General features: G+C 42.5%; 1 protein-coding gene and 1 non-coding gene across 2 annotated transcripts; both read left to right on the top strand.

Moving 5' to 3' along the window:
* Window positions 1-42538: 42538 nt before the first annotated feature.
* Window positions 42539-117023, top strand: TBC1D9 (TBC1 domain family member 9). Its single transcript, XM_029950987.1, has 21 exons — window positions 42539-42770; window positions 50013-50123; window positions 61283-61401; window positions 66971-67199; window positions 67632-67893; window positions 69666-69873; window positions 74403-74609; window positions 75466-75636; window positions 76218-76368; window positions 79448-79662; window positions 82044-82161; window positions 84112-84397; window positions 84718-84847; window positions 93476-93574; window positions 98019-98087; window positions 103570-103810; window positions 108205-108270; window positions 109071-109157; window positions 112870-112944; window positions 113034-113137; window positions 114521-117023. The coding sequence occupies exons 1-21, from the start codon at window positions 42539-42541 to the stop codon at window positions 115241-115243; spliced, it is 3903 nt and encodes a 1300-aa protein (XP_029806847.1). The 3' UTR covers window positions 115244-117023.
* LOC115303196 lies at window positions 80417-80522 on the top strand. The gene has a single exon (XR_003913899.1). It is a non-coding gene; the product is annotated as a U6 spliceosomal RNA (small nuclear RNA).
* Window positions 117024-138581: the final 21558 nt, after the last annotated feature.

The following is a 138581-nucleotide window of genomic DNA, read 5'->3' on the forward strand; positions in this document are numbered from 1 at the left end:
TCCCCCGGGGCCGGGCGACCCGCTCCACTTTGGTGTGTGGAAGACATCAGGAGTCCTGATTTTTCTATGAAAGAGATGATTCTTCTCTGACCCTGTCAGGCTATGGGGCCCTTCGAGTATTGGGTGCCCCCTAAGTGGGTGATGTTGATGAAATGGGGGGGGGGCAGCGCTTATGAATTAAATGCAGTACTTCTCCCTAGCTCCCCACCCCCCTTAAAAAATATCGTTTTGTATGTGGGCAAGAGAGGCAGAAGATGGTTCATTCTTACTTCGTTCTCGTTACTGATCATGGCAGGATCAGGTATAAAACGCTCTTTTGTTTCCAGGGAAGCAATCAGTAAGAGGCTGGGGTGGTAATTTCCTAGATTAGTTATGACTGAAGAGACTGAATAAGGAAAAAGGATATTATTGTTGTGGCACCTAAGACCTAATAAAGCACGTTACCTGGTTGTAAAAGGAATTAGCACTATAACTGCATTTTAACTATTTTAACTCAGTCACTTAACCCGAACTCCCTCACAAGGTGTTATTAATACTGTTACTATTACTGAAACCATGCCCTATCATTTCAGGACTATAAAATCAGATCCATATCCCAGTTGTGCCGTATTAAAGAGGTCTTCATTATTAACTAAGGAGTTTGCTTGCTGGGAGGTGACCAATAATCTTGAACTCATACCATACTGGAAAAATTGGACCTTCCCCTCTCCATGGTGGTTAGAATGGAAAAGAACTGGGATACTTTTTACAGTGAAGAAGTTAGCAGGAGAAATAGGAGAGGTTTAACCAGGAAAGAGACTGCAGAAAAGAGATGAACCTTGACCTCTTCAGGGTCCAAAATATGTCACCCTCTGGGAGTTTGCATGCTAGCCAAATTGTGGCTTTCAAAATGCAGTGCTAGGAACTAAAAATTCTTGATGTGGTATGTATTGAGTTGTCATTATAATTTACAGACTCGTTTTCTCAAGATTAAAATTCAAGTGACACATTTTGTGGCATATATTGATTTGAAGGATCTTGCTAGCATACCATATGACCTGTGGCTAACCTGAGTTTTGTATATATTTTCTGCCATGAAAGAGAAGGCATTATGTAGAGCTCCAGACCCTGTTGTGGAAATTCTGATGAGTGGTTTGGAATCAGAATTTTCCAGTTCATTTTGTACAAGTTGTCTAACTATATATGCTGATATGTAGCTTGCGTATCTAATACTGGGATCAGCTCAGATCGTCCTTTTTTAAACCTAAAACAACAATGTAAAGTGGATAGTTTATTATATTTACAGAGGACATTTCCTGCCTGGAGCTAACCACCCTATGCCACATAACTACTATGTAGTGTTTATTTTCTAGAGTCATTTGCAGTAAGTTATGAAAGATCTAGAGATGCAGAGCCTTCTTTTCCTAGTTAATATTTTTATTATGTTCCTACTGACTCTTAGAGCTATAAGTAACCACAGCCCACTTGGAATCTCATTATTGGTAACTTACTTACTTCAGAAAGAATGTTATATCTTTTTAATTGAAAAATCATAGCTGTTGCACTTATTGCGAGAATAATTGAGATTATTATCATGAGTAAAAATATTACTGCCAACAAAGGCTCTTTTCAACTTATAGAGGAAAACTGTCTGCTCTGATAGATTAGTGCCACATTAAATGTAGCAGAAACATTTTAGAAATCCCTGTACTATGTATAGATTATTTGAATCCTAATGTGAGTTCCTTCGTGCATTCATTAACATACTAAATCATTTAACAAATATTTGTTGGCAGTGTCTGAAGTGCGAGTGTCATGAAGCTCACAGCCATGTGTAGACAAGTGTTTATAAAATAATCATACATTAATATCAAATTGTCGATCCACGGGGTCCCAGCAGAAAACAGAATCAAATCTAGTTCAGATGAAGAGAGTTTCTTGAAAAGACAACTTAGAAAGATGGAGACAGGGTTACCAGCACCAGTGAAAGGCACCGTGATTGGGGGGGGGGGGGGGCACCATCCTCCGCAGCAGCAACGAGGTTCCTGGAAGCCTTATGAGCTAGAGCCAGGTAGGCGGAGCTTTGGGCCTCTGGAGATGCAGCCATCCCCTGGAAATACAGAGCGCAGCAAAAAGGAAGTGGAGAGGACATGCCCAATTTTTCTCCTCTTACCCTGCCAGCTTCTGCCATTGCCTTTCATCAGCAGAACCCAGAAGCCGGGTGGACAGGATATCTTGGTGATCTAGTCCCAAGGGATCAGCCTCCCAGGGATGGATCTGGCAGGTGGGAGCAAACTGAGAATGACCAGTAGGAACATCAAAAGGAGAGAAGCATGATGTCAGTCACTCCACTCAGAAAAAGGGGATGGGGGGCGCCTGGGTGGCTCAGTCGGTTAAGCCTCCGGCTTCGGCTCAGGTCAGATCTCACGTTCGTGGGTTCGAGCCCCGAGTCAGGCTCTGTGCTGACAGCTAGCTCAGAGCCTGGAGCCTGCTTCCAATTCTGTGTCTCCCTCTCTCTCTGCCCCTCCCCCTCTCATGCTCTGTCTCTCTCTGTATCAAAAATAAATAAAACATTTAAAAAAAAGAAAAAGAAAGAAAAAGGGGATGGGAATGGGAACAAGGAAAGTTTCCCTGAAGAAGTGACACTTGAGAACTGAAGAAAGAAAAAAGTTAGCCTGTGAGGAAGGAGGGAAGACCAAGTGTTGGGCCTCAATTGTTGGAGATTTTCTGGAAGATCGCAGGCCCTTTATATAATGTGCATTTTCTGGGCCAGGGTACCATTGTCCACTCATGAAATGGATGATGGTCATAGGATGCTGAATGGGAAGCTTGCTCAGTAGGAACTGGCCAGGAGTGCTCAGTGGTCCACGGTGTTTGGTAAGATGGTAGCCCAAAAGCTATAAAACTACTGGGTCAGAGTGAAGACACTTGTTTTTTTTTTTAAGTTTACTTATTTATTTTGAGAGAAAGAGAGAGGGAGAGAGAATGAGCGGGGGAGGGACAGAGAGAAGGAAAGAAGATTCCCAAGCAGGCTCCTCCTGTCTGGCTCCAGCTACATGCTGTCAGGTGTGGGGCTTGGTCTCATCACTGTGAGATCATGACCTGAGCTGAAATCAGGAGTTGGACACTTAACTGACCGAGTCACCCAGGGACCCTGCTTTTGTTTGTTTTTTTTTTAATTAAGCTATTCTTTCCCAATTCCAATACCGATATTCATCCGTACTTAGGCAATGAAGTTTTTTATTGTAGATGCATTTGATTTATTTATTTAACCCCCTTTAACTGAGATTTCATATGTATACAGAAAAATACACAAAATAAGGATGCAGAGTGCAATGATTTATCACAAAGTGACACCTTGCAACTAGTAGCGGTAACAAATAGAACATTGCCCCAAAAGCTCCTCCTGTAACCCACTCCCAGTCACTACTCACCCTCTCCTAAAGGGAAAACAAACAAACAAAAAAAACCAAAACCCCAATATTCTCGTATTTTTTGGTAAACATTTTGCTGCTTTTCTTTAGAGTTTTTGTTTCTGGTGGATTTTTTCTGATAAAGAACATCTCTCTTTAAACACATATTTTGGTTTTGCCTGTTTTTTTGAGCAAGGGATGAATGTAATCAGAGTATGTATTCATGTGTCTGGATTCTTTGTTCAGCATTGGGTTTGTGATATTTATGAATGTTGTTGCTGTGGCTGTAGTTTATCTTTATGTGCTGTACAGAAAACTATTATATGAGTATACTGCAATCATTTGTTCATATTTATCTACTGTTGGTGGACCTTGGAATGATCTGTTTTGGGGCAATGAAGGTAAGGTAGCTCTGATCTTTTTTGTGGGTGTTTCTGTTGCCTGTGGGCATACATTTCTCTTTGGTCTGTCTGCAGGAGAGGAATTGCTAGCTCATAGGTTATGTGTATCTTCAACTTTAGCAGATAATACCAAATTGTTTTCCAAAGTAGTTGTACCAATATACTCCCACCAGCAGCATATGGAAATTTCCCTTGCTCCATATCCTTGCCAACATCGTCAGTCTTTGTAATTTTAGCTGTTCTGATGGTTTTGTAGTAATACCACTTGGTTTCTCCCGACTAATGAGCTTGAGCACCTTTTTGTTAATTGGCCATTCGAAATGGTCTGTGACGTGCCTGTTCAAGTCTTTTGCCCACTTTTCAGTTGGGTTGTTTGTCTTTTTCTTATTGATTATAGGTGTTTCTAAAAATATATTCTGGGGGCGCCTGGGTGGGTCAGTCGGTTAAGCCTCCGGCTTTGGCTCAGGTCAGATCTCACGTTCGTGGGTTCGATCCCCGCGTCAGGCTCTGTGCTGACAGCTAGCTCAGAGCCTGGAGCCTGCTTCCGGTTCTGTCTCCTTCTCTCTCTGCCCCTCCCCCTCTCATGCTCTGTCTCTTTCTGTATTAAAAATAAATAAAACATTAAAAAAAATTAAAAAAATATATATATATTCTGGAGATGAGTTCATAGTTGTTTCTGCGTGGCAAAATCTTCATTTGTTGCTTGCCCGTTTACTCTCTTAAGGATGGTTAAGGGTTCTTAATTTTAATATCCAAATTCTTTGTAGGTTCCATTTCCTTTGTGGTTAGTGTTTCATTGTGTCTTGTTCAATAAGTCTTTTTCTAGATTGAGGTTATAAATATATTATCTTCTAGAAGCTTTTCAGTTTTAACCCCTACATTTAGATTTTTAAAATTTTTTAGTGTTCTAATTTATTTTTGAGAGAGCGAGTGAGAGAGAGCATGCACATGAGTGGAGGAAGGGCAGAGAGAGAAGAAGACAGAATCTGAAGCAAGCTCCAGACTCTGAGCTGTCAGTCAGCTCAGAGCCCTGCTCGGAGCTCTGTCTTGTGAACTGCAAGATCATGACCTGAGCCAAAGTTGGATGCATAACTGACTGAGCCACCCAGGTGCCCCTAACCCCCACATTTATATATATGAATCACTGGGAATTGATTTTTGCATATTGTGTGAGATAGAGATCAAGGGTTTGTTTTTTTTTTTTAATGTGTATGGACATCCAGTTGCCCAAGCATGATTTATTGGTAAGTCTATTGTTTCCACTGCTCTGTAGGGCTACTTTGGTCATGACTCAAGTGCCCAGACATGTGACAATTTGTTTGTTTGGGCACTCTAGTCTATTCCTTTTGTCTACTAGAATATTCTTGCACCAGTACCACACTCTAGTTTTATAATAAAGAATCAAGTACTCTTATCTTGTTCTTTGTTTGTTTGTTTTGGTTTCTTGGCTATCTTTGTCTTTTACATTTACACAACATCTTAAAATTAACTTATTAAAGTTCCACCAAAACAAAACAACAGCAGCAACAAAGACTTAAACTGTTGGGATTTCAATTGCAGAGTCTATACATAAATTTGGGCAAAATTGATATATTTATAGTATCAAGTCTTCTAGTCCATGAACATGGTATGTTCTTCTATTTAGGACCTTTAAAATTTCTTTCAGTGGGGCGCCTGGGTGGCTCAGTTGGTTAGGTGTCCGGCTTCAGCTCAGGTCATGATCCCACGGTTTGTGGGTTCGAGCCCCACGTCGGGCTGTGTGCTGACAGCTAGCTCAGAGCCTGGAGCCTGCTTCAGATTCTGTATCTCCCTCTCTCTCTCTGACCCTCCCCTGCTTGTGCTGTCTCTCTCTGTCTCTCAAAAAAAAAAAAAACAAACATTAAAAAAATTTTTTTAAATTTCTCTCAATGATGTTTCATAGTTTTCTGTGTAGAGGGTTTACACATATTTTATTAGATTTATTGGTAGATATTTCATATTTTTTCACTCTATTGTATAGTGTATCTTTTTAAAATTTCATTTTCAGGGGAGCTTGGGTGGCTCAGTCAGTTACGTGTCCAATTTCAGGGCATGATCTCATGATTTGTGAGTTCGAGCCCCATGTCAGGCTTTGTGCTCACCACTTGGAGCCTGCAGTCTGCTTGGGATTCTGTGTCTCCTTCATTCTGCCCATCACCTGCTTGTGCTCTCTTTCTCTCTCTCAAAAATAAATAATAAGCATTAAAAATTTTCTTAATCTTTTCTGTTGACCTCCAGGAATATAGTTGTTGTGTTTTTATATTAACCTTGTGTCTAGAACTTAGCTGACTTATGAAGTGAATTATGATGTTATCTGTATATTCTTTTGCATCTACATCCTTTTGCATCTTTTGCATCCACATACCCAAGCATATCCTCTAAGAATGTTGACAGTTTTATTTCTTTTCTGATTTTATGCTTTTATGGTATTTTTTTCTAAGCCTTTTTTTGTGCAGGCAAATTATACAGTGTTGAATAATGTGCTGATTGTACATGTCCCATTCTTTTTCCAGGTCTCAAAAGAAAGACTCAACATATGTTCATCAACTGTGGTGATTTTGTAGATAATTTTTTTTCACTTTAAGGGAGTTCTTGTTTCTCTCTTGCCAGAAATTTTTAGTTAAATATGGATGATGCATTTTTTCAAATGCTTTCCTACATCTGTTGAGGCAACCATATGCATTTTCTCTTTTATTCTGTTAGTGTAGTAACGTATATTAATTGACTTCAAGTGCTTAGCCAAATTTGCATATATAAAAATAATCCAGCTTGGCTGTGATATACTATTCTTATGTATTTATTAATATCCCTTGCTAATCTTTTGTTTAGGAATTATGCATCCTTATAAACTGGTAAGATTGGCCTATAATTTTTCTTTGATCACCATAGTACAGGCCTGGAACAAGTTGTAGAGAACTCATTCTTTGTTCAAGTTTCTACAAAAATTTGTGTGATAGCAGGATTATTTCATCCTGACACGTTTGGCAAAATTCCCTCGTGAGACAGTCCAGCCTTGAACTTTCATCTGTGGGTTTGTTGATGGTATGGCAACTATTTAAATAATTTGAAATTTTCTTTTATTGTCAGTTTTATAATCTACTTTTAGGATTTATCTTTTTCATCGGGATTTTCAAGTATATTGGCATGAGTTTATTAATATTCTCATGATGTTAGTGTGTAGGATGTACAGTGATACATATTTCAGATGTGCCTTTTATAAATAACAGAGAGCTGATTTTTTTCCTAATCCAGTTTGAGAATTTTGGCCTCCTAATTGGATTATTTAGTCAATGTACATGTGACTTGGGTTTAACTATACTATCTTACTAAGTACTTTTTTTAAAATTCTATCTGCTCTATTTTTTTCTTCCTTGCCTTTTAATAGGATATGGGATTTTTTTTTAATGATTACATTTTTAAGCCTCTATTAGCTAGAAAAAGCTTTATATTCATTTCACTATTCTTATAGTGGTTACTCTGGAGATTATAATGCATTCTTGATTTATCAAAGTATATTGTTCAGTGAGTGGTGTCTTCATTTTATTTTATTTTTTAAATTGGTACTTTTAATCTTTTTCTAGATAACACAAGGACCTTGGAATACTATAACTCCATTTGTCCTCTGACCCCCAATTTATATGCTATTGTTTTAATATATTTTAATTCCTTTTATATTTCAACACAAGAATATATAATTAGTACTCTTTTTATTATTTTTTAATGTTTGTTTTTGAGAGAGAAAGCATGGGTAAGGGAGGAACGGAGAGTGAGGGAGACAGAGAATCCCAATCAGGCTGTCAGCACAGAGCCCAATGCAGGGCTTGAACTCATGAACCGTGAGGTCATGACCTGAACCGAAATCAAGAGTCTGACGCTTAACCGACTGACCCACCAGGGTGCCCCAATTACTACTACTTTTAAAAGTCTGTATTCAGTTATATTTCCACATATGTTTACTGTCGTTTTATACTTTCTTCTTCCATTTCTGTGCTTCTATCTGAAATCATTTTACTACTGTCTGAAAAAAGGCCTTTTCTTTTTCCCTTAGTGAGATGCTGCTCCTGAGAAATTTTCTGTTTTTTATGTCAGAAAATGTATTTATTCTGCTCTCATTCTTGAGGACTATTTGTGTTTTGAATGGTCGGCAGTAATATTTTTGTAAGCATGGTTAAGATATTGTCTGATTTACCATTTACTATTTTATTTACTTCTGGTTTACTATTTTATTTGTTTGTTTGTTTGTTTATTGAGGCGTAAACTGGCACTCTGAATTATTGTTCCTTTGTAGGTAATAGTAATGTGTCTTTTTCTCCAGCTGCCTGTAAGGTTTTCTCTTTGATTTTGGTTTTCTGCAATTTTATTATAAACCAGCTATTTATGGATTTTTAAAAATCCTGCTTGGTATAAAGGACTTCTTTCACTGGTTTTGTAAACTTCTCATCCACTGTCGCTGTAAATGCTGCTTTTCCCTCATTCACTTCTTTTCTAGCACTCCCATTACATGTGTATCAGATTTTCTCATTGTATCTTCTGTGTCTGTTACCTTCTGAATTTTACTTAACTTCATTTTAGTTATTTTCTTTTGGGCTGTGTTTTAATGTATGAGCTCTTTAACTATATTTAGTCTGTTAAGCCTACCCATTCTGAATTACTTTCTGAATTCTAAAACTTCTATTTGGCTCATTTTTATAAATTCCATGTATCTATCAAAACTCAGTATTTTTAAAAATCTGTCTTAAGCATGGCTAGCATAGTTATTTTACAGTCTCTGTTCACTCCAATATCTTGAGCCCAAGTGGGTTTGTTCCATTGCCTCTTGTTTTTCCCAGTTTTCTTTTTTTTTATTTTTTTAATGTTTATTTTTGAAAGAGAAACAGAGTGCAAGTGGGGGAGGAGCAGAGAGAGATGGAGACGCAGAATTTACACTTAATCTTAGCCAAAAGGCCGAGAAGCGAGACGCAGAATTTAAAGCAGGCTCCAGGCTCCAAGCTGTCAGCACAGAGCCTGACATGGGACTCGAACTCAGAAACCGCGAGATCATGACCTGAGCCAAAGTCGGATGCTCAGGGGACTGAACCGCCCAGGCGCCCCTCCCAGTTTTTCGTTCATGCTGTGTGTCATCCTGTGTGTACTGGACATTGTACTTCTGCTCTGCAGAAGTAATCTGAAGTAGAGGATGATCTGGGAGAGAATTTTTTTCCCTGCCAATTACAAACCCAAATCACTTCTTTAGTTTTAGGTGTTGATATACTTCAAAGCTGAGCATTGCCCTGGGTGGTTTTGCCTACTTCAGAGTCACAGTTATGCTGAGGTTGTAGGTCTTGAAGGCCCCAAAGCAAAGAGAGGGGAGCGTCATTGGCTCCTCTGCCTGTTTGGCACTGATTCCCGTCCAGGTCTTCACATTCTCTGATTCTGGTAAAAGACCATCCTGACTTTCAGCCACTCCGTAGCCCCTTCTAGAAGAGGCAGACTCCTCCCCAAATAAGAGCTGTTCCATGTACACAACTCTTCTCTCTGAGCTGCTCTCTTTCCTAAGTGAAGTAATTTTTTTTTACTTCTTTGATATTTTAAAGTATATTTTGTCCCTTTTGTATACTCCTCAATAGCAAATTATCTTGTGTGCGGTTATAAGGTGGCTGCTATTATTATCCCCCCTTTTTTATAGAAAAAGAAAACAAGATGTTAGAGAGATTGCATGACTTGCCGTGGGTCACACAACTGATAACTTAAAGGGCCTGTTAGATTTTCTATTTATTTATTTCTCTTTACCAGACTAATTATAATGGTCTGGACTAGCCTTATTTTGCTGACTATCCTCTTTGAGAATCTAACAAAAGCTATTGACTCTGTCTCCAGGAAAATGAAAACACCCCCAAAATTCACCCACAATTTCAGGAGCTCCATGGATCTCAGGCCATTTAAGAACATACACGCACCTAGTTGGAAGTGTAATGTCCACCGTCAGCTGTTCCGTGAGAAATGCGTTTGAGTACCAGCTGTTTAGAGTGCTGAACTTCATAAACTGCACAAGGAGGAAAAGGCAGGCTTCTCTCGCTGAGCAATTCATTACTAATCTAGTAATCAAACCTGTATGAGCAGATTTCGGAGAGCTAAGGACATAGGCATGGAGAGGATACTAATGCAGACTAAGACTCTCAGATTGCCTCTCTGGGAGATTCAGCCCTAGATTGTCCAGAAATTGGACTTTTTTTACGTCACACGGAGAGACCTTCACAACTAGGGAAATGCTTCATTTGCTAACTGATAAAGGAAACCAGATTGTCACCCAAAAATATGCCTCTTTGACATAGAAATTATTTTGAGCTGGAAGCAACTGAGAAGCAGTAAACATGGGAAAGCCTCTCACTTTTCTGCCTAAAGGCAGAAAATAAATTCTCCTTTACTGGAGACGGACAGCCAGTGAGGCACCAGAGGAATCTATAAACAAACCTTGTTAAACTAACCCTTGTCTTACTAGTTAAGGAAGATGAGGACATTTAGCTCTAGCTGGATTACTCCTAGCCCAAACCCCTTTTTCTTATCAGTGTTTCATAAAGTATTGTTTCTTTGACTAAAGGGTATAAAAGCTTCCTGCTCTGGCCACTTGTTTATTTCTTTACTCTCTCGGGGTTTTTTGTTTTGTTTTGTTTTTGTTTTTTAGGTTTACTTATTTACTTATTTGTTTAGAGGGGGACAGGGAGAGGGAGCGAGCACATGAGCAAGGGAGGGGCAGAAAGAGAGAATCCCAAGCAGGCTGCTCTGCACCATCGTTCTGGAGCAGGGCTCAAACTCGAAAACCAGGAGACCATGAGTTGAGCTAAAATCAGGAGTCAGAAGCCTAACCGACTGAGCCACCCAGGCACCCCTTTTTATTCTCTTGTGAAGGCCCCCGTGCACATATACAAATTCATTAAAATTTGTGTGTTTTTCTCCTATCTTCATCAGTTTAATTTTCAGATCCAGCCAGGGATCCTAAGAGAGTCAAGGAAAATATTTCCTCCCCTACATGAATAAAGAACTTCCAGTGGTGAGAGAAATAATGCTCTTTAAGCCCTTCCTAGTTAATAGGGGACTACTTTTAGGGTAAATGCTCTCATCTTGCTAATTTGTAAGTACTGTATCAACAAAGTTGTTACTGGTGGCACTCAGCAGTATAAGTTTTTCTTTGTGGAATAATTATGTATAAAAGCAAGTAAAATTTGTTTTAGTTCCTAATGAAGTTTAATGTCATAACTGGTGATTCTGTGTTGGGATGGGCAGTGCTCTACAGCTGTGTATGGGCTTGGCTCATAATATATAATAAGCAAGTGCTACCAGCAAGGAGCTTGATCAGACAAAAGCATACGTTGCTTGCTTATTTCATGAATTCTTTCCCATCTATGTGTTATTGCGAACTTTAAGAGAACTTCATCCACAGAATGATATAATCCCCCATTCTAATTTGCTTGAGACTTTACTCTGTTCTACAAAGAAGTTGAAGAGTGAATGCTTATTGTTTATGTAGGATTTGAGATGGCTTTTGACGTCTTCTGAGTGTTTGTAAACTGGTCTGAAAAGGTACTGGGGGTGGCGCCGGGCTGTTCATCTTCAGTCAGAAGAACCTGTGATTCCTGATCCCTGGGTCGTGAGTTTGAGTCCCACATTAGGGGTAGACATTACTTAAATAAAATTACTTAAATAAATAAATAAATAAATAAACTTAAAGAAAAAAGTTAGAGAGGGGAATATTTACTCCAAGATTCCTTTCATAAATTTAAGGGGTTGTGGCTGACTTCCTATTTTAGGGATGCTGCATATACTTGCCACTTTGCTGTCTCCTACAGAATTTCCACTTTATGAAGAGATCAGGTTCTTTTATTTAAAATATAATTTTGTTGTTGTTGTTGATTTTTTAAATTTAAATCCAAGTTAATTAACACATAGTGTAATAATGATTTCAGAAATAGTTAAATGACTCATCACTTACGTATAACACCCAGTGCTCATCCCAACAAGTGCCCTCCTTGCTGCCCAGCATCCACTGAGTCCCGCGCCCCCAACCCCGCAACCTTCAGTTCTCTCTATTTAAGAGTCTCTTATGGTTTGTCCCCTTCTCTGTCTTTATCTTATTTTTCCTTCCCTTCTTCTATGTTCATATGTTTTGTTTCTTAAATTCCACATGAGTGAAATCATATGATATTTGTCTTTCTCTGACTGACTTATTTCGTTTAGCATAATACCCTCTAGTTCCATTCCCGTTGTTGTAAATGGCAAGATTTCATTCTTTTTGATCATCAAGTAGTATTCCATTGAATAAATAAACCACTTTCTTTATCCATTCATCAGTTGGTGGACGTTTGGGCTCTTTCCATACTTTGGCTATTGTCAATAGTGCTGCTATAAATGTTGGGGTGCAAGTGCCCCTTCAAATCTGTATTTTTATATCCTCTGGGTAAATGTCTAGTACATTTGCTGGGTCATAGGGTAGTTCTATTTTTAAGTTAAAAAATTTTTTTAATGTTTTTTATTTATTTTTGAGAGACAGAGAGAGACAGCATGAGCAGGGGTGGGTCAGAGAGAGAGGGAGACAGAATCTGAAACAGGCTCCAGGCTCTGAACAAGCTGTCAGCATGCAGCCTGACGCGGGGCTCGAACCCACGAACCGTGACATCATGACCTGAGCCAAAGCCGAACGCTCAACCAACTGAGCCACCCAGGCGCCCCTATTTTTAAGTTTTTGAGGCACCTCCATACTATTTTTCAGAGTGTCTGCTCCAGTTTGCATTGATAACAGCAGTGCAGGAGGGTTCCTCTTGGAAGAGATCAGGTTCTAAATTGTGGGATGGTTCCTACGCAGGCCCACCAAAGCCTGTTTTGTCCTTTGGAACTAGGCAGCTTAAGCCCACAGCTGTGGTAGGTAGCACCTTGAGTTCTGGGTGTTGGAGACCAAAGCCCAGGCGTGCTTCAAGGCGCAGTGGAATGTAAGGAATGCTGCAGGCATGTGTCCTTTTTGCACAACTTTATGTGTTTTTTACCTACCTCACTGGGTGCTGGTACTTCCCAGTCTTTCCCTGAGGAGGCAGACCACAGGATTAAAATCCCAGCCCAGTCTATTATCAAGAGACATGATTTGGGAAGTTTCTCTTTTTTTCTGAGCTTGATTTCCTTATAGAAGATGGCTTAATAATCCTTTAGCGCTTGTTAGGAAGATTCTGTGAGTTAAGTTATATAAAGCACAGGAAGCATAAAGAGCCGTTCATCGTTGATAGCCCATCATTGTTCTACTCCTGCAGATGATCTCCAGAAGGTGTTAGAAGGCCGCTGACTGGAACTAATTCACACCCATGTGAGCCACTGAAGAGTGCAGTTTACAGAGACCTTACATGTTTCAAAGGGTGCTGTTAAAGCAAACGGATAACTGCCTGATATTTAGGCTGCTTTAAAAAGTAAAGTTATATTCAGGGTTTTTGGAAGATGGCAATTTTATTTTGATAAGATAATCTGTGATCGGCAACTTCAACTTGTTTCTACATGCCTGCCTTTTTTCCTCCCTCCCTTTCCCACTTCGGTTCGTGGACAGGCACGTTTTGAGAACTCTGCCAGGAAATCTGTACTCTCTCCCACCCTCATCCCTCTCTATCCTGCTTGCCTCCTCTCTTGTACAAATGATTCTCTCTGACAGTGGCAAGTAGGACGTCTAGGGACAAGACTGGGGTGGGGAGGCAGAGAGGAGCCATCTTTTCTCTTTATATGTATACACGGTTACTTAGTTAACCAGGAATTTGTAATTTAGAAACATGGGTTCTAAGAGTTACACCAGAGAAAGATGAAAAAGGCCTCACCCTACCTTCCTCATTTCATTGTTTTCCCGATCTGTCAGGTGTATATACGTTCCAGAGACCTCAGAGGAGAGGCCAGTCATTCTGAAAGGTGCTCTGAAATTGCCACTGATTTCGAGCTTCCTTCAAATCTTATTTTACACACTTTTGCTGTTAGGTTATTTACATGTCCTTTCAAGAGAGCTAGCTTTCCTAGTGTGAGATCCATTCAAAGAACCCATTAAGGTTCTTCTGACTTTCCTCTGGATTTCTGCATTAGAAGCTGTCATTTAGATGAATTAACACTTTCACTCTGTGTTGAGTCCTAGAAGCATAAAGCTAGGTGGGTGACTGTCTAGTCCAAGAGTTGAAGTCTGTGAAAGGCACTTTCTCTCTCAGCTGCATTATTCCAAGGCTTGCTGGGCAAGTAAGTACTTCCTTGCTGGAGGGAAGGTCAAGTCCAATATTAAAGACCAGATCTCTGTTTACACTTTAAACCACAAAAAATGAACTCTGTTGATCTCTTTTGCTTTTTTCCTAGATTACCTGCATGTAATACTTCTTAATAAAGAAAACTATTTACATTGCAGTAGTACCAATGAATTTTTTAAAGCTTTGTGTTAACTTGGGAACCAAGGTAGTCTTTAATAAAAATAAGCAAGATTTAACAGGCTTATACTTGGACTCTTTAAACCATAAAAAGAAGAAATCATTAATTCATTTACTGTTTTTCATTCCACTGGCACTTTATAACATTTACATATCTATTACTATAATAAATAATATAAAATGCACAATTCTAGAAGTATCTTTATAAAATTTCCAAGCTCTGTGGTCTAAAGCTAAATTTCAAAGCACTGTTACACTTTTTAATTAACACTTGATTAGTGTATATATTTTTTTATTAATTCTACAAATGTCATAAAACATAAAGCAGCGGAGCTAGCATTTGCTGAAAACCTTCTGTAGATCAGGCATTCTGCTGAGAATGTATCATATGTCACTAATTTGATTTTCGTAACAATCCTATAGGTCTGTTATTCCCTCTATGATGGGGAAACTGAATGCTTTGAGAAGTTAAATATCTTACTTGAGGAAGCCTGCTACTAACAGACAAGAGCTTGGATTTGTACTTGAGTTTGGTTGAATTTAGAAAGAGAGATAAAAAAGGAGAGAGGAAGCTGAAGTTGGAATGCATCCTTTGGAAAGCAAAGGAACCTGGGGCAAAGTGAGCCCCAGTCTTAGGAATACAGTGTTGAAAAACTAATAGACAACCAATGGAATGGTAGAAGATATTTGCAAATGACATATCGGATAAAGGGCTAGTATCCAAAATCTGTAAGGAACTCACCAAACTCCACACCTGAAAAACAAATAACCCAGTGAAGAAATGGGCAGAAGACATGAACAGACACTTCTCCAAAGAGGACATCCAGATGGCCTACAGGCACATGAAACACATGAGATAGACATGGCTCAACATCACTCGTCATCAGGGAAACACAAATCAAAACCACACTGAGATACCACCTCACGCCAGTCAGAGTGGCTAAAATGAACAGGAGATTGTAGATGCTGGTGAGGATGTGGAGAAATGGGCACCCTCCGACACTGTTGGTGGAAATGCAAACTAGCGCAGCCACTCTGGGAAACAGTGTGGAGGTTCCTCAGAAAATTAACAGTAGAACTCCCCTATGACCCAGCAATAGCACTGCTAGGGATTTACCTAAGGGATACAGAAGTGCTGATGCATAGGGACACATGTACCCCAATGTTCATAGCAGCACTGTCAACAATGGCCAAATCATGGAAAGAGCCTAAATGTTCATCAACTGATGAATGGATCAAGAAGATGTGGTTTATATATACAATGAGATACTACATGGCAATGAGAAAGAATAAACCTGGCATTTGTAGCAATGTGGATGGAAGTGGAAGGTATTATGCTAAATGAAATAAGTCAGGCAGAGAAAGACAGATCCCATATGTTTTCACTCCTGTGTGAAAAATGAGAAACTTAACAGAGGACTTTAGGGGAGAGGAAGGGGAAAAAATACTTAAGGAGAGGGAGTGAGGCAAACCATAAGAGACTCTGAAATACTGAGAGCAGACTGAGGGTTGATGGGGGTGAGGGAGAGGGGAAAATGGGCGATGGGCATGGAGGAGGGCACTTGTGGGGATGGCCACTGGGTGTTGTATGGAAACCAACTTGACAATAAACTATATTTAAAAAAAAAGAAATGCAGTGTTGAATGTGGAAAAGAAGAGGACAGGCGGAACAAGCTGCACTTCTAGGTTGTGATGCTTTGACTAGTAGCTCCCAAGGGTTACACTTAAGTGACTGTAAACCCAGGTGGAAATCGAAGCACCATGTCTGGATTTTCCTAAAAAGATTTCCAATTGTTTCCCATTTCCATTTTTCTAGTAAGGTGACTTTGGGACCACAGTATGGAGCCTTCCTTTCAAGGTCATACAGTCAAGAAGCATTGAACCTTTGGGTGGAGGCCCAGACAAGGGTAGAGCCTGTTTGTATGAATGAATGTTCCACAGAGTAGACCAGTAGCCACATGCTTATTGTGACTGAGGTCAATCTCAAAAAATGTGTGGCTGCCAAGGAGGAAAAATGTAAACTTGACATACAGCATTGGCTTTGTATTAATGAAATTTATGTCAAATGTCATAAAGATTTTCCTTATTTAGTATCTACTTTTCTCTTTGTACATATAAAAATATGAAGTTTTTTTATAGGATAATACCCCTCAACCTTTGGTTTTTTTTTCATTTAAAGTTACTTAAGTTGATGGGGATTTCAGGAGGTCCTTGAATGGCCTGAAATCATGTACAAGACTTATGGAATTCATTAGGAGTGTGTATTTTTCTAGAGTTAAGTCTCTACCACTTCCATTAGCTACTCAAAGTGATTGTGAGTTCAGTAAATGAAGAGCTAATACCCTAGAGTCTTGACTTTCTCAACTGTGAATTTTCCACCAAAGCAATTTTCAGAAATTTTTTGTTGTTGCTTGTACCAGGAATACTGTACATTGTAGGAAGCCTTATACCATTTCCAGGTAATTCTGTTGCTATATATTGTTTAAACAATAGTAATACATCACTGTCGTTGAATACAGTGATAAAAATGCTGGTGCTCCTTTTACTCTTATCCGGATACCCCGGTGTGAGACCCTTCAACTCTAGCTCTCAGTGTCTCCTGCTGGGGAAGACCCTAGGGGTGTGTGGGGAGAGGAGGACAGCGGGGGAGGGGGGGTCGCACACAGTAGGGGTGGCCAGGAGGGGAGGGCACACGCAGAGAGGAAGGGTGCCGGCTGTTCCCTTCCCTGTAGATGCTCTGTCAGGCAGCCCTGTCTGGGACGCTCCGCAGTGTGTCACAGGCAGCTCCCCTGTTTTCCCCTTAGGAATTCCCCTCTACAGGTGAGGGGAGACAGGAATGGAGCCTAAATACAGAACAGTAAGTTCACGTTTCCCTTTTGCTCTCTAAAATTCAGCTCTCAGCCTCTTGGACAGATCGGAGCAGATGGCATGGCTAATCATTACAGACCTTGCACTCCAGGTCACTCACCTGCCAGGAAGCGGATCCTCAGAATAAGAACTGCAAACCCCTCTTTCTTCCTATTCTCTGTTCTGGAACTTCCCCACCTCTTGTCTCCGAGTCGTGTCCTGAGATTATTGCCTGAGTGTAACCTGTGATCTTTAGGAAGAGGGTGCCACCTGCCCTTTGACTTTAACTATTTATCTGCTCTCGTCTGTTTATCTGAGCCCACTGTCCCCTTCCTCCTGACTCTTTCCCGGATAAAAGCCTCTTTCCCCTCTTCTGGCAACCCAGTCTTCTTGGCAGATTCCATGGAGTCTTCAAAAAGGCCTCATGCCATTTTGTTTTTGAAAAGATTCATAAATTATAAAATGCAAGTTTCCTTTTGGAGCCCCGCTAATATTGTCTGTGTGGTGCCGATTTCAGGCGGTCTTTGACCAAACAAACACCCTATGACTTCCTCACAGCTAAAATAACTTGGGCTGTACCCTTGACCAAAATACCTGTAATGTGCTGTGATCTGGCTCCCCTTTCTTAGCGCCAGTAGCAACTTTGGGTGGCAGAGGACACCTCTTTAGTCTTTCGTGTTTTGTGGACATTTCCGTTTGTCGCTGGGACTGTATGTGGTTAGATGTTACAGCTTTACTGAACTTTAGTATGTGAGCTTTTAAAAGCCACTTACAGGTTTCAGTCTCTGATTGAAAGTTTAGATGAAGAGCACACGGATTTTTAAAGTTTTTAGCCACATGCTTTCTTTTCCTTCTTATTCACTAACTAGATCTTTGTCTTAAAGGATCCATAATGCAGAATGGAAGAAAATGGGAGAGAGAGTATTTTCAAAAAGTTTAGTAAATGAGGACAATCATCTCTGAAAGCTCCTTGGAAATTTCTTGCAAATAGAATGTAAATGTCACAGAGGATATCTGTTCCAATTGAGATTGTTTATGGCAGATAAAACAGAATTTGATAAAAAGAAATTCTGTATCTATCATCTGTTGTAAATTATATTTGTAGGGTAAGAGTTTAAACATTTTTGGTGGTTGCTATCTTACAGGGATTTCTGGAATGGAAGGAGACCCAGCAGTGCTGTCTCCTAAATGCGTGGCCATGATTCTTAGCTTCGTTGGGACTGTTTTTCATCTGAAAATGGGGATAATTTCCCCTAACCACTTCGCATGTTCATTGTGAGGGTCAAATGAGATACTGAACGTGTTTGGAAGCTGAACGCATCATCCATTTTAATACGGTATCAGGATTTTGTATTTCCAAGGAAGTGTCACAGATCTCTGGGAAGCCATCAGCTAGCTTAGTGGCAGCATGCGCCAAGTAAAAAATGGTGCGCAAATATGACAGGCTTGCCCGCTGGAGCAGACTTTCAGTTGAAAGAAGGAAAGGGAGGGAGGAGAGAAAAGAAGAGAAAGGAAAAGCAAAGAAAAAAATGTCTGCTTTTGGTAACTGGGATGGCAAATTGTCAGTTCTTTTACCTTAAAATTTTTTTAATGTTTATTTATTTTTGAGAAAGAGAGAGAGAGAGAGAGAGAGAGAGATGGAGCTTGAGTGGGGGAGGGGCTGAGAGAGAGGGGGACTAGGAAACCCAAACAGGCTCCAGGGTCTCAGCTGTCAGCACAGAGCCTGACAAAGGCTTGAACCCATGAACCAAAAGGAACGTGGGATCTTGACCTGAGCTGAAATCCAGCGCTTAAACGACTGGGCCACCCAAACGCCCCAGGCCATTTACTTTTTAAATCTAAATGAAACTGACCCTTACTTTTTTGAGAGTAGATAATGCATTATCTTCACATCACACACTCAGTGATACAGTTCCATGTACCAGGTTATGATTTCATTTTGGGACAAAGTAGGAAAGGGAGTGGAAATGTGCCTATGTGTTTTTGGGTGGCCCTTTGTCCAGGTTGCGTAGGTACAAATAGGAAGAATCTGGGTTTATGGACATGAGTGTGTGAATGCACATAGGAAGAATTTAATGTTACTTAGTTTAAAGTTGTTGGGTTGTTTGCTAAAATTTGACAGGGAAAGTGAAGATCCAGGCATTAAGGAATATCAAACTTAGAGTCTCCATAAAACCCCAGAAGGATCTAGGAAACATCTCTGAGAAAGAGAAATTTCTCTGGGAAGACTTTTTCTTGTTTTTTTTCCCCAGACAAGTCTGATCTTGACACCAGCTAAATGAAGGAGGGATTGGAACCTGGATGTTTAATAACCCCTGGCATTTTAATTATTTTTTAAAGTTTATTCATTTATTTTGAGAGAGAGAGTGAGCAGGCCCCTAACAGTAGGAGAGGCAGAGAGAGAGAGAGAGAGAGAGAGAGAGAGAGAATCCCACGCAGGCTCCATTCTGTCAACACAGAGTTAGACACAGGGCTTGATCTCATGTACTGTGAGATCGTGACCTGAGCTGAAATCAAGAGTCAGACGCTTAACCGACCAAGCTACCCTGGTACCCCTAACTCCTGGCATTTTAAACTCAAATAATGATATTTGAAAGGGAGTGAGAAAGGAGGGAAAGGCTATTGCCTATACAGTAAAGGTCGGTTTTTAAAATGTTAAACACTTTGGAATATTCTTTATTGCACAAAGAAATGCCTTTTCCCAAATATTTTGAAATATATAGCCCTTTCAGCCTGTTTTTTATTTTCCCAGCATTAATAGAGATGTAGTTTATGATGAGAGATACATTTCATTACTGTGAATAATGATGGTAGTTTTTTCTGAGTGCAAGGTGGTAAGTGCAAACTGGCCCCTTCCCCAGCGTCAGGGAGACCGTGAGTGATGGGCCCAGGGCAGATTGGTGAGTCTGTGCCCTATCCAGATAGCTAGTCACAGGCTGTTATTTACACTGGCAATTGTATTGTACAGTTTCACCATGATGCCTATTATAATTTACAGATAGATGCTTTTGTTTGGAATGTGCCAATAAGAACGTTCATTCTCTGCTATTTATTCAGCAGCTTTGAAATTTACTCCAGAGTGTTACTGATTCAAATAATCACTTTCCACAGAAAACCTGGTTTCCTGGTAACAGGAGGGAATTCTGGGGCTTGGGGGAGAGTTATATCCTATGATACGAACAGCTCTGGAAAGACTGGGATTCTGTATTGAAACCATTTTTAACTGGTGATGGTGTTACCTGACCAAGACCAGATTTTATTTCAGTTAATGAAATAAACACTTAATGCGAGGCAATGGGAACTGAACAATGTTTTGGTTAGAACTTGGGGAACATGAGTGAATAAACAATAGCAATGTCCTAATTGGGAAGGGTGTTTTGATTTCCCAAAGGCCTCCTTATATTTGAGACATCTTACATTCGTGTCTAGGCAGAACACATTTGCATAACTGAATACATTTGCAGCCGCACAGAGATACCTGTTAGTGTTTGTTCTTTCCAAACAAGACCCGTGAGAAGTGTCTAACAAGGATAACCCATTGTCCGTGGAGACTTGCTGTCCTGAAAATCAGCTGGAGACGATGGAGGTATAATCTACCCCATGCCCCTAAGTCCCACTCCCCCTTAATCACTTAGAGCCCATTACTTATTAAACATTATTCATACATTCATCGATGCTCTTTTGAGTTTATATTTTCAACTGGTACTCCCCTTAGGGACAATGGTGTAGTGTTTAAGGATATAGACCTGTGTTTAAGAGCGTGGCTTTGGCATGTTTCATGAGCAGGTCCTGCACAGGGCCTTGTGCACTTCAAAAAAGGTGTCCCCTCTGAGCTGTGTTGCTGGGAAGGCACAGCCCCCCAGGCAGAGCTGGGGCTGGATTTCAGCACCACCCATCCGTCTTGCCCAGGTCCCTGTTTGCAATGCATATATTGCTCAGAGACATAGACCAGCCCTGTACTTGAGTTTGAAATCCACTTCTCACTTCCAAGCAGGTGTGATGTGGGGCAAATTGTGTTTCCCTGCCTCAGTCTCCTCATCTTGAAAATAAGGGTAAAAGTAGTCCTTGCAGTAGAGTTGTTTACATTTCTAAGTGGGAAGCACTTGGAACTTAGCAAGAGACCAGTAAGTCATGGCTATGATGAAGGGGAGTTACAGAATGGGGAATGAGGGTGGGGAGCTTTACCCCATGGCTCAACTCCATTTGTCAGGAGATGGTTTCCATTATCAGGAAGAAGTGGAAGCTCAAATTAGCCATGGTTCTTGCTGGATTCAGCCTTGAGCTCCAGAGCACCACTCGTTAAGAAACATTTTCACTTCATGGTGTAGTGGAAAGAGAAGAGGATTTGGAATAAGAAATAACTTAGGCTTTGAGGCACAATGCTGCCAATTTCAATTTTTTCACACAGGTATGAGGTGAGGAAGAGAAATGCTCTTCAAGATTTTCACTAAGATCAAACGAACTATGAATCTGGAGGCACCGAGGTACTTGGCAGATGGTTAGCTTGGTTTTATTTGCTATGAGGCTGTTTGCACTGGGTTTTAGACCAGGTCTTCTTCCACAAAACAAGCACCAGCTTGCAAACCTTTTATCCTTTTGTGATTCGCTCTGGTGATTTCAAAGCCTTGCGTTTTTTTGTCTTGTCTTGTTTTTGTTTTGTTTTGTTTCGTTTGTTTTTTTTTTTTCTTTAAATGGGTCAATCAGAAGGAAATGTCTGGATTTGGGCAGTGAGACTCCTCATAATAATTCGTGATCCTAATAATAATAATAACAATGTGTCATACCATTTTAATACTTACTGAAGGTCTGGCGCTCTCCTTTGACTATCACAACAACCCCCAAAAAGTAGTACTTCTCATTACCCCTGCTCTTTGGTGGAGAGGATTGAGCCTAAGGATTGAGCACTCAGTCAGTCAGGGCTTGAGCTGGGGGTATGGGAACTCAGGCTTTGTGCCCTGAGTCCACCTGCTGGAACACCCTTCAGCTCACCTCCTTTCCGCCTTGTGTCTCTGGAACTCAAAAGCAAATTTAAATTGTCCCATGGTCTGGGTAAGAATGTGGCTGGCCATCTTTGGATAAAGGATAGTTGTCATTTATTGTGGGTTCATTGAGGACAGGCAAGTAATGCTTGATTGTTTAGAAAAGCAGTTCAAAGCCTATTCGGGGTGGACAGTGATTGTGCCGCTGTCTGTCTGCAGTATTCTCCACTTTGGGGTGGAGAGTACCCATCATTCACATTTGCCACCTGTGGTACTCAGCTCCTTGCCATTGTGCATTGATGGCTTTGGTGTGCAAGCAGATGCACGTCCTATTTCTTGTTGATGTCTCAAGTCGACAGTGCCAGCAGATCCAGTATTTGCCAAGGTGTCTGACAATTGGATTTTCCCTGATTCCAACCACTTAACATGGAGGCCTTCTTCCTGACTAGGTGCCCTTGTTCTCAGAGTAGCCAGCTAGCACACACCCGGCTATAGAAGAGGCATTTATTGTCAGAGTGGTCTGATGAGGGAGAGCTACTCATGAGAGTCCCAAGCAGCCTTGCTGATCATGTCAAGAATCGAACACTCCAGGATACCAGGTGGCTCAAGCGGTTGAGCGTCTGACTTTGGCTGAGGTCATGATCTCAGTTTGTGGGTTCTAACCCTGCCTCAGGCTCTGTGCTGACGGCTTTAGAGCCTGGAGCCTGCTTCAGATTCTGTGTCCCCTCCCCTCTCTCCCTGACCCTCCCCAACTTTTGCGTGCTCGCTCTCTCTCAAAAAATAAACATTTGAAAATTTTTAAAAAAATGTTTAAAAAAGAATTGAACACTCAAAGCCTTTTAGTTGGTCCAGTAAGAGTGGGACTAAAGGGTGAAAGTCTATGAAAGTTATGGGAAGAGACCAAGTGGGTGAATGTTTTTTATGTCTAAAGTACCCAGGAGTCTATGTGGAGGAAGACATCATCTCTGCCACTTCAAACACTGAGAATTTTAGCCCCATAGAGGTCACAGCAAAATGTCTGAGCAAGTCAGTGATGTTATCCCTCCAAAGTAGAGTGTTTGTTCAAATCCCAAATGAACTAATTGCTCAGAAGGGAGACTTTTCCAAAGGACCGTGGTAAAGGAGAAGATCCTATTGCATCATTCTTTTTTTTATTATACTTTGAAAATCAGGAGGAAGAAAGGTATGGCTTTTTCAATAGAATAGAAGTTATCACCTTCCCTAGTGCCTTCACCTCCGTGGATTCTTGGCTGTTGTGATGGACAAATTGAACTTTGGGAATAAGGTTGAATGCAGTCTCATTTCCAAATCATATGAATCTTCTGGCTGTAGTTAAATCGCATTAAAACAGGGAATTTGTTCAAATCATGCATCTCCCTAACATCTCAGGGAAAGCAAATTAGCTAATATACAGCTTCACCCTCATTACTTTCATGAGGGCTTTACATTCTGAAATCCCCTGAGGTGGTTTCACTGTGTTGTCACTGTTGTCAACAGAGAGAGAGAGAGAGAGAGAGAGAGAGAGAGGAGGCAGCCAGTTAATGGCACTTCCATAGCTATGGTGAATGAGGACTGTGACGTAGAGAAAATCCAAAAAGGAGGAAGGTACAAAGAAGAACAAAGCAGTGCCAGAATCTGGTGTGGAACCCAGAATGGCAGTTAAATACCCCCATTTATTTGCATCACATATGCCTACATCTTCATTAAAGGAAACAGAATTCCACCTTTTCTAAAATAGCTAACTTAAATTAATTGAAAGCTTTGGCAGAACTGTTAACTCTTCTACCATTTAAAGTAAAATAAATAAATAAATAAATGAATAAATAAATAAATAAATATATGCAAACCTTCATGTAGCTCAGAAAGCGCTTGAACTCAAGAGAAACTTGTTTCCTTTCCTCCTGAGATTGAATTGTGGCCAACATTCCGGACTGATGTTGAACATGGTATCAAAAGAATGTGCCTGAAGTATGTAGCCAGTGACCTTTATAATCACTGTACTATTTGATGGCAAAGTGTTTTCCACATTACCTTCTTTATTAACTTGAGTCCAGGAGAATCTACTTGACTTAGCTGTAGTCTTGGTGATGGGCCAGATGTCAGACTGACCTCCCTGTGATGCACCTGCAAATACTTTACAAATAAATGCACCTACAGACTCTAAAAATGGTAGTGTGTCAGAAAGATAAAATAAATAACATCATATGTAGAGTAAGATTTTAATTAGAAAAGGGTAATACTGCTTCTGTGTAATCAGAGAGATACTAGAGACATAAAGAAGAGGCCAGCTGATGTCTCAGGTGGAATCTTCTAGCACATAGTAGTTGGATGAGCACTCTTTTTTTGCCTTTTCCCTATTTTTACTCTTTGCTAATTCATCACTCATTCATTCATTTATTCATCCATTCACTCATTCATTCATCTATCAGACAGGTATTAGGTGCTTACCACATGTTAGGCACTGAAGATGGAAAAGTATATGACATCATCCCTAGTTTTGAGGGACTGGATTGACCAGAAATCTGCACTGATGTTTAATGCTGAAATTAGTTTCTTGGTTTTGGTTAAGACTTAATAAGAGAAAAAAAAAAAAAGACTTAATAAGAGAGACTTGGAAATGCAGATTGAAATGTACATGCCCTCTATGGAGATTTGTTATTTGTCCTAAATGGGGATTATATCATCAGGGACCATCCCCACTCTCATCCTAGCCCATTGGTGGTTTGAGACTTTACCCCAGGCTGGAATCTGAAAACCCAGAAGTGGGCGCTGGAATGTGGCCAGGCTGTTCCACAGCTGTGGACAGTGACACAAAGAGGACATCAAAGGTGAAGGCAGACTCAGGGGCCAGAGCCTGACCCCTCAGAGGCTTGAAAATCAGGACAAAGTCTTCAACTGGAGCAATGAATAGTAACCGAGTACAGTTGTGATGTTCACTCTCAGCCTGAGTTTTCTCCATAATTTTTCAGTTTGTTATTTTCATCTTTATTGTGATGTTAAAAATTAATAATACAAATAAAAAAGTCTTTGTAAGTTTATTCTGGGTTATGACTGACATCAGCTTTAATACTCATGTAGCACTTGGATTTATGTCTGTGACAACTCCATACCAATGCTTTAAGCCATTGAGAAAAATGGCAGAGGAGTTGAATGCATAAAAGACACATTTAGCCAGAAGAAGGTCAGATATTTCACAACACACTACGCAAATGTTTCCGGAATTCGAATAGAGAAAAATGGTGGTAGTGTCACCACATTGCATAACAAGTGGAAATGAATGCAGTATGGTGAATCCCCAAGGGCCTATATGGTATTCCTGATCCAAGTGACAACTTAACTCAAATCAACCTCAGTTTTCATTATAATGTAGTTATTTTAGATTTTTATGTGTTCTATAATTTTAGCTATATTTAATTTGAAAATACATTTTGATTTAGAATTGTAAATGAGCTTTGAGGATAAAATTTTTTACTTGGTTCTGTGCTTGTATGTATGTGAGTAATGCCATTTTAAGAAAAGGTACTATTGGGAATGTGTGACAATGTTTTCACTTTTAAGGTCCATAATTTATGTTTGGGAAACCATACAAGACAGGAAGAGACTGCAGATGATGACCTGAAGCGACTTTCCCTCAGGCATCCCCTAATTCTTGAGGTTAATTGTTTATTAGTGTTCTAAGCAAAGGACATCTTCATCATAGGAAGACACTTCTTAAATTTTAACAAGTTTTGGGGGCACCTGGGTGGCTGAGTCCTACTATGGCTCACGTCATGAACTCACGGTTCGTGGGTTCGGGCCCCGTGTCGGGCTCTGTGTTGACAACTTAGAGCCTGGACCCTGCTTTGTATTCTGTGTCTCCCTCTCTCTCTCTGCCCCTCCCTTCCTTGTGCTTTCTCTCTCTCTCTCTCAAAAATGAATAAATGTTAAAAAACGTTTTAAATAATAAAATTTAAATATGTTTTGAATAATGATACGTTTCTGTGATTGAAGATCCAAAGATATTAAAAGGTATACAGTGCAATATTTCTCAGCCCTGTTATTCCCTCTTGGTGACCACTCTCTTCATGTTTTGTATATCTTCCCCAGATCTCTTTTTGCATATAGATAGATCGCTTTAGCCCACCTCCTTCAGCTCCTTGCACGGGAAGGCTTTTCTGCACCTTACTCTTTCAAATGAACAGTATATCTTCCTATATCGGGAGCTAGAATATCACCATCTTTTTTATGGCTGCCTATTATTCCATTATATGGCAAACCCATTATTTATTTAACCATTCCCCTATAAACAGAGATTTATGTTGTTTTCAGACATTTACTATAAAACTAATGCTGCAGTAAATGTTGTAAATGTTATTTAGCCAAGTGAAACATACCTGTGGAGTAAAGGCCAAGAGATGAAATTGTGGGGCCATTGGGTACATTTGGAGTTTTGATAGATGTTGCCAAATCATTCTCCCTTGGAGTTTTACTGAGTCATACTCTGCTAAGCAACATCTGAGGAGTGCCTGTTTTCCCAGTCTTGTTATAAAGAGAATGTGTTACCAAACTTTGGATTCTTGCCATTCTGATAAATGAAAATAGTATCTCAGTATGTTTTTGATTTGCATTTCTCCTATAAGGGATGTTGAACCTTTTTCATATATTTATAACCTATTTCTAGTTCCTTTGCTATAAACTGTTATTGTTCTTTGCTTGCTTTCCATTAGATGGCTGCTCTTTTTCTTACCAACATTTAGGAACTATTTATATAGTAAGGACGTAGGCTCTTTGTGATCTGAGTTGCATCTTTTTTTTTCTGCCTTTTGACTTAACTTAGGGTATTTTTGCCATGTAGAAATTTGGGGTTTTTTAGAAATGGCCTCTGGATTGTGAATCATAGTTAGAAAGCCTTCCTACTCCTAAACTCAAAGGGAGTTTTGAAAAAGCCTTTAAAAACATGTGCTCACTGGTGCTGATTAGGTTGCCTTTCTGGGCTACATTAGAGCCATGTGGCGATGCCACTTCCTGTGGCACTCCTTATGTCATTCCTGTCTGTTGCACAGCTTCAGAGAGCTGAAGCTGGACGAAGATATTTCAGTTGCCTATTGAACCAGTGATAAACCCACTTTCTCCATAGCCTCCTATTTCTTTTTCTTAGCACTTTTTGAGAGAGTGGTAAGAGAGAAGGGTAGAGCAGAAATGGCCAGCTGACCCTGGAAACTGCATAGTGACCTTGCATTAGTCAGGCCTGTTTGGTCGCATTTCACAAATATAACATCGCTTGCTATTTTTGTGACTTATCTTAAATTTTTTTTTTTCCAGAAAGTAATGCTGCCTCTACTGGTTAAAGGCAGCATTTTGATCATGAAATTTGGCATTTTTGTGGAGCCTGTATGTGAAAATGTTCTCATTTCAATAATTCTGAGAGCCTGTCTGGATTGGAAGGAAGTTGTCAAAGACTGGGAAGTAATGAGGTAAATCGGTGACTCTGAGGCTGGATGGTGCCTTCTTCATAGTAAGTCTTTGAAGGAAGGCCATAGTGATTAAGTTGTGGTACATGGACATCCTGTTATTTCTGTCAGCCGCCCAGGGGCTTGAGAAGAGGAGCGGAGGGTGCACAGCATATAAGGGGTAATTACTAGGAGTTATTAGAGTTTGTCATTCAGGATGCCATAATCACTCAGACACAGGAAGGCCTTTCTCATTCGAAAGGCCTCTAATGAGTAGGTACTGTGCTGTCCATCCTGCGATGTAATTTGATGGTCTATGAACAAAAGAAAAGCTCACCCCCTCCGAAAGGAAGTTGAAAGAAATAAAGAGGAGAGAGGAAAGCAGGGATGAGGGGAGGCAAGAAAGATGATAAGAGAGGGCCCAGAGCGTAATTAGCCATAACTCAGTGAACAGGGCGCAGAATTACTGGTGAAATCCAATGCTGTGAGAAGGAAAGAAGGGGGTTGGGATCCAGAGGTAGACCTTGGAGGCGATGAGAACATTTCAGACGAAATGGTGATGAGAGCCTTTTCAAAGTAATATGAAAAAATGCCCACCAAACAAATAACAGCAGTATGGAGCAGAAAATAGTCATTTGGCTGTTTTAATAATAGCTGAAGAGTGAAAGGTTTACAATGGCCTCACTTTTAAGAATTATCATTAGACCAGAACCCTAGTGTTATCTATCTCATGTTATTTACTAAATTAGTTAGTCCCCACTAATCAAGGGTTTAGTTAAGGTCAACACAGCATTGCCATGATAGCCCCATACCAGACATCTGGGAAGTCACTGTGTAAATATTTGCTGGGCAGATGAATGATTGAATTGATAAATGCATGATCTGTTTGCGGCATGCTTAGTCTGACCTAAATTCAGACTGAGTAAAAATATTTGTAGCTTTGGCTTTATTATGACAGTGATTTACCTGTTCATAGAACCAGGTGGAAAGGTTAATGGAAAGGGTTTCAGTAAACACACTCGGTGCAGTTTATATTTACAGTGCTCCTGTATTTCTGAGGATTTGTGTATTTTATAGGAAATGAGTGGAGTTGAAAAATGATCGGTGATCAATGGAACTTCTCAAGTGACCAAATACCTGTTTTAGTCATGGCATTTGTGATCACTTTGTCAAATAGTAATTGGTTCATATGCCTATGTAATATTGTAATACTTTCCTTGATTTCATGTCATTTGGAGCTATTCTGATTGTTGAACCTTGGCCTGAGTAAACTTTTTCTCATCCCCAAAGGTCCTCTGCTTCTGAGCGTCAGTTATTACTTCTGTTGATTGAAAAACAGGCTCCAGGCCCTGTGGGAATCCAGGTGGGGGAGGGTTAAATCCTGGGTTGGTGATGGGACAGGCCAGCCCTGGGAAAATGGAACTAGATACTTGGAACCACGGAGGCGAGGCATGTTTCTGAGAAAGTCTCAGCAAAAGGTTAAGACCTTGGCAGAGATGAGCAGGTGTTAGCAAGAAGGAAGGCTGTATACTGAGGGAATGGGGCTTGGGGGAAGACACCAAGACAGGCATTCAGCCGCTGGAGAATAATTCCACACGTTGGGTCAAAATGGTCTTGATATTAATAGAACCAACTGGAAGATGGGGGTTCCTCAACTACCCTTTGTCACAACACAGAGCCTGCAGCCAACCACCAGTGTTCCACGTTCCTGTACTCTGGAATTTAGGAAGATAAAGAGAGAGAGAGGAAGGACCACTGCAGGCTCACGGGCTTGGAAGCTAAATCAGGGTCAGTAACAGACTAACCAGTACTGTAAGCTGACTCACTCCGAGACAGTGCCTATTGTGAGTATTTCATCTTGACTGTGAATTATCTTTATATATGAAAATTTCTAACAGTTACACAAGTCAGGGTTCAGGAGAATACCACAGTTTTTATAGACTGTCAGTTAAGAAAATAATGGAAATGGTAAGGATGCTATAGGATCTAAAGTATGTAAGGACTGAAATCAGGTTGAATTTTCTAGAAGCTAGAGAAAGTTCTTATTATTACTCTTTTTATTTGTACTTCTGCCTTCTGAACATCCTCAACTCCCTTAAAGAAATTATTCTAGAAGCTGATGCAGTGTAACTGCCGCAGGCTTTGGAGTCCTGCTGCCTGAGGACCAGGGACCAGAGCTGTCACCTAAGCCGTGTGCCCACTGGGCAAGTTGCTTCAGTTTTTGTGAGCCCCAGTGTTTACATCCATCGCATAGAGATGACACATAGAGATTACATACATGCATACATGGCATAGGATGTTCTGATGTAATTAAATTAGAAAATGCATAAAGTGATAAGGACAGCAGCTGGCATATGGTCACCACTGTTCACCATTATTGGTGATATTCGGTTGTTTCAGGGGTCCATTGGAATAATACATAATATGCTTGGCATGTATAGCAATTTTCATTTCATTTTCCCAACCAAAGTATAAACAAGCTTCTGTTTATGTGGACTGTGTTCCCAGACCCTTAGGATCTCTAGAGTCTTCTCCACCCTTTGAGTCTAGTTACCTATAGTTAGGTGCTAGGGTAATAATTCTGGAAACTTCCTTCAAAGACTGGCTGAGCTGTAGTGGACATTAATTCCAGACAGAAAGAACCTTCTAAGAACCAAGAAAGGAGCTGTGTTTGCTGACGGGGCCACAGTGGCTCCCCTCTGGCTGCACACATGGGGAGCTAGTCTGTGGGCCTAGCTTCATGGGCCCATCTTCCCTTCTGGAGAAAACAAACAATACCAAACTTGTAAGGGCTGTACTTTTCTAGTGGTGGAAGAGTTATGGGTCACCTTGGAAACCAGCTCTTCAAAGGCTAGTCCCCCTGGGAGAGAGTGGATTAAGAAGCTTTGCCCCTGATGGAAATAAAAACAGCTGAGAATATAGTGCCTTCCCAGCAGTGGCCAGGAGTATCGTCCTGCGGTGCTATTTGCTTTCCCGTGCTGCCTGTGGCAGTCCGTGGCCCTTGTTAACCTGGTAGGGGAGGCAGCACAACATCTGAACAGTTAACAGATCTTGGCTCCGTCTCTTAATCTCTCTGAGCCTCCATTTCCTCATCTGTGAAATGGGGATAATAACTTGCTGAGGGTTCACAAGGATTAAAGAAGTGATTCTGTATAAAGAAAGTTCTTGATATTAAAGAAGGAATTCAATAAATCCCCTCATAAGAAGCTTCCTAATTTGTCTTCCAGCTTCTGTTTCCCCTTCGCAACTGCTATGCACTGCCCTCCATGGGGTTTCTAAACAACAGTTGTAACTCCAGCCCAGAGACTCTCCTGGGTAGAATAAAGTCCAAACGGTGCAGCGCAGGGCTGCCCAACCGCAATCTGGTCTCTCTATTCCAAACGCTATGGTCACTCCCCAAGCATGCCACACACCTTTCCTGTGGGCTGGGCTACCTCGCCACCCTCAGCAATGGCAGTAGGTCCTATCACTGAACACTTAACAAAGTGCCAACTGTTGTGTAAGTGTTTCTTATGCACTATGTCCTTTAATCCTTTATTGCAGCCCTATCAGAAAGGCACTATTACGTTGACTGTCTGGGTGAAAAAATTGTGATTTTTACAAATTATATGCCTTGATCCATCCTGACCCTAGGATGTAGTCAAACTGGGATTCCACGCAGGTTTTCCATGCTAGCTAGCTAGCAATTTATTTATGTATTTATTTACTTAAGGTATAGTCGACATATAACACTATATTCGTTTTGGGTATACAACAGAATGATTCGATATTGATGTATATTGCAGTGTGATCACCGTGGTAAGTCAAGTTAACATCTTCACCACACAATTACTATAAATTAAAAAAAGTTTTTTGATGTTTGTTTATTTTTGAGAGAGAGAGAGAGTGCAAGCAGGGGAGGCCAGAGAGAGATGGGGACAGGGGAGTAAAATGGGCTTTGCACTGACAGCAGCATGTCCGACGTGGGGCTCGAACTCAAAAACCATGTGTTGATATCCTGAACCGAAGTCGGATGCTCAACCCACTGAGCCACCCAGGTGCCCCACGAAAATTTTGTTTCTTATGATGTGAACTTTCAAAATCTACTTTTCTTAACAACTTTTATCTCACAGCTTTTAAGTGCTACCTTCTACCAAAACCCAACTCCAGGACACTGTTCAAAATGGCCTCTTGCAGGAGCACCCCAGCCCCGGGCCATTGCCCCTGTGGCAGCTATTATGTGTATCCTTGAACTAACTGAGTAAGTTGTCATCTTAATACTTCTTGTTTGCATGAGCCCCTCCAGTCTTCCCAGCCAGATCCTATTCTCCTCCGAGACAGCAGAGATTCTATTTCCAACACCCAGAAATGTGTCCTCTCCAGTTGCTCAGTGTCTGTTTCCTGAGGATAAGGATGAAAGCATGCATCTCCAGGACTGAGACCATATTTATTCCTTCACCTTTTCTATTTTTTAATGTATATTAAATTTAATTAATTAATTAATGTTAAGTTTTTGTTTAAACTCTAGTTCATTAACATGTAGTGTAATATTGATTTCAGGAGTAGAATTTAGTGATTCACCACGTACATGCAGCACCCAGTGCTCAACACAAGTGCCCTCCTTGATGCCCATCACCCATCTAGCCCATCCCCCACCCTCCTCCCTTCATCAACCCTCAGCTTGTTCTCTATTGTTAAGAGACTCATGGTTTGTCTCCCTCCCTATTTTTCCCTTCCCGTATTTTCATCTGTATTCTTTCTTAAATTCGACATATGAGTGAAATCATATGACATTTGTCTTTCCCAGACTGACTTATTTCACTTAGCATAATACACTCTAGTTACATCCACATTGTTGTAGACGGCAAGATTGCATTCTTTTTGATGGTCGGGTGTTCCATTGTGTATATATACACCACATCTTTATTCATTCGTTGATGGACATTTGGGATCTTTCCATAATTTGGCTATTGTTGATAGCACTGCTGTAACATATGCCCTTTGAATCAGTATTTTGTGTCCTTTGGGTACATACCTGGTAGTGCAGTTGCTGGGTCATAGGATAGTTCTATTTTCAACTTTTTGAGGAACCTCCACACTGTTTTCCAGAGTTGCTACACCAGTCTGCATTCCCACCAACAGTGTAAGAGGGCTCCTCTTTCTCCCTGCCTCCTTGCCAATATCTGTTGTTTCTTGTGTTGTTAATGTTAGCCATTTTTTTAATAAACATTTATTTATTTTTGAGAGACAGAGAGAGGCAGAGCAAGAAGGGGAGGGGCAGAGAGAGAGGGAGACACAGAATTCGAAGCAGGCTCCAGGCTCTGAGCTGTCAGCACAGAGCCTGACGCGGGGCCCGAACCCACGAGCCATGAGATCATGACCCGAGCCAAAGTTGGACACTCAACCGACTAAGCCACGCAGGCACCCCTTAATATTAGCCATTCTGACAGGTCCTTCACCTTTCCTAGAAGCAGTAACCATGGTGACTACTTATTAAGATTTAAAACATGATCTTGGCAAGCACTTTTTCATCTAGCACTCAGCCTCCCTCTATGTAATACAAGATGGAAATGTATGACTAAAAGCTTCTCTCTTGGTCTAAAATTAAATATTATTTCAAAAAATTCTAGATAACAAAATGCAAGATACTCTACAATTTCTGAAGCACTTCCATACACAGTATGACATCTGATTTTCCCGACAACCCTGGGACACAGGCAGAGAAGATAAGTTACCCCTGACATAGTAGTAGGAAACTATGGCTCAGAGAGGCTAAGTGACCTCTCTGAAGCCATACAGCTCCTGAGTGGGGAGGTGGGAACTTAAATCCACTGCCTCTGATTACTTTCCACCACACGGGGTGGGCCTTGCCATGTTAGAAACATTCCTATTCCACCCAGGAAGGAGGCCAGTACAAATCTCTAAATCTCTCCCTTGGATTCCTGGGTACTCTCCAAGATTTAAGTTAAAAGAGCTGAGTTTTTCTAAGGGGTTTACCTGATGATCATTTTGAAAGTTACTTGAAGTAGGCATATGCCGTTGGTAATTTCTTAATCATTTGGCTTGCTCATGTGAAAGTGTTCAGTCACGGTGGTTATTTATTCACTGGACTCTCTGGCTGGAGGGGCAGGAGACCCAAGACCTGGCTGCCAGTTGTGTGCGGTGGCCTGGCTCACTTTTCCGCAGGGTCCAGTCAGAAGAGTGAAGGAAAAGATCAGAGATCCCAACACTTTTACAAAAAGGAGGGGTTTTTTTTGATTTGTATATGTCATGTACAAATTTATTTTTCTTTTATAAGAAAAATACATATCTTGCACTTAAGTAAACTAAAGCATGTTTACTACAACTTTATAGGCAAAGTGGGGAAAACTGCATACTGTTAACTCAATTGAATGATGTCAGCGTGCACTGAGATTAAATGTATAGGAATTTTGTAGTGTAACATGCTGCAGCACGAAGGCCTGAACTTTGTTTTGTCTAATACAGAGCTTTTCACCTATTTTCACATCATAGCACACTTTGAAAATGGTGGTATTTGCAGGGTACACAGGGGAAGACACCACTCAGGAATCCATATGCCTCTCCAGTGTATTTCTTTTTTTTTTGTTTTTAATTTTTTTATGTCTTTATTTTATTTTGAGAGAGAGACAGAGAGTGAGCGGGGGAGGGTCAGAGAGAGAGGGAGACCCAGAATCTGAAGCAGGCTCCAGGCTCTGAGCTGTCAGCACAGAGCCCCACGCAGGGCTCAAACCCACAGACTGTGAGACCTTGACCTGAGCCAAAGCCAGCCGCTTAACCAACTGAGCCACCCAGGCGCCCTTGAAAGTGTATTTCAAAACCAAACATTAGTGCTTTGGTGTGTTTTCCAAAAAACAAAACAAAACAAAACAAAAAACCCTCAAGGGAATAGCCTTTCTGTATGTATATTCGATAACACTCTGAAAATGCAAAAAACAAAACAACCCGCAAACAACAGCAACAGCAAACACTTCTCACCATCTTCTGGCCTAGGAGACAGAGAATTAAAGAGTGGGGACCTGGGAACCCAGAACCCTGCTCTCTGTCTCTCATAGACGACACCGTATTGCACCCAGTGGAAACCGTAAGTGTATGAAACACACACCTCTTCCATGTGCATAATCTTCACGATGTGACTGAGCTGTGGAAAGCATTTGTTTTCCTAATCTGTGTTCTAGATTTCGGAGGCCTTGGCCGTAGACCAGTGATGGGAAAGTTCTGAAGCCAGGAAAGGCTGGGATGAGCCTCACTGTTCCTGAGCTTTTCAACAGAACATTTGCTTCACTTTATTGTGCCCAGGATCGTTCCTGCTTAGTAGTTACAGCTGACACGCTGTTGGGAGACGAATTTGATAGTCACATATTATCACAATGGGCAAAGGGAATTCATATTTAAAGAGATAAGGGATGGTGAGTTAGCCATCAGAGAACAATCACTGGCATTCTTGTATCTTCTGTGTGGTATATACGAACAGGAAGCCTGGTGAAATTTGAAGAAGTGTCCTAAATATTGTTATTTTATAACTGATAATTTACTTTTATTAAAACTAATAATTTAATTTACTTAGAGAGAAAACATGAAAGAGGGAGGGGCAGAGAGAGAGGGAAAGACAGAGAAACCGAAGTGGGCTCTGAGCTGTCAGCACAGAGCCCAAGGTGGGGCTTGAACCCACAGACTATGAGATCATGACCTGAGCCAAAACTAAGAGTCAGATGCTTAACCGAATGAGCCACCCAGGTACCACTATAACTGATAATTTTTTTTTCAAGAATTAGGCTTTTTCTCTCTCCTCTATTTCTCTCTCTCTCTCTCTCTCTCTCTCTCTCTCTCTCTCTCTCTCAAACAAATGACAGAAAGGAAAGTTGGGGAAAAATCTCTCTATCTTCTGGATTCAGGGAACGTAAGGTGATTCTCTACAGCATCATGATGTTTAGCATAACAACCTGAGGGAAAGAGTGAAATTTGTTTATTCAAAGGCTATATTGCTTGAGAAACATTGGCATAAAAAGAATTCTTGCATATGATTATCTTTTTAAAAAGTTTTTAAATATTGGAGCGCCTGGGTGGCTCAGTTGGCTAAGCTTCTGACACTGGCTCAGGTCATGATCTCCTGGTTTGTGGGTCTGAGCCTGGCAACGGGCTCTGGGCTAATAGCTCAGAGCCCAGAGCCGGCTTCTCCCTCTCTGTCTGCTCCTCCCCCATTTGTGCTCTGTCTCTCACAAAATAAATAAACACTTAACAATTCTCTTAAGTTTTAAAATATTTATCTTGATGTAGTTTTATTCTTTCATTGCATCATTGTGTTTCATTAAATCCAAGGATAGAAAAACTTTCAGAGGTCATTTCAGAGCCCACACTGTTCTAAACTCAGTTCAATGAGTCTGCTTTCCATGAGCATAATGTATTGTAGTATGTGTGTGTGCATATAAGTGTGTATGCTATGTATATATATGTCATTTTTGCTTACAGATGAAGGAGGTCAGTGTAAAAGATACAACTCAGGGTGAAAGAAACATAACAAGACCTTTATTATCTTAATTTCCACATTTGCTAGTAAAATCATAATATAAAAAATAATTTCCCCCGCCTTTCATCTTTGTCCATCAGTCTCTGATTGAGGGTAGACAAGGCAGTGGCATTGCTGGTGTCATGCTGTTGGTAATCATACTGCTCTTTGTCTCCGGTGATGACATTGTTAATGACATGACAAAAGAACAGTTTCTTGGAAATGACTTGGAAATCACTTTGCAAAGGAATGCTCCCCCTACCTCAATATACTCCTTTTGTTATTGCCAGTGATCCCTTTTTCCATTCATTATCAGTATTTTCCCAAGTAGTTTATAGGCTATTTCTAGGCCATACCTGAGCTATTATTGCTTAGGAAATCTCAGTTGGATCTGATGTGTTCCATAAGGGACCCATTTGTATATGCAGGTCTTTTATGTATACTGAAAAACATAGGGGCACCTGGGTGGCTCAGTCGGTTGAGCATCTGGCTTTGGCTTCGGTCATGACTTTGCAGTTAGTGAGTTCGAGCCCCACATTGGGTTCACTGCTGTCAGCGCAGAGCCCTCTTTGGATCTGTCCCCCTCTGTCTGCTCCTCCCCCACTGATTCTCTCTCTCTCTCTCAAAAATAAAAAAGGAAAGGAAAAATAAAAGCACATAACGTTGTAAAGGGCAACGTGACAAAATAAGGGCATTAATTGCTGCTCTGCACTGGCTTTGCAGTCACACCATATTTGTTATATCTGCTTGTTAACTTTCTCCAGTTGTTGTTGCCATGATAGTCTCTCTTTATTTTCAGGTCCTGCCAGCTCAGTTTTCTCTTTAAAGCTTTATCTGGGCCTTAGGTGAAAGTTGCCCTCACTGGAAGTATCACAAACTGGCTTTGCTCTGTAAAATATCCCTTAGTCTTTTCCAGGTGCCTTAAAGCTGAGCCAGGACTGTAATTCTTCCGGGGAGGGAATGCAAGAGGTGGTGCATCCCTTCAAGGTGATTCGGTCAGACAGAATTCCCACTCATTAAGCTGGACTGCTCCTGTGTCTCCCCGCTGTAGGCAGCATGATTGTTCTAATTACAGTTCTGTGACTACTCTTTTTATCTGTTCTGGAATATTGGGATGCAGGGCTGGAAAGCATATTATTAAACGGCTGTTACTGCCTTAATACTTTGTTATATAGCAGTAGTCTTGCTGTAGAAGGAATGTTTAGTCAGTTCATCCCAGATGAGCCAAGGGGGTTAACTAGGGTTTTAGTTGAGCTGTCTGAGTTGCAAGGAACTCAGGTTACCTCTAGTACCTGGTGTTCGTAGCCGGGACCCACAGGAACTGGAACCAGGCTTGGAAAGCGGACAGGAAGCCAGGGGCAGTGGGGAAGTGGCCCAGCTCCTCCCCTTCCTGCTGCCAGGGATCCTGTGCTGCTCATCTGCCTTCTCTTCTTTTCTCTTCTTGCCCAAGGCCGGCTCTCTTGACCTCTGCTTTATATCTTTTCTTTACCTCAGTGTTCCCACTTCCCTGTCATCTGGCTTGTGTGCCACGTTCTCTTTTCATGAAGTCCTTTCATGTTCCACTTCTATAGCTACTTGGCTTTTCTTTTGGTATTTCTCAGCTCACATTCCCTTGAAGAGGTTTTGATCGCCTGCCTCATTTTTCACTCTGGACTCCCTTTGAGTCCTGAGTGTTAGTATCAAGCATAGTCCCTGGTGAAAGACAGCCTTATCTGGTATGGCGTGGCAGTCTTGTTCTCCACCCCATGCCTGGCATGCCAAGATTGACTAATTCTTTGGGTAGCCAAGGTTACAGAAAGTCGCAGGAGCTGATTGGTTACATAGTTTCATCTTGTATCATATCTTAGAGCAGGATATTCATTGTGATATTTTGTTGCAACTTTATTAATTCTTGTATCATTACTTTGTCATAATAGTGGACAAGAGTACAGTTTTATATAGTTCCAATAGCATGAAAATTACTTCTAAAAATAGTCAAAAGAGTCTGATTTCTTCCCTGTGGGGTGTCTCCGCATATCGTTTCCCTGAAGTAACTCTTATTAACAGTTTAATGTACATCCTATTCCAGACACTTCCTATGTGGAGATAGGCACATAGAGCCTCTTTCTTTGCCCGCTTATATATAGCCAAAGGCAGCACCATGGGTATTTACAATCATAATGAGGACTCAGTAATGAAAGTAGCAAAACTAATTTCATTCACTTAATGTCTGTAGTTGTTACTTAGCAAATATAAACTCCTGACTTCAGCTAGTTGTTAAACACCCAGTCCCTACAACTGAGTTAAGCAATATGGTGTTGTGTGATTGAATATGTATCAATTTATAGTATTGATGCACCTCATATGCTAGAGGGGAAAATGAACTTTAAAATTTTTTCTGAAAGATAAAGGCCAGGCCCCTCTTGATCAAAGTGTGTTTTTGAGGATGCTGCTCATTTAGGTATTGCCCCTTCCTGTCCTATTGCATTCTGGCAACAAAATTACTAACCTGTGGCTATGTGAAATGATGTTGCAGCTTTATTATAAACATAGTAACCATATATTTACTTAATGCTATTACCCCTGAGTAAAAAAACCCAGAATAGAAGGTTGGAAGTAATTGAGATAAAAAAAAAATTTACATCATAAAAATATTGAATGCACATTTGTGAAACTTTTGGAAACACGGAACAATACAGAAAAAAGTAAAAGCATTTTACCCACCGATATGTTAATTTTATGGTCTTTAAAAAGAATGCATATTATATTTTATGATATGGTAATATATTTTTCTGGGAATCTTATGGGACAAAAATTATAGTTTTGTGCTCTTTTCTTCACATAACATGCTAGATTTGCTTCACCATATCATTAGATAATCATTTGAGAGCATGATTTTAAATGTCTATGGGGTGCCTGGGTTTCTCAGTCGGTTGAGCGTCCAATTCTTTATTTAAGCTCAGGTCATGATCCTAGGGTCGTGGGATTGAGCCCTGGGTCAGGGTCCATCCTGAGCATGGAATCTGCTTAAGATTCTCTTTCTGCCTCCCTCTGCCCTTCTCCCTCACTTGCATTCTCTCTGTCTCTCTCTCTAAAACAAAACAAAAAGATGTCTGTCACAACATAGAGGTACTGTGATTTCTTTTTTTTTTATTTATTAAAAAAATTTTTTTCTAATGTTTTATTTATTTTTGAGAGAGAGAGAGAGAGAGAGAGAGACAGAGGGAGAGACAACATGAGCAGGGCAGGGTCAGAGAGAGAGGGAGACAGAATCCGAAGCAGGCTCTGGGCTCTGAGCTAGCTGTCAGCACAGACCCCGATGCGAGGCTTGAACCCACAAACCGTGAGATCATGACCTGAGCTGAAGTTGGACACTCAACCAACTGAGCCACCCAGGGACCCGGGTACTGTGATTTCTTTGGACATATTAGGCCATTACTTAAATGTAACTTAAAATTCATAATTGCTTCTGTTTCATGATATACTTCATTGTGGAGAAGGGGTCACATGAATTTGAAGAAGGGTTGGCAGTGGTCTTGGGGCAGTAAGTGACCCCTGCATGTGGCCCATTCGAGAGAAAATGTCTGAGGGGCATCACTCCCAGGTTGCCCCAAGGTCATTGATATGGCTTCTCTCTTAGAAACGGTGGGCCTCACAGTGATGCACTGCTCCCATCAGCACCAAAGGGCCTCTCTGTCTTCAGTCTCCAGGCTGACATTGGCCAGACCTGAGCCATCAGGTTCAGGTTTTCATACCTGCCTCTGCAGACAAGATTAGAACCAATACACCATTCTGTGGCATATATGGAAGCAGCTGTAAATGTAACAAAAATGCATCTACTTTCCTCTAACTGGGTTGAGGGCTTGTTTGAGGAAACGGAGCACAGGTGCCTAGAGTATTTTCTGAATAAATGCAGTTCATTGTCCTCATTGCTCTATATCAGAAGCAGACCTGAATCCCTGGTAAAAGTCTGAGAATAACAGGCTTGTCTATGGGGATGAAATCACCATGCACTGCTGGGGTCAAGGCCAGCCTCCTGGGTATGTGGCCTGTGCTGATGCACAGAAACCTGCTTCTAAAAGGGCTCCAGGCTTGGATTAATGTTCTACCAGTTGTCTTGAATTCTTAAGACTTTAAAAAATTATTTATTTTGAGAGAAAGAGACAGAAGCAGGGAGGAGCAGATAGGGAGAGAGAGAATCTCAAGCAGGCTCTGCACAGTCAGCATAGATCCTGATTTGGGGCTCTATCCCACGACCCAGGCCAGGGATCATGACCTAAGCCAAAATCAAGAGTCATATTCTCAATTGACTGAGCCGCCCAGGCTCCCCTTAAATGCAAGTGGACTTGCGTTTTATTTTTTCGCAGAGCCCTGCAAATTACATAGTTGGTCCTAACTGAGGTGTTAGGTAAGGTGTTAAAATATTTTAATGATTCCTTCTCAGCCATGGCCCCTAAGAGAAGGAAAAACCAATTCCAACTGTCCTTTTTGTAGGAGGAGGTGCATGTGACTTTAAGAGACTGGCCTACAGGGTGAAATGGCGCAGGTCCCGAAAGGCATGGCCTTCAAGGGTGCGTGGTAGATTTGAACAGCACATACTAATTGGCCATATGACACAGTCTCTGCTGAGGAAACGCTCTTCAGATTTCAGTTTTCTGAGGTTACTTCAGGTGTAAGCTAGCTTGTGCTTTATCTTCCGTGATGGAAACTGAAAGTCATGGCTTCTTTCTCTCCATTTGAGCCCTAACTTTCTGTGTACAATTCTAAGACCCTCAGTGGATGCCTGATACTGTGGCTAGTACTGAACCCCACGTATACTGTTTTTTCCTATACATGCAGTCCTGTGACAATGTGTAATTTATAAGTTAGACACAGTAAGGGAATAGCAACAATTACTACTAATAAAATAGAACGCTTATAAACAGTATACTGTAATAGGAGGTATGTGAATGTGATTTCTCTCTCACTTAAAATATCTTATGGTACTGTCCTGGGATGGTAAGATGCCTGTGGCCGGGTAGAGTGAGGTGCGTGACACAGGCATTGTCACATCGCATTCGGCCACTGCTGACCTTCTGACCGTAAGTCGGAAGGAGGGTCATCTGCTTTCCAAGCCAGTTGACTGGGAGGGTAGCTGAAACCAAGGAAAATGAAACCGCAGGATAAAGGGAACTACTTTACTTTACATAAGCATGAATTTCGAAGACCATGCAATCCAGAATTGCTTTGTGGTACTACAGAGGGAGCGCTCTGCCTCTCTGAGCTTTGTCTTTCTGCCACCGAGTCTGGTCCCCCCTGGGTAAGAAATGTGTCAGGGTCTCCTACCATTCCTCTAACGCAGGAGCGCAGATTCTCCATACTGTAAACCGGTGCCCTTCGGATAAATATATGACGAAAACCTCACGCCTCCCCCCATTCATGTATTCTTGCCTTCAGTTGACAAATGATTTTGTTGAGTTTTTAGTTTGCGGTGGGTAAACAATTGTTTTAATTTCCCAAATAAAAGTGTGTATTATAGAATCAGATGTGCTCTTTAAAACTGTACATATGACTCTAATAAACGCAGTCCCGAGAAAATTACTGCCCTCCAGCCTTCCTTCCTGAATGTAGTGCTGTTTATTTATTTATTTTTAAGGTTGTTTTTTTTTTTTGAGAGAGAGACAGTGTGAGCAGGGGAGGGTCAGAGAGAGAGGGAGACACAGAATCGGAAGCAGGCTCCAGGCTCTGAGCTGTCAGCAGAGCCTGACTGGGGCTTGAACCCACGAACCGTGTAGTGCTGTTTAAAGTACTGGTTTGCAACCTGTTTGTTACTACTGCCGTGAGCTAAGGAACAGAAACTGAAATTAAGCATTTATTTAGAAACCAGAGCAATTTGTTGAGTTAAATTATTAAAAAACTGGAGGCTTGTTTTTGTCTTTTTTCATACTCTGTGGTATTTCACATGCACCATATTTTACAAAAATGTCAGTCTTATAACAGACTGGAAACTAAAAACAAACTGATTCTTGACCACAAATAGTTTGAAAAGTACTCTCCTAATTGACAGAGCTGGCAGTCTGTTTCCTAGACTACCAGACTTCTTATTAGTTGTCTTTCCACAAATGGTGCCAAACCCCCGTGTGTGTGTGTGTGTGTGTGTGTGTGTGTGAGAGAGTGTGTGTGTGTGTAAGATGGGCTCTCTCCCCTCGAGAGCGGCATTGTCTGTCATAAGGCAGCCACGCTGTGTGTGTGGCTGGGATGGTGTCATGAGAGACAGCTGTCGAAGCTGAGAGAGTTGTGTGGGTGGCCTGTTCAAGCCACAACAGTGGTTTGAACTGTGTTGAGAAACCATTTTCACATAAACATGCTAGAGGGATTAGAAAATATGCAATAGTAAAAAATAAAGACATGCCCAGACTATTCTGCACTGAAGGTAGAATCCCAGCATTGAGAATGGTCTCTCCGTTTTAGCCAGGAAGATCCACACTTGAGGAGGCTTTTATGCTCTCTGAGGTTAGGAAACAGAAAACTCACTGCCCGCACCTCCAGGCCCAGCCGTCTCTCCCGACAAACCTCCGTCCCTCAGCTCCTTATAGAACAGAGGCATGGTTTGCACGTCCCTCAGAGACACTGTCGCTGGTGTGAGTAGCCGTGTGTACCTTCTCATTGTTCGTGGTGACACTGTGGACTCGGGGGTCTTTGTAACTACGGAGCTGCCCCCTCCCCGGGTAGTGCCAGCGTGTTCCTTCACGGCTGTGCGCACACGCCCGTTTTCCTGGTCTCTTACCTGGTGCCTGGCCAACGTGGTGTGCAGACAAATGGTTTATCAATCTGTGGGTGGGTGCAGGAGTCTAAACTGGTTAAACTTTGGGGTAATTTCTTGGGTTTTTTGGCAATAACTTCCAGTCTCTGGACTGGTTCCCCAGAGTAGAGAGTAGGAAGACTTGTGCTGTCCCTAAATATCTCCGCTTTTGGTCCATCTTAATCCAGAGAAATCTCAGTATTCATCAAAAAGTGACAGATTACTTAAGAAATTAGAGAAGTTGGTCACCCATGGTACAAAGTTTAAATGGGAGCTTGGTCTGTATTACCTCACACTCTCTGAGGTGGGATTTTTCCAACTTTTTCTCAAATGTTGGTCTCCTTTCAGTGAATGATTCTTAGTTTTAATTATTTAAGGCCAGTTGGCTAGAATGTATTATATTAGGTACTGTGGTAACTCAATAAGCTTTGAAAACAATTGTGGTTTCTTCTAATGTTCATCAAAGTGAAAACATTGTGGCCCAACTTATGGATGTTCAGCCTAGTGTGCAGGACTTCCTGTAGGCTTCGGTAATTCCAAGATCAGCAAGGCTGTGCCTGCCGTCAGGGAGCTCACAGACTGGTGGGCGGAGACTACAAACAAGATTCATTAAGAGAAGTGTAAAAAAACTATGGTGTGGCTGGAGTTTATAACTGTCAGCAGTTGCTTCTGGGTGTTACTGTTTAAGTACTTTCTGCCCAATATCACGTACTGACAAAAGTGCTAAGACTTGCAGAGGACGTACCAATAACGCCTTGGGAGCAGCTGGTAGGGGGAGGAGGGAGCCTGTGACCTACAGAAACTTCCCATGGGAGTGGTACAGAGGGCTTTGCAAATACTGATCCCACTTCCTCCTTTTATATAGACTGTATCTAAAGAAGTAAGTCCGAGTGTACTGCCTCTCTGGCTTTAGAGAGATCAGTGTATATTTGGTGATGTGAATTGATCAGCATGTATATTAGAGGAAGTTTCCAAATTGTAAACTTTGAGTTTCTGAACTGGATCTCCAGCAAAAGTCAGCTCAGTAGGAAAAGCAAATAGCTCACAGAATAGGCAACCAGAATGGTCAATAAAGAGGAGAAGATACTCAAACTCATTAGTTATCAGAAAAGTGCAAATTTAAACAACAAATGGGGGCACCTGAGTGGCTCAGCCAGTTAGTCCTCCAGCTCTTGATTTCGGTTCAGGTCATGATCTCCTGGTTTGTGAGATTGAGCCCTGCATCAGGCTGCGTGCTGACAGCACGGAGCCTGCTAGGGATTCTCTCTCTCCCTCTCTGCTGCTCTCCCGCTCGAGAGCTTTCTCTCTCTCTCTCTCTCTCTCTCTCAATAAATAAATAAAGCTTTAAAAAAATGTTTTAAACAACAAATGGATACTATTTATCACCCTTGAGATTGGCGGGGGGAAAAAAACCTGATAATACTACGTGTTGGGGCCATTGTGGAGAAACCTGTTCTCTCGCTTCTTGGTAAGAGTAAACTGGCAATCCCTTTGGACAGCAGTTTTGCAATATTTAATAAGGTTTAAAGATACACTTACCCTACGACCCAATAATTCCATTCTAAAATGTTTTTACATGCGTAAAGCATCACATGCAAAAAAATGACTGCAATGTCTATTAAAGGGAAAAATTGGAAATAAACCCAAATGTCCTTTATTAGGAAAAAGAGTAACTCACAGTTTATTTATACAGTGAATATTACACAACATTTAAAATGGATGAATTGAATATACAAGTATAACCAGGGTAAATTTTGTAATCATATTTTTGAGTGAAAAAAAAATAGGTTGCCAAACAATATCTGCTCTTTATCATTAGTGTAAAATTTTAAATGCTTCTCAGTGTTAAATGTACATTGATGTACATACATTTGGGGCAATAAAAAGTACAAGGACCTGGATGGGAACAATACAAAACAACTTGACAGTGGTGAAGGAGAGGGGCACCCGGGTGGCCCAGTCAGTTGAGTCATCTGACCTCAACTCAGGTCAAGATCTCATGGGTCATGGGTTCGAGCCCCATGTCGGGCTCTGTGCTGACAGCTAGCTCAGAGCCTGGAGCCTGCTTCAGATTCTGTCTCCCTCTCTCTCTGCCCCTCCTTCACTCACGCTCTGTTTCTCTCTGTCTTGAAAATAAATATTAAAAAAGAAAAAGAAGAAGAAGAAGAAGAAAAGTCCAAATGTTAAAGTCAGAGTAGTGGAGCATTCATTTGTAATCTCCTATACTCTTCTGTGGTTTTGAAATATTTCGTTAACAAGCAGTGCTCAGGGCATACGTGGCACTCTATGAGGAGGTACTATTATGGGTTCTGCACCAGGAGCCCATGCCCCTTACCTTTCTGCTGCCATGGTCTTTGTAGACTTCTGACTGTCTGCATGGCTGAAGGGGTAGAGGGAGACCGAAGAAGCTTTAGGATTCTGTCCACTTTAACATTGTTATTCCCAGATCATCAGTAGATGATTGATCATTTTCATGGCCACATTCCTACGTGTCCAGCACTCTCCGGGCACAGGAGCAGAGCAAGCGATGACTATGTGTCCCACGCCCTCCAGTGCCCAGCCAGATGGGAAACCTAAATATACCAATTCTGTTGTGTTTTCTGAATCTCCTTGAAACCAGCATTTTTGTGTTACAAGATGCCCCTGAACTAATGTAACTAGGCAGATGTGGAAAAGAGTTATTTTGGGGGCCATAATTTGATTTTGTTATCTCAGGCAATCAAGATTGTTTAACACCAGAACAGCTGCTAAAACAATGCTTCGTGTGGGAAATGATAAAAGGTTCAGTATTTTGACAGCCATTTCAGAGGTATGAATAATAAGACTTGTAAGAAAATCCTGATTGGTGGGTTGGTTTTGGGGATTTTGAGTGCCTGTGGCAGGGGGAGGGTTGGATTCTCTAGATAAGATTTTTCATCTTCTAGTGTTCTGTATGGATAGTGGGGACAGGATGAGGGTTTTGCCCTCTCCCAGAATCTTGACTCTGTATCAGTAGGGTTTAGGCAGCACAGCGATAAATGACTGTGTAGGTTTTTAAAAAATACCTAACTCATCCATTCATCAAATGTGTGTCCAGGTTTACTGTGCTTCAAGCAAAGTGCAGGACCTAGGAGTCAGAAGGGGTCCGTTAGATTCCGCTGTAAGGGCCTCTGTGTGGAAAGAGGAGGAGAAGTGAACAAGGGAAACTGTGCCAGTAATTTTAAATAAATCCAAAAGGTCCTACTGAAGCAGAACTTGGAGGGGAGTGAGGATAGAAAGAGGTGGCATTAAATAATTAGGAGTTTGTCATTTGAGGTGGTGGGAGGTTAAGAGTTGACAGACACGTACAACATTCCAAATAGAGGGAAAGTTCTAGTCAGTGTTACAAAGTGAAAGGGCACGCCTGGGTTAATGTGGAAGAGTGTATTTATTGATTCAGCTGGCCATCTGCCTGCCTCAGTTTACGGTATTGCTTTCTGTCTGAATATCCGGTACCTTCAGTTTTCAAGGAATTTTCACAACAGTTTTCTGATTGTATATGTACCTAATGTGAGTATTACCATATTATACTCTCTATAGTTAACTTCAACATACTTCAGCGTTGGGGCACCTGACTGGCTCAGTCAGAGAGCATATGATTGTAGATCTTGGGGTTGTGAGTTCTAGCCTCACAGGGAGTGTAGTGATAAAACTTTAAAATTCTTTTTTTATTTTTTTAATGTTTTATTTTTATTTTTGAGAGAGAGAAAGACACACTTGAGCAGGGGAGGGTCAGTGAGAGAGAGGGAGACAGAATCAGAAGCAGGCCCCAGGCTCTGAGCTGTCAGCACAGAGGCCGACGTGGGGCTTGAACGCACGAACCATGAGATCATGACCTGAGCCAAAGCCGGACACTTAGCCAACTGAGCCCCCCAGGCGCACCTAATGGTCCCAGTTGTGAGTTCACACTCAGGGCTGGTGAGCTGGCATCTAATCAGAAGCCCTCACCATGAGAATCTTTAAATAACTTGGTTTTCTTAATCTCTGAGTGATACTAGAGGTTTTGTCAATTAGAGTAATGGATGTTGGAGATGGATTTTAACTGGGGACATTCGTGGCAGTCAAGATGAGTGGATTAGGTTGAACCTTTATAGAGGCCTTCCTTCCTGTGTGTTACAGACTACAGAAGTCTAGTGAGACATTAAGGATGGGGAACCTGAAGCTCAGGGAGGCTGGGTGTGAGAGTTGGCTATGGCAGGGCCAGGACCCAAGAATTCCAGAAACGAGCCTGTCTCTGTTGGCTGCTCTGCCCAGTGGGCTGTCCTCGCCCTCGGAAGAATCTTGTCTGTGATGACACTGTTTTAGAGGCTCATTAAACCGTGTAGGCTAATCCTTGACTGAATTCCCTAACCCCAGACTGAAGTGTGTGTTCCTTAGAACCAACGTATGTGACATTTCCCATATTGGGGGATTTTCATTTCCTCTTTTAGATTTAAGAAGAGTGAAGTATTACAAACACTCAGTCGTGAGTGATGTATTTGTATTTCAAGTTCACATCGAAGGGAATCTAGTTTAGCTGGCACTCTTTTCTGCTTTTCCGATTAATATACCCTTGCATCTGCAGATAATTGAAAAGTAATTAGAGGTCTTTGCAGTAAATGCACGTCTCAGTAAAGAAAACAAAAATGCACACATATGTGGCATTTTGTGGAAATTTACCCCTTGGAAAACTACAGGCTATAGGGATTTTATTTTTAATATATTTCATACAGGCCAGATCAAACAAATGAATTAATTTCCACTCTGGTGCAGGTTTGTTTTCCTGGTGTGTTCAGGTGGCTATGATCACCGTGGTTTGGAGTGAGCCTAAATGGGTTCCTGTCCTTGGACAAAGACCAAGGACAACCCTATGCCTTGCCTATGGTAAACCTCCCATGGGCTTCTTGATTAATAACCCTGCTTCAGGAAGCCAGGTGCTATTATGATCCCTTTACAACTGAGATCGTCGAAGCAATGAGAAGTTAGTGGCCTGTTCGGGCCACAGGACTGGTTACAACAAAGTCAGAGCCAGAGCTGAGCTCTTCTGAACACTGGGTGACTGCACGGTAGCTCTGTCCATGACCCCAGGCTGACAGAAAAGAAGGAAGTGAATTTCAGTGATATGGTGCACGTCAAGGTATTCGATATGGTTGGAACCAAATCTTGAAGCATTAATACAAGACAGCACATCAAGGCATACTGGTGGGGATGGTTTCAGAAGACCTTGCAGTTCAGATTCAGCAGAAGTTCATGAAAAGCCTGCTGTGGGCCAGGCACTGAGGTCTGCACTTCCCAGGACGCTACTTATTTTCAACAGTAGCAGAGCAAGGAGGCTTGTGGACCTTTAGCCTCTCCCTTTAAGTCTTGACCACTCTCAGCACTACCCACAAACCATTTTTAATATTTTTAATAAAGATAAACCATTATCTAAGGATAAGTCAAACTAAACAAAGGAGTGTCTTGGCAAATTCTAGACAGGTTTCTTAACCCCTTATTCTAATCTGCCTCTTGTTCCTAAATCCCATTATATTTAGTTTTATTACAAGAACAATCTTGTAGTTGTGATATTGTCTCCATTTTATCATTGAGAAAACCAAGACATTGAAAATAAAATGCCTTGCCCTAAGACAAAAACTAGCCAGAGTTTCTAGTTGATTCTTCGGAGTCCAAATCCTTCTATGTGCTGATTTCCATTTGACTTTGGAATAATTATGGGCATTTACCTTTATGGGGATATTTTGGAGTCATTCTGCCAGTTAAGGGATCTACTTTATTTACTTTGTGGAGTTTGTGTGTGGGTCCATGTTATTTTAGAATAGTGGAGAAAATGTTTGGTGCCTAATCCCAGCTTGGGGTAGATGAAAGAGGCACACTTTCCTGGAGGGGAGACCTGGAGGAATGGTGGTTATAAAATAGACTTGCACTCAGAGAGAGAGAGAGAGAGAGAGAGAGAGAGAGAGAGAGAGAGAGAATATGGGCGCACTCATGGTGAAATCAAGAGTCTGATGCTTGGGGAGCCTGATGGCTCAGTCATTTGAGCTTCCAACTTCAGCTCAGGTCATGATCTCATAGTTCATGAGTTTAAGCCTTGCATGAGACTCTCTGCTGTTGGCACAGAGCTGCTTTAGATACTCTGTTCCCCTCTCTTTCTGCCCCTCTCCTGCTCACACATGCTCTCTCTCTCTCTCTCAAAAATAAATAAACTTAAAAAAAAGAGTTGGACGCTTAACCATCTGAGCCACCCAGGCGCCCCAAGGCACTGCCTCTTCCTAAGTGAGCAGCGCCATACTGGGTATTTGCATTTCTCACAAATATGTAGGTAAAAGCATTTGTTGGCTGTTCAGCTTCCTGGATGATGTGGGCAAGTTTCCCCCAGGGCCTGGACAGATCAGTGAGGTTCCTGACCCACAGAATTCTACTGTGTGCTACCAGGATGCCTTCCTGATGCTCAGCCTAATTGCCGCATCATCGCAGAGTGTAGTCATCTGCACTCCTCTCTGGCTTTAATGATTGATGTGACAAATGGCAAAGGACTCTGCCACTGAGGTGGGAACTGAGATGAGAAAATGCTTGTTTCACAGCCCTGTTCACTCCTAAACAAATGTGAAGACTCTGCTTGGCCATCTCTCCTCCTAGATCATAAATACCTTAAGGACTCCCTGTTGTCCCCACAGGGTTTGCTTTGCACATAGTAGGTACTTAATTGATAGTTGCTGAGCTAAACTATACTTTTTTCAATACCAAGAAAAGTGGAACAGATTAAAATAAATGTAGGCCAGCCTGGCCCAGTAACTCAGATAGACATGACCGGTTCCTTGGCAAATTACTCAAAAATAAGGCCGGGTTTCTTAGGTGAAAAGGGGGAGAACATAATGCACATTAGGTAATGTGCTAATGTTGGTAAAGCAGAGACGCCAACATGTAAATGCTTAATACCTTACTTATTTTTACTTTAAATAGGCATTTATGAATCCCAGCTTATGCCAGACACTGAGCTACCAGCTTTCTTAGCCTCCCCTTACTTTTGAAACCAGCAGAACGGTTTCCAGCCTGTGCTGATTCTCTTGGTGGTTGTTGGAACAGGTCACGTAGAGCCAACTTCAGAATGTTTAAGATGAAAATTTTGATAAGGCGGGGTGCACCAAGAGAGGGGTTGCCGAGAGGGCCGTAGAGGAAGACCATTAAGAGGTCCAGCAGAAGGGTTGTGTTGACACTGCCTCTGGGAATTTGGGGAGCCTTGGGGAAACCCTGAAGCATTTTTCTGCCTTCTCCACCCTCAGGCCTGCTCGTGGGTACCCTTGACGTCGTGTTGGACTCCAGTGCCCGCGTGGCTCCTTACCGAATCCTGTACCAGACTCCTGACTCTTTGGTCTACTGGACCATCGCCTGTGGTAAGTAGCAATGTTCAGAAATACCAAGAACCCTTATGATTAATATCTTTCTGCCAGAGGGGAAGGAGCCTTTATTTGGGAATGCAGTCACTTGGTATTTGAGGGTAATTAACCATCGCCGTCACAGCCAGTTGAACCCCAAATCTCAATGGCTTAACACAGGAACAGTTTCTTTTTCACCCTGGAAAAGTCTTGTGTGGGTCCTGTGGCCTCCTCCATCCGCAGTGACACAGAGCTTCCATAGGAGGGCCGCGTAGAAGGGGAAAGGGAGAGGTAGAGGCACACCTGCATTTAACTTCTTACCACTTCCACTCACACTCTGTTGACGAGAGCTAGTCACATGACTCCAGCCTAACTCCGTGGGCAGTAAATGAAGAGAGACATGTGAAATACTTGCGTGTACTAAATAATACACACATATCCTAGCACAGTGCCTCCTCCTTGAGTAGGGATCAGTTCTTTTACCTGATGATAATCTGGAATAATGTCCTGTGTTTAAAATGGTGGTCAGCAGCTCTGCCATTGTTGGATCTCTCAGAAGATTGTTTAATCCAAAGTGGCCAACGGTTTCTTAGTTATGTAGTTGCCTGTGGCTTTGCCATAGGAAATAACCATAGGAAAAGGAAGGACACCGAACACTTTATTTTTTGCTTCCACTTGGTTATTAATTATTATTATTAGACTTTTTTTTAGAACAGTTTTAGATTAACAGAAAAGCTGAGTAGATCGGAGAGCTCCCATCTTGCCCTCCACACACATCGTTTCCTTTATTATTAATACCTTAGTATGGTACATTTGTTTGGGTTAATGAGCTCACATTGATACACTATTCCTAAACAAAATCCGTAGTTTAGTTAGATTTCCTTAGGTTCTTAAAAAATTTTTTTAAGTTTATTTTTATTTATTTTCTGAGAGGAGATGGCAAGTGAGGGAGGGGCAGAGAGAGAGCAGGAGACAGAATCCCAAGCAGGCTCCGCGCTGTCAGCACAAAGGCAATTGCAGGGCTCGAACTCACGAACCATGAGATCATGACCTGAGCTAAAGTCAAGACTCAGATGCTTCACCAACTGAGCCGCCCAGGCACCCTTTGATTTTCTTAGTTTTTACCTAATGTCCTTTTTCTGTTCCAAGACCCTGTCCAGGATACTATATTATATTTTGTTGTCATGTCTCTTTAGGTTCTTATTGGTTGTGGAAGCTTCTCAGGCTTTCCTTGCTGTTGATGACCCTGCCACTTTTAAAGGATAGCCTAGTCAGGCTTATTATAGAACGCCCCTCTATTGAAATTTGATGTTATTCTCATGATTAGGCTGAGGTGATGGATTTTTATTGAGCAAAATCACAGAAATAAATTACATTTTCAACACATTATTTTTTTAAATTTTTTAAAATGTTTTATTTATTTTTGAGACAGAGAGAGATCATGACCTGAGCTCAAGTCGGAGGCTTAACCGACTGAGCCACCCAGGCGCCCCTTGTCACATTATTTTAAGCAAGGGCACATATTGTTAATTTATGACTAATGATATTTTCGTTGATCACCCAGCGAAGTATCACAGTTTTGGGGTTTCTCCACTATTAAATCACTACTTTTCCCCCCTTTCCATGCTGTATACTTTCTAGGAGGAAGTCACTATGCACAGCCCACCCTTAAGGAGTGGGGAACTTTAATTTATTCAATTATTTTTATTAGTATGGAATCATATATATTTATTTTATACCTTGGGGGAGTCCAATGTCACTTTATTTTGTTGCTCATATCATTCTAGCTTTGGCCATTGGGAGCTTTTTCAGTTGACTTTGTTCAGTCTTTGAATTGATCTCTACTCAGTAGGAAGTGCTGTGCTCAGGTCTAAAGATATAACGATAATTAGATGCGGTCTCTGCTCTTGAGAACATAAGTAAATATTCAGTTATAGCCCAGTGTGAACCACAGGGTGCCAGTTGGTTGCGGGGTGCCCAACTACAGACAGGAATCTCAGCTGGCCCTTTACATAGGCGGGGGAAATTATCTAGGTGTGATTCCCAGCTGCCGGAAGGCTCTAATGCTCTATTAACGCTCCCTCAAGGATTTCATGGTACCTGAGATTCTAACATTGTAGTGTTGTATCCTTTTCAAGTTGTTCTTGTCAAGATGCAAACGGCCCCATGAGAAATGATGGACTGTATCAGTCATGTATGCATTCTGGTGAATGAAGGAATGACACTGGGATGCAGGGCGTGGAGAAAACCACCTGGGGGTGAGGGGGGGGATTGGAGCGAGAGGAAGGAGATAAAGAAGGCTAAAGGAAGAGGGAAGCTGGGACCCTGAAGAAGACAGACAGACACACAGGTGTAACCCAGGCTCCTGTAAGCTGGCTTTCCAGCCATCTGTGCCATTCATTCAATACAAAAGCGAAGGACCCAAGAGCTAAGGGGGAAGTGGCCTGGGGTGGTTGGTGAAGAAAGTGTCACATTTAGATGGCAAACGTTCTAGAATCCTGTTAAAATAGACATTGTAGCCAGCAAGTGAAGGAGTAAAAAGAAAGGGAATTAGAAATCATACAGGGCCTCTAAATCACTTGACTTAACAAGGGTGTGAAAAGGACACTTTCACACATTCTCTCTCACCTTCCAGCCTAACACTTGTGCCCAGAGGCGTTTCGGATCCTTTGGAGCCTGGAGCTCCTTAGAGCTCCCCTGTCTCTCCTCCCAGCACTCCAGGCGCCTGGCCTTCCCCGGTCAGTGTGCATTTCTGCTTATGGGAGCTGCTGGCTTGTGCCTCGGGACTCTGCTTTTCCTGCCCTCTCAGCCTTAACCATTTTCCCTTTGCCTGTTACCTGACATCACTACTCCTCGGTTTGTGTCTGGGGCTTTGTCATTCTGTGAAGCACATGGTCCTGTGAAAGCTCACATGGGAAAGAGCCCAGTTACAAAGCTGAATTACTCCTGAATTATTTGCCAAACCAAGGCTAAGGAACACTAGGCAGTGCATGGCTGATGGCATAATTTATACCCCGAAGAGATGTACTTTCATTTTCCCAGTAAGTAATGCCTATCACAACCGTATGATCTCATTATCATAAACCCAGCACAGTTTTAGCTTTTGTATATATTGATTACCCATAGAGAGAGCTCCAGAATTTCCTTGTGGAAGACTCCACGGAAGTGACAACCACCGTGAAAGTCCCATTCACTCATTAGCTCTTCTTATCGATTTCCATTTAAAACCCAAATTGCTGGCTCCCTTTCAGGAGAGGATTTTAAGAGCAGAAACTGCCAGCTTTCAGATTTCTCTGATACGCTGACCTTCCTGTTTGTAATTTTAGTGTTATTTTTTGTAAACTACAGAGTTGGTATTTGATGAGACAGTATGTCAGGAGCTTTTTAATTTGCCTCCATTTCATGAGTCTTTGCTGTAGGAAGAAGCTTCAGCAGAAACCTGGGTGAGTCTGACTCACTGCCCTGTAGAATCCATAGCATTACAAAACCTTGTGGGCCATGTACCTTGTGAATCTTCAACATGTCCATTGAATTGAAGGGAGCATCTGCTGGTCAACGTCTTTGCGTAGATGACTTTCCATAGAAGAGCAGTGGTAAATCTAGTCATTTGACTTGCCTTTCACTTGAGCCGCTAAGAGCCAGGCAGAAGGAATCCTTTGGGTTTCATCTGACTTCCCTGGATAGTAATCATCTGGCCCTTGGCAATAATATGATCCATACAGAAAAAGGAATGGGAAAAAAAGCAAGAGTTATTTGGTAAAACACCACTTTCATATGCTTTTTCTGATCTTTTAACAGTTGTATCCAGATTGGTTTGAAGAAATTGATTTTTTACATTTCCTTGGCATTGAGACCTTTAATTGGTAAAGGGAGCCAAAAACATTCCTAAATAATGGCTCTTTCTTATCACTACACCATTCTCTTTGGTTGATATTCCATCAGGCCATCCATTCTAGCTTACTGAATTGCATTTTGCTCAGTGGTTTATAAAATGCAGTAAATTATACCTTTTGCTATCTCTAAGAACGTAAAGGAGGCGGTACCATAGGAATTTGTCCAGCCAGCTTTGTTGAGCTTGTTATATTCTGACAGTCTCCCCCGCCCCCCCCCCAGTCAGCTGAGTACCCGAGACTCTCACTAGGCCTTCCCCCAGCAGCTAGTGTTCTGGACCTGGTGCCCCAGAGGCAGGAGAGAGCCTAGTTCTCTGCCTTCCTTGGCCTTCACTGGATTTAGGTAGAAGGCAACCCATTTGGCTTTCCCGATTGGAAGAACTAGAGAAGGTTCTAACAGTAAGAAGGGTTATACAGCCTCAGTGAAAATACAGGCACATAAAAACGGTGGTATTTCCAAGGACATTGTCTACAGAGGAACTATGGGACCACCAAGAAGAGTGACAAACAGAAAGGAGGAGCTATTGACGGTTGCCTCTAAATACATGTGACCTTCCAGCAGGACTGACAAAGGACATGGGGTGGGGGGGGGGTGTTTGATGGGCACTTCCCTGATGACACAGCCCTGCATGCTGCCTTGTTTTGGCTGCCTATTGATTTAGTTTCTCTTTTCTTCACCATCCCAGAATTTCATCTGGGCCTAGATGTTCATTCAGAACTGGATGTTTGCTGTAAGAGAAGCTTTTTCAGAACTGAAAGATATTTTAGCTGCCATCTTGTCTCACCTCTTTAATAGGCTAGAGGCGAGGGGTTCACCACGCCAGCTGTAGCTGGTTAGTGCAGAGCTGAGGCCGGCTTCTTGGATCTCCCCCTTCCCAGCCCAGCAGCACATCCTGGCTTTTGTATTTAAACGTTCTTTTAGTCAGCAACTGCTAAGACCCAGAGTTTAATTAAAGATTGCTAATTAGTTGTGCTTCTGCCAGTTCTCTACAATAGATAGCGAAAATGTGGGGGTAATTTAGTTGCCATCCGCATGAAATACATGTAATGTGGAAGTTGGTATTTTTTCATCTTTTCTTGGGCCATGTACCTCAAGAACTATTCTCGTATCCTTGGGAACACAGCAGCTTAAAAAAAAGAACTTGCTTTTCTTTAAGCAATATGTGTTCATTGCAGAAAATTGGAAAATATAGAAAAGCAAAAAGAATAAAAATTTGAAACCAATATCATACTCCAAATCACCTCTCAGACTTCGTGTGTGTGTGTGTGTGTGTGTCAGTGCATACACTTACATAGGTATATTTGTGCATACATACCTCTATGCATGAACCTTTCTTGTTAATTAAACCTATTTCTATAATGTCAGTTTTAATAGGTAGATAACATTTTATTGTGTATGTAACATAATTTATCTAACTGACACAGTATTAATGGAAATGTGGATCTTTCCCCCTTGATGTTAATTCCATGCTGAACAGCCTTAATCAGTAACCTCTGAAAAGACTCTGCACATTCCTTTAATTATCACTTGAGAATAAATTTATAGAAATCGTTATGCTGAGTCAAAAAAATATACATATCTGTAAGGCTTTTAGTGTTCCTAGCTTGATTGCCTTCCAGAAAGATAGCCACATACATTCTTTTCATTAGAGTGGGAGAGGACCTTGGCACTTAAGTGAAAAAAGTAAAATAAGGACATGAATCATCACTGATTCTTATAGTCTAGGATAGGTGAGTTACTTGGGTTTCTCCTTTCTCAAAGTGTTATAAAGCTATGAGCGCATTGTTATGGCCAGTAAGAGATTAGAAACAGTTATATAAGAAGCTTACAGGGGTGCCTGTGCGGCTCAGCCGGTTAGGCATCCAACTTTGGCTCAGGTCATGATCTCGCGCTTTGTGAGTTCGAGCCTCGTGTCAGGCTCTGTGCTGACAGCTCAGAGCCTGGAGCCTGCTTTGGATCTGTGTCTCCTTCTCTCTGCCCCTCTCCTGCTCATGGTCTGTCTCTCTCTCTCTCTCTCTTTCTCTCTCTCTCTCAAAACTGAATAAGCATTTAAAACTATATATTAAAAAAAAAGAAGCTTACAATAGTTCCACAAGGAGTTCTGTGCAGACCTTCCTTCAGTAATGTGTATACTCTGCAATCCAAACAGAATGACGCCATGGCCAGAGAGATTTCTGCTGAGTGTATGTTAGTCAGGCGAGGGTTAAACAGCAGATGTCTCAGTGCCCTGACATCAGACTTTCAAAATATCCTCTGTGTCATAGGTCAAGATGAGATCTTTGTGGTCTGCTGCATGTGGTGCCAAGAGCAACTGTTTATTTAGTGCTTTGTATATTCTCAACCTGTGCTAAAGCCTTCTCCTGTCCAAATGATCTTCTGTCATTCTCAGCACAAACCAGTGTGCCAGATGTTAGCACGTGTTACAGATGAGGCATCTGGAACACAAAGAAACGAACTAATTTACCTACGATCACAAAGTCAGTATGTGCGCTTTTGAGATCGGGTGTGCTTTTTTGACATCAAAGTCAGTATTCTGCTCCATGATGTGGTTTTGGCTCCCTGATAACCGGGCTCCTTATTATTCCAATAATCTAACCTCAGTCATACTTACCGCACTTAAACATGGATTTTGGAGCTAGGTGATCATGCATCACAAAGAAATGTCTGCTGGATGTCTATCAGTAGGGCCTTCAGCCTGTTCTTAATCCTCAGAGACAAGATCTGATAGACTTAATTTGTGGGTCCCTCTTAATGCTTTTTCCTTTTTATTTCAAGTGGCCTTGATGTACTTTAAGACACATTTAAAGCTAGATGAGAGATTAGACTACGATGATTTTGTATTTTTCATTACCTTAAATAATGTTTAAACGTTGCCCAGATATATGCACAGGGCCTGTGGCTAGCATTCTTAAAAACAAAACAAAACCCCACTCTGAATAATAAAGATTCCCATTTTTCCAAAATTTTTAATTTCTCGGTAACCTTGAGCCCATCAAATGCCGATGTAGTTTTTAACCACAGCAGAATGCTTGGACTTGGGTTAACTGGGATTTCCTGAAGGGTTCTCATTCTCCACATCGGCTTTCTTTGTTGTTCCAGCTGATCGCACAGTCAGGTCAGCTTGTTTTTCTTGCTGTGTCTCTGTGAATGAAGCCTTTCCATAGAATCAAGAGCCAAGCCCTTCCTTTCTTCTTCTGAGCGTCCAACACATTGTGCTCCAACTGCGGGTGAATAGATAAGTCCCTATTCACAGGCACGGCACAAGAGCTCTGTGTGATCTCACCTTAAAAAACAACAAAAGAGAAGCCCCAACATCTTAAATCCTGCAGCACTGGTATTTAGTTTCTTGCAAAATGAAAGAGTTATTTGTAAGGAACATTTTGGATTGCAACACGGTGTTTTGGGAGTTTCGCTTGTTCCTAAAGAGTGGTTTGGCAAAGTGACCGTTGTTCTCAAACTGATAGCAGGACATTTGCTCTGTGATCTCTGAGCGGAATCGTGAACTCTTTGTTCCAGAGTGAGAAGTGGACAGCAATGGACACCTGGTTTCAGAAATACTTTTTATGAGACTGGCATCTTCAGGATTTGTTTTGTCTGCTGGATCAGGAGATCTGGCTCTGCTTTATAAGTATTGTCATACTTTTAGTCCCCAGAACCTGGAGCCCTGAACCCGTCTTCATTTACCCTTTGTGAATTTAGGAAAGTGTTCAGAGAGTAGGGTGCTTTTGTATACTAAGCAATAAATGTAAAAGGTGTATTTTATTATGCACCCTAAAAAGTATCCGTTGGGTGTCAGTAAGTATCCATATCCATAGTTAATCCTGAAACTACCATTGGTGATGGCATTTGCATCTTTCTTTTCTCAAATAGTATATGGTGATGATGGTTTCATATAATGGTACACAAAGTTCTCTCTTATCTAGAGCTCAGTCATCTGGAACTTTGGGATCTTAGAATGTAGATGTAGCCAGAAGAACCTCCAAAACTTGTTTGGGAGTACAGAAGCAGACCCACGGCACTGAGTAAGCTCAAAGAGTTGTAAGACCTAAAGATTTTGAGATGAGCAGTGTCACCTCCTCAGTGAGTGGCTCACGGTAATGCTTAAATGCCAGCCTTTTCATGTGTCACTGAGAAGTGTAGAAGAAGCAACAGGAGGTGGAGAGCAGGACAGAAATAGCACAGTCAGCAGCAGTCGTTGGGGGGGCAGTGATGGTAACTGAAGATAGAAATACGGGGATTCATTTCCTAAGCAGCAAAAAGCAGACAGAAGAGCCAGTGGTGCAAATGGTGTTAGGTGGTAGGAGGAATAGGTTATAGAAATGATGGATTGGGCACTGGGGTGGAGAACAGGAGGTCCGAGGACAGCAGAGAAGGCAACAGGTGGGGAAACAATGTGTAAAGTAAATCTGAATGTCACACAAGAGTGGGTACATTAAGGGTGGTATGGCCATAGACTCTAAATCTGAACTTCAATACAAGAGCGCTCGGATGACTACTTGGAGACAGAAATCAGCCATAATGTCTTCATATTATATCCATAAGCGTTGGAAGTATGAGTGAATGTTTGTTGAATGAGTGTGTGCATACATACGCCATTTTTACCGTGTGTGTGTATTTAAGCGGGCGTACTTACAGGAATATGTACACAAAGAACACTTTGAAGGCAGCATGTGCAAAGCTGAAGGCACACCTGTTCTGTCCTAGGTTTCATAGCTGATGGACTTCTCTATCCAGGGTAACAGGATGAGTGGGGTTGAACTGAGGGTGGGTTCCACAACCAGTGTAACAGAGACTCTAAAGTCTAGTACTCGGTGTGACTACTTGGTCAAAGGCAGAGCACAGTGAGATACCAGTCAACAGCCAGACCACATGAAAACCAGCCTCTGGAAGGCACATCTCCAGTTGACACAGGCAGGGGCAGAAGAGAAGCAAGATCAAACAGACGCTGGGAACTGTGCCCGATGGGTCTGCAGGAGCTCAGCAGTCTCGTGGGCCTCCGGGAGTGCCGCTGTCCTGAGGTGCAGACATCTGACAGTGCCGACAAGCCCAGGTGGCCGGAGTGGAGGGCTCATGGCAGGCATTTACTGGGCTCTCTCTGTCTATCACAGCCAGTTATGGGTGGTGATGGTGTGACCTGTTTACAGACAAGGAAGGACACAAGGAAGGATGTTTTAGAAAATTATCCAATGACTATTTAAATTTTCTAAAAATTTTAAAATATTTATTTATTTTTGAGAGAGAGACAGAGCATGAGCAGGGGAGGGGCAGAGAGAAAGGGAGGCACAGAATCTGAAGCAGGCTCCAGTCTCTGAGCTAGCTGTCAGCACAGAGCCTGATGTGGAGCTTGAACTCATGAACTGCAAAATCATAACCTGAGCCGAAGTCGGACGCTTAACTGACTGAGCCAGCCAGATGCCCCTAAAATTAAGTGTAAGTGTTTTTCTTTAATGCTTATTTATATATTTGACAGAGAGAGAGAGAGAGGAGAGAGGAGAGAGGGAAATGCACAAGTGGGGGAGGGGCAGAGAGAGAGGGAAGCAGAATCTGAAGCAGGATCTGGGCTCTGAGCTGTCAGTGCAGAGCTGGATGTCGGGCTCAAACTCATGAACTGGGAGATGATGACCTGAGCCAAGCCAAATGCTTAACTAAGCCACCCAGGCACCCCTGAAATCTAAAATGTTTTAAAGCTCTCTGGTAAACTCCAGAATAACCCATTCCCTGAATATTCCAAATGGGCATTCTTCTTTGCATCTGAAACAATATTTCCTCCTTTCCAAAATATCTCTGTGGACATTATTCTTTGGGATCTTTACAGCATTGCCCTGAAATGGGTAAAGGTTTGTTGTAGTTTTTGTTCTATTATTCATTCATCTCCATTTCACAGATTAAACAGACTGTCTAAAGTGATCCAGCCAGCTAGTGGCAGAGGGAGGGGGACCCAGGTGTCCTGGGCTCTAGCTTTCGCCACGACATCACAGTACAGAGTCATCAATTACCTTTACATGTGGTTGACTATGGCCCCGAATGGGTGAGCCAGGGAAAATGTCCACAAAGAGCTATAATCTGTTCTCTTGTGTTTTCACGGGGCTGCCTCTCCACTAAGAAATCTACTTTTCATCCTTTACATCAGCATTCTGCGGAGGCAGTTTTGGTGTTTAGAAGAAAATGAACTTTGGTTTGGTTTGGTTTTGCCTCCCCTTAAATAGTGGGTCTGAAACACTTCAAACCTATCTCATTCTTAAAGAGCTTTTAGCTCTCCTCCCGCAGTTCTGGTATCATTGTAGACACATTCATGACTCCCTTCTTTGTCAGGAGTCAGAATGAGATTCTGAGTAACTGGTGACAGAGAACAAAGAGGAAAAACACTGTTAAGAAATCAAATAAAAGGAAGCTTGGAAATCGGAAGAGATGCCAGGAGGTTGGATCAGTGGAGACACAAAATCGTTCCTTAACTCTGGAATGAGTAGTGCATACGATTTATGTGTAAGATATATGAATGATTTATGAAACATTATTTTTCTGCAAGAATATTAACAATCCCAGAGCAAGAATAAAAGGGGAGGGGATTGAGTCCAGTCTTTACAACCACATCTTGACGGCATCTGTGTTACGCCCTGCAGTTGTGAGGAGAGTGCAGTCACATAAGCTACAGGCTAGGATTGTTTAAGTGCCGAGCTTGCCAGGCAAAGGAACTTATGCTTCTTATTCCCGACCCAAGTGTAGAGACTTGGTCGGAGGCCGTGAGGATGACCTCATCCCATTACATTTCAAGGCAGCTGTGCCCCTGAGAGCAGGCGGCTGCTCCCTAGTGATAGTCCATTTTCACATCTCATTCATAATTGAAGTGGGGGGATAATTTTTGCCCATTATGGGAGGCGGTTACATCAGATCTTCAGCGGCAGACTGAAGCTCTCATTATTCAACTTAACAAAAGTAACCTAGTGTCCAAACAAGATCTATGTTACTCTGTGAAGTGCAGGTTCTAGGAGGGAGGGAAGGTAGGACTCAATTCCCAGTCCAGAAAAGTGAATAGGAGAGATGCTTGCTACCTTCTACCTGGGAACAGTGTCCGAAAAGTGTCTGAACCCACCTGCTCGGACTTGACTGTAACACAGTACTTACTCTTGGGTTTTCACATCCCTGCTTGTCCTCTACGTCTCCTCTGAAGAGGAGAAAGCATTTAAATGCAGTCATGTCCTCTAGTGATATTGCATATTAATGAAGTGAGCTTGTTTAAGTATCTTTTAAATTCCAAAAATTCTGTTATCATCTTTACATTCGTACAGGTGGTTCCAGAAAAGAAATCACCGAGCACTGGGAATGGCTTGAGCAGAATCTGCTGCAGACGCTGTCCATCTTTGAAAATGAGAATGATATCACCACATTTGTGAGAGGAAAAATACAGGTAGCAGATTATTTTGTTGAGTTTTAACTTTTAATTGGAAATGATTTCAAACATACAGAAAAGTTGTAAAAATAAGAATTGTGTAAAACATACCTATAGACCTTCTGCATTCTCCTGTTGTTAGCACATTGTCTCAGTTAATGTTATCATTTGAGTACTGATTTGCTTTCTTTTTGAGAGGAATTTCCTCCAGATACCTCAGTGTGTATTTCTAAGAACATTCTATTGAAAAATAACATTGCAGTTATCACCTATGATAAATTTTAACATTAGCATTGTATTTTAATATTTGGCACATATTCCAATTTTGTTAACTGACCCAGTGTACAGCATATTTTTTTTCAGCCCAGCCCAAGATCCAGTCTAAGAAGCTGTTGAATTGGTTTTCATCTGTTGTCTTCTTTAATCTAGGACATTTCTATAGCCTTTCTCTGTCTTTTATGATATTCATGTTTTTAAGTATATAGTTCTGGTTTTTTTAATGGGACATTTTTCATTTTGGGTTTTGTCAAATTGCATGATTTGATTCTGATTATGCATTCCCAGGTGGAACACATCATAAGTGATCTTATGTCTTTTCAAGAGTGTCAATTCTGGGGACACATGATACCCATCTCCCCTCATTGGGCGATATAAACGCAACAAGGGGTTACCTACTCGGTTTCTCTATTGTCAGGTTACTCATTTTGCCTTTTCAAATGATAAACTATTTGAGCTTTTCTGTAGGAAAACATTTTATGGGTACACAACTATCCTATTCCTTATCAAGATTTCCCCATGATTTAGTGGAGAATCATCCGTTGATGATTTTCTTGTCTCAACCAGTCTTTGCTGTGATGTCTTTACAAACTGATAATTTTCCAGCTCCAGCATCCTCTTGCATTTACCAGTTGACACCTGCTATTCCACTAGAAGCAAGAGCTCTCTCATCATTTATGTATCTATTTATTTTTGCTATGCACTCACAGATTCCTGTTTTCCAGTTGTTACTGTTTCATTACTGGACTTGATTCTTTTGGTCCCCACACTAGTCCAGGTTTAGTTAGAGGAAACACAGACAGACACCTCCTTTGACTTTGCGACATGTCCCTGTTGCTTTTTCGAGCACCTTCTTACTCCTGCTGCACCTTCTCTGTCTCAGTCCTGGAATGAGCCACTTATTTCCATTTGCTTTCAGTTTCAGTCTCTTTCTCCTTTCCTGCAGAGTTTAATATTTTTTGCATGCAGAAAATTTTAACATCCCTCTAAAAATTTAAATTCCTCAAAATGTTACTTCCTTCTTCGTCTTTGCTATCCTGTTCTCCCCAGACCCTTGTAGTGAACCGACTTCATTGTTATCGGGCCTATGCTTCCTGTGTTTCTTTTTGTGAAAAGAGGTCGGTATATATATATATTTTTTATTTCTCTTTAATTCTTACACACAAGCCTTCGTGTGTATATGCTCCTCTGCATTTGGTTTTTTCACTCAATAACTCTTGGGTGACAACTCATATCAGTTCATAGAGAGTATCTACATGTTTTGTGTGTGTGTGTGTGTGTGTGTGTGTGTGTGTGTGTGTTATTTAAAAAAGGATTTTAATAGTTGGGTATTTATGTTGAAATATTATTAATTTTTAGATTTACAGAAGAACTGTAAGATAAGACAGAATTCCCATAGACCCTACCACTCGGTCACCATTAATATTGAGATCTTCTATAACCATAGTATATTTATCAAAACTAAGGAATGAACATTAATGCAATACTGTTAACTATAAGCTTAATTTGGATTTTACCAGATTTGTCATTTCATGTCCTTTTTTATTCCATGGTCCAACATGATTCCATGACCTACGTTGCATTTAGTACCTGATTCTTTTCAATGAGTATAGATTGATTATGTGTGTATATACCGTAGAGAACTCAGCACTCTCTCATCTTGAACATTCAAGTAATTTGCAATTATAATTATCCATCTACATATACACACATACACAAATATACAGTATATGAATGAATTATAATAATAAACATGGATGTATATATGCATATGTGTGTATTGTAGGGATGTATCTGTAAGATAAACTGGTAGAAGTGGAAAATGCATGTGTCATTCTGTTGAATATTGCCAAATTCCCCCCCCAGGCCCCCGCACAGGAGTTATAACTTTTCACATTCTCACTGGCATGTAGGGGAATGCCTTTTCCCCCACAGCTTTACCACAAAGGTGGATTATCAAGTGTTTGAGTTTTTGCCAATCTGATGGGGGAGAACTATTTCAGTGTTGTTTTTATTTACATTTATCTCACAAGTGAAGTTGAACATCTCAGATGTTTAATGTCCGTTTTTATACAGCTCATAGATTGCTGATGTGTTTTGCTTATTTTTCTATGGGATTTTGGTCTTATTTTTCTTTAAATTTTTAAAGTTCTTTTATATAAAGGCCATTAGCCTTTTGTCAGTGATATTGATCATAGATATTTTCTCTGAATTTGTCATTTGTCGCTCATTATAGTTTTTGCCATGGAACATTTAAATGTTTTATTTAGTCAAAATTAGAAATTCTTTCCAGATTTTTAGTCATAGTTAGAAAGTCTTTCTTCACACCCAGTTTAAGGAAGAATTCTAGGAAGTGATCTGATAGTTTGCTTCTCATTAAAATGCCACAGGATGGTCAATTTCTGTTTGATTTCTTCTCCTTCACTAAACTTTTACAGAGCAAGTAGTAATTTTCTAATCAGAAAAAGAAGTGGAATATCATTGCTGCTTAGGGTCTGATGTTTTGGAAGAAGAGAACTGAATTTTACCTGGACCACATAAAATTAGTGAGGGCTGAGTAGCAGAAAAACACAAACAACATATCGCCCTCTCCCTTTCTCTTTCCCTTTGCCCCTCAAGATGGATATTTGGATATTTATCACTGCTTCAAGACGACTGATCAGTTTCTACTCTGTCGTAATTATAGAGACTAGACATGTAGTGAAGAGGGTAAAAATGAGAGCAGGGAGGACATTGGAAAAGTTCAGTTTGAAGCTGGGAGGAGGTGGGAGCTTCCAAACAAAACAGTGTTCTTGAGTAATGGAGAGTTGTCTTATTGATAAAACCCATCTGACTTTATAACTTCATTTCATTTTTGAGTCACGCGTCTGAATTTCTGGGAAGTAACTTTAATGGAGTGAGTGTGAGGTTCCTCACTTGACTGCGTCTCAGGGGACCGCAACTGGTGCGGGAAAGGGGGCGAGGCCTCTTCTCCGTCCGGAGCCTCTGCTGAGGTTCTCAGTTACAGTCCTCCATCCAGTCCGCCCTCCGATGGCATGCCTCTGGACGGTAGACAAAATAAAGAGCTACAGGAAGAAACTGAAGCTTACAAGTGACAATAGCCAGGAGGAAAACAAAAACAAATGCGGAAAAACAGAAAATAAAACAAGAACCAATTATGTCAAATAGCTGTTCTTCTCACTGTTTTTATTACACCCAAAATGTCACATTTAATTCCCCTGAAACCAATTAGGACGAAGGAATTGCTATTAATGCAATTATGTGTGAAGGAATGTCATTCATGTGCAAATGAATGGTTTAAGCATTCCCAGTTGTCCAGTAATGAAGGGAACCAACAAATTTATTTGTTTTGAGGTTTAATTAAATTTTATAAATTATAAATGTAATAATTAACTACAGAAGCATAATCCGAACCCATAGGTAACATTTTGTGTATTTCTTTCTAGACTTCTGGAGTGCAACTTATCATAATAGTAGTCTTATCGTACGTATACCGTACACAGTTTTGTATCATGTCTTTGTTTCCTTGACTGGTATTGTTATGCAATTTTTAGTTGTTAATTTAATAATGGAATATTAGCCCACTATTGACCTTATCATTCTCCTCTTTCTAGAAGTCTCCTTAGCTTCTAGAGCAGTGGGGAGCAGGTGCAAACAGTAGTACAATGCAGTGGACACTTTTGTTCATATAAGGCTTCCTATAGTTTTTCTTTCCTTTGGGATAGATTACAAAATGTTGGTTACTGAGGTAGTTTACACACTTTTAATGGACCTTAGAAGAGATAGTCAGTGTTTTGGAATCCCTGTGTAATTAGCTTACTTTTCAACAATCTGGTTGTTTAAATGGTTTTCCAAATTTAATAGGTAAAAGTTGGGGTCTTGTTTTAATTTTCTGTCTTAGATTATGAGGCTGATCATTTTTTCATGTTGGCTAAATTAATTTTCCTTTTTGTGAATTCTTAGTCAATGTCTTTTGCATACTTAAATTTATATTGGACCTCCCAAGTATTTGGATTCTAGTAATTTTTCAGTTATGTGGAGCTGTTGCCTAGAATCAGGGCAACCCATTGTATGTTACGTGGAGCCTAAAGGAAGGAAGATATTCCATCCCTTTGCTCCATCATCCGGTCCACCTGGCTAAAAAATTATAGTAAACTAAGGAGGGGCTCTGCATTCGGGACCCTCTTTTCTTAAAGGTGGGGAAGTTGGGAGTGGAACCCTAATCGGGACTATTACCTTTACTGTTAAAATTGGTTGGCAAGGCCGGGTTTGTTGACATTGGCATTAGGCCCTGACGTGTTCCAGAGTATTGTTTCTCAGGTCTGTATCCTCATACATTCTCTCATCAATTTAGATGAGCATTTAGTAGACCTTGGATAATGTAGTTTGAATATTTTTCCACTCAAAACATGGGTATCATTTGGTTTGTTCTACAGCACCTCCTTCTAATATTCTCCTTATTCTGACTTTAGGTCCAAACCTTGCTCAGTGGTCCAGGGGAAGAGCAAGTATTAGCCCCCTTGAAGGGCTCCACGCTTACTCTCAGTTTATTGGTCATGGAGATTACCTAGGAACCCAACTGCTGCTACTTATTAATGGGTTCCCATTCCCTTTTATTTATTTATTCATTTATTTCTTTTTACATAAAAATTTTTGATCCCCCTCTAAAGGCACTGATAACTTTGAAGTGTCACATAAGCTGTAGGTGTGTTTGCCAACTGGGAAAGGTTTTTCCATCCTTCTTCTGAACTGGCTACTTCTTTCCATCCAGAGGTTCAGTGCCCCCTGCCACCTCATCGCTGTCTAAAGTCCCCTAACAGAGCACGCTACCAAAGCCCTCTCACCCCGAAAATAGCCTTGGTTCAAAATGGACCTTCCCTGGTCTCCCTCAAGGCCACCTATTTCTATTCTCTCAATGAAGAAGTAGTTTTGAGAAAAGCAGAGATTGATCTTTGGGATGGCTCTATCTTGATGAGCTAGGAAAAGCAGAGTAGAACTCGCAAAATCTTTACATCTCCACATTTGTAAAATAAAACCATGGGCTTCATTCTAACTTTCCTTAATAACATGATTAGCACCAACAAACTTAATCAAAGCCATATTGTCATTTCAAAATCTTTTAGTATGCAAATGTTCCTGGGTAACTGGCTTCGAATTTGGGGCTGCCTTCAAAAATAATTGATCAATTTAAAAGAAAATTCTAGCATTAGAAATTATTCTCTTCTTCCCTTTCCCGTATTTATAGCATACAGAAAAAAGCCGCCCTAGCCATATTAATACCAGCTGCGTGCCTTGTTTCATCCTCGCTTAGGGCATCATTGCAGAATATAACAAGATCAACGATGTGAAAGAAGATGATGACACAGAGAAGTTTAAAGAAGCCATTGTGAAATTCCACAGGCTGTTCGGGATGCCCGAGGAAGAGAAGCTCGTCAACTACTATTCTTGCAGCTACTGGAAGGGGAAGGTCCCCCGTCAGGGTTGGATGTACCTCAGTATTAACCACCTTTGCTTTTATTCTTTCCTGATGGGAAGGGAAGGTGAGTTGTCTAGAATTTCAGAGGGAAGCTTGGGAGAGTCTGCTGAGGTTTGCCCTGAACTCATAAACCACATCAAAATGCCAAAAATAGACCTGTAGTTATGATGGGGTCAACACTGTGTTTTAACCATTTAATAAGTGAACTCAATTATTTTTGACTAATGTTTGTCAAAAGAAATGGTTATTAAGTAGTAAAGAGTCACCGAAGTTATCATTCATGCAGTTGACATGGACTTAAATTCATAAGGATAATAAACTCAGAATTTATGTGGTTTGAGTTTGTCTCTTAAATGAACAAAACAGTGATAAATATAGGCAGGCAAGCTCAAAGAAAGGAGTGCACTGAGGTTGGGGGGGTTGGTCTGGGAGACTGAAGGATCCCCAGGGGGTTTTAAGGAGCCAGGTGCTGACCAGCCTTGTTCCCTGTGCTCAGCCAAGCTGGTGATCCGGTGGGTGGACATCACACAGCTCGAGAAGAACGCCACGCTGCTCCTGCCCGACGTGATCAAAGTGAGCACGAGGTCCAGTGAGCATTTCTTCTCTGTATTTCTCAACATCAACGAGACCTTCAAGTTAATGGAGCAGCTTGCCAACATAGCCATGAGGCAACTTTTAGACAATGAAGGCTTTGAACAAGATAGATCCCTGCCCAAACTGAAAAAGAAGTCTCCTAAAAAAGTCTCGGCTCTCAAACGGTAGGTGACAGAGACAGAGTCTTACACACTTTAGAAGAAAGAAACCTTTACATTCTTTTATGAAATTTAACCTTTTCTTACTCACTTCAAGGTTCTCAACGCTCTTCTGCGTATAAATAGAGAACTGAAAGAGACTGCTTGAAGCAGTCACAGTTCAGTGAGGCAGACACGGCCAGCGTTGGCACAAAGTGACGGGAACTCTTCTGGTTCTGTGGGTGATGCGCCATGGGTACACGCGTGGGGAGAGGGGCAGAGTGCTGGGAAAGGCCCTCAGGTGTGGCTGCTTGGAGTGGGCTCCGAGGCGGTAGTAGAAGTTACCCAGGCAGATTCAGTAGGATGGATATTTCAGGCAGGTGGAATAACATGGTGCAGGAATCTCAGGGAAAGAGCACAGAGGGAATTAAGTCCGTGATATCTGGAAAGTGGTAGCACCTGGATGAGCAGAGGCTGCAGGGAAGCCTGGAAGTGGATGTGGGAGTGGAGCTAGAGAGAAGACAAGGGAAAAGTTGATGCTCTCAAGTGTGATTGTGTGCATGGAATTGTCCTGGACTGAGATGGGGAATGAGACAGGGAGAGCGTGTGCAAGGGATGGGAGAGCTCAGTTTTGATCACGTTGAGTGAGCTGCCTGCAGAACATCACATGGGAGACAGGTCCAGTAACATACGTGGAATTGGAAATCACCGGCGTACAGCTGGCAATTGGGACCTGACAAGACATCACTGCAATTAAGATGCCTGGTGATTTGAAGCGTGTTTCAGTAGAGTGTTTGAGGGTGAATGCTGTTACTATAGTGGACTGACTAGCAGATGGAAGGCAAGGAGTGCGAATTAGGCAAGTATAGACTGCTTTTTCAGGAAATTCAATGGGAACGGAGTGGGGGTTGCTCTGATAGAATGTGAAAGATTTGAACATAGCATAGAATGGGAAGAGTTTGTGGTGAGGGTAGGTGCGGGGAAGGAGGGAGCACAGAGCTACAGCTGTAAGAAAACCAGTTATTTTAATAGTGACATCTGACATGGCGTGGAAAACATGCTTGTGTGTGCAGATACCTCTCCTGAAATGGAAAGGAAGGAAGAGTAGATGAGGATGGAGATAATTTGGAAGTAAAAGGAAGGAGGGTATGGGAGAGGAGAGAGCTCCTCTTTGCTCTGTGAAGCCAGAAACTCCACCACCCAGTGGCTGGGGTGGCATAGAAGCTTGAGAGGAGAGGTTTGAACAACCGACATGATGAACAGGAAAAAGGGAAAAAAGATTGTAGTCAGCAGAGGACAAAGCTGAGGTTGGAAACTCTGGTTGTAGAATATGTGGGTTGTTCCTGTGTTTCAGGAAGTTTTGTTGTCTTTTTAGGGCAGACAGAGGTAGCCGGCAGAGTCAGGAGGCTTGTTTGCATTCTCATTAGGTCGTTCTTAAAAGATAAGGCCAGAAAGTGGCTCTGGATAAATATAAATGTAATAATCTCTTTAGAAATTACTGTGTTCCCTTAGAAAAAAGAATGGATTTCCTATCCAGGCCTAGTTTTCCTAAGATTCTTTAACATTTATAGATCTTGATTGTAAAATGACTACACGAGGGTCCTAAAGCTATTAAAATATTATATTATGCTTTTGAGTCATAGGTTGGAGTTAGCTCCAGTAGAAAGCCAAGAAGGTAGGGATAACATCTGACAAGATAGAGGGGCAGAGAGATGGGCTGACGAACGCCCACTGCCACATCCTGGAGAAGGTATGGATACCTAGCTCTTGTGTGAGGTGACCTTGTTCCTGCCTTCCAGTGATCTGGACGCCAGGGCAAAGAGTGAGAGATACCGCGCACTTTTCCGGCTGCCGAAAGATGAAAAATTAGATGGCCATACAGACTGCACCCTCTGGACTCCGTTCAACAAAATGCACATTTTGGGGCAGATGTTTGTGTCCACAAATTACATCTGCTTTACCAGCAAGGAGGAGAACCTGTGTAGCCTCATCATCCCACTCCGTGAGGTAGGTGTCAGGGGAAATGGAGATCTTAGGAGTTGCATTTGTAATACTCTTCTCTGTGAACCAGGAATGTGTTTTTACCAGCATTTCGTTGGCTTTTAACCATCAGTGAATGCTCAGAATTCTTGGGTGGCACCTGCCACACCTTTTTATGTGTTGTTGCTGCTCTCAGTAACCTGCAAGAGATTTTCTTTCTAGAAGAGGCAGCCCAAGGTTTCAAGATGGAGATTGTACTATTATTCAGGTGTGGAGAGGCCAGACACATCAGGAGGGGACTGTCATGGAAATGATAGCTTGTTGTGCTCACAGTCCCTCCAGGAGAGGCCATGGGAGCACACTGGGGAAGCACGCACTTGTCCACAGGCAGAGGGAGCTGGCAATATGGGGGCAAGAGCCTTTCCTGGGGGGCACCTGGTTGGCTCAGTCCGCGAAGTGTCTGACTTCGGCTCAGGCCATGATCTCAAGATTCGTGAATTAGAGCCCCTTATTGGGTTCTGCATTGACAGTGTGGAGCCTGCTTAGGATTCTCTCTTTCCCTCTTTCTCTGCCTTGCCCCCACTCTCACTTTCTCTCTCTCTCTGCCTCTCCCCTGCTCTCCCTTTCTCTCTCTATCAAAATAAATAAATAAACTTAAAAAAAAGTAAAAAGCCTTTACTGTTATTTCTGTGGGAAGAAACAGGCAAAGCAGGGTAAACAAGTTTAGGATTAGCTAGTTGGAGTCATTTCAGCAGGCTGTGGGGCATGTGGGGGTTGTCCCTAGTTATCTGGTATCTGGCACCCAGGGTGATTAGGACAGGGATAGTGACCCTGCGTGTGAGAGCTGAATTAAATAGAGGAGGTGGGGGAAGTGTGGGCTCTGGGTGGTTGGTTTGCACGGGAATGGCCTGCTCACAGGTGAGTCCTTTGTTGCCTCTTGGAGCTTTCTAACCCTGGGAGGGTGGTCCTATGAGTGCCAGGAGGGCCCGAGATGTCAAAGTGTCAAATACAGAAACGAGAAAGTGTAATTATTACACCCGCTCGTGGCCTGAGAGCAGCTTGGTCACAAGGAAACAGTCTAAGTTGTCTAGATTGTGAATCAGAAAGCCACGTGTTCAGATCTGGTCTGACAACTGCCCGCAGTAGAATCACGACAGCTGCTGGCCACACAGGCAGATTCCTGAGCCCACCCTACTTCTGAATCTCTGCAAGCTTGGGAATCTGTATTTGAATAAGGGCCCAGGCTGATTCTCTTGCACTGTGCATGCGTACTCTGCATACATTCTTACTGTCTCTGAGGAGGAGGTGGGTCCTGTCTTCACGGTGGTAGAGTATTCTGGTACTTGTGTGGCAGTCTTGCCAGGAGGTTTGGAGTTAAGAAGGAACTCCAGGCTAGGCTGCTGGAGGCTGGAAGTCTTACAGTCTTAAAGTTGTCCTGGTAACAACTTTCAACCCACCCTGTTTCTTTTCTAAAAGTTAAGGTGGTTAGAAGCTTTGATTATATGATTAAGATTGACCCTCTGTTAAGATTCCCTTGGGTAAAGGATTCAAGTTTTCTTCTGCCTTCTTTCCTTAAAAAAATCAAACAAAAAAACAACTTTTAATCATGTAAGCAGATTTATTTTGTTTTTGTTTTTCTTGTTTTAAGAGTAATTCACGGTGGCTCAGTCGGTTAAGCGTTTGACTTCGGCTCAGGTCATGATCTCGAGGTCTGTGAGTTCGAGCTTTGAGTCGGGGTTCTGTGCTGACAGCTCAGAGCCTGGAGCCTGCTTCTGATTCTTTGTCTCCCTCTCTCTCTGCCCCTCACGAACTCTCACGCTCTCTCCCTCAAAAACAAACACAAACAAAAAAACCCACACATTAAAAAAAAAGAATAATTCACTATTATCAGGGAAAATTTGTGAAAGTATAAACAAATAAAAAGAAAACAAAATTCACCCTTAGTTCCATCTGTCAAACATAGTCACTATTACTCTGCTGTCCGGCTTCCCAGGCTTTTTCTATACTTTGCTGTGTATATGTCATTTATATTATTTAAATATAAAACATAGGGAATTTTTATTTTTTACCTATTTCCCTTAATACTGAATATATATTAAACTTTCCCCCATATCATTAAATATTCTTTTGCAGTGTACTTTTTAACGACTGAATATTATTCCATTAAAAGGATATATAAAGCTTATTTGCTTGGTTCCCTGTGACTAATTGTTTTCTTTTTCTCCCGGCCATATGTATAGTTTTCCTTAAAGTATGAATTATAAATCCCTAAAAGCTGAATTGGTGGATCAAAAGGGATGCAAAATGTTACGCAGTTGTCGACTCTAGCTCTCCTTCTTAGGAGATGAGCTAATGTATTATATCATATTTTGAGACCAGGATATGTTGTCGGGGCAATTCTGAGATGGATAGTTCAACAAGGACTTACATTTAGTCCTGGAATGGATTTCATAACATTTCCCAGTAAATGTACCTTTTTTGCCATAGACTGTTATTAAACTTAATTTTCTTCCTCAAGTACTACCTACAAGCAAGTTACCTGCACCAGCTAGGGAAACTCATTCCAGGATTAAGAATATATAGTTGTGAATCTGAGCGAGTCATCTCTCTGTTTATCCAGAGGGAGATAGAGTGGAGGGGTCTAAGCTGCTGTCAGTATGTCCGCTCTCCTGTTCACTGTGTCCAGCTGGCTCTGTTTACCCTTCACTGCAATACGCAATACAATAGTGGGAGTTCAGAGCAACTGAGAGAATGGGGATTGATATCATCAGCCTTTCTTCTGCTTGCTTGTTTCCCTTAACAGGTGGCAGAGCAGAGATAATTCAGTTATAGTTCAGGGTAAATCAGAGGAGGAGCAATAGTGAATGTAGCATTGAGAAGTAAAGCATGTTGTGATTGGTGGATGCAACGTCAAAGAAATAGCTCAGTGAAACAGCAGTGACCTTCCCCTTAACCTAATGAATCTCCAAGATATATTAATGGTAGATCCCTAATCCAGACTAGTGGAAGAAGCAAAGCACTTAATGTAATTTTTACTACGTTTAGGTAACTGTAATGACAGAAAACTGATGGGGTGGGCCCATCCCTTAACCCTCCACCCCATACATGGAGTCTGTGTGAGCAGAGAGTGATTTGTCACCTTTCAGAACTGAGTTAAACTGATCGCTGAGCAGTAGTCTCCATGGGAACATTACATCCTACTTAAAATGGCCACATTTAGGATTGTATAAACTAGGAATCATTGTTTCATTTAATTTTTTTTTAAAAACTTTTTAATGTTTATTTATTTTTGAGAGAGAGAGAGAAGAGGAGAAGCAGAGAGAGAGGGAGACACAGAATTCAAAACAGGCTCCAGGCTCTAAGCTGTTTGTACAAAGCCCTACACAGGGCTTGAACCCACAAGCCATGAGATAATAACCTGAGCCAAAGTTGGACGCTTAACTGACTGAGCACCCAGGTGCCCCAGAAAAAAAAATTTTTTAATGATTATTTTTCAGGGAGAGAGAGTGTGCATGTGAGTAGGGAAGGGGCAGAGTGGACGGGGACAGCAGATCCAAAGCAGGCTCTGTGCTGACAGCAGAGAGCCTGATGCAAGGCTCAAACTTACAAACTGGGAGATCATGACCTGAGTCAAAGTCAACGCTTAACTGACTGAGCTGCCCAGGTGCCCCTAAAGAAAAATATTTTAATACATTTATCTTCATGCCCAGTTGAGGGAAATCCTACTATAAAGCACCAAATGCATGTCTTCAGTTCAGAGCTAACATAGATGTCCTTCTTTCCTACATGTCTCCCGATGTGGTGGATTTACTTCACCACACGCATGCGCACACAGAGTCAGCCAGTGCAGATAAGGTTGCAATTAAGCTTTTTACATCATGTCTGTTCAGAATGGAGCCTTTAAAACGTTCAAGTGGAAAGAGGGGAGAGATGCAAAGCTCTGGAATTCCAATGAGATGTTTGAAAGATTGGTGGGGTTTTGAAAAACATCCCAACATCAATCTTGGCAAAAAAAAGCACGAGTATCATGGGTTGTTTTTGTCTCTTATGGATGATGCAGCAGCTAGGGGTCTGCTCCTTTATAGCTCCATGAAATTTTAATGAAAATCAAGGAGTTTCTTCACAAGTTTTCTAAAGCTTGGCCCTGGGCCAGGCTTAGGTGGGGACCAGCTGTGCTGTGCACTGCAGGGTGTTTAGCAGCACCCCTGGCTTCTACCTGCAAGATGCCACTTGTTCCCTCCACTTGTGACAACCGGAAATGCCTCTAGATGTTGCCAAATGTCTCCCAGGGAACAAAATCACTCCCAGTGTAGAACTGCTGATTTGGAAAGCCCAGCAAGGCAATTCCGGCTTCTGATAAGAGCTCCAGTTTGATTTGTTATGAGCTCTTTTATTTTATTGGAACAGAGTCAAAGACTCTTATTTTGCCTCAATAACATATGGGTAGTTCCTCCAGAACATGAGTGTTGTGTTCCTGGTTTCGTGCTGCTCAGAGGCTGCTGCTGGGTGATCCCTGGAAAGTAATGCTTTGTCTCATGTTTCATGTTTCTTTTCAGGTGACAATTGTGGAAAAGGCAGACAGCTCCAGCGTACTTCCCAGCCCTTTATCTATCAGCACCAGGAACAGGATGACCTTCCTATTTGCCAATTTGAAAGACAGAGACTTTCTAGTGCAGAGGATCTCTGATTTCCTGCAACAGACCACCTCCAAAATATACTCAGACAAAGAGTTTGCAGGCAGCTACAACAGCTCAGATGATGAGGTCTGTGGAGACACCTGAGGGTGTTTGCATTCATCCTGTTACTCGGCCAGAGAATGTTCCCTTCTTTGTCTGTTCTGTTTGAGCTGAAAAGCTTGATCTGAAGCTTTGCAGCTGTGCTAAGATAAGGCTCCTACCCTAGTGCCCAGGGCGGTATCTGAGCAGTAACTCATTTGAATCTCATGGAGTTTGTATTTGGGAGTCACAGAGCTGGAGAGAGCCTTGTAGATCATCTGGTCTCACCCTCCTGTTTTATAGTTGAAATCATTGATTTGTCTTGTTGACACAGCAAGTGACTCTGGTCCCTATGGTGACACTTTCGGGAATGCACAGAGGTCACTAAATGGAGTCTCAAATCCGAAATGCAACATCGTGATGATGATTTTATTATGATAAAAAATATCTATTATGTCCCTTTTGAATTAGGCCCTCGGCCGACAAACAGGGCAGTTGGCAGCTAAAACATTGTAAAGGTGGTGACCTCACAAGGAACATCCCTGCCCCTATCTACCCGGGATCTTGTAGGCATCAGAAACCAGCGAGGGCATGAGGCGGCAGTTCCTCTATCAGTAAGCAGTTGATTCAGACACGTCATGCTTGGCCTACCAGTTTGTTGCAAAAATGCGTCTAAAATTAGAGGAAACCCGTTTTGAGCCCTGAAGCTCTGTGGTCTATGACCCACAGACCTGTCTAATCCCCGCCAAAATGCTGGCCTGCTGCCTCCTTCCTGTGTCTTCTCACAGCAGGAAACATCTTGGGCACCATGATGTCGCTGCTGCTGCTGCCTGTACAGAGGACACTGAAGAAGGAGGTTCTGTGGCCCAAACCCCTTCATCGTCTGCCCCTCTCTGCCTCGCAGGTGTACTCTCGGCCCAGCAGCCTCGTCTCCTCCAGCCCGCAGAGAAGCACGAGCTCCGAGGCCGACGGAGAGCGCCAGTTCAACCTGAACGGCAACAGCGTTCCCACGGCCACGCAGACCCTGATGACCATGTACCGGCGGCGGTCTCCCGAGGAGTTCAACCCGAAGCTGGTGGGTGCCTCCTGCTCTTGCCTGAAACTTTCTTTATTAGAACGATAGCATTTAAAAATATTTTTTAATGAAAGTAAACTGATAAATATCTGTGTGAATAAACATTTTCCTAGAAGCAAAGCAGATTTTTATCTAAATCTCTCTTCAGATTGTAGAACGGATTCTTCACAGGAGACGAGTGACGTAGAGTACAGGTGACCTTTTTTCAAGCTCGTTTTTATTGTTTAAGTCAGTCAACAAATGAGTACATAATTTCTCAGCCCACATTTAAAGACATCAACTCACTTTCAACTTGGAAGTGTTGATATAAAGTCATAAATATAATTATCATTCTTCTGACCCGTTTCAGGCAAGTGGAATTCTGATTCTGGCCTAGAAAGCTTCAGGGCAGAACCAGAGGCTGTGGTTCAGGTGTGCAATTAGAGAAGGGCAGCAGAACCTCGGAGATCTTTGTCCTCCCGAGTTCTGTCCCGAACAGAAGCACTCCACTCACCAGGGGAGCTATTCTGACCTTCCAGCCAACCTCTCCTGTCCATCCCCCACGTACTTTGCATGTAGTAGTGTTTCATTTTCCCTTTCAGGCCAAAGAGTTTTTGAAGGAGCAAGCTTGGAAGATTCACTTTGCCGAGTACGGGCAAGGGATCTGCATGTACCGCACAGAAAAAACCCGGGAGCTGGTGCTGAAGGGCATCCCGGAGAGCATGCGGGGGGACCTCTGGCTGCTGCTGTCAGGTACGGCCGAGCGTGGGGGTGCAGGGGGCGTACTGGCCCCAGGGTGTGCAGGACCTCGGCGCTGCCCTTCTGCCTTCCATCCTGCACCTGGGCTCCGGTTCAGCCCTAAATCCCTTTTCCTCCCCAGAGTGTTGAAGTCCCTCAGTGAAAACACAGAACACGTATACACTGTCCAGATACTGAAGCCACTGTCCCCCAAGTCCCCGTAACCTCTTCCATCCCTTCAGGAATGCTATTTAGAAGAAGAGAGATCTTGAAGGGAAAGAGTATAATTCTTTGTGATTTTTCAAGTCCCTATTCCTTTCCCAGCTGTGTCCCCTTCACTGAGAATGTGTAAGTGTGGCACGTGCTCAGAGCCATCATGAAGGTGGGGAGGGGGAGGAATGAGAAAGCCTTGTGCTTCGTTTCTGTCGCCTCCTGAATTTGCTGGTTGTCACTTGGAGATGTGAAAGGGGGGGCCAGAGTGTGCACTAGAACTGAAGGCCCCCCCAGGTCACACTTACACTCCAAGCTGGAGGTGCCAGGAAGCACAGAAAGGGTGTGTCATGGACCTGTGAGTCCTCAGCCAGACTCATGCCCACACACAGCCCTGTAGGGTCAGACCTTTGAGTCCTGCTGGACGCCAGAGGTGCTTCAGGCTCGGCCCATCATACCTTTCTCACCGCCAAAACCATCTAGGGGTCTGTTCTGTCATGAACATCCAGGGAATTTTTTTGGTGTCACCAGTCTTTATAAATCAGGTGCTTTACCTGGTTAGAGGCCCAAAATGTAATCATTTTAAATAAACTTATTTGAATATTTGTATTTGAACCTAACATGATCTGACACAAGTGCTTCTTCAAAGCCTTTATTTTAAAAATAGTATTAAAATTAAAAGCATAGTTACCAGACTTACAGGAAAACCTTTAAAAAAAAAAGAAAAAGAAACCTGTAGCTTTTTCTAAAAGTAGATATAAATGGTAATTGCCTGTAATAGATGTATTAACATCTCGGCAGTTGGGGGATAGAATCCTAAAAAATAATTGGCTCTATGTGTTTCGTGTAAAACTAGTTTGTTCTCTTCTTATTCATATGGTTTTTTTCATTTTCCTTAAGTAGGCCAGCCTCAGCCCCTCATTTAGAAATCCAGATTTGAGGGGCAACTAGGTGGCTCAGTCAGTTAAGCATCTGACTTCAGCTCAGGTCATGATCTCATGGTCCATGATTTCAAGCCCCGCGTCGGGCACTGTGCTGACAGTGCCCCTCCTCCACTAAGCTCTGTCTCTCTAAAAATGAATAAACATTAAAAAAGAAAAAGAAACCCAGGTTTGAGTCAAATGATCTCTGATTACACAAACCCAGCCCAAGAAGAGCCTTCCTGTCCCATGTTCTGTCCTCCTTGTGTTTGGCAAACTAGTCACCTTGACAACTTGATTCAGATCGTTGACATAGCAAATAAAAAATTTCATTTTCATCCCCATTCAAATTAGAAGTTACTTAGAGCCACATTTTGGGTGAAAACGAAACTCAAAGTCAGCACCAAGCAATAGTACATAGCGGTACACAGCACAGCTGCAGAGACACAGCTACAGTTGGATCCAGTGTTTTTCTTAATGGCAATGGAGGCCAGAGAGTAGACCAGGCTCTCTGCTGCCTCTATTGGGCACACAACACCCCCTGTTTCCACCTCACTGGAGGTGGGAGGCATGTGAAGCCAGCTCACCCATGAGGAGAGCCCAGCTTCTGGTAGGGGATCCTTGCCTGGGTCCTGCCCTGCTCTTCATGACTCTTAGGGCCGTGGTACCAGAACCTGGCTCAGTGTGCCCAGTGAAGTGAAGTGCAGGCCGGAGGGTAAGATATCTTTGCAAATCTCCCTTGAGAACAAAGCAAAAGCCAGTGTTAAGCTGCTGTCAGGCAGACTGACTTCTCCAGGGTAAGTGTGAGTGGGAAGCCTGTCACCCTGGGTGACTGTCATTGACAAAGTCCAGGCCATCCCAAGGACTCTAATTTTTTTTTAGTTTGTTTGTTTTTTAACTTTTATTTATTTTTGAGAGACAGAGCATGAATGGGGGAGGAGCAGAGAGAGAGGGAGACACAGAATCCGAAGCAGTCTCCAGGGTCTGAACTGTCAGCACAGAGCCTGACGTGGGGCTCGAACTTACAAACTGTGAGATCATGACCTGAGCTGAAGTCAGACGCTTAACTGACTGAGCCACCCAGGCACCCCAAGGGCTCTAATTTCTAACCAGTGAAATACAGATCAGTGTATCCTGTGTTGTAGTATGTGTGTAGTGTGTGTGTATACATATGTGTGTGTTTTATATACATGTATGTATGTATGTATACAAAGAGAATTTATAGTTACCTAAGTTATATTTAATTAAATTTCAATCTAGATAATTATCATACTTTTCTGTCTTTAAGAATCTTAAAATGCAAATATCACAAGCCAGTGATTCTCCACCCATTTCTCCATCCCCATCCCCACCGCCTGGGAAACTCCCACCCAGGAGGGTGGCTCTCTGCTACGATTGCCCACACCACCCACTACCTTCTCCAACCCCCCCACGTGCTCTAATACCTTCTCCTACTCTTCAGTATGGCTCTTTGAACTCTTCAAACCTTATGCTTTAGCAAGCAGCGTTTGGACTTGTTGTGAGAAGCAGAACTTCCCTTTTCAAATGAAATCTTAAGGAAAACCCCAATAAAATACCAGCAAAGACGCCATGGTCTAGGGAACGGTGAGACAGGGAGTCTTCGTCTTATTCTTGTTACCTTCTTTCTCTTCCTCTAAGGAGCCCCCCAGCATTGTTCCTGAACGTTCTGTGGAATAAAGATTTTTTAGCTTGCAAGCTTCTACCTCAGGAGCTCTTCAAATACTTGGTTTATACTAGAGTCAAAAGAGGGAAGCAGGCCTGAAGTAAATTGACCCATCTAGCCACGATTGCCACATCCCACCTAATCTGCGCAGTGTCGCCGTTATTTCGCAAGTGTCCTTTGAGTGGTGAGGGACATGAAGGGGTTCGGTTGGTAAGCCGTGTCTGCAGACCAAGGGCAGGGCCTGCACTTTTGGATGTTGTATCCCTTGGGTGTTTCCTAGGTGCCATCAATGAGAAGGCCACGCACCCTGGGTACTATGAAGATCTCGTGGAGAAGTCCATGGGCAAGTATAATCTTGCCACCGAGGAGATTGAGAGGGATTTACACCGCTCCCTTCCAGAACATCCAGCTTTCCAGAATGAGATGGGCATTGCTGCTCTACGGAGGGTCTTAACAGCTTATGCTTTTCGAAATCCTAATATAGGATATTGCCAGGTAAATGACACAGATGGTTCAGATTTTTTTTTTTATTGTTTACTAACCAGTAAGTAAGTGAGAAGAAGAAAAAAAGAATGGTTAACAGAACTATCCGTGCACCTAATTTCTTGGCCTCCACACTATAGACATTGTGGACAGGATAATTCTTTGTTTGGGACTGTCCCGTGCTTTGTAGGATGTTGAATAACATTCCTGTTTAATAACATCCACCCACTAAATGTGTGTAGAGCACCCCCCCCCCCGTTGTGACAACCAAAATGTGTGTGTAGACATTGCTAAATGCCCCCTGGGGAGCAAAAACTCCCTGACTTGAGACCACTGCACTGAGCAGAAGAGCTAGGAGGCAAGAGTGTCCTTTCTGGATCCACCACCGTGTAGCTGGGTGACCTTGGTCAGTCGCTTCTGATTACTCTGGGAGCCACCCCTCATCCCTCCCTGAGGTAGAAGGGAGCATGCCCGAGCACTAGGCCTGTAATTCTGGATTCTAGGTTTCACAGTGCTCCTCCTTTGCATCCTAAGCAATAACATCCTTGAGAATACAACTTTTTAAAGCTATGATTATATTTTAATAGACATTAAAATAAATGTTGAATCTGGTATTGAAAAAATGTTGCCCCCAGACCAGCTAAAATTATCTCTGGTACTAGGACATATACCTCAAGCTCCAAGATCATGCGACTTTAAACTTAAAGGACACATATTCAGAGAGGGCTTCCCTGACCACCCAGCTGATAAAAGCTAAAGCAAGTTTGTGCTCACTTTGGCAGCACATATACAAAAATTGGAGCGATACAGAGAAAATTAGCATGGCCCCTGCGCATGGATGACAGGAAATCTGTGAAGTGTTCCATATTTTTGTAGGAGATACAGCCTTCCAGTTATGGAATGAATAAGTCATGGGAATCAAAGACACAGCATAAGGAATGTAGTCAGTGGTGCTGTAATAGCAAGGTATCCATGTATGTTTTGGGACAGATCGTGGCTACACTTGTGAACATAGCATAATGTATAAACCTGTGTCAACTGCACTCAAAAAAAATGTGAAAAGAAATCACAATCAAATACAACTTTTAATATGTTGACAAATACTTGAAACTTCCTCCAAATCCAGAAAGATGGCATAATGTATTTTTTACTAAATGACTGCTTAACACAAAGGATAAGTAAATAGATAAATGCTGAAGTAGGCTTAATTCCTCCCCAGGCATGCACGCACACATGTGCACACGTGCACAAACACACACACACACACACACACACACACACACACACACACACACTGTACAGGTCTTCCTGTATCATGTATATTTTACCTTTTTGATAGCACTTAATTTAAATATACTCCCAAACTGACTAATTAATCTTTACATCTTTATTCTGTCTCTCTGACATCAACATTTCCTGTGAAACTTGTCACCACCATGTCCCCTCTTCTTATCCACCAATACTTAGTCCAGAGCCTGTTACAAAGCAGACCCTCAAACTTACCTTGACTGAATGACTAAGGAACCAACCATGATCAGAACATGTACTAGATTTGGCAGGTTATTCTCAAGTGAAATTTTAATAGTGTTTTCACTTGGGAAAATATGAAGACTTACAAGAAAAAGTCTATTAGACCCAAATTCCTTTTTTGGTATGTACATTGGAGAAGTCTGATGAACGGTTACTAGTTTGTGGAAGATTAAAAGATGTACAGGAGTTAGTGGGCTTCTATAATTACAGGATTCATATTTATCTTTTGATCTTCCTCTTTTTAATTAAGAGGACTATTAAAGTAGTTGAGCCTTGAGTGGTTATGAGCTATGTGATACTATCTTTTAATAAAGTAGGTTGCTTTAGAGTCTCAATCATGTTACATATCACTACCATCCTTATCTGGATGGAAATAGTGGGTGAGGACTCCAAATCTGAAAGGTTTTATTATTCTCGGAGGAGAGCCTCAGGCCATGTGTACTTGGTTATAGAAACCATTATGGAACATTAAAAACAAACATTTACCTCATGGATTAAGTATTAAAAATGCTGAGATTTCAGCAGATTAAAAGCTTTGTCAAATAGCCTTTGGACAAAGTTTCTGCATAAGGGCTGGCCTGTGTGTAGGGGCTCAGTCCTTGGTGAATTTTAGGGTTCATGAAGACCCTTAGCAGTTACCAGATCAAGGACTAAAGGTTTGTAATTTTGAAAGGGTTCTGAATGATATAAACAAAACCAAACTTTAGAAGAATATGTGTGCCTAGCTAGCAGAGCCTTTAAATGTTTATTATCTGGCCTTTTGCTGAAAAGTCATTCCTTAATTTAGGTTAACAAAATTTCTTATGATATTGTGTATGCTGTATTTCAAATATCTTTGATGACACCCTTTTTCATGCCTTTAGGCCATGAATATTGTCACATCAGTGCTGCTGCTCTATGCCAAAGAGGAGGAGGCTTTCTGGTTGCTGGTGGCTCTGTGTGAACGCATGCTTCCTGATTACTACAACACCAGGGTTGTCGGTATGTGGGGGCTGTAGTTAACATTCTGACTAGATGTTTCTAGAGCCAAGATACTGGGTAGAATGCCATTTCCAGTCACTGTTAGCCAATAGAGTTTTAGACAACTCCAGTTTCCCAAAATGGGAGTGAGAGGGCTTGAATCAACATAAGATTCTTCTACACAAAGGAGCCCCGTGGAACATAAGAGAATATGCATATATGACTGCTACAGGAATTATATTTGAAAACATTTGATGTGGTGTCACTCCATGGCATGTGTGAACTGCACCAAACATGTCAACCATCAATCAACCCAAAAAGATTTGATAAAAAATGTTTTCATGAAACGGATGGAATCTGTAGAAAACAGAAATATGCAAAAAAAAAAAAAAAAGTGAGAGAGAGATAAAAATGTATCCAAAACTAAGTTCTACAGTTTTTTTTTTTTTTTGGAACTGATCTCATTGCAAAGCAAACAGTGACTGTAAGCATTTAAACGAATTATTGCTGTTACTCCTTATAATCCTCTCATGTGTTAGATATTCATTTTAGCAGGACAAGCGTTTTGTTGCTAGTGTAGTAAATTGTATGTTTTATGTGCTCTTCATTTCTAAATCTTTTCATACTGATTTGATTCATTGGGAAAATTCTCCAGAAATGTCAGTAAGTTGATCATGAGTATGTATAACTGGTATTTTTTAGATTTTTTTTATTTATTTATTTTAATGTTTATTCATTTTTGAAAGAGAGACACAGAATCTGAAGCAGGCTCCAGGCTCTGAGCCGTCAGCACAGAGCCCAGTGCAGAGTTCAAACCCACGAACCGTGAGATCATGACCTGAGCCAAAGTTGGATGCTCAACCGACTAAACCACCTCAGCGCCCCATAGATTTTATGTTTTTTTTAGTAATCTGTACACCCAGTTGGGATCGAATTTATAACTCCAAGATCAAAAGTCACATGCTTTACCAATAAGCTAGCCAGGTTCCCCTGGAATGCTTGAGTTTAAAAAGCACTCATTTAAGGGACGGGCCAGTGGCGCAATGGATAACGTGCTGTACTACGGATCAGAAAAAGCACTCATTTAAGAGGCGCCTGGGTGGCTCAGTCAGTTAGGCTGCTGACTCGATTTTGGCTCAGATCATGATCTCACAGTTCCTGGGATGGAGCCTTGTGTTGGGCTCGGTGCTGGCATTGAGGAGCCTGCCTGGGATTCTGTGTCTCTGCCTCTTTCTACCCCTCCCCAGAGCCCCAAGCGTCCTTGCGCTCTCTCAGTGTCTCAAAGTAAATGTACTTAAAAAAAAAAAACTCTCATTAAAATCAACAACTCATTTTTGGGGACTGCATATTCACAAAAGCAACTTGTTTTTTATTTTTTTAACTTTCTTTTAAGGTTTATTCATTTTTCAGAGACAGAGACAGAGTAGAGTTGGGGAGGGACAGAGAGAGAGGGAGAGAGAGAGAGAGAGAGAGGGAGGGAGACACTCCAAAGCTGACTCCAGGCTCTGAGCTGTCAGCACACAGCCCAACATGGGGCTCGAACTTACGGACTGTAAGATCATGACCTGAGCCGAAGTCTGACACTCAACCAACTGAGCCACCCAGGCGCCCCAGAGCAACTTCTTTTTAAATGAGTTTGGGGCTACTTAGTTATACTTTTCATGCCTCACTAAACAATTATATATCATGAAAATTTTCTAAACTGACTTTTCCAGCAATGCTTACAGTTGTGTTACCACCCTTTTGTGGTAGGGAAGCATGGCCCGGAAGATTCTGGAAAGAGAAAAAAACACCCAGAGCTAATCTGCTGACTGAGCTGTGTTGACACCTTGGTCTAGTACCTTAGTACCTGGTAACATGGAAGCAGCAGATTGTGAGCTGGATTATTTTAGCCAAGCCGTTTGACTGGGTTCCTTGGTAAGAAGGTGCGGTGGGTTCACCTGTGGCCTTTTGTGCCCACGTCTGCCACAGGCGCACTGGTGGACCAGGGTGTCTTCGAGGAACTGGCGCGAGACTACGTCCCGCAGCTCTACGACTGCATGCAGGACCTGGGCGTGATTTCTACCATCTCCCTGTCTTGGTTCCTCACGCTCTTTCTCAGCGTGATGCCCTTTGAGAGTGCAGTTGTGGTTGTGGACTGTTTCTTCTATGAAGGAATCAAGGTGATATTCCAGTTGGCCCTGGCCGTGCTGGATGCCAATGTGGACAAACTGTTGGGCTGCAAGGACGACGGGGAGGCCATGACCGTCTTGGGAAGGTAATGGACCAAGCCTCACTTCGCAAACCACCTCAGGTTCCTGCTCCGAACTTGCCCTCTGTCTTTCCCCTTGGTTTCGTGAGTCTTCCTTGGCTTGATGGTAATCATAATGCCCACTCCTATCTGTGGCTGAGGATTCATTTTCATGGGCTGCATCGTTAGAAGTTAGGAGGATTTTATTCTGTTCTTAAGAAGAAACTTCAGATGAAGTATACATTTTAAAGTATACTTTAAAGTGAAGAGTTTGCAGAAAACAAAAGATTATAACGGGAGAATTCCAAATTAGCCTCCGGTGACTTCTGACTCCTTTTTTTGTCTAGGTATTTAGATAGTGTGACCAATAAAGACAGCACGCTGCCTCCCATCCCCCACCTCCACTCCCTGCTCAGTGATGACGTGGAGCCCTACCCTGAGGTGGACATCTTCAGACTCATCAGAACTTCCTATGAGGTGGGTCTCGTTTCCTGCCTGAGTGGCACAGTGCTCCAAGAGTGCAGAGGGGGACACTGATATGTGGCACCCACTTTCATTGCTAACTGCAGGTACACCTGCTTCCTTTCCCCTTCTGAGAGCTAATTGGTAAAACAAGCAGCTGCCTTCCAGCTGATGGCTTTGACCTTCAGAGATAGGAACTGAATGGGGCCATGACACCTGCTGGCTCTAACGCCATAGGGCAGATGGCATGACAAGCTCTCGCCCCCTGCTTCTTTGCCATGGCCACCCGGAAGCCTGATCAGAGCAGTCCCTCAGATTCAACTCGGGGTGTACTGAGGAGGGGCTTGGAGAGCAGGCATGCACACATCGATGCACTCTCTGTTCTCACACCAAGTACTCAGGTCGTCTCTAAAGAACACAAGCCAATTCTCTTCGGTCCAAGACACATGGAATAGCCTGTACCATCCTAGAGAAGAACCAGAGTCCCGGTGTTTCTCTCAAATTGCTCGGCCTGGCTGGGGAGGACGCCTTCTGGTTTGTGAGGACCCTGGATCTGGCCCCGAATCTCAGAATAGAACTCATGAGCCTCTCAAGATGACGGAACCAGTATTATGTGCTTAGTAGTGTTTGGTGGTTTGTGGAGCCCCAAAGACTCAGTGCCCATAATGGTTTCTTCATTTCCTGATCCTTGGCTGTGGAAACATTTATAGAAATAATCATTAAGAAAGAGCACGAATATTCTGCTCAGCACAGGACTCACATATATCTTGGGAGTGTTTGACTGTGATTGTCAGCACTGCAGCTAGTAACAGCTTGGATTAAGGGACAAATAGCGAGGGACAAGCTGCGGTCAGAAAGCCCTTCTTAAAGAGAAAAAAAATGTGGTGTTTTAAAACATAATTGGTATAGATCCAGAAACCTTTTCAGAAATGTATATCTTTTCATTCATAAAGGGGACAAGACTGGTAGTTTATTATTTTTAAATGTAGAAGCTATGGAAAAAATAAACTATATTCTATCAATTATATTTACTATATTTCCCTAAAGCAGATTTTCATATTTGTAACATGCACTTAAAAAAAATAAGTCTCTACTATAACGTGCTTTGTAACGTCCCGTTTTTTACTTAAAATATACCATGAGCACTCTCTAATATATTAAATATTGCTTAAAGCCATAATTTTAAATTCTTAATATTTTGTTTAATGAGGCACCAAAATTTATTTAGCTGATCACTTTTGTTGTACATTTACTTTGGTTGCTTCTAAATTTTCAATATTTTATGGCAAACTTGTATGCTATTATTGTATATTATTGTATATGTTATATATATATATTATATGATATATCCTATATTGTACGATAAACTTGTATGCAAATACCACATCTCTGATTATTTTCATAGAATCCATTCTAAAGAATAGATCTATAGCAGTAGATCGAAAAGTACAAATTATTTCCAAGCGCCTAGCACACACTGTCCAATTTCCATAAAGATTGACCTAATTTATATTTCCATTAGTAGAGATTAAGGATGACTATTTCACCTCCGTCTCTCCAAATGCAATTAAAAAAACTCACTGCCTCAGGACTTTTGGATAATACTCTGTTGGAAATTTGGAAGATTATTTTTCTAGAAAAAGAACCCATGTAATTAAAGGCAACAGTTTTTATAGCTGGGAGTTATTTTCCTAAAGACACCCCCCTGAAACCTTTCTTGTTGGACCAAAGTAATAAAGCTTAGTATGTGGAAACTCAGCTTTGTTCTTGACAGCAGATAAGCTAACATCACGCTGAGGTCAGCACTTGACCCATTTTTAATGGGAAAGAAAAGAGCATGGAGACAAGACCAAGGGCTGGTTTCCGTTTACATCCTGTCTGGCTGATTGCTAATGGTGGCCCCCTGGCCGCCAGACATCCTGTCGCAGGGGACAACGGCAGTTTCCTTCCCCTGCCTGGACAGACACCCCTTTATTTATGCCAATGCCTGAATTACCTGGTCTTTCAATGCATAATGACTGTTTTTTTGTTTTCTCTAGTTCATGTCACCGCGCTGCTTATAAGTCTGCAGTGGCTCCCCAGTGCCTTTACAAATCAGCTTAAAGGGACCACCACAGACTCTTGCCCATCTTTTTTTTTTTTTACCCTCCTGACCGTTAGATTGGTGGTTCTCAATCTTGCCCGTGCATTAAAACCACTTACAGTTTTTTTCCAAGTCAAGCTTTTAAAAATGTAAATTCCCAGGCTCCATTCCAGACCAGTTAAATCTGTATCTCTGGCATGAGGCCTAAGAAATAAGTGTTTTTTGAAAGTCGCCCAGAGTCCATTCAGTGCCTGGGGAGGGCCGCGCATCACTGCCCTAGATGCAGAATGGGGCCACAGTCTCAGAAGCTGGTTATAACCTGGTTGGAACTGAGGCAGGACACCAGTTTTCTAAGGCATGCAACACATTTCTCTCTGGGCTTCAGGATAATTAGCCAGGAAAATGGAAACATAGGAAAAATACTGAGAGTATATTCAGCTTTGAGGTCCCATCAAAGCCTAACCCAGGTTGCTGGATGTTGCCTTGATATTGAGGAGATTTCTCCTGGTGAGTGGAGATGATAACTTTATTCATAAATGCCTCCTGGAGAAATTCTTGTTCATTATAAATTCTCCCAAGACCCTCCCTGAAGGAACTGTATAGACAGTTTGAGAGACCGTATTCTTCTGTGTGGGCCCTGTGTGTGAGGCTCTGCAGTTCTGCAGAGTTACACAGAAATAAAAGACAAAGCCCCAGGTTTGATTCATAGACCAAGATGCCCCTCCTCAAAGGCACAGGGGTACACGAATAAAGGACCTTACAGCAGGCACATGACCATCAAAGAGTTTCTTCATGTTCCAGTGGGTTTAAGCTGAGAAAAGCTGTGGCTAGAGGCACCTGGGTGGCTCAGTGGGTTGGCCATCCGACGTTGGCTCAGGTCACGATCTCGAGGCTTCTGAGTTCGAGTCCCACATGGGGCTCACTGCTGCCACCCTGTCACAGAGCCTGCTTCCCATCCCCTGCCCCCCTCTCTCTGCCCCTCCCCTGCTTGTGTTCTCTCCAAAATAAATAAATATTTTAAAAGAAAGAAAGAAAGGAAAGGATGTGGCTAATAAAACACAGGGAAGAGTTTGTGTGGCACAGGCAGTTCCGTGTTGGGCTTTTTAATGATGACCACAAAGGCTACCGCTCGCTGAGAGCCTGCCCTGTCTGAGGCGGAGTGCCGAGTGCTTAATAGGCCCGCCAGGTAAAAGTTAACCCATTTTAAGGTAAACTTGATTGAGAGAGGTTGAGCTAGGTTTTCCAGGTCACACAGCCAGAAACTGACACTCTACATTAAAGCTAGAGCCAGTGGGGTTTGTCTGGATGGAATGGAGATGGAATTATAAATGTACATGTGGGCAGGAGGTCAGTTGGTCCCATAGAGGCTGGTGAGCGGGGAGTCTTAAAACCACTGATTGATTTCCAAGGCACTCAACGCCCCTTCGAAGCTGAGGGAAGTTTTTCTTCAAGTACTTTATTTCTGCTCCCCATGCAATAAATTGGACTGGGGAGAGCTGAAGGAATAGACTAGCAAGGAAGATGCTACAGTTGTGTCCGTGAGGGAAGACCCACGAGATACAAGAAACACCGTTTATTCGTTTATTGAAAAAAAATTCTTTATTTAAGGTGTTATAAGTGCCTGTCTTTTGCCAGGCATCATGCTCAGCCCTGGCGATACATTATCAACAACTGGTGTGAATTTTTTCTCTCTTGATCTTTAAGGTATAGATATTTTCAAGCACAGTAGAAATTCAAAGGATAACCTGATGCATTTCCATTAACTCATCACCCAGTCCCAACAATTATCAGCATTTTTCTGATCTTTTCATCTAAGTCACTTTTTTTTTTTCTGGAGTATTTTCAGGCAAACTCTAGACAGCATATTATTTCACTTGTAAACCCTTGATTATGTATCTAACAGGAAGGCAATTGGGACTTGACATTTTTGCTAATCTATAGCTTTAATTTCCAAGTTTAATTTTAATTTTTTATTTTTTAATATAATTTATTGTCAAGTTGGTTTCCATACAACACCCTGTGCTCATCCCAACAAGTGCCCTCCTCCATGCCCATCACCCACTTTCCCCTCTCCTCCACCCTCATCAACCCTTAGTCTTTAAGAGTCTCTTGTGGTTTGCCTCCCTCCCTCTCTTGGTTTTCCTCCATCCCCCGCTCCCAGGGTCTTCTGTTAAGTTTCTCCAGATCCACATATGAGTGAAAACATATCTGTCTTTCTCTGCCTGACTTATTTCACTTAGCATAACACCCTCCAGTTCCATCCACATTGCTACAAATGGCCAGATTTCAGTCTTTCTCATTGCCAGGTAGTATTCCATTGTGTATATAAACCGCATCTTCTTGATCCATTCGTCAGTTGATGGACAAGTTTAATTGTTAAAAGCTTGTTCATCCCGCCAAAAAGGAATGTAGACCTCTCAATGAGTGATCACCGGTTGTTAGTGGAACTGTAGTTATATATAAAGACAGTACATTTTGCCTGATCTTTAGACATGTGATATTTTCCTCCTTCTTTTGCCAACATTACTCTCAGTAATAACAGCTACCATATTACGACTCGAAGAGGCAGGAATAATTTTCCCTATTTTCCTGCTAAGGAAGCTGAGGGACATCAATTTTCATGAAATCTCTGTGGAATCTGAGATTTACATCCAGAGCTATGAAACTGTTCACTTCTATAATATCAAGCTTTCAAAAGCATGTCTCCTTTATAGAGGCCAAACTTTAGAGTAATTGTGTATTTTTATTTTTTAAGCATATTTATCTATTTTGAGAGAGAGAGAGCACAAGAGTGAGTGGGGGAGGGGCAGAGAGAGAATCCCAGGCAGGCTCCGCACTGTCAGCGCAGAGCCCCAGTGCCCAGCTGAGACTCACAAATTGGGAGATCATGACCTGAGCTTAAGTTGGATGCTTAGCCAGTGAGCCACCCAGGTGCCCCAATGATGTGTTTTTAAAGAAGATGCTCTAGAGCTGGATACAAGCTCACGGGACTGTGCCTGCAAGGCACCCCCAAGTGGGAGGAGGTGAAGGAGTGGGAAAAACGTGGCCTCGGGGCACTCGATGGTAAGGGCCCTCTCGGTGGTGAGCCAGCCAGCCTCTGCCACTAGAAATGAGGAACCATTGTTGCCAGCATTTTCATTTTTTAAGAGAACTTGGAGGTCTTGATTTTATTTGAATTGTCCTAATTTTTAAAACACTCTCTAGGCCAAACAATACATGCCATGGGCTTCCTAACCTAATGGCTGACTCTTTATAATTTCTGCAAATTTTAAAATAAATTCTAGGTAAATATATGATGATACAGGGCATTGTGCTTTGACTTTTCCATGCCCTGTGAGAATTAATGATCACAAGCCTGAGAATCAGGTTGTAATTTTATCCCCCGTTTTACAGATCATGGAACTCAGGGAGGTTAAGTAACTTGTCCAGGGTTTCCCGGTATGTTGGAGTGGAGATTCATTCGATCCCAAATCTGTTTATCTCTACTGCCACTCATCATTTCTTACGTTTTAACTAGCATGTTCAAGATACAGCTAATAATTAATCTACATGAGATGTTTTACATTGAAGCTGACTGAAATGTTTATTGTTTTTTGTTTTTTTTGTAAACATTTTCCTCATGTGACAATGGCTTTTCTAGCCCTTTCTGCTAGGAAAAAAACTTTAAATGAGTTTGTACCAGGGCTCCTGGGTGGCTTAGTCGGTTGGGCATCTGACTTCAGCTGAGGTCATGATCTCACATTCATGGGTTCGAGCCCCACATCGGGCTGTGCCTGCTTCGGATTCTGTGTCTCCACCTCTCCCTGCCCCTCCCCCTCTCATGCTCTGTCTCTTTCTGTATCAAAAATAAATAAAACATTAAAAAAAATTTTAAGAATAAAAATAAAAGAGTTTGTACCTTGAGGAACACAAATTTGGTTATAAAATACAGGCCTGCTTTCTGACACACAAGCACACAGGACAGACAGACGCGGCCTCCGCAGAGGGCGGGGCGGAATCTGGGGGAAGTATTGCTTTAAACTGTTTAAGAATCTCTCTCCCAGTCCTTGGTCTCAGCCTACCACAGCTTCCTGCTATTTTTTGTTAAGGTCACAGACTCACTCACATCCCATCAGTTTATCCTCTCTTCCCCAACCCCCTCTTCCAAGGCACCACCTTAGGCATTTGGAGATTTCTCACTGCAGAAAGGACCCTCAGGTGTGAATGGTGCTCAGACCTCGGGCTAACAGGAGTGAACCCCATTCTATATCCTGGGAAAACAAGTACCCCACAAAATAACATTTAAAAGGTACTTTTGAGCATAATTTCAATGCCATATGCTTACTGAAAAACAGAAGCTATAGAATTTTTGTATTGTAGAAATGATGCCTTCTTTTTGTCTCAATAAATTTCCTTGTGGTAGGCAGATTTATTCAGATCATCCCATGGACTTAAGACCTAAACAGTTTTATGTTGCCTTTTTTTTTTTTTTTTAAGCTTCAGCATTTGAATATTGCTAGTCCTTTCTGGAGAATTTAGAGAGGAGAAGCCCACTGAACTTGATGGAGCCTTGCCCTTGTGGTCTCTCTGTAAAATCTGTGTTTGTTCTCCATCATCCTGTCTCCACAGCAACACCAGGGAAAGCTTAGAAGGATGAAGGAAATCACAGGGAGCCTGCCCGGCATGGGGAAGGGAGCTCTTGTCTACTCGGGAATGATGGTGGGTGTGGGAGAGGCCAGGGAGCGCCAGCTGGGAACTTGAGAGGAACCGGTCCCCACATCATTCCTTTACCTGAGCTGCTCTCCTTGTCTAAGTCTGTGTGGTGAGGACGGAATGCAGGAGAGGTGAAGTGGTATGAAATCAAGGGCCGAAAGTTGTTAGCTGGCAACCCTGGGGTGGGGTGGGGTGGGGTGAGGTGGTGAGGGGCAAAGCAGCAAAAAAAGAAAGCTGTGCTTGCACTGAAAATGCCTCTCAGCTCCTAAAGGCATTAGAAATTAGATTGGAAAATCAGAATCAGGCCATAGAAACATTCAGATAAAAATGGAGTTGGAGAAGAGATGCAAATGAGATGGATAATTCTGTTTATTGTTTAAGGAAGGGAAGATTTTAGAAAATAAAATAATTTTAGGCTCCCTCACTTGCACCACTCAATTCTGTTTGTTAGAAAAAGTATTTTTACATTAGTGAATTAGTTCCTTTCATGGAACTGAAATGTGCCATGCCTGGCAAAAAGCATTACACCCAGGCTTTGCCCTGGCTTTGGGTAATGGGAAATCCTGGCTCCAGGATGTACTGAGCCGCCTTTCGTTTGCCCTGTATTTAGTATTTCGTTCTGTCGGAGCCCCTGCAAAAGGTAGGAGAGAAAAGGGGATGAGGAGAGACAGAGAGGGACTCAGTCATTCTCATTGCTCATTTTCTTTTAGACATTCTCCAGAAATAGGCAGGCAGGAGCTTGGAGTCCATGTTTGAGACTGTATTTCCATTGTGTTCCATCTGTGACCTCCTTCCCAGAGGCCTGGCCGAGGGAGGGTCCTGCTTAGTTGACGAACAGATGTTAATTAAATATAAATATACAGGGCTCCTTGAAGGTCGGGCTAGGAACTAACTCTTTAGCAGTCTGCAAAGATTATCAAGCCAGTGTTTAATATTAGATACTACTATCAGTACTTTGTATTAATGTATCTGTCTTGTTCTAACAGCAGTTCTACGAAGATAGCTTTGGTGTCTTATTTACAGAGAAATAAACTGAGGTTCAGAAGACTCAACCGAATTGCATAGAGTCACAATAGCTAATCAGGCAACAACCATGAATTTGAATATGATTTTGTCTGGCTCCAAAATCTATGTTCTGATCTTCCCAGAGACAGGAAAGAACTTCTTGTTGGGTAGAATGGTGGGGCAGTGGATTTCTGGAGCTGGTGTCTGGGCCTCAGACTTGCAGCTCAGTTCAGCCCTGTGGAACTCTGGGTCACTTACTCAACCTCTCTGAACCTTGGTTCTCCCATCTGTAAAATGGAAGTAAGAGTGCCAACTCCCAAGGTCATTATAAGGAGCCAATCACATAGCATATAATGGCCCTGCCAGTTGTAGGTTTGATACAATTTAGTTTCCTTCTGTCTTATGACTAATGTTTTTGGGTTCTTTTTGTTAATCAATGGCATATTATGGCCCAGTTTGAAATAAACCCAGTTCTCTTTAGCCTGTACTTTGCAATGACTATTTTACCAGTTCTATGGACTTGGCAAGTTAATGTTTCTGTTAAACTTCTGTTTCCTTGTGTCTGAAAGGGGGAGAAAAGCACTTCCTTTCTGGTATTATCATGAGAATTCAATGTATTCAGCAAATATATGTTGAGCATTTACTTACTCAGCACTGCCCTCCACTCCAGTGGACACAGTCTCTTCCCTCATAGTAAATGGGGAGACGGGAGGTGGGAAGGGACAGGTATATAAGTAAAAACCAAGCATAAGGTGAAATTATAAATTCAGTTTCTTCTGTGTATCAGGATTGTGTCTCCATAAATCTTGCAGACTGTGTGCTTTAACATATTTCTCAGAAATACCAATATTGCTCCTTTTCAGAAATTTGGAACCATCCGGGCAGATCTGATTGAGCAGATGAGATTCAAACAGAGACTGAAGGTGATCCAGACACTGGAGGATACTACGAAGCGGAATGTCGTAAGTGCTTTGAAAACAAATGGATGGCTTTCTTTCTTCATAAATTCCTGCTTCAAAGACGGTGCCGGAGTCCAGCTCCAGCAGGTCCAGGGCGCCCTGAAAGGATGGACAGTGTCGGCTTTCTTTCTGATCATCAGGCAGGCATCTCTGCTTTGTCGGTTTTTTGTGTCTTTATTTATTGATCAAGTGTTAACATGCCATTAAAAAAGTGGCATTTTTATTACAAATAATTCTGAGTGATAAGATGCTCTGAAAAGTGTACAGAAACAGGTTTTACAGAGGCATTTTTGCAGAATTTCTCTTAATTTTAGTGAGGTAGTTAATTTTTACAAATAACAAGATTAATAGCGTATTCCCAGTGAAAAGCAGATAACATACACATTTGTTTAAACTGGTAGTAAATCTTACAACTAAGAAGATAGTAGGATGTTCTCGGCGAGAAGCAGAAAGCAAACACATTTGTTTATATCAATAATGCTAAGATTCAGGCATAGACTAGGCTAGGAGTCATTCTGTCTGGCTCACAAAAGGAAGAAGGTATTTGCACTGGTTAGTAAGTAAACCTTGTTATTTAATGTTGAAGGTGTAAACACCACAGGGGCTGTAGATATGCTGGCGTTAGTATATGAGTTTAAGTTTTAACTATTCTTACCCAACCTCATAACGGATATTGGGGTAAGAGAAGGTATTTGTGGCACCAGTTAGCAACGGTATATGCAGTAACTTATGTCCGGCTCTTGTTTGTTTCTTATCTCTAAGTTAGGCTCTTTTTCTCCGGGCCAGAGTTAATAGTAACTTTTGTGTCTTTTTTTTTTTTACCCCCTTTATTAGGTCTTAGGTTTGTGAGGCCCATTAGAAGAACCTTTAGACAAACATCTGCAGTGCTTTGTCTAAATTCTTCTTTGTAGAGATGGGAACATGCTTCTCCCATGAGGTATCTGGGTGGGACACCATCACATGGTGAGGCCTAGTCAATAACAGAGTCCCATTTCCAATGTGAGCCAATAGTAGAAGGAGGTACCAGTTTCACTTCATGGCAGGAGCTGTGCAAACATTTTGCCATTTCCTAGCTGTGACTGTGCCATCCAGCAAGGCCAACAGGGCTCCCAGCAACTCAACTTTCCCTGACCAGGTGCAGTCATGCCTCAGGGACAGGGCCGGGGGACAGGCCACTCCTGACACTGATCAGCACAGCACTCCGAGGTTTAGTGCCCAAGCAGAAATGAACGTTACGAGAGGGTAGATTCTGGGAGCTGTCTGGGGGCAAGAGACCGTGCAAACTTGCTGTACCCTCACCAGGAATTTTCACTCTACCGGTGAGTTCAGATAGCTCCTAACAAGACGGAGATGATTTTGTAGCAGGTAATGACTCAGACTGAACACCAGAGGAAATGAAGTGACTCCTTTATCTATCTGTGTGGGGCCAGAGGAACAATCCTCCAAATTCTGGGCCCAAAACAGCAGGTGGGTGAGCAGCCTACCACACCCACCTGGACTCTTTTTGGCGCCTAGAGTGGTAGGCTTAGAAGCAGGAAGCCTAAAGGTCATGTTACTTTAAGGTGGTGGAGTTTTCTGAGGTGGCGGCGCTAGTCCCAATGGCTGCTGCAGTGGCCACAGCGCTCTATCCTTTCCCCCCTTTGATGCTATCAGGTGCCAACGCGGCTATTGCATCGCTATGTGTACTTCCATATTCCGGGTCCTTGGATTGCTTTATCCTCTGGTAGTGAAATTGTTGGAGTGGCAGTATCTTGGCTGTGGCCCTCCTCATTACCGTGTTTTCTAGTGTCTGGATGATGACTCGGATCACAAAGGGCCCGAGGCTGGCCCCTATGAGGATGATAAGGATGGGCCCAGCTAAAGGCAGAATCCATCGTGTCCATACCTGTGTGTTTGTTTCCCAGGTATGGGAATTCCTTTTTGCTGCATTGTATGCTTTCTCATAGCTCCTTTACCTTTTGTGTTCCTATGCCAGACTAGTTGACAAAGTAACAACATTCCTCTCTCCGGGAACATACAAGTCCCCCCTTTGTCTGTGGTTAAAAGATCTAGGGCTCACCGGTTCTGCAAAGCAACCTCTGCGAGCGAATTTATTTGCTTCCGGATAGTAGCTAGAGAGTCAGCCACCATGTTCATGTCTGCATTTAACCTTTCAGACAGTTTGTCCTAGGTGGAGGCTGACGGTCCTAGCCTCCTATCCCTGTGCCTACCCCACCGCACCACCAGGTCCTGCTATGACAGCTAATCCAGCTGCTCTTCGGGTTGGAGTAAGATTACTATTTCCCAGGTGGTTTTAAGGCTGATGCTGGGGGTGAGGAAGACCTCCAAGCGTCTTCCCGTCCAGTTGATAGGGCTCCCTTCCATGCAGGAGGCTTGTTGGAAGGCTGTGATGTTATATCCTTATAGGGAAACTCCTGCTTTTTGAGTCTCTTGATTACTTCCTTAACTGCTGTTTTCCTAGCTGCCTCGAATTCCTCCTGATTCATGGCGCTTAGTGGCCCGGTGAGGCTCCAGCATACCTACCTGCCAGGCTCACCGTGTCCTTTACATTTTTGGGCCTGGTAGCCCTTAGTCCCCTCCACTACCCTGGTCCAGTATACTCGGTTTCGCCAACTACATTGTGATTTCTGTGGTTTTACACAATCTTGCGGCATGTCAGTGCTATACACAAAGGCATTTCCTGGCATGTAGTAAGTTATAGCTCCCCCGATAGCATTATTTTCCCCCCCGGCGTACTACATTTGCATTCCGGGGTGAAGATGGAGGCTGCGCCAGTTATACAAAATATACTACATAGCCACAGACACAAACAAGTCCAAGGTATGCCACCCCTAGAGCCAAACACTCCCCTATGTTCCAGTCTTTTGGGGGCACTACCATCAGTCCCATTCTGAGGATGATGATGGGGAGTCCTGTGGCTGCGAGGTGCCATCCTGGGCAACGGTCCCTTCCTCTCAGTCACCATCAAGGGTCAGTCCTCTTTTTAGCTTCAGCAGGGGCAGTCGTGATGATGGTGGGGGCTGTAACTGGGACTGGTCCTCAGGATCCTCTTTGTCCCCAGGATCTGCTGCCTTTTTAACCCAGATAAGATGAACCCAGGGTGTTATTCCTGCAAGCTTGAGTGCAGTAGGGGTTGTTAGTACAGCTAAGTGGGGCCCAGTCTATGTAGGTTGGAAGGGCTCCTTCTTCTAATCCTTTACCCAGACATAGTTCCCTGGCTTATGAGGGTGTGCTGACCCCACCTTGGCATTGAGCCAGGGCCTAATCCTGCCCGATGTATCTGTTCTAGAGTTTTTCCTAACTTTTAGAGGTACCTGGTCTGCCCAGCCTCCCAATTACCCGGAGTTCACCCCTTGGGAGAGGCAGTCGTGTTGGGGGCCTCCAATACATCAGTTGAAAGGGGATATATCCTGTGGAGTTGGGTGCATTACGAACTCTGAATAGTAGTAGGGGGAGCAGGTCAGGCCAAGACAAGCCAGTTTCTTGGTGAAATTTTGCTAGTGTTTACTGATCAGGGTGGCCAGCTTGCCTGTCACTATTGTGTGTACCCTAATGATCCCTAGATTGAGGGTTCCCTTAGGGGGCCACCCTACCCCGAACGTTGGCCATTCGGCCACACAGAATGTCATCAATTGACCCGGTGTCATCAAGGGGTCTTGACCCTGAAACTGCTCGAAATTTTAGAGCATGTAATCTAATACTGTATAGATGGTCCGCCTCCCGTGGCTTCCTCGCCTGATTTGACGTGGACAGACTAGGGGAGGGGTATTCAGTTCGCCCGTCTGACCGCACCCCTCAAGGAGAATTAGGTGCCTCTTCTCTTTGTCTTTGGCACCCAACACGGATCGGACTCGCTCCCCAGTCTGATACTGCCTTGAGCCGTATGAGGTCGCAACAGAACCGCACTGGGGAGCCACAAAGTCATTCATTCACACTCACACAGACTCTCTCAACTGAGGTTAAACATCCCGCCCGATGGAATGTCCCTGCTGTGGCCAGAGGCCTTGAGAGGTGATCAGTCTCTCCTTCCACCCCTAGCATCAGCCTGATCTCAGGCTCCTGGTCCCCGGGGCACTCACCGGTGGCAAATGCCTGCTCGAGTGAGTTGGTTGTTCCCAGTCAGGAAACCAAAATGTAGCGGCGGCGGGGGAAGAGGAGCTGAAGTGACTCCTTTATTTACACCTGCGGTCCAAAGGAGCAACCCCCCCAATCCTGGACCCCAACAGTGGGCGCCATCCAGCTTTAGAGCAAGCAGGGCAGGCGGGGCTCTTTTTGGCACCTGGAGCAGAAGGCGGGATTACCTTAAGGTGGTCTGAGGCGGCGGGGCTTGTCCCAATGGCTGCTGAAATGGCAACAGTGCTCTAACAATTTAAAAGAAGAAAATCAGTAACTTTCTCAGTATAACATCTTTGAGATTGTAAGATGAATTGTGTGTACCTTCTTATAGGTCCGAACAATTGTGACAGAAACTTCCTTTACCATTGATGAGCTGGAAGAACTTTATGCTCTTTTCAAGGTGAGTGGTTTTTTTTAACGTTTATTTATTTTTGAGAGAGAGAGACAGAGAGACAGAGTGAGAGCAGGGGAGGGATAGAGAGGGAGACGCAAAATCCAAAACAAGCTCTAGGCTCTGAGCTGTCAGCACAGAGCTTGGGGTTGTTGTGCCCAAGTTTGTAAAATCGCCCCAAAACGCCCCAAAACAAGCACCAGAGACTGCTAGGGAGACCGAGTCACGCCTGCAAAAGCAAAGGGCCTTTATTACAAGCTTAAGCTCGGGCTCACAGTCTCCATCCCACACGCCGGCCACCTGGAGAGAGCCCCAACAAAGGCAGGGCAGGGCCTTTTATGCCTTTGGGAGGGGGCGTTACAGGAAATGACAGGTGTACAGTGATCCAATCCCTACCCCCTCATCAATACTGGCAGTTGTGGGAGCCAATCACACGATCCGGAGCACTGACCAATCAGAGTGGGCCCAGGACGCCCCACTTGGGGCATGACTAGGCCCACCTCTAGCAAGGTCAGAGGTAATAGCCGGCCTCCCCCGATTGGGCGCTGCAGGAGTTGTCCCTCCTTAATGAGCGCCCTTTCAGGAGAAGCTGGCCCCTTCCCCTTTAAGTATAGGGGAAGGCTGGAACGGACCTGCGGCTGGCGGGGGAACGCCCCCCACCACTGTGGCCCGGTGCATCTCCAACACGGAGGTGCACCGCTACCGGCTCCGGGAAGGCTGGGACCACCGGTGGTGAGGGCCGGATCGGACCTGCATCCTTACAGGGTGGGACTCGAACCATGTACCATGAGATCATGACCTGGGCCGAAGTTGAACGTTTAACCGACTGAGCCCCTCAAGGTGAATTTTAAAGTAAATTCATGTACGTCCAGGGGAATAAAAGAGTTCACTGTAATAATTCAATTAGTTCTAGATTTTTTAAGGTTTATTTATTTTCAGAGAGAGAGCACAAGCAGGGGACGGGCAGAAAGACAGGACAGAGAATCTGAAATAGGCTCTGCGCTGACAGCAGAGAGCCTGACATGAGACTCAGATCGACAAACCAGGAGATTATGACCTGAGCCACATTTGGATGCTTAACCGACTGATCTACCCAGGTGCCCCATTTCTGTTAACGTACAGCATGAGTGTCCACGTGCGTAAATATGAAGATGAAGCTGAGAGTATAGAAATGGAGTGCTTCGGGGCACCTGGGTGGCTCAGTCCGTTGAGCATCCAACTTCAGCTCAGGTCAGGTCATGGTTCGAGCCCCACAGCCAGGCTCGCTGCTGTCAGTGCAGAGCCCGCTTTGGAGCCTGGGTCACCCTGTCTCTGGGCCTCTCCTGCGCATGCATGCTATCTTCTCTCTCTCTCAAAAATAAACATTTTTAAAAACTGGACTGCTTCATATGAAAAATAAGCGTATTCTCTTAACTCATTTAAGCTGATGTTTTAGCTCTATCCTATCCCATATATATTTTAGCTATTTCCTTAGACCCAACAAAATAAGGTGTTACTTTATAATACTCATTGGAATGACGGCAGTTTAGTTTAAAGTCTCCCTGAAATCATTGTACCTTATAATTTTTTATGTGAAGCTATATTAAAGCACCCTTAGAGCTTTCCTGTTTTAAGCTATGTTAAAACACACTGAAAAAGAGATATGCAGCCAGAGTAAGAATAAAGCTGTTCCTATGTCTAAGAAAAAGCCTAATTGGTTCAAGTTCTGTGATTTTCATTCTTTTATGCTGATATCAACTTTATCCTGATCTCTAATCGGGTAGCTTCCTGTATGTTCCCCTGTTACTGCCAGAACTAACCATGACTATTTGGAGAACTGCAAACATAATATAGCAGGAAGCATTAAGGGACAAAGGTCTGGGTTGAACACTAATAGATCTTAGAATCAGAGGATGTGATAGCTGGGAATGTTTTCGCTGATATCCCCGCTTGCTTGTTAGCTGCTGAAGGGCACTGCCATTATTTACTTTTGTTTTACTGGTGCCTACTATAGTGTCTCTCCCTGGCAGGTGCTCTGAGCATGTGTATTGAATACATGGGTAAATCAGTGATCAGTGGTCCCTCTAGTATCCTCCCTGCATGTTTCTGATGGTGTGCGCAGAGAGTGAGGTTCCATAGCTGGTTGATGATGACCTTCGTGTGTGCCAGCAGCATGACCAGCAGAGTGGACACCGCCCCCCACCAGGCTCCATTCGGCACTTGATGGAGAAGTCTCTATAGTATGCCCCCCGTTCATATTTTATTCATACACCGTAACTAACTGCTCAGTGTACATTGGTTATTCATAAGAAAAGGGCCCCTCTCGGTTTCATAAAGGAAAAATACAAAGATCCAACTTGGATCAAAATAAAGTACAATGATCCAATTAATTTTGGATTTTGAAGAGATGCTGAGGACCAGAAGAAATCCACTTTATGGGGGGGGATGGGCAGAGCCAGGATTTAAGGTAACTGAACAGAAGTGGGAGTAGCAGCCAGAGGCAAGACCAAGAACAGATAACAGGAAGAGCATTGACATTAGAAAGAAGAGGCTGCTTTGGGGGGACACCAGGGAAAGGAGGACCAGAGCTGGTTGAGCAGAAGTCTGGGACCCAGAGATGGCTGAAGCCTGGGCGCTCTCTGATCTGCACACCCTTAGGTACCAAGTGTGTCATTTGCACCCTGTGGACATGCAAACTCTTCTTATACTCCAAAACCCTGCCCTAAGGCTATGTTGACAAATAGGAGTTCCCCCAATCTACAGAGCACCCCAAGAAAGAACCTGAGACTCAGTGGCAGGGGTCAGAGGGAGCCTCAGGAGATGCCGTGGAGCCCAAGATAAAAACTTCATTATGGACTCTCTTTTCTTGAGTCTTCTGAACACTTTAGTTGGCTTTAAATTCTTTGAACAAACATTGAGGCGTTACTATGTGTCAGACACTTTGCCAGACTTTTTAGCCCTTGAAAATGCCAGTTTCCGGGGGAGGGGGATCTCCTGCATGTAGAAAGGACAGATGCAGTCCCTTCTGGAGGAGCTAATAAACTTGGCAAACTACTGAATCCTACATGTGAAACTAATGTAACATTGTATGTCAACTATACTCAAAACAAAACAAAAACTTGGAGGAAAAGGTGGAAAGGCTGCCACCTTGAGGTGCATTTGCTGGAAAATGTAGTTCAAGGCCCCTTTGCCCTAGTTTCTCTTGAACTCCCCGAATTATTCCTTGGGTCCTTTTTGGAGGTCTGGGTCCCTAGTCCCCACGTGATGAAGTATGGGGCTTGGCAAGGAACTGGCTGGTCTTTTCCTGAAGTTTGTGAGCACTGTCAGAGAGCCACATTCCAGCCTGGTTAGGGAGTAATTTGCAAGCTTCTGTTAGGAGGAAATGCCCTAGGCAAGCTTTACGCACTGCGGTAGCTCAGGTTAGGAGGACCCCTCCCAGGGGTGTTTGACCGAGGCCTTCCCACCCACCAAGGTCAGGGCGGAGAGGTCAGGGCAGAGGGCTCCACTGGATCCTTGCAGAGTCTCTGACTTCAGCCTCCCCTACCTCCCTCTGACATCCCCCACTCTGACCTCAAGCACTAGATCCTGGAATGCAGTCCCAAATCTTCGGTGAGCTCTGACCGGCTTGCTTTATTCTCCCCAGGCAGCTTTGCAAAAACCTGCCTTTGGGTCTGCACTCCACCTCTCCTTCCCCCCCCCCCTGCCCGTCTTGCCTACCCCTGCTCCCCTGTCTTCTAGTTTATTGGCTGTGGTTTCCAGTAAACAATTGTGATAAAGAATTTAGGGCTCTGTACCTTTCTAAGTAAGAGCAAAACTGAGCTACTACACCCACTACTGACTCCCCCCTTACACAACTCCTAGGCAAGGGGGAAAGGTCGGTTTCGAAAGTGCTTTTTTCTACTGCAATATTTATACATTACTGTAGTGAGATACTCAGACAGTACATTGGGGAATAAAGTAAAAATAAAGTCCTCCTTTTCATGCCCTTCCCATCTCCCCCATCCATCCAGAGCTAACTGTAAATGTCTGGGGGAGGGGTGTCCTTCTGGGCCTTTCTATTACAAGTTTTATCTTTGTGGTCTTCCTAGAATGGGTGCACATATCTACCAGAATCAATATGACTTCATGAATAAGAGGCTGCCTTGTTTCCAAGGACAGAAACAGGAAGCTTTTTGTTGTTTCCACATCTCTGCTCTTCTCACCATAGTGGTTCCTACTCATAATTTTCCTAGCGCTATTTTCAGATGCATGAAATAAGAAGACCACACATTTGTAGCTTGAATACTGTGACTATGATATTTATATAATTACAGTGACCAAGAGGCAAGGGGTCTTTGGGACACTAGACTAAGAATTCAGAAACCCCAAATGTCATGATGCTGTAATGCCCAAAACGCAATATCCTCAATGACCAGAGACCACCAGGGAGGCTGAGGCACACATGCAAAGGCAAAGGGCTTTATTACGGGCTCGGGCTCACAGACTTCACCAACTCAGTGGATCCGTGCTGAGAACCCCAAACAAGGGCTGAGCAGGGTTTTTAACGGGGTTTGGGAAGGGGGAGTTACAGGAAATTGTGACATAGGTACAGTGATCCAATCATTACCATATAACAGTATTGGCAGCAACTTTAACCATACATTTTGTTTAGAGTGTTCGTTACTTTTGGCGGGACCCAATCACAACATTTAGAGTATCTTTGAAATTAACCAATTACAGAGCGAGTTCAGGGTCTTATTCGGTGACTATCAGGTTAACTTTAACATGAGGTAACAAGGTCCTATCTAAAGTTTCTATCTGTAGGCCTCACCTTTAGGAATGTGGGGAGAGGTAGCTGGCCTTTCCTGATTAGATACCACAAGGTGGTCTCTCCTGCCTCGGGTAATGTGTAACAGCCTAATAGGAGGAACTGAACCTTAGGCCTTCTAGTTCAAAGAGGAAACCTTAGCCTGTCATGGAGTCTGTTAGGTTCAGACCTATGTTTCCTACAATGCTTCTGCTCTAAGTGGTTGATGTACCTTGTGAGAGCCGCTCAGCCTCTGGGCTTTCTCCGCCTCACCTAGAAAACAAGGTGGTCAGATGGCCTAAATTATAAATTACAGATTCTCTTCAGGTTAACATTCTGTTTAATTTTTTTAAATAGATAATTTTGTTTCTGGGCCTTTTTTTTTTTTTTTTTAATGCGTGTGTCTGTGTAAAGAGGAAACACACAGGGGTAGAGGTGGGGAATGTGGGGGGTCCCTTTCTTCACCTACCTCCAGTAACTGAACCGGACCTTTCATGCCGGATATAACCTGCAGAGGTGGTTGGCATGGAGTTGGTGGGGTGGTTCGGTGGAGACGGGGTGGAACAAGGAGAAGACTGGAAGCCCTAAAACCAGAGCACCTGCCCCAGGAGACTCACAGGGGTCCACCAAAAAGGGTTTTTGCAAATGTGAGGCGGGGCTTTTTCTTCCCGGTTTCTGCTGTGAGATCATATCCCCAGTAATCCTCTTCTGTCTTTAATTTTTCAGGCAGAGCATCTAACCAGCTGCTACTGGGGGGGGAGCAGCAACGCTCTGGACCGCCACGACCCCAGCCTGCCTTACCTGGAACAGTATCGCATTGACTTTGAGCAGTTCAAGGGGATGTTTGCCCTTCTCTTTCCCTGGGCCTGTGGAACTCACTCGGAAGTGCTGGCCTCTCGCCTATTCCAGTTACTGGATGAAAATGGAGATTCTCTGATTAACTTCCGAGAGTTTGTCGCTGGGCTAAGTAAGCATGGAGGAGTTGTTGCATGAATTTGGAAGGGATGACGGTGGTGGTCTTCAGTGCTGCCCTCAGGGCCACAGTCCCATACTGTCTCCAAAGACTGGGTTTAGAGAGCAGAAGGGCTCATCTTAAGGTTTGCAAACTGATGGTAAAATGAATTTTAATTAATGGACATACTATGTGATTCAAGCATTGCCTTTGACATTAGTTAGTCCTCAGCACTAGTTAAAATACATTCTCAGATACTTTGTAAGACACTAAAACGCCACCTTACACGCTGGAACCACAGACCATGATAACTTTATGAGAAAAAGAATATTTCAGTGGATTGTTTTTCTTTGACACAAAGTATATTTATATTATGTATTGCAAAATGTTATAAAAACATTTTGTGATATTTTTAATAAAGGGCTGAAGAAACCGCCACACTTCTGCGGTCTGAATGGAGGTCTTTTCTCTCCATCCAGCCCTGAGGAAGGACCGGCGGCCTGAGAAAGCACACCCACAACTCACAGGCTGCAGTGGTTTCTGCCCCTCAGCCTCACTGTCTGACGTTACTCTGCGTTAGCAGGACTTCCCTGTGTCCTTTAGGACTCTTGTTCCCTTCATGATCGAACAGAAAGGCTACAGGGTGCTAGCTTGGCCTACCAGACATGGAGGTTGTGGATGTAGGAGGCATTATGCCAGTGTGTTGGAATGAAAGAAGAAAAAAGAAAGTTTATTCTAAGTGTGCCCCACTGTGACTTTGGGCCAGGTACTTTGTTTTTTTTTATTTATTTTAAAATGTTTATTTATTTATTTTGAGAGAGAGAGAGAGCGAGCGAGCGAGCAGGGTAAGGGCAAAGAGAGAGGGAGAATCCTAAGCAGACTCTGTGCTGAAAGCAGGTAGGTAGAGCCTGATGCAGGGCTCAGTCTTACAAACCATGAGATCATGACCTGAGCCAAAATCAAGAGTTGGAGGCTTCACTGACTGAGCCATCCGGGCATCCCCAAGTCATATACTTTAAAACAACATGCCCTAGGAAAGATGAAGGGGCCAGGCACAGAGCCAATGATGATTCCAAAAAGTGCTCTAAATCTTTAAGAATAATGACTAGAAGGCTGGGAAGGCAGGGGAAGCTGATGGTTTTTAAAAAGGCAAAGGGGAGGGGCACCTGGGTGGCTCAGTTAGTTAAGTGTCCGGGTTTTCAGCTCTGGTCAGGATCTCACAATCCACGAGTTCCAGCATCAGGCTCTGTGCTACTAGCTCAGGATTCTCTCCCCCTGTCTCTGCCCCTCCCCTGCTCACACACTCTCTCTCTCAAAATAAATAAATAAAACAAAAACATTTTTAAAAAGGCATTTAAAAAAGTAAAAAGACAAAGGGGTGTAGATGAAGTGTGCTTAGGAAGAAAAAGTATTTGTATAAAGCACTCACATATATGCTTCAAAGGGGAGGGGGACATGGAAGAACTAGCCTTTTTTTTAGTACAGCCACTGTTCAGATGCTTTAGAATGTGTATGTTATCATAAATCCAAACAGTAGCCTCTTGAGGGGATAGTAATGACAGCTGACATTTACGCAGCATTTACTCTGCGGCAGGCACCGCACTAATGTTCACATGCATTCAGTTTGCCAGCGACACACAACTACAGAGTTGGAGTTTCAACCCAGGCACTCGGGAGGCACAGTCTGTGCTCTTTCTATTATGCTTTATTACCCACCTGCTACTCTTATTAGCCCCATTGTCGGTTGAAGACATGAAAGCTCAGAAAAGTTAAATAACTTGCTGGGATATTAGTTTCTAGCGAGTTAATACTTACCTGTCACTGGACTGCAGTGCCCAGTTAGTACATGCTGGGCCCAGGACTCAGGCAAGGGCTGTCTCGCCGATTCATCCTTTTCTTGCTACTCCGTGTTGAGGACAGCAAGCAGGATATTTTTTAGGGAAGGAGGAGATCTCGGTTTTTAATTACACAAGTAACAGAGGTACATTCAGCTTCTTTAAACAGTGAAACAATCCAGGCAAGGCCAAAGGCCTTTAACCCTCTCCTAATCTTTTCTGCCCCAAAGTAACTACTTATTACCAGAAAGGTGGCCAACAAAAGGGGATTTTTAACAATTATCTTCGGACAAGAATAAGGAGGAGGAAAAAGAAACCAGTTCGCATGTAGAAAAGCGATAGAATTTAATAGAAATACTTAATTGGCTTAAGTTCAGGTGACTCAAGTAAGGAAAACAAAGAGTATTTAGACTTTCTCAAAATGCACTTAAGTTCTTGAGTGAAGTATGCCTTTTCAGACACTGGGAGTCATGAAAGTTGTCACTCGAGTGGGACAATTATTATGGAGATAGACAAGTAGACCAGAAAAGAGAAATTCTGTTCAGGTTTTAAAAACTAAAAAACGAATTCTGGAAAAGGTGAGTCAGTAATTTTAATGTCAATCCCAGGAAGTTCCCTCTAGAAATTCGTGAACAGATGGTCTGTATGGAATTAGAAATGAGGGATTACTGTCCGAAGCCACAGATGAAGTGCACCTCCTTTTCCAGTCATGTTGCTGAAAGGCAGGCTTTAAATATGCCATACACGTCATAATGTGGCTGGTCCGTCATTTGTCAGATGACTCGTTATAAATGGAAGAGGTGGGAGTGTATAGAAGTTGGTGATTTAGGTAACTGGCCAAACACTGCCCCCAAAAATGTGATGGTTAATAAATCTGTTTCAACTGAGAGTTCTCAAGTACTTTGGGCTTGGTATTTGAACTCTGATTTTTCCTTCATTTGCAAATGAGTTACTGTCGGGGATAAAATGACTTTGAATAGAGTTTCTGGAATGGTGCCTGACTTAAAAAGGGTTTAATGACAGACATTTATTAATTATTTGCTTTGTGTTAAATCTCATGCTAACTACTTCCCATGCGTGTTTCATTCTCTTCTCACGATAATTTTATGAGATAGAAGTGTCTGTCGTTGCTTTAATGATTAATCTTAGTATGCAGACATCTTGCAGTTTAGTTAACCACGTGGTCAGTATGATACTCCCGAGTGAAAGAGTATAACAAATCGAATGCAAACTCAGGCTATATTAGTGGAAGAGTCAAAAACAGCTCCACTATTCTCTGAAGTAGATAAGAGTCTTCTGGAACTCTCTGTCCAGAGAGATATTGACTGACCGGTTATGAGTAAAAATGCGGAAGCCTTATACAAGGCATGCTATGTGAGAAAGTGGAAAACTTTGGAGAGGGCAGGATAAACTTGCCTTGAAAAGATAAGCTTGAGGGAGACAGGTGAGTGATCCTCAGAATCTGAAGGATTGTTGTATTGAGGCAGTAGACCTTTCTGATTGGCTTTAAAGAGTAGAATAGGGGAAAGAAGAGCAGCTCTAAACCTTTTATTGAGTCATAGACTCTTTGAGATCTAATAGGGACTATGGACATTTTCTTCTCCTCAAAATGATATATGCACATAGAGACAAATTGTGCATTTCATGGATTTTGTGGACTTTCTGAAGTTGAGAGTGCAGGGGAAGGATCTTGACACTAAAGCAAAAAGTGCAGAGAAACTTTCAGTATTTAGAGAATGCATCCGTAGAATGGGATGCATCTGGTGGTGATGAGCTCCCTGTCTCTGAGTGTTCAAGCAGGTGCTAGAGCCCTGTCTTTCTTCAGTGCGTGAAGGGGGATGCCTCCGTCCAGTGGACACCCTGATGTTCCTGCCAACCCAGATTCTGTGATTCCTCTTTCCCTAAATCTGACTAATCTTCAACTAGGTGCTCTAACACTAGATATTTCTGAAGGATTTTCTGATTCCTGAAATACGTAGAGACTTTAAGGGGACAGTAACAGGGTTCTTTTGATTGAAGGGATGGTGATATAATGGCAGACAGATGAAGATGAATTAAACTAAAGAAGTATTTAGGAGAACCCCGAAACAACTAAAAGAAATTTCTACAATGAGTAATAGGAAACAATCTCAGACATATTTTGAGATTATTTCTGAATTCCATTAGACTGTTGAAACCGTTATATTTATATGAGTTTTCTTATAAATAACACATTTATTATGTCCCAGGGGCTATTCTAACTGTTTTATACATGTTAACACATTTACTTCTCACATTCCTTTGATCCTGATGGCAAGACCACTGGTAGAATCATCTATTTATCATCCGACCTTATACAGGGGAAACTGAGGTACAGAGAGGTTAACTCTCCCTAGGGCAAATAGTCGGTACAAAGGAGTTGCATCCAGGCATCTGGGTTCCAGAGCTCTTAACCCAAATATGTCCTGACCAGACCTTTTGTCAGCCAGGGTCTTGATTTCAATTTGCAATAAGTAGACTTTTCAGGGGAATGCTAAGCTGAGAGCGGCCACTAGCACATGTGACATATTTCACATTGTACTTATGTGATTTTAGGTGCTGCGTGCCATGGGGACCTCACAGAGAAACTCAAACTCCTGTACAAAATGCATGTCTTGCCTGGTAAGTGCGCCACACAGAGGAGCACATGTATTTGTGACCATGACCTGGTTTGAAACCAAATCACTCACTGGTCACTAAGCAGAACTGAATAGTAATTATCTACATAGGTTCCTGAATCAGTATGTGCTTGATTGCATGGTCATTTACCTGTTGTAACAGAAGTATGAGATCTGAGTTGTAATAGACAAGAGTAGACATGTGCAAGAGGAAGAATAAATAGCATTTGGTAACTCACAGGATACAAAGGTTGCAAAAGAGAAGAGAATGTAGAACCTGAGATTTTGAGTTTAGAAAGAGTCATTTTAACACTGACAGAAACAAGTGGGCAAGATGGAGAAGGTTTGAGTTCACATTTTAAAAACATTGGCCTATAGCTTGGATATATCTAGCAAACACACACACACACACACACACACACACACACACAGTGGGGGGTTGGCATTAAGGATAGAGATAGGGTAAAATTGTGGATTTGAGAATTATTTTTAATTGCATACAGTATCCTAAAAATTTAGTTTGTAAGGCAGCATTTCACAGAATTTAGGACAGTCTTGTAAAAAGGAAGGAGCAAAGGGACACTTCAGTGTGTGGTTGTTAAAAAGGAAGGTGGAGTGAAAAATGGAGTAAGCCCCCCGCCCCCCATAAGGCTGTAGAGGGAGTCGGCATTCAGGGCCCCCAGCGATGTGCCCATCTCCTCCAGCTCCTCATCCTCCCCCATATCACCTCTTTAACAATTAAAGCACGCTTTCCTTGAGTCACCGCCCTGCCAATACTATAATTACCTCTCTTCCCCTCTCTAGAGCCATCTTCTGATCAGGACGAGCCAGATTCTGCTTTTGAAGCAACTCAGTACTTCTTTGAAGACATCACCCCCGAATGCACACATGGTAAGTGACCTTCCTCCCCAGATGTGCGGCATTTCTTTCCTACAGAGCCTCTGTTACTGGAAAAAGGTGCCTCCAAAGCTAGTAGATCAAAGAAGTATATGAATACAGTTACCTAATACATTACTTTCTTTTCACATTTGTGAAGTCAGGCTGCCAACTACTGGAGAGTGGGTACTTTGCCCACTAAAGGGACCATGTACCTCATGTCCCACAGACTTCGAGAAAACAGGACCCCTAGAGCTCTATGTTTTGCTCCCCTCTCCCTACTGTGGTCAGGTGCATTAAGAACATCATCCTAGTATTATGCTGCCGTCCAAAATCAGGACATTGTGTCTGAAAGAGTTCTCTTATATCTGTGTGCAAGAGATACAGGCTCTGTAATAGGTGTCAGCAAACTTCAGCCTGTGGGCCAAATGTGGTTTGTTTGTACAGCCTGCAGACTAAGAATGCTTTTTACGTTTTTAAATGGATTTTAAGAAATCAGAAGTAGAATAATATTTCATGATATGAGGAAATTATATGAAATTTAAACTTCAGTGCCTATAAATAAAGTTTTATTGAAACACCACCAAGCTTTTCATTTATGTATTGCCTCTGGCTCCTTTCATGCTGTGAGTGGTAGAACTGAGTAGTTGAGACAGAGGCAGTGTGGCCTGCAAAACCTGTAAAATATTTACCGTCCAGTCTTTTATGAAAAAAAAATGTGCTGACTTCGGCTTTATGTAGTTGTTAGGTCTATGTAGACATGATTCAACACTCTGTATCCAATAAGATGTACAAGGCAGTGTCTGTCTTGTATGAATCTAAGCAACGTCTCTCAGCTTGCTATTGCAGTGACTAATTTACCTTCTAATTCATCATTACTGCAGCTGCATGACTTCACCCAAGTCCAAAAGTAGACATGGGTTGCTTCTGGCTCCTTTTGCCTCTGAAATCTTGCCCTTTCAAAGTAAGCACAGTTTAGATCAGCCTTTTTTTTTTTTTTTAATTGGAGTATTTACCTTACAGGGTTGTAGTAGTTTCCGCTGTGCAACATGACCCAACGATTCTATGTGTCACTCATGCTCATCACAATAAGTGTGGTCACCATCTGTCACCAAACAGTGTTAGCATGATTGAGGAGACCGGGGTGAGCCAGACCCACTCTTATTCTTCTTACTGGCAATGTGAGTTGCAGGTAGGGTCTTTGGGTGGAATATTTCTCTGTATATTGTTACCTCGGTGACCGCAGGTAGGTTGTGGCATCTCTGAGCCTCAGTTTCCTTCTATGGGAAATGGAGATGACAGCTGGCATATTGGGTATCGTATGGACTTAACGAGATGACATAGTAAGGCTTTTAGCACAGTGCCTTAGCATTTCTTAGAATATTCTTTGTTTGCAATAGTATTTTGGCTGCAAAGGGTAAGCCATATCTTTGTTAGGAAACACCCATTTCCTTCAGAAAAGGATTCGCTTATTTCAGAATGCTTCAGGAATGGTCACATGCCAATAGGATTTAATAATCATTAAAGGTTTTTTAAAAAAATATTTTTCTAACTCCCAAATCACTATTGCTTTGCATTGAAATTTAAAAAAATATAGATATAATATATAAAATAAGGATAAAGCTTAAAATTTTATGATACAAAGATAACAGTATCCTGAAATACTTTTGTCATCTTTGTTCATATAACATATGTAATTATAATAATATATATGCTTATATACAAAACTGGGATCAATCTGCCTGTACAATTTTGTATCCTACTTTTTTCATTGAAAATCCAGTGACTATGCTACAGTGTCATTAAATATTCTCTGAAAACCTGGTCTTTACTTATTTTTATTTTTTTTAATGTTTATTTATTTTTGAGAGAGAGAGACCAACAGAGCGTGAGCAGGGAAGAGGCAGAGAGAAAGGAAGACACAGAGTCCGAAGCAGGCTCTAGGCTCTGAGCTGCCCGCACAGAGCCCGACATGGGGCTGGAACTCACAGACTGTGAGATTATAATCTGAGCCGTAGTCTTGTCGCTTACCTGACTGAGCCACCCAGGCACCCCTTTCTGAAAACCTGGTTTTTAAATGGCTGTATAATATCTGTTGCATGAACTTACCGTACTTTAAAATATTTTTGAATATCTACTTGTTTCCTAAATAATTTTCAACATTAAGAGGAGAAGAATTTCTAGCGACATGCAGTACATTGTCCTCACTCTGTCTTAAAAGCTGCTGAAATTAACCTGACGCTGAATTCAGTGACGGTCACGTATCTGGCAAACCAGCCCCCTTTTGGATGAGTGGAGATGGGCTGGAATGCATTCTGACAGCTGACAAACTGAATGGGGAGTGGGAGGAAGATTTTTATACCTCTCCCTTTTGAAGTCATTATGTGCCCAGTCATGTCCTGTTTTATTTTATTTTTTTTAAATTTTTTTTAATGTTTTATTTATTTTTGATACAGAGAGAGACAGAGCATGAGAGGGGGAGGGGCAGAGAGAGAAGGAGACACAGAACCAGAAGCAGGCTCCAGGCTCTGAGCTAGCTGTCAGCACAGAGCCTGACGCAGGGCTCGAACCCACAAATGTGAGATCTGACCTGAGCTGAAGCCGGAGGCTTAACCGGCTGAGCTACCCAGGCGCCCCATGTCCTGTTTTAAGAAGTAAAAAGAAAACAGTTAAAAAAGTGGTTTCCTTGAAAGTCCTATTTTTTTTTAATTTATATATTTACTTGGAAGGAGAGAGAGAGAGAAGGGGGGAGCGAGAGAGAGAATCGAAAGCAGGCTTTGCCCTGTAAGTGCAGAACCCAGTGCAGGGCTCAAACCCACAGACCGTGAGATCGTGATCTGAGATGAAATCTAGAGTCGGAAGGTTACCTGACTGAGCCACCCAGGCACCCCAAAAAGCCATAGTTTTGAAATGCCGTATTATGAATGTGAATGTTTGTAGCATATAACATTTTTTTTTGTTTTCTTTTTTTAAAAGTGAGTTCTTGGTCTTTTGTAGAGCCTGGCTGAAAACCAGTCTCATGAATGCAAAGTTATGATGATGTATCAGAGAGGGTAGGGAAGCCAACAGTCATTGGGCCAACACGCCCAGTTTTTAAGAAGGGAAGACTACATGACATCGTTTCTTTAATTCCTAGTTCTACACTGAACCCCATTTGTGAAAAATAATTCTGGGGTAGTCCATTACTGAGAAATAGGGTTGTCAGGAAAGATATGGAACACCAGTAAAATCTGAATTCGAGATTAACGAGACATCATTTGTTTAGCACAGTATGTTCCATGTGATATTTAGGACTCATTTTTTTATTGTTTATTTATTTTTGAGAGACAGAGAGGGATAGAGCACGAGAGGGGGAGGGGCAGAGAGAAAGGGAGACATAGAATCTGAAGCAGGCTCCAGGCTCTGAGCTGTCAGCACGGAGCCTGACGCGCGGCTCAAACTCATGGACCATGAGATCATGACCTGAGCTGAAGTCGAACGCTTAACTGACCCAGCCTCCCAGGTGCCCCTTTAGGACATATTTATACTAAAATATTATTTTGTTATTTATCTCAAATTCAAATTTAACTCAGTGTAAACTCAGCGGGTTTTGGTTTTTGTTTTCTTTGTTTTGCTAAATCAGGCAACCCTACCTAAAGATTTTTCTGTTTTCTACTGCAAATCCTAAGTCTGTCAGTTTACTATATAACCTTGTGCTTTCTTTTTTCTTCTGCATATTTCTCGGCAGTGGTTGGGCTGGATAGCAGGAGAAAGCACGGCCCGGATGATGGCTTTGTGACTGTGAGTCTGCAGCCGGACAGAGGTACCGATCTCCTGCCTGTTTCCCGTACTGCTGGGTGAACACTTGTTTCTGGGCCTTTGAATACTTATTTCTTGACATTTGGGTTTTAGGGAAGAGGGCAAATTCTCAAGAAAATCGTAATTATCTGAGACTCTGGACTCCAGAAAATAAGTCCAAATCAAAGAATGCAAAGGATTTACCCAAATTGAATCAGGTAAGTGTCTAACATTTCTGTTTCTTCATTTTGAACCTTGAAGCTCTGTTTTCCAGTCATAGAAAAATGTTCAATATGTACCCCTGAAAGATAATGTTAACTCAATAAAAAATTAAAAATGAATTAATAAAAGGGGATGCCTTGCCTGGGTGGCTCAGTCAGTTGAGTGTCCGACTTTTGATTTCGGCTCAGATTATGATCCAGGGTCATGGGATTGAGCCTTGCATCAGGCTCCATACGAAGGGTGGAGCCTGCTTGGGATTCTCTCTCTCTCTCCCTCTCTCCCTCTTCCCCCACTTGTACATGCTCTCTCTCTCTTTCTCTCTCTCTTTCAAAAAAAAAAATAAAAATAATTAATCAATTAATTAGAAGATAATGGTTACATGGGGTATTTAATTAAGATATGTTTGGATCTATTCTGTGCATGTTTTTGTGCACCAAAAATATGCTCAATCCTGAGAAGGTGACCCCCTCAGAGAAAATGTGAATCACAAAATACTCAGTTTTTAGAGTACACACATTCTCATCTCAGTTATTAAAAATACCTTCAGATACTCAGAAGACAGGCTCATGCCATTTTCAAATCACCGTGTTCGGCTTTAAAGATGTTGGACACTTTTTTTCCTTAAGAAGCTGAAATGTAGAGAGGCAGAAAAAAACTATAAATAATTATAACATATGTTACAGGATGAAAATGCTGTCTCCTAACAGCAGAGCAGATGAATCACGTGGGTGGGGAGTGGAAGGCACCCTCCTGTCCGGGGACACCCGCAGATGTGTCCTGCGAAAAGGGGTCTGAGCTCAACCGGGGCTGCACGCGGAAGGGTATAGACATGAGATGGAGGTCTGGGATTGACTTAGATACTGAACAAAGGATAAAAGAGTTAGTGAGGCAGCTAACTGGAGGACAGTCATGCCAGACTCCGGGGGCCAGCCACATGAAGGTTCATTATTTCATTCTTTTTACTTTCATGGATGTTGGAAATTCTTCAAATTAAAAAGAGTAGAAACATGAATAAAGAGACTTTATTTTTTTAAGTTCATTCATTTAGTTGGGGGTGGGGGGCGGGCAGAGAGAGAAGAGAGGGAGAATCCCAAGCAGGCTCCACACTGTCAGTGCAGAGCCTGACCCAGAGCTGGAACTCAGGAACCACGAGTTAATGACCTGAGCCGAAGTCAAAAGGCAGCTGGTTAACCGACTAAGCCATCCAGGCGCCCCAAGTAACGAGACTTTAAACAGCAGTCAGTTGATCCTACATATAGCACTTTGCAGAGTCTTTCAGGAGCCCTCACATTAAATGGCTTTACAGTCTGCTTCAGTGATGCCTCTGTGCTTCCAATGAGATGGCCACATCCTTTGTGTTTTCCCCCATCACTTTTCAGGGGCAGTTTATCGAGCTGTGTAAGACCATGTACAACATGTTCAGTGAAGACCCCAATGAGCAGGAGCTGTACCACGCCACGGCTGCGGTGACCAGCCTCCTCCTGGAGATCGGGGAAGTCGGCAAGCTCTTTGCCACCCAGCCTGCAAAGGAGGGCGGGAGCGGGGGCAGCGGGCCCTCCTGCAACCCGGGCATCCCGGGCGTGCTCTTCCCCAAGAAAGGGCCCAGCCAGCCTTACGCGGTGGAGTCCGTTGAGCCCCTCACGGCCGGCTTGGCGGTGGAGGGTGAGGAGCCCTCCTTGGGAGGGCAGATGGAGGACATCAAGCTGGAGGACTCCTCCCCCCGGGACAATGGGGCCTGCTCCTCCATGCTGATTTCCGATGACGACACCAAGGACGACAGCTCCATGTCCTCGTACTCGGTGCTGAGCGCCGGCTCCCACGAGGAGGACAAGCTGCACTGTGAGGACATCGGGGAGGACACAGTCCTGGTGCGCAGCGGCCAGGGCACGGCGGCACTGCCCCGGAGCACCAGCCTGGACCGGGACTGGGCCATCACCTTCGAGCAGTTCCTGGCCTCCCTCCTGACTGAGCCGGCCCTGGTGAAGTACTTTGACAAGCCCGTGTGTATGATGGCCAGGATCACCAGTGCAAAAAACATCCGGATGATAGGCAAGCCCCTCGCTTCCGCCAGTGACTATGAGATCTCAGCCATGTCGGGCTGACACCCACGCCTTCTCTGGGGAGGAGGGAGGGGAGGGAGGGAAAAGGGTTTGTTTTTTTTTAACGTTCTGTGTTGGGGTTTCTTTCTTCCTTTTAAATTAAATATTTATTAGTACCCGGCTTGAAGCCTAGTGTTTTCATAATATAATACAATGAAAACTGTTGGAGAAATATTTAAACACCTCGATGTAGGTACAGTACACTGTCTTGTGGGGGAGGGGATTGACCAGAACACAGTTAATTCAGTGAATTCCAAAAAAGATTAATCTGTCTGTGATATGTGTGTATTTTAACTTCTTAATCTTGCTGTTGAACTGTATACATGGTTTAAAAAATAGTGCTGTTTAATGCTAAGTAAGGCAGCAGCCATTTGTGTATTGGGCTTTTTAGATAAAACTAGAGCCTGCAGGAAGGTGAAATATTACGCAGAAATGTTCCTAAAAGGAACAGGCATTGTCAGCTGGGGTAAATCCTATATATGCCATTTTAGGGAGCATTAGAAATATTTTTTAAGATTTGAAATATATTTCATAAACGTCCTCTATTCAAAAATCATATTCAACAGAGGTTTCCTTTCAGGGGGAAAACATTTGAGGCTCTAAACAATGAAAGTGCATATGATTTTTACATGATGCCAGAATAACACGTCCAGTTGATCAATTTGGACCAATACTGGACCAACCAACTTTGCATTAAAAAAACTATTCTGATTATTCAAGTCAACGGGTTAGAATTCAGGGAAAATGAACAGTCTTTTGTTACAGAGAATCTGAAAATGGCAACAAAGGTAACTGAGGGCTCAGGATTTTCTTTTTTTAAGAGTAAAAGTACTGATGCTTCTGGTACTGGATCTTCAGCTTCTTGTTACTCATTGCAAATAAAGCAAAAACTAAGCCAGTAAACTTTACCATTTCTATACTCTGCATAGATTCAAGCAATTAAGCCATGTATCCTGTATGACCATCTTTCCCGTTAAAATCAATGTCAAGTAGAGGTCATGTAAACTAGAAAACAAAATCTGCAAGATAACGAACCTGAATGTTTTAAAGCAGAACTTGTCACTTTATTAAAAGAATAGTATGCTCTATCTATTTCCTGAATGGATGTGGGAATGAAAACTAGCACACCTGCACTTTGGATTCTTGCTTTTTTTTTTTTTTATTACAATTACAGTTTTGCCTTTTACAGATGTTGAAGGTTTTTCCTCCTTGTTGTTGACTTCATCATCATCATGGTCACATTTCTTTGCTGATTCAGAGTGTCCCTTTCAACACATTCCTTTATATGCATTGTGTTTTTCTTTGAGCTGTGTTGCTGCTGTTTTTTATTCTGTTTACAGAATGATTTTTAAACTGTCAAATGAAGTAGTGTTAACCTCAAGTAGGACAAATGTGAACAAATAAAATACATCAGATATTCAGATACGGCTTTTATCTTTGTGCTTCAGTTCCTGCCTAAGGCAATAATGACATTCTTTTGACAACTTTGGAGAGGAAATTATATTTAGACAACCATTTTGACTGAGTAAACCAACACTTCGAGGCAAATATTTTGAAATAAAGACAGAATATCGTGGTGTGTTTGTGAACGGGTGTATTTAAAATAAGAAAGAGAATGTGTATCAGTTGTCTAATTATTTAACTTACCCTGCAGAAGTGATAAAAGGGTGACAATCCCTCATTAGTACACTGTAATACTATTTGGTGTGTGCCCCGTTGGGTAACTAGTCATTGATTTGATTTGACTTTAATGTTGTTCCATTAAAGATACCTCAAGAAATAACTGTGAAATCTGATTCTCTTGCCCACCTCTACCTTGCCAACATCAGTGATGCGGATTTGGGAGGCGAACAGGCATGTGTATTAGTGCGTAGCCCTAGGTAAACAAGAGAAGTCAGAATTTTCCATTATTACTGAGAAAGGAACTGTGACTGAGCGTGTCTTTGTGGATGCGGTGCCATCATCTTGCTCTCATCCATTCAAACTCATCTTAGTACTTCTCGACACCGTGGAACTATTCTTATTACATATAGGCCACTTGTAGTCTGTTTGCTTCTTTAGGCTGCACGTGGAGGAGCCCTGAGCCTGTGAGTTGATTAGTCCCAGCTTAGTCCATGAGCCGGATGGGCCAGTCAGTTCAGCCTCCTTCACCTCCAGAAGGTAGTCAGTGCATTTCAAAAGGCATTTTCTGAAAAATGATTAAAGTTCCTGTCTCATTTTTAATGGTTGTGTTATGTTTTTTTAGTACCTCCATGGATTGTTTTCTTGATTTCAATGTATTGTGATTTACTATCTCTGAATGGTCCCTTTTGATCTAGCTCTGCGGTGATTCGCTTCCCAAGCTAATAATCAATACACCATCCAGATGATAGCTTTCGTGTATATCCTCATAGACTTGAACTGGCATCCCCCTGAGCTTTTAGCCACAGAGCCCTGGGTCCGGCTCTCAGTGGCTTTTGCATATGAAAACTCAGAAGCAAAAGCTACTGCCAGGGGAAAGGAAGAGACCATTAGGAGCCTGGCTGCTGGGGAAGTGGGTGTGCCAGAGAAACCACAGATCCAGCCAGTCCTGCCATCCCACAGTACCTCAAGTCTGATTCTGGATGGAGGGGGGATTAACGATGGGGAAGTGCCACAGAGGCCAGCTGTCCGGAAGTCTGTCACAGCAAGTAGGAAAGGTTCTAGCCATATCCTCACTTTCCTGTCGCAAGAGCTTGGATACCAGCCCCCCCCCCCCCCCCCCCCCCCCCCCCCCCCCCCCCCCCCGGGCTTGGGCTGGTCTCTCACCGAAGCTTTGTCTAGGGAGTCTAAACTTAGAGCTGCTTGGGGCACCTGGGTGGCTCACTCGGTTAAGCCTCTGACTTCAGCTCAGGTCATAATCTCGCAGTTTGCAGGTTCAAGCCCCGCATCGGGCTTGTTGCTGTCAGCACAAAGCCTGCTTCGGATCTTCTGTCCCACTCTCTTCGCCCCTCCCCTGCTCCCACTTATTCATTCTTTCACTCTCAAAAATAAATAAAACATTAAAAAAATTAAACTTAAAGCTACTTTAGTTCTTTAATCTAACAGTGAAACTCATGAGCTGGCTGACAGCTGCCTCATTTCTGATCTCTGGCTGCTCTGAATGTGTATTCTTCACTACCCATCCTGTAAGAAGGCTCTTTTGTTACAGCATCGACTTCAAACCTGAACAAAATAGCAGTTTATGTGGTGAGTACAAAGTATTTCACACTATTTTCTGCTTTAAGATGACTCTATATAATGTTTTGGGCCCATGTCTTCTGTTGAGCATTTCCTTGACAGTCTAATTCTTTAAAAGGAAAGCTTGGGGAGCCAGACAAAGGAATTGAGAGATAGGCAACAGTGTGGGGATGAAGGCTTGGATCAGGCTTCCCGGCCTGCGGGCTTTGTTAACATGCCTGTTTGCCAGGAGGCGGGGCTGCTCGAGACCGGAAGCAGATGGCTGAGGGCCAAGCTATAGCTAGTTCGGGCTTCCTGGATTCACAGCGGCTCCCTCTCCTCGCCCTTCACAGAGAGCCAGGAACCCTGCAATCCCAAATCCTGTAACTCTTAGACTCCTCCAAGGGCAAGTATCAGCTAGACTGATGCCACATCCTAGGACTGGGCTGGAGATAACCTTATGAGCCCTAGAATAGGTCTAGCGAATTCACTTATTTCATGGATATTGCCCCCCCTGCTGGGTGCCAGATACAGTTTCAGGCTCTCCAGATACAGCAGCGAATAACACGGATCAAAAATCCCTGTTCTTAAGAGAAACGTACACTCAGATAAAGGAGACCGACAATAACCAAGATAAATGCCATTATGCTATAGGTTAGTGGTGCGGGCAATCAAAATAAAGCAAAGAAACAGGGTTTGGAATGCTGGGGTGCTCCAGGAAGACCTCACAGAGGTGACTTGTGAGGAAAAGCTGAGGGAGTGAGCTGTGCAGTTGTCTGAGGGGAGCGCTTTTCAGACTAAAGAACTCCAAGTACAAAGACCCCTGCAGTGGGAGGCTGCCTGGCAAATTGGAGGCAGAGCAAAGCAGCTGTCATTGAGCAGAGGGAAGATGCTAACAGTGAGGCAGAGATAACAGGAAGCAGACCTCACAGGATCCAGGAGGTCAATGAAAACGCCTGGGCTCTTCACTCTGAGTGAGACAGAGTGCCCGAAAGAGTCGGGACCTAGGGAAGCATGTTCTGATTTAGATTTGAAGAGTAATTCTGTGGGTGCCTGCATGACTCAGTCAGTTAAGCATCTGACTCTTGATTTGGGCTCAGGTCATGATCTCGAGGTTCGTGAGTTCGAGCCCCGCGTTGGGCTCCATGCTGACATTGCAGATTGGGATACTTGGGATTTTCTCCTCTCCCTCTCTCTCTGACCACTGCCTCCCCCCACCCAAAAAAAGAATTCTGAGTGTGCTAATGAGAATAATGGTAGAAGCACAACAGGAGAATTGGGCAGACCAGTTAAGAGATCAGTGTCCTAATTCGGGTAAGAGTTGGTCAAGACTTTTTCCTCCACCCTTACTCCATCCTCACTCTAGGCCTGAACTAGCATAGGGGCACATCCACCACACCCTCGTGGTCCAAGCAGTCACAGGCCAGGTCAGACACAAACGGAGGGAACCAGACCTTAGCTCTCAGTGAGAGATGTGTCAAAGAATCATGCCCCCTTTTGCTCCATCACATCTACCACCCTGAGTTCTCCCAAGTCTTCTCCAGTGTTCACCAAATAGCATTCACATCACAGATTTCCTATCTGCCCCCATTTTTGCCACCCCTCGGGGAACCTCGGCATCTACAGAGAGAACCCAGCAAACACTCCAACTTTGATTTCTGTGCCTCTGAAATACGAATGAACTTCCCAACTCTCCAGCTGTGTCGCGTCCACCGAGCCTGCCCATGGCACCCTCCCTGTCCTAACCCTCAGTTAATTTGCCATGTCTCACTCTGAGTTTCCTCATCAGATTCCAGCTCCTAGTTGTCTCTTCAACTGCAGTCTTCTGCTCTCTCAACTTCACCTTCCCTCACCCACACCGTCTGTGGCTCTCACTTGTGGTGGCCTCTCTGTAATCCCCAAATCTTGAATCTTTACAAGCATCTGCCTTCTTCCATCGCAACTGGGTGGCTGAGTTGTAGGGGCTCTGGTGGGGGGGAGAATTCACGATATGTAGATTTGAACTGCTACACTTTTATGTTTGTCTTCAGATGAGTCCAGAATGCCAAGTCAACAATCCCTTTCCATGTCCCTAATGCAATCCTCCTTATCCCAAAATAAGCCATTTGAATTCTTGACTCATTTCTGAAAGTCCCCTAATCTGACTCCTGCCCCCTCTTAGGTAAAACATTTGGTTCACAGATATGATCAGTGCTATCAGCTGCCGCTCTCCACTTTTAGCTGCTCAAGTACAAATTTATGTACGCCCACAATCTATTTGGCTCCGTCCTCCATCTTGGAGAACCTCTGGCGTCTTTTCTTCTCTGTCTTTTATCATCAACATCTCCACAATGGATTTCTTGGCCCCAGGTTGTGAGAGTGTTTGTTCAATTCGTTAACTCTGTTACACACTCTGTTTACTGACTTATCAACTGCATTTCAGTCAAACATCACGAAAGAGCAGTGTAATCTTCTGCCTCCATTTCTTCATTCCCAACCTAACTTCCCTTCACTTTAATATGACGTGGTGACTCACCACTGAAGTTGCTCCTGCTGAGGGCACCAGTGATTGCCTTAATTCCTGAATCCAACAGACGCTTTCTGGTTCTTACTTCCTCTTTCTATGACACTCTAATCTGGTGACATTCCCACATTAAAATTCCCTCCTCCCTTGTGTGGTCTCTGTGAAACCAGTATTTAACAGATTCCCTTTTCTCTCTCAGACAAAGTCTCCATCAGTTATCTGAGCCTGCCTTCCTTTGCCATCCCATCGTGGGTACCCCAAGGATCTGGCTAAGGTTGTCCCCACTGTGTGCCCTGAAGGAGCTCATCCGCCTCAGTTATTTCAGCACCTGTCTGTCTGCTGTTGACTCCCAAAGGTTAGCTCAGCTCAAGCTTCTCTCCTGAACTTTCATCCAACAAGTATGTATTGAGCGGCATGGGTATCCCAAGCATTGTCCATTCTCTCATTTCCTGAATGTTCCATATGAATCTCAAAATCAGACTTGCTATTTTTCTCTCCATGACATATTCCCATTTGTTATCCCTTAGCTTAATTAACGACAAAATACCCATCTAGTACCTGAAGCCAAAAATGTGAGTCATCTTTGATTCCTCCCTATAGCATGTGACCCACATCCAGTTACCAAGACCTATTATTTTTTTGTAAACATCTCTAAATCTGTGATCCTCTGTCTGTTCCCAGTTATTTGTTGATAGGTTTAAGAGGGTTTTATTAGGCTCATATTCATCTTTGATGTATTCTCATCACTCTGAATATACTTTAAAAAAAAATAGGTTATCCTTAAACAAAAGTAGCAATCTGAATGACTTGCCACATGGCACAAGAAACTCTATTGCTTTGTACTTAAAAGAACAGAGTCTGTCCAGTCTTCACTGGATCGAGCAAGATGTTGGCACCTTGTCTTTTTTTGACCCTTTTTCACAATATCTGATGGTCAAACTTTATGCCCCAAAGTGTGACCCAAAGGGGGAACTCTGAGGTCGCTGATGCTCTGATGAAAGGCTAAGTATGGATGCATAGTCCTTGCCCATGGCAACGCTAATGCACCTTTCCTTACTTGGGTCTGTTTTTCTTAATAACTAGCAGGCAGTCATTCAAAATAGCCCTTTGGCTATTGGTCAGACTGAGTATGACATAATTACTCTTGCAAGCACTGGCAAGCCAGAATAAATGATCAAGTCTATAAGTTCATGATGTTTGTGACATGTGTTTGGAAGAACAAAGTTTGCCGAATTGTGGCCACTTTCCTTTTCTGCCTCTTGTCTCCCTTCATACCTCCAGTTACTATTTTAAGCTGCTGTTACATGATTGTTCTAAAACTTCAGTGTGGTCTTGTTCCCCTCTCATCCCAACTTCCTACAGGAAAATAAATAAGCATATAGGAATGTTTATGATGTTACTGCCTATACACCTATAGACCAATTTCTCAGCATTTATCTGTATTCTGAGAGGTGAAGAACCTAAAATACAGAAGTTATTACAATTTGCTCATTTTCCCCACTGGCTGGTTTTAGCACATTATTTATAGCATCCTTTATCGAAATCTGTGAAGGACGTGTGCTATTTCAATCTGTCCCTCAACTCCTGCCACATCTTTAGGAGAGTGTTGACTTTTGAAGTTTTGGAAATGAAAGAAGGCTCTTGGTATAAAACAGTATGTGGTTAATATGACATTTCATCAGAAGCCAAAAACGTTGTCTCAGCATCAGATTTTCTTGTTTCATTTGTATTGAAAAGTCAGGGGTCCCCAGTGTGATAAAACATGGCTATCTCTTCTCATCACGAGAAGTAAAGAACTATACATCAGAACAAGGGGGAAAGCTGAGAAATAGTACCTGAATTCAGTGGGTCCCTCTTGAAATAAGTCAAGGAAATGCCCAATTAAGCTGAGAAGATATTTGAAAGAATTCGTGAAAAAAATAAAAGTGTAAAATGTCTTGGGATGCGGCAGGTGAGTAATTTCCTCAGCAGCTGGTCTCAAAAAGAAGGTGCAACTAGCAGTAACGGAATTTGCAAATGTATGTTGTGGAGGAGATAATAGGGGAAGGTTGACTTCCTAAAAGACTTAAGCAAAATATAAAATTTAAACTCCTTTGAAAGTGAAGTATTATAGAAAATAGCTTTAATAATACACACAGGTTGGCAGGGAGATTTCAGAATCTCCTTTGTAATTCCTCCTTCTTTCTGAATAGGGAGGAGCAAAGAGGAGGATTTACTTAGAGCAAATGGTTTCCAGTGACTTGATCAGGTTCAAGGCGGGACCGGGGGCGGGGCCCGGAGGTGTCACTGTGCAGAGAATAATGATTGAAGATCCTCAGGCTGCAAAGTTGTCGCCCACCGTGGCTCAGTCTAGAGCCCTGGACAGTCAGCACCTGGACAGTGACAAGGCCAGGAAAAGATTCAGACTATCTGGAAGGTAACAGACTCACACATTTCTCCAGTGAAATGTTTACCATGTACTGTCTTGAAAAATGACTTTTGGTGGAAAGACTTCTGATGGCTTCGACTTCAACTTCGTTAAGTTTAAACTTTCTATTCCCTACAGTAAAGAAATCTCCAACAAACATTAGTGCGTCTGCAAAGACATCACATAATAACACTTAGGTATTTTGTTTGCTTTTTACAAACAAGTAATACACAGATGCCACAATCAAAAACGAATACCTATGTTGAACAACAAAAAATTATGCCGAAAGAAAGTCTTCCTTTATTAGCCCCTCAGCTCCTACTTCCTCCATGGATGTAAGCATGATTGATAGATTGAAGCTCATTTGTTCTATAAATGTATATACACATCTATGTACATGCATTTTTAAAAAAAATGAGATCAAATTAAAAGTTATTCTGTGATTCCATATTTTTTCATCTAAATGTCAGGGAGATGTTTTCATGTTGGAATATACAGATCTACTTATACTTTTTAATTTTTTTAAGTTTATTTATTTATTTTTGAGAGAGAGAGAGAGAAAGAGAGTGAGAGAGTGGGGGAGAGGCAGAGAGAGAGAATCCCAATCAGACTCAAACTGCCGGTGCAGAGCCCGACACAGGGCTCAATCTCAGAAACCGTGAGGTCACGACCTGAGCTGAAACCAAGAGTTGCGTGCTTAACTGACTGAACCACCGGGCACCCCAACTTCATTTATTTTAATGGCAGCACAGTATTCCACAGAAAAGGAATACCCCATACCACACCCACCTTCCCGCTCCCAGGTGAGGGGCTTTTACTATAGAAGAGTCTTCTTATTATAAACACTGTGGTAGCAAGTATCATTATAAAGACATTTGGGGCATATATAAGAATATTTCTTTGGGATAGAATGGAGGAAGTAAAATTTCCACTTAAGATTTTAATGAATACTGCCAAATCACCTTTCAAAATAATCGACTTGCTCCCACTCCCATCAATAGCCAGCACTCTCTTCTCACACCCTTCACCAACATTTGAAGTTAACAAGCTTTTAATTTGTATCAATCTGGTCAGTTAAAGGTGATACTTGATTTTTTTATGTTTATTTTTGAGAGAGACAGACAGACAGACGTAAGCAGGGGAGGGGCAGAGAGAGAGGGAGGCACAGAATCCAAAGCAGGCTCCAGGCTCCAAGCTGTGAGCACAGAGCCCGATGCAGGGCTTGAATTCACAAACCAAGAGATCATGACCTGAGCTGAAGTCAGACCCTTAAGCAACTGAGCCACCCAGGTGCCCCAAGATAATATTTCATTTTCAGTTGAATTTTTCTCATAATAAGGATGTTGAATATTTTTTGAAATGATTACTGATTCTTTAGATTTCTTTTGGATTTGTCTTCCAACTTTTGATGTCTACAATACTGGGTAATTTTCATGACATCAGATGTATTTTTAAATATGGCTTCTGTTTTTGTTTCTCTGGTTCTTACATGCCATTTACTATGGCAACAACAGAAAAATAAAATGAAAGAAAAAGAGCAGGTTATGAAGCATCATGAATTGTTCCACCTTCTCTTAAGGCTTGTGACTTACCAAGTGTGAGATGTTTAAATAGTATTCTTAAAAGCCACTGTTTATGGGGAAAACCTACTGACTGCCTCTCCTCTTAAAAGCCACTGTATTTGCCAGAGAGCAGGCCTTTAGTTACACCTGTTCAGCTGCATTCCACATACCCTAGTTAATATCTATTCTGTTGTGTCCCACTAGGGGGTAATGTTGGGCTAAATACTGTTTCCTGTGACTAAATTTGAGACCCACATTTAATACCTTCCAGTAAAAGTTTTACTTCTCCAGTCAAAACTAAAATGATACATTTCCCTTTAATGCTCAAAACAATTGGAGCAAAAAAAGAGGATGGAGCTTTGATTTCAAATGTAACTGAAAGGATATTGTCAAGAAGAGCTTGACAGAAGCATGGGCGTCAGCAGACAATGCACCGTATTCTAGTATTCTATTTTGAACACAGGAAGCCAAAGGATCAAAGGAAGAGAAGATTAAATAGAAGGTAGATGATGCCTTCATGACGCAAACATTACCTAACATTACATATTTCCACAGCATTTTTTGCTTGAAATGTAATTTCCTCTTGGGTTCATGGCCTTAAGCTGGGAAATTTTCCCTTTACAGCCCTGCCGGTGCCAGCCTGTCTCACGGGGCACAGAGTGCATCCTCCATGGCCAGTGTGCTCTGGCGCCTCCCATCAGGGGCCGGCCTGGGACCCAGGTGACTGCCTGGTGGCCTCCCCTGACAGTCACAAGCTCAGGACACAGCTTACATACAGAAGCCAGTTTTCTGTACAAAAGCATGTATTAAGCATGTATTAAAGTATTAAAATCATGTCCCGGAGCACGACTTAGTTCAGATGACTCTTCAGCCTTTGGAAGATCTTCCATTCCTCCAGGGTCCCTCACTCCATTGCACACTTTTTACTTTCTCTGCAAAGGAGTAACCTCAGGTGCTCTTATAAAGGCTCCTTTAATACATAAAACATCTGAAGAAACTTAACCAAAGGCCAAGAGGATCTCAGTTAAATGAGACAGCCATTTAGGATTCGTAGGTGCTGCTTTTAAAATCACAAGGCCTCAACGTTTTCAGAGGGATCGATGCGAGGTCGGCCTGCAGCATGAAAGCTCAGACAGCAGCAGCACCAGCAGACAAGCTGGATAACGTTGTTTCCCAAATTTGGCGAGAGAGAGACAAAAAAACAGGCAGAGAGAGAGTGCCCGTGCACATACGTGTGTGCGTATGGGAGAGGACATATGAGCTCACTGAGTAAAATCGCCATGCCAAGTTTCGAAACATCAAGGATCGAGGTGGCTAGACCCCCGTGGAAATGTCCGCATTCTCTTTCTGAGGGGCCTCCCTGGCTGTGAGGAGCAGGGACGAGGCAGCGCTGAGAGCAGGTAGGGAAGCCACAGGCTAATGCTGCCCGTGTTGTCTGACCGCTCTCCCGTCCTCGTGCACTGATTGAGCCTTTGGAAACGGAAGAGATACCATTTCCCAGTGTAAAGTCTGGAACCTGAGAGCTTGAGGGTTTGGGGGAAAGAGTAAAAATGAGGCCAAGGAGTTGGCAGCAGAGGACAGATCAGTGGAGTCCCAGCTTATGGGAATTAACATCCTCCCCCCCACACCTCTACCCTTTCCAAGTCCACCCGCTTCTCCATCTTTCCCTCCCTTCCCACCAGCTGCAGCTGTCATCGAAACCCTTGTGGGCAAAAAACCTGGAGATTGTAGTGACCCCTTTGGTTCCTAAGAGAGAAGAAAGGAAGGGATTCAGTAAAACCACTCAGAGAAGCTAAACCTGTGGTCAGACTCTACCCCTGGTGTTTGTCCTTCCTCTGCCTATATTTAAAAATACTTACTATTTAATATAATACAGTCTGAAAGATCATGAATCCGAGAGTCGCTGGGGTCCAGTACTGTCTGCAGACAGGGGCACTTGATGTCCTGTCTTGAGCCCCATTCTTCAGTGGGCCCGGCTTTGTCCACACAATCAGGCCGTGTGGCTCCCGAAACACCACTCCAGAGGAGCCACGGGGACTGCTCAGTGAGGCTTCATTATCCTCACCATCCAGACCACGTTCCAGAATCAGGCCCCAATTTTCCCTCCCCAGAGAAAGAGCCCCTGCCAGGGCCTGAGGGGCCTTCCTCCCGTCCCCCTGAGAACAGACCTGCATCTCCTAGATGTGGGGATCCTAGAGCAGAAGGGTGCCAGTGAGTTGCCTGTTGGGAACATTGTTTATGGAGCCTCATTGTAGAAGCTGGGATGTCACACCGCGTGCACAAGGCCGTGCAGGGCGATAAGAGAAGGGGGTGGGCTAAAGGCACTCGTGCGCACTATTGCCGCACCGAAAATGCTTACCATGAGCCTGCTGGGGTTAGCAGTCTTTTTTCAAAAAGAAACCACAATGACTTACTCCTTACCATGAAATCAATTTATAAAGGAACCATCAGACCATAACACGATGCATAAGCAGGATCAAGGAGTAAAAGCGAATCTGGCAATCTTCAGTTTCAAGCTTGTTTTATTTCCAGACAGCTAGAGAAACTCTAAGAGTTTCAGACATTTTGCAAATTGTCAAAACATACGTCAGGCACAAATGTTAGTAGTCAGGTTTTCCCCTTGAGAATTGCCAGTATTTCACAGGGCTTTCTCATTTATTTTTATTTATTTACTTATTTAGAAAGAGAGAGGCAGAGTGTGAGTGGGGAGGGGCAGAGAGAGAGGGAGACATAGAATGCAAAGCAGGCTCCAGGCTCTGAGCTGTCAACACAGAGCCCGAAGTGGGGCTCGAACCCATGAACCGTGGGATCATGGCCTGAGCCGAAGTCAGACACTTAACTAGCTGAGCCACCCAGGCGCCCCACACAGTGCTTTTCTCCCTGATGTGAGATCCCACAGGTGGCCTCTCTTTGGGATGTTCATGTCCTGAGTGCTTTGCCTTAGCGCACACTAGACGGATGGGAGTGCATGTCAATTATCCTCTCTCTGGGACTACAGGCCACCTCGTTCCCAAGAAACATTAGGAGTTCATTTTCTAATGGAAATTTAAACGTCTCTGCTGCTTCTTACTATTTACTCAATTTGTACAAATTACATTAAAATGTAAGTTTATGGCTGCAGAATACACTCCAATCCAATTGTTTACATGTAGGTTTTTATTTAGAATGTTGCATATATGTGAGGGTGCCTGGGTGGCTCAGTTGGTTAAGCTTCTGACTTCAGCTCAGCTCATGATCTCACAGCTCGTGAGTTCAAGCCCCGAACTTTATTTATTCTAAATAAAATGGGCCAGCCCCAGAAGGACAAAAGGTGTGTGATTTCACATACATGAGGCATCTAGAATAGTCAGATTCATAGACACAGAGGTGGAATGGCAGAGGCTGGGGGACATGGGGACATAGGGAATTACTGTTTAATGTGTACATTTTCAGTAAGGGAAGACCAGAAGGTTCTAGAGATGGGTAGTGGTTGCTTGCAGTGTGAATGTACCTACTGGCGCTGAAATACACACTTAACATGGTAAAATAGTAGACTCATGTTATGAACATGGTACCACAATTAAAATACACACACACACACACACACACACACACACACACACACATCCAGGAGTCAGGAGAAATGCGTTGAGATCTAAACAAAACAAAACTCCACATGAAAACCTTGGAGGCCTGATTTTTTAGGCCAGATCTCTTTAAAAAAATCTATCCGAGGCAGATTTAACTGATGACATCTTTTTCTCCTGGAATATTTCATTGCTGCAAACGGGTGTTCAAAATCAATCCTTTGACGACACCTGGGTGATTCAGTCAGTTAAGCGTCTGACTTCAGCTCAGGTCATGATCTCATGGCTCATGAGTTCGAGCCCCACGTCAGGCTCTGTGCTGACAGCTCAGAGCCCAGAGCCTGCTTCGGATTCTGTGTCTCCCTCTCGATCTCTGCCCCTCCTGCACTCATGCTCTGTCTCTCTCTGTCTCTAAAAATAAGTAATCATTTAAAAAATTTCTAAATCATTGGTGTGTTCAGTTTTATAACCATGTTTACCACATGTAAATCTACATTTCACTGACTGTGCTGCCACTGCCAGTCCTCCCATATTCCGACTTCTCCATTTTTTTAAATTGGCAAAACTATCAAAATCATGTGTGCTGACAGCTCAGAGCCTGGAGCCTGCTTCGGATTCTGTGTCTCTTCTCTCTGCCCCTCATGCTCCTCATGCTCTGTCTCTCTCTCTCTCTCTCTCTCTCTCAAAAGAAAATACAAAAATGTTTAAAAACTTAAAAAATATCAAAATCATGATATTAAAGTTGTTAGGAAATCTCAAATTAACATAAATAAGTATAAAAAGCATTTAGTCATTAACATAAATAAGAAATATTAACATTCAGTAAAATTTCAATCAACGTAAACCTTAATATGGCCAAGTGTACACATTTGATTGTGTTTGTCTTTTTTTTGTAACTTTATTTTTTATTTTATTTTTTTAGAATATAACACTATTTTTTTAACATATGCAATTATTTTCCATCATTTACAATACAGTAGTTACAATGACACTCCAAATGGATAAGCAAAGTAAAAAATCAAAACACCAACTTCTGTTTCATGTAATTAGACTTATACAGAAATTAGAAGGTTAAGTAACAACTAGTTAATCACCTAATTTCACAGCTATCTGAAGTGGCGATCATTATATAGCAGCTTATCTATGATACATTCAAGATAAATGATACAATTTATTACTTGCCCATAAGCCCATAAGTGTTTGCCTTAAAAACAAATTTGTGGATAACTTTCTTGGATAGGGTAAGGCTTTTTTTGCAGTGAACGAAGCTTCACTGGGAGCTTCATGAGGAACTTCAATTCAAACTTACTTCTTAAACTTTGAGCATGAAAACCCCAATTACCACTATACCATGAATGCCAATTTATTCATTTAGGTAAGCTTTTTTATATGTTTAAAATTATCCTTTTCTGGATATTCTACATTTCCCCCCCTCTCTTTTGAATGCAAAAATATTTAACCTTGCCCTCCATCTATTTAGACATAACAAACTCTTTGGGTTTTTGGTTTTGTTTTAATATTTATTTATTATGAGAGAGAGAGAGAAAGAGAGAGAGCACATGCGAGAGCTAGGGAGGAACAGAGAGAGAGAGAGAGAGAGAGAGAGAATCCCAAGGAGGCTTTGCACTGTCAGCACAGAACTAGGCATGGGGCTCGATCTCACAAATGTGAGATTACGACCTGATCCGAAACCGAGAGCCAGATGCTGAACTGACTGAGCCACCCAGGGGCCCCTAAACTCTTTGATTTGTTTTAACATGGCAACCTATTAATGATCTGATTTTCCACTTATTCAAGATCGTGGACTTTAAATGGGATAAGTGGAATTTAGAGCTAGACAGACATACAATGTCTGTTTAATTTACTTTATGAAAGCTAGACTAGTAAACTAAAAATAAGAAAACTACTGATAATATATACACATGGGATGTTCATCTCTATATAGACTGGAATCCATACTATTAGAAAAATTGTTATTATTTGAAATAGTAAATTGAGTGCCCAGTTTACAAGAAATAGGTAATAAACAAGGACAGATTAGACGATTACAGTGTAGAATCACATCCAAAATGAAACTATGGACAGGCTTATCCATACTGGGAACTATCTTAGTTTTCTTTCTAGAGTAATAACTTCTGCCCAGCAGATTACAAAGCCGTATATATGAAAGTCATCACATAATAGAAAAGATATGGACAAAAGTAGAGCTTTTGTGAATTCAGGCTTTGAGAGATAGGCAACTGGATCTTCCAAAAGAATTACAGGAAACTGCAAAACACACTAAAGTTGCTGTAAGAAAATGAAGGCTGTATAATAAATATATAGATGCTTGGTGGTTTTTAGATAAATCTAGGTAATAAATCAACAATTTACTAATAAAAAAAAGCCACGCAGAAAGGTAGTAATCCAAAGAGATGGCTATTTAATAACTCAGTGCATGAAAATACAAAATCTTGGAACAAGATACAATGTCACCAAAAGTGAAAGGTTGATGAATGCTAGTGAAATGCAAAATGTTCCATAACACACGGACATTTTTTTACATTCCTGTCAGAAGATTTTCATTATATTTTCCCAAATGTAATCTCAAGAGCACCAGGCAGCTATCATCTATCATCTGGGGGCTGCTTGGGCAGCTGTGGTGCTTAAAAGTCTGGTGCCCAGGAGTCAGCCACACCCCTTTTGCTAACTGCAGAAGTCGGGCTGGTACTTTTACGCTTTATCTTCTATGTCCGGACTTCTCCAGCAGGGATTTCTAACCCCCAGTGCCACTTCTTGGTTAATAATGACTTGATTTCTGTTCTTCCACTACTTATTCTCTTACTTGTCTCTGTCGCCACACTCAAAAGCTATGGACATTTAAGGCACCAAACCTGTGGGCTCCTCGCAAAGATGCCTGGGGGGCTCCTAACGTGGCTGACCATCTGCAGGCAGGAGCTGTGGCAGAGGGGATCGCTTGCCCACCTGCGCACAGGTGATGGAGACAGGGAGCGAGTACCCCCTACCTGGTGCTCAGTGTTGGGGGACAGGATGCCAGACAAGGTCTGTGGCCAGGAAGCCAGCACCTGTCCTGGTCCATTCCTTGTTCTGCAACCAGCCCAGGTCATGACCTCACAGTTTATGAAACCTAATCCTGCCTGGTGCTCTGCACTGACAGCGAGAATCCCGCTTGGGATTCTCTCTCTCCCTCTATTCTCTGCCCTCCCCAGCTGGCATGTGCACGCTCTCTCTCTCAAAATAAGTAAATAAACTTTTTAAAGAGAGTCCTCTACAGCCTATCATTGGCACCTGTTATGGGTTGAATTATGTCCCTCTCTCCACCAAATTCTTATGTTAAAGAGTAATCCCAAGTACCTCAGAATCTGACTTGATTTGGGAATAGGGTTGCTGCAGTTGTAATTAGTTAAATTAAGATGAGACCATGAGGCAACAAAGGCGAACCGTAGGACAATTACACTAAGTGAAATAAGCCAGACACAGAAAGGAAGAAACTGCAGAGCACCTGGGTGGCTCAGTCAGTTAAGCGTCCAACTCAGTTTCAGCTTAGGTCATGATCTCATGGTTCATGATGGAGTCCCATACCAGGTTCGGAGCTGAAAGCGTGGAGCCTGCTTGGGATTCTCTTCCCTCTCTCGCTGCCCCTCCCTCCCCCTCTCTCTCTAAATTAATAAATAAACATTCTTTTAAAAAAAAAGGGTACAAAGTTATAGTTCTGTAGGAGGAATAAGCCTAGGCATCTAATGTACCGCAAGATGTACTTAATAATACTGTATCGCATACTGGAAGTCTGCTAATAGTAGATGTCAGTTATTCTCTCCTCAACAAAAGAAAAAAATGGTAACTGTGAGGAAATGGATATGTTATTAGCTTGACTTAGCAATCGTTTCACTATATGTACATGCACACCTCATTTCATTGGGCTTTGCTTTATGATGCTTCGCGCTTTTTGCAAACTGAAGGTTTGTGGCAACTCTATGTCATCATTTTTCCAATGACATTTGCTTACTCTGTGTCTCTGTGTCGCATTTTGATAATTCTTGCAATACTATAAACTTTTTATTATTGTTATATTTATTATAATGTTCTGTGGCCTCTGATTACACTTGCTGGAAGTTCAGATGATGGTTAACATTTTCTAACAATGAAATATTTTAAAATAAGTTATGCACATTAATTTTTAGACATAATACTATTGCACATTTAATAGATGACAGTATAAACATAACTTTTCTATGCACTGGAAAACTAAAAATTTACTTTGACTAGCTTTATTGGGACATTCTCTTTTTGCGGTGGTCTGACACCACCTGAAAACATCTCTGAAGTATGCTTGTTTATCAATTATCATGTTGCACACCTTGAATATACACAATTTTTATAGACGAAAAACAGATGAGGTCATGAGGCTGTGCCCTAATCCAGTAGGACTGGTGTCCTGATAAAAAGAGGCTACATTTGGACACACACACACACAAGGAGAACTTCGTGTAAAGGTGAAGGCAGCGGTCAGAATGGTGTTGCCACTTCCAGAGATGGGCAGCAAACCACAAGACGGCAGGCGAGAGGCATGGAACAGATTCTCCCTCACAGTCCTCAAGATGTCTGCCCCAAAGCCACATAAATCTATCTAAAACACAAAACTAGCTTTGCCACTTCCATGTTTAAAACCCCCTCATAACTTAGAAGACAATAAGATCAGGGCCTCCCAACGTTGCCCTGCCTCCTTTCAGCTCAAGTCTGGTCTTTTGCCTTCCCTGCCTTGCCTTTTATGGTCCAGAAATACCAATAAGCTCTTATTTATCCAAACTCACTATGCTGCTCCCTGGCTCCATGTCTTGGCTGTGTGGTCCCCTGTGCCCGGCATGACCTTGCTCTCTCTCCACATCTCTTGCATGGGTAATTCCTCCTCATTCTCCAAGCCTTGGATTCATATACATACCTTCTTCAGGAAGCCCCCCACATGCCACAGTCTGGGTCAGATACCCTTCTCTTCTGCCCTCCGGTCACCTGAGTACATCTCTAACACTGCACTCAGCGTATTATATTATAATCATTATTAGTGTGCCTGTCTCCTTGAACCTGAGCACAGTGCATGCAGTGAGTGCACAATAAATGCATGTAGAATCACATTCATGGAATAAACAAGTGGAAAGCTAGAACAACTAGAATGATAGAAGAGCTCCACCCAACGAACAGATACCCCAAATGCCAATCCCCTTCATCCTCTATCAAGAAATACTGAGGGGCACCTGGGTGGCTCAGTCGGTTAAGCATGTGACTTCAGCTCAGGTCAGAATCTCACAGTTCATGAATTTGAGCCCCATATCAGGCTCTGTGCTGACAGCTCAGAGCCTGCAGCCTACTGCAGATTCTGTGTCTCACTCTCTCTCTCTACCTCTCCTACGCTTATTCTCTGTCTCTTTGTCTCTCAAAAGTAAATAAACATTAAAAAAATTTTCTTAAATAAATACTGAACAAGAGAGTTTAACACAGGATCTAAACAAAGAGGGAGCATCTCAAAAGGGAAAGGCCCAGAAACATGGAATAGAGCACAATGCTAAGAGTCTACTTCTAAGTAGACTGAACTCCAAGAGAGAGACTATATTATGAAATGCAGCTGGGCAAAGAAACCTTCCAGGAGAGTGGTCAAAAGGTCGTTCTGCAGATTATAGGAAAATAATGCAGCGGAAGCTTTCTGTTCTTATCTGTGAAATTTGGACATCTCATTTACTTTATTATTTTTTAAGATTTAAAAAATTTTATTTACTCATTAATTTTTAATTTTTTAAAGTTTATTTCTTTATTTTGAGAGAGCAAGAGAGAGCATGAGTGGGGTAGAGGCAGAGAGAGAGGGAGAGAGAATTCCAAGCACGCTCCATGACCAACACAAGGTTCAAACTCACAAACTGTGAGATCATTACTTGAGCCGAAATCAAGAAACAGATGCTTAATTGACTGAGCCACCCAGGCAGCCCTCTTATTTAATCTCTTTACACCTGTTTTCCTGTGTGTAAAATAGGGGTGGGAATTACAATTGCAGTTATAGGGATATTGTGAGGATGTAATGAAATAATACTGGTAAGATTTTAGCACAATAACTAAAAAGGGGCATCTAGAAAAGGCATAATAAATGATCATTATGATTATATTTTATTAATCCAGTCTGGATGACCATTTTGCAGGTTGTTGTAAGGAACCAAAGCATTGAACTAAAGATTTTACTGAAAGGTATAAAATCCATCCACACTCGGGAACTTGAGCTCCTGATTCTGTGACCCACCCTAGGATGCAGTTATTACGTAGGAGAAGCAGATGCCAGATCTCTTGGTGGAGGGCAGCCAGGAGTGGCATGAAGGTGAAATGGGGCCATCGCAGCTGGGAGCCAGGCTCAAGGCTCCCAGTGTGTAGGGGCCGCTGAGCTCTGTTCTGATGAGGACGTGGCTGCTGGGTTAGAGGTCACAGCCAAGTTCCAGGATCCTCTTCCTCCCCCATTCCTCCTCCTAATCTGCCAGACCATTGGGAATTTTAGAGTGCTGCATCCTGCCTGGCAGAGAGGACTTGACTAAAGGTCAAGGATTGCAGCCGGGTGAATGTGACATGGACACTGGGGGAAGGAGCAAAGACTAACTGAGGGTACCCTGGAAGCGTTCTTGGTAATGTCTGTGTTGTTGCTTCACTTTGCCTGTTTCCCGCACTGCTCCCAAGTCAGAGACGGCCAGGAGGCCTTCTTGGCCAGACTGTGAAACGTCCCACTGCAGCCCCTGTGTGGCGAACTGTCTGGGAACGATGCAGCCTGACACTAAAAATTAAGGATGGGTTTTATTTCATCCACAGCGATGGAGCAGGGCAAAGTAAAGAAATGACTACCTTGAACTATCTTCACATTGTTGTTTGAATGTGTGGTGTAAGATGCCAAGGGTGCAGGCAGAGGAGAATCTCCCCAGGGAACGCAGTCCCCCACCCCTGCAGGGTCCAAGGTGCTGGGTCTGGAGGAAGGAAGATGGGGGAAACATCTAGAATATATGCACTCAGTGCCATACACTGTCAAAGTGTATTTGTGTCCTTAAAATTCCATGTAAGTTCTCTCTTTTACATTTTCCTTATGTGGTCAGAATGCTCGTTTGGAAACACATAAGTGATTTTTAAACGTCCAAATTTCTGGGGCAGCTAGGTGGCTCAGTTGATTGAGTAACTGACTTTGGCTCAGGTCACGATCTCACGGTTTATGAGTTTGAGCCCCACTTCAGCCTCTCTGCTGTCCAAATAGAGCCCAATTGGGATCATCTGTCCTCCACTCTCTCTACCCCTCCCTCACCTCTCTCTCACAAAAATAAATATTTTTTTTTGAAAAAAGAGAGATTAAATGAGTTGTCTGAGGTCACAGGTAGCAAATGGAAGATTCAAATCCAGGTTCTCTGAGAGTATTTTGATGCTCTGAGTTAATATTATCCCAAACTACCTACAACAGAATACCCTTAGTGGTGCAAACTCCTTACCCAACAGCAGCACATTCTATCTCTGATCACATTGACTAGTAGAATATTTTTTACACTTACCAAAATCTGCTCACCTGTACTTTCCCTGCCTCGGCACTAATGCTCTTCCCTAATTGTGTACAGAACGAATCTCACCTGTCCGCCACATATGCCTTCAGGTGTCTGAGGACAGGAATGTCCTATTCTCCAAGTCATCTCTTCCGCTTTATTCTCGGGTCCCTCTGCTGGGCCTCACTCCCTGTCAATCACATTTTTAAAAATCTCATATATCACTTTTCCCACCTTCCACCAGCTTCTCCTGAAGATGAAATGAAATAAAAGGATTTTACTTATTTAATTAATTTAATGTTTATTTGTGTGTGCATATGAGACAGAGGGGGAGAGAGAGACAGAGAGACAGAGAGACAGAGAGAGAGAGAGAGAGCTACCAGGGGAGGGGCAAAGAGAGAGGGAGATACAGAATCCAAAGCAGGCTCCAGGCTTCGAGCGCTCAGCTCAGAGCCTGACTCAGGGCTCAAACTCTGGAATGGCAAGATCGTGACCTGAGCTGAATTCGGATGCTTAACTGACTGAGCCACCCAGGCGCCCCTGAATTAATGTGATTTCAGAAGTAGAAGTGTTGCAAAGTTTATTCTTTTCTTTTTAAATCCTTTTGTCATGTATACAAACCAAGTAAAGATGATATATTTCCTATGACTTCTTTGAAACTTTTTATATAATTAAGAAAATATATGAGTATACCTAGCCATTCTACATCTTCAAAGCATAGAAAATACATATATTGAGAAGCCAGTTTGGGTATCACATGGTGACAGAGGGCTTGGGGTGCAGACAGACCCTAAGTGTACCATTCAGTGGTTACATGACTGACCTAGGAGAAGATTCTAAACTGCTCTGAGCCTCTGAGTTTCCTCATCCATGATGTGGAATAACAGTAGTACATTTTTCAAAGGGCTGCAATGAGGAGTAAGTGTGTTAAACTTCATAAAGTGTTTAGAACAGTGTCTAGTACTTGTTACACGCTATGTGAGTATTTGTTATGTGCATGAAGTGGATAAATCTTTCATAAGCATGACAGTTATGTACAGCTGTGCTAAACACAAAGAGTGATCCATTAATAAGACTAATGGGTGCCTGGGTGGCTCAGTTGACTCAGCATCCGACTTGGGCTCAGGTCATGATCTCACGGCATGTGAGTTCGAGCCCCGCGTCAGGCTCTGTGCTGACAGCTCAGAGCCTGGAGTCTGCTTAGGATTCTGTCTCCCTCTCTCTCTGCCCCTCTCCCACTCAGACTTTGTCTATATCAAAAATAAACATTAAAAAAGTAAAAAAAAAAAAAAAGAATAACCTCATGACACTGGAATATTCATTGTAAAAGTGAAGAATATGAGTTCAGAGAATTCATTTGTCCACGCTAGCTAGAATTTGCATATGGACTTGTCTTAAATTACTGCGCTGCCACCTTAGAATGAAAACAGAATATTTTCTCCTTTAACACACAGCTTGATAGACTCTCTCTTTGGGCTGGGCTGGACCAAGAGAACCCCTTCCTGCCCCCTTCCTTCTTTCCCAGCTCCTAAGGGCAGTCTCCTCCCATTTACCTGTCACTGCGTACAGATGGACCCCATGGATCACGAACATGCACGATTCTTCTGAGGAGCCCAGAGAAGCACATCTAGATCTCAACTGATGTAGGTACTCCCGCTAATTTGCTCTTATAAATGTTGGACTGCAATAAGCATCACCCTATGTATGACCTGTTCTCATTTTGGCTAATTATTTTAGGAAGATATCCAGAAGTAGAATTACTAGATCAAAGGATATGGATGTTGCCTTTGCTCATTGCGTACTGCCAAACTATTTCCCAAAAGAATCTTGCAAATTTATAATGCCGTCATTAATGCAGTACTGATATTATAATTATCATGTTTTTAACATTCACAGTTTGTAATTAAAACAATCACTATTTATATATATTTATAATATGAAAATGTTCATATAAATGTTGTAATAATTATCATTTTGGTAGAGACAAGGTATTAATTTATTAGGTGAAAAAGGTACATTATGTTGTTAATGACATTAAATATATCCCCTCTATTTTTAAATTTGTTTTTCTTTTTTAATAAATTGTCTCTTCTGTCATTTGCACAGTTATCTATACAACTACAACACAGTGTTTCCTATTGGTGGTTAGTGAGAGAATTATGGGAAAGCATAGAACACTATTCAAATGCACATTATTATCCTTTTTATAAAAAAGTATAATGTATTGTGAAATTGGTTTCCATACAACACCCAGTGCTCATCCCAGCAAGTGCAGCATTATCCTTTTTTATTTAATATGGAGACGTTCGTTCAGTGATCCTGATTGACCACAGTCTGAGCAAGTACAGTTATAAGTGTTGCTCTAAATTTTCAAAAAGGAAATGTACTAAGTTCCTTTAATGTACTAAGTTCATTAGTACATTACAAACGCGCTGCCATTCATAAAAGGCTGTTACCCTTGCTTACACTGACCTATTCTTCACCTCTTCTTTGTGCCAGAAGTGAAGTCTGACCTTGGGGACGCCACCCTCTACCCTACTGTTCTCTCCAAACGGAGGCAAACTTTCTCCTATTTCCAAGGG

The sequence above is a fragment of the Suricata suricatta genome, chromosome 1 (genome assembly GCF_006229205.1).
Source record: "Suricata suricatta isolate VVHF042 chromosome 1, meerkat_22Aug2017_6uvM2_HiC, whole genome shotgun sequence".
Lineage (NCBI taxonomy): Eukaryota > Metazoa > Chordata > Mammalia > Carnivora > Herpestidae > Suricata > Suricata suricatta.

Bases quoted from the DNA above. Each gene is read 5' to 3' on its own strand.
- TBC1D9 (XM_029950987.1), top strand. From the start codon at position 42,539: ATGGTTTGCACGTCCCTCAGAGACACTGTCGCTGGTGTGAGTAGCCGT. The intron at 75,637-76,217 runs GTGGGTGCCTCC...TTTCCCTTTCAG, and splicing joins AGGAGTTCAACCCGAAGCTG to GCCAAAGAGTTTTTGAAGGA. The intron at 109,158-112,869 runs GTAAGTGACCTT...ATTTCTCGGCAG, and splicing joins CACCCCCGAATGCACACATG to TGGTTGGGCTGGATAGCAGG.